The following is a 144,179-nucleotide window of genomic DNA, read 5'->3' on the forward strand; positions in this document are numbered from 1 at the left end:
CATGCAAAACGCGACTTGATTGGGAACAGCTTGCACATCCCCATCCTGACAGCATGCAAATGTATTCTCTGGGTCATAATGATACTTTCCTTAATGAAATTAATTGCAATCAGAGGCTGCTTTCTCCCTGCACAAGGACGAAGGCAATTAAGGTCACCTATCAGAGCAACCTCGGTTAAGCAGCTTCCATGCAAATGAGATGCAAACCGAAAACTAGTTAATTTGGCCTCTTGACATTACCAACAGACTTTGGTGGGCAACTATATGCAAATGGTATGCAAATGAAAAGACCTGGGACCACTTCCGGAACCTACTGCACCGTCCTAACACAGTATCTGTGGTTCGCAGGTGGAGTAGCAATGAAGTTCAGGTGCTTCTGTCTGTGTTGGTGCAACTGGAGCGTAACACAGACAACAACTGGTCTGTCACTTCTTACTAGAAGGTGCTACCTTCAACAAATGTTGCATTAATTTCACATTAACACCCAAAGAAATGGACTGAGTTTGTCACTAATGGGTAGCAGTCATGTGCTGTTCCAACATTACAAACTGGCCTCCCACCAGGGCAGGGTTGCATATCTGCGGCAAGCCAATTTAAAGTGACGGTCACTGGCTGCCACTTATGTAGGGGGGCACACATTACCTCATCCTGACGGCTGGGGTCAGTGCATGAAAGAGACAAGCCAATGTGCCCAAATGTCAGGGGATCTACAAAAAAAAAAAAAAAGAAAAAAAAAAAGAAAGAAAAAAGTTACTTGCTTCTATTGAGTCTGTGTTAACGTAGTAGGGATGTTAGCATATAGGAATATGTAAATAATTGTTTTTAAATATCACCATTAGTTTGCTTATAATTCATTAAAATAGGAATCAATAATAATAATTAAAAAAATAATAATAATACTATGGACTCGATAAGTCAAGCCAGTAAGAGCTATCAGCAGTCATTCTTCAGAATCAGACATAGTATCAGAATCAGACACACTGTGCTAATAAAAGCATTCAGTACAAAATTATGATTCTATTTCAGGATATGTCACAGGAATAGTTCACCCCAAAATGAACATTTGCCCGTAACTTACTCCCCTCAGTCAATTCAAGATGTAAATGAGTTTGTTCCTCCATCAGAACAGATTTGGACAAGTTTAAGAATTAACATCACTTGCTCATCCTCTGCAGTGAATGGGTGCCGTCAGAATGAGAGTCCAAATGGCTGATTAAACATCTCAATACTCTACAAGTGATCCACATCACTCTAGTCCATCAGTTAACATCTTGTGAAGTGAAAAGCTGCGTGTTTGTAATTAACAAAGCCATCATAATGGTGTTTTAACTGTAAACGGTTGCTTTTGGACAAAATACTGGTCCATAATAAATGCGTCCAAACTCATCTGGGATGGAATGAGGGTGAATACATTTTCATTTTTTATTCATTGTTTATTTTACTTGCTATTTACATTTGTTTCTAATGTTCAGTTCACCCAAAAAAAGTAAATTATGTCATCAAGGAACAAGGAATATATTTAAAAAAAAAAAATATGTGTGTCCATACAATAAAAATCAGCGGGATGCAATGATGTTTAAACCCCAATGTTCTTCAAAATACCTTTAGAGTCTCACATAAGTAAATCATATAAGCCTCAAGCTATTTTTATTTATTTATTTATTTATTTATGTTGTTAATTATGCCTTTAAGGTTGCTATCCGGTTGTTAATGTGTCCTTCTTTAACTGTCTCTGGGTTTGTTTTGCCAAATGTATCATCCCACAGACAAAACTCTTTAGTCTGATTATTTAGAAACTGATATTACACACCCCTCCTCAAAAAGCCACATGATCTATCAATATACATTTTTTACTTTATATCTAATTTTTCCAATAATCTGTTACTTGGATGTACAGTATTGTTCAAAATAATAGCAGTACAATGTGACTAACCAGAATAATCAAGGTTTTTCGTATATTTTTTTATTGCTACGTGGCAAACAAGTTACCAGTAGGTTCAGTAGATTCTCAGAAAACAAATGAGACCCAGCATTCATGATATGCACGCTCTTAAGGCTGTGCAATTGGGCAATTAGTTGAATTAGTTGAAAGGGGTGTGTTCAAAAAAATAGCAGTGTGGCATTCAATCACTGAGGTCATCAATTTTGTGAAGAAACAGGTGTGAATCAGGTGGCCCCTATTTAAGGATGAAGCCAACACTTGTTGAACATGCATTTGAAAGCTGAGGAAAATGGGTCGTTCAAGACATTGTTCAGAAGAACAGCGTACTTTGATTAAAAAGTTGATTAGAGAGGGGAAAACCTATAAAGAGGTGCAAAAAATGATAGGCTGTTCAGCTAAAATGATCTCCAATGCCTTAAAATGGAGAGCAAAACCAGAGAGACGTGGAAGAAAACGGAAGACAACCATCAAAATGGATAGAAGAATAACCAGAATGGCAAAGGCTCAGCCAATGATCACCTCCAGGATGATCAAAGACAGTCTGGAGTTACCTGTAAGTACTGTGACAGTTAGAAGACGTCTGTGTGAAGCTAATCTATTTTCAAGAATCCCCCGCAAAGTCCCTCTGTTAAAAAAAAGGCATGTGCAGAAGAGGTTACAATTTGCCAAAGAACACATCAACTGGCCTAAAGAGAAATGGAGGAACATTTTGTGGACTGATGAGAGTAAAATTGTTCTTTTTGGGTCCAAGGGCCACAGGCAGTTTGTGAGACGACCCCCAAACTCTGAATTCAAGCCACAGTACACAGTGAAGACAGTGAAGCATGGAGGTGCAAGCATCATGATATGGGCATGTTTCTCCTACTATGGTGTTGGGCCTATTTATCGTATACCAGGGATCATGGATCAGTTTGCATATGTTAAAATACTTGAAGAGGTCATGTTGCCCTATGCTGAAGAGGACATGCCCTTGAAATGGTTGTTTCAACAAGACAATGACCCAAAACACACTAGTAAACGGGCAAAGTCTTGGTTCCAAACCAACAAAATTAATGTTATGGAGTGGCCAGCCCAATCTCCAGACCTTAATCCAATTGAGAACTTGTGGGGTGATATCAAAAATGCTGTTTCTGAAGCAAAACCAAGAAATGTGAATGAATTGTGGAATGTTGTTAAAGAATCATGGAGTGGAATAACAGCTGAGAGGTGCCACAAGTTGGTTGACTCCATGCCACACAGATGTCAAGCAGTTTTAAAAAACTGTGGTCATACAACTAAATATTAGTTTAGTGATTCACAGGATTGCTAAATCCCAGAAAAAAAAAATGTTTGTACAAAATAGTTTTGAGTTTGTTCAGTCAAAGGTAGACACTGCTATTTTTTTGAACACACCCCTTTCAACTAATTGCCCAATTGCACAGCCTTAAGAGCGTGCATATCATGAATGCTGGGTCTTGTTTGTTTTCTGACAATCTACTGAACCTACTGGTAACTTGTTTGCCACGTAGCAATAAAAAATATACTAAAAACCTTGATTATTCTGGTTAGTCACATTGTACTGCTATTATTTTGAACAATACTGTATGCCACACAGAAGAAAAGAAGAAAAAAAAAAAGATCACAAAAGGTCACCGTTGTCATTACATTGCAACTTAAAGTTACACAAATAAAATGTATGCAGCAAATACATGACGGTTAATCATGGTAGTGTAGTGTAGCATGAGTATGTATTATGATCTATCCTGTAGAGCTATCGAAAAAAGTGATATCTACTACACAAACAGTACTTTCACTCCTCATGAGAATTCCTTCTTTTATTCCCATCTGGAAACTAAACCGTCGGGATCAATCACACATTCTCCCTGACAACAGATAATTCAGTCTGATTAATTATCCATCACTGAACTGCCTGCATTGTGGATGTATGGTTCTTATATACATATCAAACACATACATAATTAAACAATTTTATGTTAGTTCAATAGGCAAACAGAGGCAATCTGGGGAAAGACACGTGTCCTGACATCCGTATCAATCAAATTCCTGTATGTCAACCAAACAGCCTTCTAAATCCCTTGTGAAAAGAAGTACGCTTAGTTCTATTGAATGTGCATTTGTAGTGTACTTAAGAGCTTAAACTGTACTTGCAGATAATATAATATTAATTAAAAGGCTAAGTGTGCTTTAAGTAAACACACTTTAATGATTATATTTCCTACGTATACATTTAAGAGTAATAATGTAATATAATATCAAATTAAATCATTGTTTTAATTAATAATGTTTTAAACAAGATCACTTATTTTAATGTGAAGTACTTGATTCGCATTTTACACTTTCATTATTTAAAATTTAGATATATTTTAAATGTACTAAAGTGGAACATTACAAATGCGTGATTACAAATATATTTAAAAACATGACACCAAGTTTTAATAGAAATTACGTTACATTTTAGTTTACCATAAATGCTTCATTCAGCAGACAACAGAAACAAGACAAAATATTTGCAAGACATTAAACATTTGTGAACTATATAAATGTATAAAATTGTGCTTACTTCCTACTTAAGTGGGTCCAAAAATTAAATAAATAGATTAAAAAAAACATATCCAGTTTTTTTTTTTTTTTTTTTGTATTTACAACATAAAGCCTATGCAAATAACTGCAGACAACTATTTCCTAAAAATGAAACAGAATCAAGACATGCCATTCATTTTAAATGACGCTAAACACACAGAATAATATTTTGTGTTGTCATTCAGTAAGTAGTCCAAAGAAGCAGCTGTCCAGCTACTAATGTAGTCCACAAATGAGGCATCTGGGTTTCAATCCCCAACATCTGTGAATGAAGCAAGAGAAAGACACATTTCCAGCTGGGTAACATTATAATTTTCCTAAGAGACACAGCCAAAAGTTAAAAAAGCATGCTATAAATTATAATTTCAATGAAATTTGCAAGTTCCTAACCCTAAGCATCAAAAAATAGCACAATACATCTATAGCAGTTAGTTTCACTAGCATCATGTCATAACAACCATCACTCAGCTAATTCTGAAAAAAACATGATTCTAATGTGATAAAAAATTATACTTTCAATCAAATGTGCAAACAAGAAGAGAGAATCAAAAAATAGCACAGTATATCAATAGTAGTTAGTTTCACTAGCATCCTGTCATTCAGTTGCCTTGGTATCCGTTACTACTCTTAGCACATACAGAGCCCATGACTGTTTTTCATGGCGTGTAAACATCTCCTCCTGAACTAAATCAATCTGGATTAGATCACCTATGGAGATGGATTTCAAATAGATGCATATGGTTGTTTTATGATGCTTTGCATCATTACATTATCCTTGTTTATAGTGTCCACAGACCTCTGACCACTGCTGCAAAAAAAGTGTGGTCAAAAAAAAAAAAAGATTCAGTCGAGCAGTCAGACTCACTACTGAAACTATGAAACAGAGAGCAGAGGGAATGAAGAGCAGCCTGCTTCTGATTGGCTACATAGGATGCGGCAAATGGCAGCGTAGCGTAGCCCTCATCCAATCAGTATCCATCAAAACACGCCGTGTGCTTTTATGAATGAGAAGCAGCGTATGCTGTGCATGTGCACACGTGTACGTTCCAGCTTTACTGTAGCACTTATACACGTTTAGAGGAACGAATGACATGCTCCTAAACATAAAACAATCGTTTGTGGCAGTTCATCCGGGTGTTGTGGCTGTATGAGCACTTGGGCTAAAATAAAGGGTGCTATGCAACTGTCTGGCTTGAAATGTCCCACCGGAGTCTGTGCGGACAACAGCAGCAGCTGAATGATGCATTAATCAAGGGCACACAAATATCAGTTTTCACATAACCAATGAGAACAGCTGCAGCCATTTGTTTTAACTGCTGGATGGATGCTATAATTTGAATAACTGATCAAATCTGTGACTTTCCATGAACTTAGTGTCTGGCAAGCAAAACTGGGGAATTAGGTTAAGTGTGTCTGGGCCCTCTTTGGTGTCTCAACAGTGCCCCCTACAGGCGGATGAGGGGGGGAGCCACTCAAAACAAATTACATCATAGATTGCCTGCCCCATTCACTGCTGCTTCTGGCAGACAAAGAGCAGACAGACTCAGAGCTGAAACACATTAGTGTAAACGTGGTAAGATAAGGGGCGTCTGTAGAAGAACGTGTCCGTCTGTTTGTTCTGATGATGCTGGCTGTGCTGATGACTATGGGACTCACAAAAATAATATGAAATTAAACATTTAGTCACCAGGGTTTAATGATGTGAAATGTCTTTAAAAGGGTTTTGAAATGATGATAAAGCATTTAATTTGGCGACAAAGCACTAGAGGAAGCCATGTAATATGCAAGCCAAAAATATGTATGTGCTCATTGGGTTGCGAAAGAATCAGTGAAAGATCTACATTAAATGGCACTGCATTGATTTTGAGTGGAACATTGTCAAGAATGTTTTTGAGAAACGTTCTTCTTTCAAATGAAGAACCTGCCATCTAACGGCAAGCGAGGGGAAGACAGGCATCACAGGATGCAACGCATTAATAATGCATCAGAAAATATATTTACTACTATTTAGTCATTTAGAATGTATTCACTACTAGTAAATATACTCCAATTAAAAAAAAAAAAAAAAAAAAAAAAAAAACTACTTATCAAACCGTAAAGAAAATTTAATAAAGAATCAGTTCATCCAACAGCTCATACAATATTTATTCTAATAGTTAATATTTTATTTGAACCAAAAATAATTTAGAAATTCCCCAGTGATTCTGCTTCCTCCTAATATAGGTCACTACTTTCCCTAATTTCTTGTTCATATCATAAAGTGGCACATTATACCCTTAATGGCAAAACTGATAAACATACATATATATATATATATATATATATATACAGTATTGTTCAAAATAATAGCAGTACAATATGACTAACCAGAATAATCAAGGTTTTTAGTATATTTTTTATTGCTACGTGGCAAACAAGTTACCAGTAGGTTCAGTAGATTGTCAGAAAACAAACAAGACCCAGCATTCATGATATGCACGCTCTTAAGGCTGTGCAATTGGGCAATTAGTTGAAAGGGGTGTGTTAAAAAAAATAGCAGTGTCTACCTTTGACTGAACAAACTCAAAACTATTTTGTACAAACATTTTTTTTTTTCTGGGATTTAGCAATCCTGTGAATCACTAAACTAATATTTAGTTGTATGACCACAGTTTTTTAAAACTGCTTGACATCTGTGTGGCATGGAGTCAACCAACTTGTGGCACCTCTCAGCTGTTATTCCACTCCATGATTCTTTAACAACATTCCACAATTCATTCACATTTCTTGGTTTTGCTTCAGAAACAGCATTTTTGATATCACCCCACAAGTTCTCAATTGGATTAAGGTCTGGAGATTGGGCTGGCCACTCCATAACATTAATTTTGTTGGTTTGGAACCAAGACTTTGCCCGTTTACTAGTGTGTTTTGGGTCATTGTCTTGTTGAAACAACCATTTCAAGGGCATGTCCTCTTCAGCATAGGGCAACATGACCTCTTCAAGTATTTTAACATATGCAAACTGATCCATGATCCCTGGTATGCGATAAATAGGCCCAACACAATAGTAGGAGAAACATGCCCATATCATGATGCTTGCACCTCCATGCTTCACTGTCTTCACTGTGTACTGTGGCTTGAATTCAGAGTTTGGGGGTCGTCTCACAAACTGCCTGTGGCCCTTGGACCCAAAAAGAACAATTTTACTCTCATCAGTCCACAAAATGTTCCTCCATTTCTCTTTAGGCCAGTTGATGTGTTCTTTGGCAAATTGTAACCTCTTCTGCACATGCCTTTTTTTTTAACAGAGGGACTTTGCGGGGGATTCTTGAAAATAGATTAGCTTCACACAGACGTCTTCTAACTGTCACAGTACTTACAGGTAACTCCAGACTGTCTTTGATCATCCTGGAGGTGATCATTGGCTGAGCCTTTGCCATTCTGGTTATTCTTCTATCCATTTTGATGGTTGTCTTCCGTTTTCTTCCACGTCTCTCTGGTTTTGCTCTCCATTTTAAGGCATTGGAGATCATTTTAGCTGAACAGCCTATCATTTTTTGCACCTCTTTATAGGTTTTCCCCTCTCTAATCAACTTTTTAATCAAAGTACGCTGTTCTTCTGAACAATGTCTTGAACGACCCATTTTCCTCAGCTTTCAAATGCATGTTCAACAAGTGTTGGCTTCATCCTTAAATAGGGGCCACCTGATTCACACCTGTTTCTTCACAAAATTGATGACCTCAGTGATTGAATGCCACACTGCTATTTTTTTGAACACACCCCTTTCAACTAATTCAACTAATTGCCCAATTGCACAGCCTTAAGAGCGTGCATATCTTGAATGCTGGGTCTCATTTGTTTTCGGAGAATCTACTGAACCTACTGGTAACTTGTTTGCCACGTAGCAATAAAAAAATATACGAAAAACCTTGATTATTCTGGTTAGTCACATTGTACTGCTATTATTTTGAACAATACTGTACATACATATATATATATATATATATATATATATATACATACATATATATATATATATATATATATATATATATATATATATATATATATATATATATATACATATACATACATATATATATATATATATATATATATATATATATATATATATATACACACACACACACACACACACACACACACAGTACAGACCAAAAGTTTGGACACACCTTCTCATTCAAAGAGTTTTCTTTATTTTCATGACTATGAAAATTGTCGAGTCACACTGAAGGCATCAAGGGTCTATTTGACCAAGAAGGAGAGTGATGGGGTGCTGCACCAGATGACCTGGCCTCCACAGTCACCGGACCTGAACCCAATCCAGATGGTTTAGGGGAGAGCTGGACCGCAGACAGAAGGCAAAAGGGCCAACAAGTGCTAAGCATCTCTCGGGGAACTCCTTCAAGACTGTTGGAAGACCATTTCAGGTGACTACCTCTTGAAGCTCATCAAGAGAATGCCAAGAGTGTGCAAAGCAGTAATCAAAGCAAAAGGTGGCTACTTTGAAGTAGTAGTGAACACCTTCAGTGTGAATATAATTTTCACAGTCATGAAAATAAAGAAAACTCTTTGAATGAGAAGGTGTGTCCAAACTTTTGGTCTGTACTGTGTGCGTGTATATATATATATATATATATATATAAAATGCATGTGTAATATCTATTATATATATATGCGGCATCATAGTTCCTTTTTTTTTATAATATTTTGTAAGACTGGGGATTTGAGAAGTTTCTCACAAGACACAAAAATGAGCATATATAACCATCTCCAAACTAACAAATTCTGAATGACCAACTCAAGACATGACCACAGCATTTACATAGAACTGGTTATATAAACAAATCATCGCTTAAGAGATATGATATTACAAACGAGATCAGCAGGGCAGAACATGCCGAAATTCATAACTTTATTAAAAACAATTGATGCACAGTTTACAATCCACATATAAAATGTCACATTTACACACAAATTGGCACACAAACCTGCCTCTTAATAGTTTAAAAAAAAAAAAGAAATTCCAAATCTACATGAGTAAATCAAACTGCACAGTAGAATAGAATACATACTGGTGATTAATCATAGCATTTATGCAAATTGGCTGCATACATGACCAACACCCTCATTCCAATGCAGAATCAAGAGAACTAGTGAGCATTACACTAATTCACAATTATGTACCATAATTTACTTTAACCACAGCAAAAACTGCAATAAGTTACTTCACATTTGAAGTATTAAACAACTGAACTTTCCTAAAAACAAAACAAAAAAAAAAAAAATACAAAAAAATAACTAATTTAACAGATCGGTAGTCTAATTTGCAGGAATAAGGATTGAAAAAGAATTAAACCGTGACCCGTTTATAAGCACGTAATGAGGCTTTTCCAGATGATGTTTGAGGGAAAAAAAGGCATAAGTTAATTTATTGGAATGGACATAGAAAAAAAGAGAAATAATGCTGGGGAATTAAAGCTACAAAAACGAAGCTACTGAAAAACCTACAATTCTCAGTGGGACACTCATTTTTTTATAATCGTGTGGCGATTTACGCCACAGATGTCCTTGATGGCTTCATAAGACTTCAGGCTTCAGTGCAATCCAGATACTGAAATACATTCAACATTGAGTGGGACTAGATTAGGGGCATATCCAAAGCACACTTTCCAATCTAAAATTGAAAAATTTAGCCAGACCTGTAGAACTGGAACAGGCAGAATCATTTCATTGTTGTTTACACAATGAATCGCACCCAAATGCATGAACATTTCTTTGCACCAAATCATTTGGTAACAAATGGGATGAACTATAATTCAGAAAAAAAAAAAAAAACATTTGATTTTACCCAGAGATCACCACACAAAGCACTCGCTCCTTGATCTGTGCCCTGAGATGATGAACACCGGCAAAAAAACTGACTAAATGAAGGAGCACCAAATGCACTTTGGATCATTCAATGAAGAAACAACTCGCTGATCTTCTTTGATACTTGGCTAGCCTCTGATGCTGAGATGTTGCTTTTTCCCCAAGAAAGCAAGCAAGAGATTCTCAAATGGACAGAAACGTCCAGATAGAGAGTAGAGAAATACTTCATATAAGAAACTGTGACATTTCAGCGTTATTTGTAGAGGTGCCGTCAGGAAAACCAATAGGACAAAGTTCACAGACAATCCACACCGCTCATGCAATTCACCACACTAAAAATAACTTTAAAAGGACATTTTAGGATACAGTAACCAATCTATACAGTATCAGACAACAGAAACCTTGGATCCCATAGCAGTAAGATCCATACGTAAACGGTCAACGTCAAATGCGACGAGGAAAATTCTAGAGTTCATGAAGTTCAGTCTGTAGTTCTTCCCCAGAGTTTTGCCCACCAATCTTGCCGATCCAGATTTCATTCAGGAACTAAGCAGCACAATCACCTAACTTGATCGCTCATATCCTGAGCAGGTCATCCAGTGCTAGCGTGTCCAGGTCACAGGAGTCAAACAGATCGCTTATGCCCTGCTCATCACTCAAACCCAGCATGTATTCATCGCTGAGAAGAGCAGGAGACAGCGGCACGAAGGGGATGGCCTCCTCCGGCTGCTGGAGAATGGAAGACAAGGAGGAACTGAGGGGTGACATGGGGGCACTTTCAGTCAGGGGCCCATAACCGTTAGAGCTGCCGTTCATCTTCACACCATCAGCCATTCCATCTGTAGCGGCTTCTGAAATTATAAAGAACAAGGAAAAAAAATAAAAAATACTTGAAGGATGAACTTAATTGGAAGAACCAAGGTAATGTTGCTGTTGAAGTCCTTGCCTTGGGAGACTTTGAGAAACGCAGGGTGATTTCCATTTACATCTAGGCCATTTTGCAGCAGGCTCCCGGAGTCACCACCGTCCGTACAGAGGAAAACATCAATGGGACCCTTGGAGCTACTCAGGTGGACCTGTAAACTCTGAATTGACATTAAAAAGGAGTTAAAGTATATAGAACAAATACAAATCACTTTCACTTACATGAGCTGCCTCTACTAGATCCAAAGTAACAAGTAGACCCCGGTTTACACCAAGCGTATTGAGAAGCATTTTTGTCAACCCAAGCACAAGTAAACAAAGTGAGACATTCCCATTTACAATCACTTTTGTAGAGTTGGGTACCGAAACCCGGTACCAATATGGCACCAGGTACCGGTATGCACCGAACAGAATCAGAACACAGATTTTGGTGCCTCATTTCGGTTCCTCTAAAATGCTTAAGCGATCGACTGAAAGATTTGTCCTGGTTCTCCGAAATGTACACAAGCAGGGGCGTTGCTAGGCTTTTTAGGCGGGGCTATACATTTACCTCCTTAAACCGTACACAAATTCGCGATCGCTTAAATTTCATATGAAAACGGCAGCAGAGCGGTCTCCTCAGTCTTTCAGCGCACTCTTCAATCCACAGACCGCGGCGGAGCAGCGCGAGCGGACTCAAACAGAAAAAGGTCTGCATATCGATAGATTGTTAGAATATCCGTATATGTGCAGTTCTTAGTCATAAATATGGTTTACAAAAGTCCCGAAGGAGCAATCGGTTTCTCATCTACTGTAAAGTCTGCTCCGTTCATCGCTCGTCACATCGCAGCTGTTTCCTCCAGCGACAATCTAGCCCTTAACACATATGAACATATACTTTAAACTTATTTAAATCTGCTTATTTTAATTATATGTACTTTATACATACACACCAAAGAATGGTGCTCTCATTATGTATATATTTTGCTGTAGTGTGTAGGTAGAAAATATCGGTTTACATTCCCAAACTTTCATTTTGCTATTGTCAAACTGCTAGATTATTAAAATGGCAAAATTAATGTTTGGAAGTGTAGACATATTCCCTACTGACATACTATAAAATATATAAATAACTGGCTTAAAACCCTTTTTGGGGGGGGTTTTAATACTAATGTGCCTAAGACTTTTGCACAGCACTGTACTTTCCAAACGACTTTATAAAGAATGGCCATACAGTCAATCACAGAACTGATTTAGAGACAGTGACAGACAACCCTCATTTTAAATAAATATCAGAGTGATTGACAGATGCAGTAGAAACATTATAATCAAACAATGACCCAGATCATGAAATACATTTATTAGCCTTATAGTAAGGGAAGCACAAATTAGGAAATGAGAGCATCCAAGGATCGTGTGAAATTATGGATTTTAGATATTTGTAATGTTCTTTAAATGTCCTGCATAGGGTTGAGGCTTTTTTTCTTCTTTTTTTCTTAAGTATCCGTTCCTGCACTGGTAGCGTTTTAAAAGTATCAAAATGGCACCGGTATAAAAAAAAAAAAAAAAAAAACACTATACCCAACCTACTCTTTTGGTCTCTTCTGTCCACTTGGACACTTCTGTTTTGATTTTTTTTTTTTTTTTTTTTGATGGGCAGGGTCATGCGCCTTTTACTTCCACTTTCAAATCAGTGGCAATTTCAACTGAAAGTGAAAAAATGCTTTTGATTTGGAGTTTTCTTGCTTTTCTCTGCTTACCTTAACTTTTAAACCACTTCAAAGTGTTGTGCGCATTTAACGCTCACTTTAAAATGCGTCAATTCAGTGTCAATTGAAACAAAAACAAAATACGTCAAACTCACTTACCCACACAGACACGTTTAGCTGTATAGACAAATTTTGTATCGTATAGATGTTTCGTCCACACGGATGCGTTGTTTTAGGAGAGTTAAACCAATATTTTTTTAACCGGGTCCCAGAGTGGATAAAATTTGAAAACTCATGCATTTTCATGTGGACGGTGAATCCGTATATTTTCTGAAACAATGTCATCAGCCCACGTCTCACCCCTAGTCAGACTCTGCTACATCACGTAACACAAACATGACCACTGAACGATTGTCTTATAAACTAGCATTAACAGATTAATAAGTGTATTGTTCCATGTCTGTTTGTATACTGCAGGCAAGATTAATGCGCATAGTCCAAGTCTTCACTGTTTTTAATTCATCTCTGTGGCAGAATAACAGTGCCACATACTGATCTGGCATATCCAGGCTATGTGGACGTAGCCTTAGCCATAAGACTTCGGGATAGGTGTCGTTAAGGTTTTAACAGTATTACTAGTCTTACCGATACTGCTTAACGGTCCAGTACTTTAACGGTATTCTTATCGGTACTTTGTTTTGTGTTACTTTGTGTTGTGTTTAGGCAGTCGAAAATTTTGCATTTCTCTGTCTGCACATAATGCACTTTGGAAATATGCTTTGTTTCCGCCCTTACATGCAAAAATTTGTTGCACTTATGACAACCAGCGTTGTCTGCATCAACTCTAGTGAATTATAACCAAACTTTGGAACGTTTTACTGTCTCCGCCATCATCACTCTTTGTATTAAGCAGGAGTTTTCGTACTGTAAGGGGCCGTTCACATATCAAGTCTAAAAACGCGTGGAAAATGTTAGTCACGCCGCTTTCTGATTTTTTTCCCCCAAAGCCTTCTGGAACTTACGCTCCTGAGGAGTCTGTTGTTGCTAAGCAACCATGACCTGCTCTCTCCATGAAGACGTGGAAATTTCAGCAATGGATAAATGGATTTGCAGCACTAAAAACTGCTTGCAGTAGCACTGGTACTAAATTAATTTAAAAATCCACATACAGCTTTTCCTTCATCTTGGCTGAGCTTTCAACATTCGCTTCCATTATGAGCGCGCATACCGCGCGCCTACATTTGAAATAAACTTGAGGGCGCATAATGTGAACAGCCCCTTATGCGTGTGTGCATGCCGTGCTCGTTATTTGTGTGTGTGTAGCCCCTTTCACACTGCACGTCGGACCCGCAATATTTCCGGAACATTGCCGGGTCGCCTTCTGTGTGAAAGCAACCATGTCCCGGGGCTGATTACCGAATTGAATCCGGGTCGGGGACCTTGTAACATTGCGGAGTTCGACCCGGGACGAGCGCTGTTTGAACAAAAGCCAGATCTAATTCCGTGTCGAAGAGATGAAGCGCGTTATCACGCGACTCTTTTACCGGCTGTTTTGAAGGACGATCAACGTTCGCGACTAAAACACATGTGCAAACTGTAATGAAGCAGAGATCAGTTAGTTCCTCACTTTCCGCGCTGATGCAGAGATCGTTTGCTTGCTTCAGTGAAAGTATAAAGTGCCTAGCGTTGTCGACTTGTAAATGACACGTCACGCGCTGAGGTCACGTGTCGTTACGGGATCTTCAAGGGTTGTGTGTGAAAGCACGCACACATACCGGGTCATCACTGGCAGTGTGAAAGTGCAAAATCTAGCGACCAGAGAACAATTGCAGGAACACTTTACCCCTGTATTTGCCAGAATGGCAGTGTGAAAGGGGCTTGTGCGTGTCTCTGACAGACCGCCCCCGCGGCGCGCACGAGAAATCTCGCAGATTTCACAGACAAACGTCTTAATATGATCGCAAATTAGAAATGTTTGGTAAGATAAAATGTGCACTATAACATTAAGCAAATCTTTTCACTATCGTCATGCTTTATTATTAAGCGGGAGTTTTCATACCATTTTATCTGTACGTGCGCCGTGGTCATTGTGGTGTGTGGGTGACTAACTGACAGCCTCCGCGGCGCGCATGAGAGATCTTGCAGACAACGTCTTAATATGATAGCACATAAATGTTTGGTGAGATAAAATGTGCACGATAACAGTAGTAAGCAAAAATACATAGTACATTTATTTTTTCCCCTCCAGTACCGAAAGCAGAACTGATACGGTCAGATCTTAATGATACTACATTCTTTCATAATTTAGCCCCGGGGGCATTTTAATACCGGGTTTTGGTACCCATCCCTAAGAGGACTGCACCATTAGGATAAAAATCATATTTGTCGATTATTCCCTTGAAATTGTAATTGCGATTATTATAATTATTACAATTAACATTGAATGATGTTTATACCATTGTTTGATGCAACTGCATGCTGTATTTTTATATGAAAAGCTGAAAACACTAAAAAAAAATTAGTGCTTTTCTATAGTATTAAAGGTGCAATGTGTAATATTTACAGTGATCTATTTACAGAAATGCAATATATTATACATAACTGTTTTCAGAGGAGGTCTTTTATACCCTTAACCCCTTTGCATTGCCCCATATTATTAAGGTTTCACTTTCACAGCATGGTAAACATCACTCGCTTACTTGATCTGGACAAACTGTGCATCAATTGAAAATTTAAAGACTCTAGCATCTTAAGCCCTATTCGGACAGGACTAGTTTTACAGGGGGTCGTTAGAGAAACCTGCGTTTCACAGACGTACTTGGTGATTTTAATCCCGTCCGAATCTGCCATGTCTGTGTTTTTCTCACACAACCTCTGTGATAATTCCAGAGCAAATTACCTACCGTTTTTCAGCTAACTCAGTGATCCTCTGAGAAAACTAATCCCATCCGAATGCGAATGTCTGTGATTGCCGGTGATATTTTATTTCACAACGCGTTTCCTTGTGTGTTTTGGCCAACGTGAATTACCGTAGATGCTCTTACAGCGCGCATGTTTGATATATTTGCTTAGCGGCAAATAAATAATAAAAAAAACAATACAAATAATAAAATCAAGAGCAAGTTCGCGTAAACTGTTAATACCGGCTATTGTAATATCAGCATCAGGTAAGATTACTCACGTTCATTTATGTACTCAGTTACATAATGTTTTAATTTAAAAAAAAAAAAAAAAAAAGGAAAACAAGTTAATCTAAAGGATTAACATGATTTTGTTATACTAGCCATTTAGTATTTATTGTGTAATAATACTAAGGCAATCATTCTGAATGAATGCAATGCACGCGTGATGTCTGTGACGCCCAGATGCACAAATCAGACCCTCCCACCTCTGTAATAAACACGGAGATGTTAGTCCCGTCCGAATTGGTACATGAAAATCACAGACGTCAGGTGGTAAGAATCGAAACTCAAACGTAGTTTAGAAAACTAGTCCCGTCCGAATAGTGCTTTAGAGTAATACATTACTAGAGATAGAGTAATAAATTTATCTTTATTCTGAAATTTGAATAAAAATATGAACAGCGATTATATTAAACAATGTTTCTGAACTCAGAAGATTAAATGTCAAAAGATAAATATAAATTTAAGCAAATGGCATTCAACAGAAGAAAAAAAAAAGCAAATAAAATTTAGCAGCAATATCTCAGATATTGTAACTTATTCTGTCAGTTGTGCAATCTTTTCTTTTAGAGGAGAAAACTCAGCCATTGAGCGTCATCTTTTTCTACCAGTCGTGGACCGGCGGCCACAGTATCACTTGTGCTTGCACATGCAGCCTAGTGATGCGCGGGTTGGGTTTTTTTTCCAACCCCCGGGTCCCGCTTTTATGAAATTATTTGGCCTGCCCCAGCCCACAAATAAAGTAAAATGTATTTACCCACCGTGATACGCAATTGCAGTGCATTGGAGGTAAAATGTGATACAAATACTGTTCAGGCTTCTTGCACAGAATGATCGTTTTGTGTCTTTATACAATGTATTGTCACGAGCCACAGGGTTTAACTTATTTTATTGTACGTTTTAGCCATGATTACCATTCACCTCCATTATAAGACTGACAGACAAACGGTTTAAAAAAATCTCAGTGTTCTACTGAAGAAACATACATCTTGGATGCCCTGGGGGTAAGCAGATAAAGAATTTAAATTTTGGGGTGAACTATCCCTTTAAACTCGAACGTATTTTAAGGATTCTGTGCCATGACCTTTAAATATTTTACATACTTTTGAGAATCCAGTGTTTAGTTTATCCTGATAAGCACCTGTCACAGTAGTAAACACGACAGCTTTCTTTTATGAGGGGTTTTGGTGGCACATCATCTTTGTTATCAGGCGGAACCTTAAAGAACGCGACACACGTCTCCCAGAAATCTTGCATAATTCAACGAATCTGATTACAATCCATGTGCCATATACATCAGACATTCAGCCAATGGTCTGAGAGCGTGATATCTGAGGCTGAGACTACTCCGAACACTACAATCATTTACTGACTTCATGAAGCCCCTCCTTCAGAAATACGCAATGGGCTCAAATTGGTTCGCTGGTCCAGTGTGTTGTGATTTACACCCATGACCTATGGTTTCATTGTAAACAATAACGTTGCCAATATTGCTCATCAATTTGAGCCCGACTGAGATGCAGAGAATATTAGTGAAGAGGATCATGCAGGACTTGTGCATCATGGCTATTAATGGTATGCTTTTTTGTTTGTTGTTGTTTCATACTTTTAGACATGCTTAAAGCTGTAATACAGCACGGCAATTGCTTGTTTGTCTATGTAAATCACTCATCGTACAGGTGCATCTTAAATTAGAATATCATGTCTTAACTTTTCGTAATAAGAAAAAAAATATACACACAAACTATACATAAACATACACTAGATTCATTCCACACAAACTGAAATATTTCAAGAGTTTTTGGTTTAATTCTGATGGTTACGATTTACGGCTTAGGAAAATTTTAAATTCAGTATCTCATTTGAGTATTCCATTTTGAGCTTGATTAGTTTGATTAATTTTGAGTATAAATACTGGGTTCCTCTTGGGCTATTATTATGAGGAAGATTAAGGACTTGACAGTTGTCCAGATCACCATAATCAACACCCTCTACAAGGAGGGTAAGCCACAGGAGATCATTGCTGAAAGGGCTGTCTGTTCACAGAGTGCTGTATCAAAACATTCATAGGAAGTTGACTGGAAGGAAAAAGTGTGGTAGGAAAAGGTGCACAAGCAACAGGGATGTGGACTTCACAAGGAGTGGACTGAAGCCGGAGTCAGCGCATTACTCCGATGTCTTCAGGAAAAGGGCTACACGTCACATTCCTAGAACAAAGCCACTCCTGAACCAGAAGAGACGTCAGAAGCATTTTACCTGGGGAAAGGAGAAAAAGAACTGGACTGTTGCTCTGTGGTCAACAGTCCTCTTTTCAGATGAAAAGTAATTTCAGCATTTCATTTGGAAATCAAGGTCTGGAGCAAGACTGGAGAGGCACAGAGTCCAGTGTGAAGTTTCTGAAGTCAGTGATGATTTGGAGTGTTGTGACGTCTGCTGGGGTTGCTCCATTGTGTTTTATCAAGTCCAAAGTCAATGCAGCCACCTACAAGGAGATTTTGGAGCACTTTATGCTTCCATCTGCTGACAGGCTTTATGGAGACGCTAATTTTCTTTTCCAGTAGGACTTTAGCACCTGCCCACAGATCAAAAACCACTTCCAAGTGGTTTGAGGACCATAATATTATTGTGCTTGATTGGCCAGCCAACTCACCTGACCTGAACCTCACAGTAAATCTATGGGGTATCGTGAAGAAGATTAGTAACATCTGACAAACAATACAGAGGAGACGAAGGCCGCCATCAAAGCAGCCTGGGCTTCAATAACGCCTCAGCAGTGCCACAGTCTGATCGCCTCTATGTCACACTGTATTGAAACAGTAATTAATGCAAAAGGAGCACCAATCAAGTATTGAGTGCATAATTAAACCACCTTTGGAGATATTGAACATTTCTGTTTTGTAAATCTTTTTAGATTGATCTTTAGGAAAATATAATTTCAGATACTGAATTTTGAATTTTCCTAAGCTTTAAGTCATAACCATCAGAATTAAAACAAAACTCTTGAAATATTTCAGTTTGTGTGCAATGAATCTAAAATAAAAGATAGTTTGCTTTTTTGAATTAAACTACAAAAAAAAAATTATACACTTTTTTTTTTGCAAGAACCGCTGCTTTAGAACATCGATTTTGAAACTTGTGAATCCATAGGAATTGTTAGAAGACAAAATCGCGAGTTCATATATAAATAGACACTTTGGTGAACCCCTAGTTTTAACAGCATGGAAACAACTCTTCCTCACATCTAAAGGCCTTGGCCTTGCCCTCTTTGTTGCATGATCCAGAGGAGTAACTTCTTGTAGTCCCTACGAGACGTTTTTGTAGGCATTAAACTGCAATGAATTTTAAAAGACGATATCTCTGTTTGCATTGAATGTTCAGCGTTGAAACTTTGCAGATATTGTTCATGCTCAAACACCAACATTACACACTAATGTAAAAAAAAGTGATAAAATCACAAATCAACCACCCCTTTAATATGCATAAACTAAAACTTAAAATTTGTTTACCTCCTTTGGGTCAGGCACTTCCAACTTTGTTTCTGATGGAGCCTTAACCGCTATGACGGTTTGGTCTCTTAGGCTCTTTATTCTTTGGATGTCCTGATAGGTCACATAGGCATATGTGAGAAAAGTTAAGGACAAAAGAGGGAATTACTTTCATTCCGTCCAGTGCTCTCGTTTCCTGATCTTCAGTGGCCATTACACACTTGAGAAAGTACAGCTGAGTGCTAATAAAGGATATTTCTGACTGTGTATCTCCTCAGTCATCTGCTGGACGTTACGCGTGCAGGTCTGAATCAGCTCATCCAGGCGTCTCTCCTCCTGAGTGAGCGCCAGCATTTCTCTGGCCAGGCTCTGACTCTGAACGGCTGGAGATGGAAACCCACCCTCTGACGGCAAACTGGAGCCCCTGCAAACAGCAAAGAGCTCAAATATAATAAACGTCCAAAATAATCAGCGCTGTTTAATGCAAACCACACTTTTAAGTAACTCACAGCCATTGTATGTTGTTCTTTGACTTCTTCTTGATGAGGCGCACCCCCTCCAGCACGTTGGTGATGTCATAAAGACGTCGCTTCTGGACGTTGAGCACAATGGCGGCTTTATTGAGATCCAGCACTCCATCGGAGGACTGCGCAAGCAGTTGACAGAACTTTTTAGTCAAGAATCCCAAGGATGTGTCGTATCGGGTCTTCTCCGGTGGGGTTTTGGGGGCTGAAATATAAGAGGTCATTTAATCATTTATAACTCTGCAGCAGAATGAAGGAGGGTTGGTTTGTGATGTAATTACATGGTATAACTTAATATTAGGTGGCTCTACATGCTTATCACATGAGCAAAACCATGGATCACAGAATGAGCTTTATACCTTTGGGGACCTTCAGTTTAAGAGCTCCTTTGCGACTCCGAAGGGTTTTAGCTGGCTCGCTGTATTGGTGGTCTGTGATGTCTAACTCAAGTCTCCTTTTAGCCTGTTTCAAGAAAATAAAATATGAAAGGTGATCCAATCTTGTAGGGTTACTAGATTACATCTGCAGTATAATAACTATACAACTGAAATGCACAGAAAAGCAAAAAATCCCATTTTATGCAATATTTAACTAGTCAATGTCCTCATTTTAAGAACAGAATGCGTGCATTATTCATAGAAATGTCTATGAGTGGATTGAGCCCAACACTTATGTTATTTGGAAAAGTTGGCAAAATTATTGGGTAATAAGTCACAAAATCTGCCATTATATTGTCTGTGGCCAATACAAAATTTATCAAGAGGGTCTAAACTGTTAAGGGCCTAAAAGTGCATTTTTGTTTTTGCAAACCATTCAGGAATCATCTCACAAAAAGCAGCAGATATTAGTTTTTCCTAATAATACAACACTTAAGTCAACAGACTTGGGAGTAAGCGGAAGCAAAATGGCTGTCCTCCATTACCAAAGCCTTAAACTCAGTGACCACTGAGAAACTTAAAAGTACCACTGACCCAGAGATAATTATAGATGCAGTCCTGATCTATTTTTTGCATTTTGCATGTTGCAAAAACACTGCTGTCATCATAATATGCTACATAGGAAACACAGTTTGATGTCATAGGAAGTGCCCTTTTAAAGCGTTACAAAAATGCATACATGCATTGCAACTAGAGTAAATGTAAAGAAAAAAAATCCATATTTTCGTATCAGGGGTAAAAAAAATAATAATAATAAAAAAAAACCTTTTCATAAAATCTGATTTGCTGAATTTAATGTCTAGTTTGTCAAGTTATAATTTACTACATCTCTATACAAATGAGATAATAGATTTTTGCAAACCTTAATTTTGCAGAAAAGAAAAAAAACAACAACTTCATTGCATATTTTTTAAACGTCTCAAAAAGGAGACCGTTTTTTTCACATCAACATTATATTGACATTAAAATGTTCCTAGTCGTATATTTAGCCTCATTGTTTTATGATATTCACAATATAATCTGACAATCTTGTATGACTTTTTTTTTTATCTTTACTGCTGTTCCTTCATCCCCATCTGCTTTTCTAACCCATGTTTTTTTTTCCCCCACTTGCAATTCACTTGAGTTTTACATCTGTCGTTTTTAAATTGAAACCATCTAAATTAGTCAAGTCTGAAGTGTTTATAATTTCTACATTGTTTCGTGCCATGGACCCTGTAGAACAAAAAAGTTTGATCTCTTGATAAGTCGTTTAAGTTTGGGCAATATGACAACCATCGACCTCACGTATGCCAAATTACTTCCTCAAGAGATGCCACTCGGGAGTTTAAGCGCTAAATAACGATAAAAACAACAGTTAGCAAAACATTTGGCTTAGCACAGAGTCCGCGAGCTCAGAAATGACTCCATCCCCCATCCTAAAGACAACAAACCAGGGCCTAGACTCCACTAATTCAAGCTTATGCGAGTTAAGCAGACTCGCAGACTTATATTAGACCATAACTTAACGATATTACACTTAATATTTTCGATATCAGACCTATATAAAGCGCTTTAAAGCAGCAACCCTCGAGCTTTCGAAGAAAACTTTAAAAGGCGTGCAACTGGACAACCAGCCGAGTTACAAATAATACACCACTGATATTTTTAGTTTAAAAATCAACAATGCATAAAAGCATATCGTATCATACAGTACAGTCGTATTGTCTAATACAATTCAAGTTAAATCGTAAAAACAGCAGGGACTACATTGCGGAAATATGCATGTCTGTTTGTGGTAAACAGTCGTCATGAGTCATTACGCATTTTTGGGGGACATTGGATAAAGGTCTTAATAAATATATAAAACTTGCTGATTAGTTTTGCACGATCAACCTGCCTAAGTTACTCCAGAAACTGAAGGCACAAAGCAGCTCCAGCAGTAGCCATGATGACAGCAGAAGTAGGCTAAGTGGACTTAGCCTAACGACTTAATATTTACTAATGATTCGAATGTGCAACACTTCACTTTAAACACAGAGTTACAGCAGACACTTACCGGTGGTCGTCCTAGTGTGGGTCGCAGTCCTGTCCCAGGTGTCGCTCCTTGTAGAGGAGTGGTGTATAAACTGTCAGCAGAAGCCTCGGACACACAGACATTATTAGTGGACGGCGGTGTGGTTATTTGTATTCGGGCTGCACTGGAATAAGCTGCACACCGTCGATCGGAAACCGCACTAAAAACACCGTGTTGTTCACCTCTAACAACCCCTGTTAACATGACTTGTCCTGGGACCGAGGAACCCCCCTTTCTCATGATCCTCAGAGGCGCAGGGTCCCTTTGTCCCACTTGTGCTTTGAGGCTCGTTTTCTCTCTAATCCGAGCGAGTGGATATAAAATAATCATAAATGATGAAAGCACACAGTGTTAGGAACGCATCGCTGTAATATGAGTGAACTCACTAAAGGCTAAGACACCCGATGTAAGAGATTAAAATGCGATGCGAACTCCCTCTCGCTAGAGCGAAAAATGGCTCCAGGAAGCGGACAATGAAGTAGGGGATGAGGTTTACGCGCGAAAGGTCCTCCCGCGAAACTCAGATTTCCCGGGAAATATTTGAAAATGATTTGCATACGCGATATCATTCGCCAGCACCGTTCTGTTTTCCGCCCTCAAGTGCTGACGTGTGGGTGTAGTGGAGCCAATGAAAACGCACGATGGAGGAATTGTTTTTAAATACACCGGTTTGACCTTTAGAGGGCGTTAGATATTATAGACACGTAAACGTAAACATGGAAAACATACAAAAATCCAAAGAAGCTCATAAAGATTTGTTAAAAAAGCATTTGAGAGTTGTTGTTACCCACAACCAAAATAAGCAACAAAATTAAAAACTGCTTGTTAATTTAAATAAAATAAACATTAAATAAAGTAAAATGAATAAAACGTCAATTTATTTTAATTCAGTTCTTGGCAAGTCAACATTTGTTCTAATAAAATTACTAAAACTAAAAGTGAGATAAGAATAAAAAACACACACACCAAAATGACTATGTGGGTCAATATCACCGGGTGCTTTTTGGCGTCCTGTCCATAACACATTTGCCATTATTACTTAACATAAAAATTACTACTACTAAAATTATACTATACGTTTTTATATTCATCACAAAATCATTACTTGGCTCATTAGATACAACTTGTTATTCCAAGGATGTGTTATTTTGCTATGTCACATGCACTGCTCATTACATTTAAATGATTGTAGCTCTTGGAATATTGTCAATTCATAAAACAAGTTATTATTTAATATTTAAGTAAAAGGTATTACTCAATTTTAGTGTATTGATCGTTTGGTAATAAAAACGATATTTTTGTCCCTTGAATGGCTGTCCACCCTGTCGTTTAGGGGAATCCGCTACTTTAAGAAAACCCCATCCCCTTTAGTGACGTCAGGACAATTAATTTATTTCATTTTTATTATATATATATATATATATATATATATATATATATATATATATATATATATATATATATATATATATATATATATATATATATATTGTCTCTTCAATGGCGGGAATTTCAAGGATTCAACGGCTGAGGTGAGTGTCTTTTCAATTGACAAATTTTCCTCGTCTGAGTTTGCTTACTTGCTTTGCTAAAGCTTAAGATGTAAATCCTGTGGACATCAAATATGACAGAAGTGATTAGAATAGCCTACAGTATTTTACAGTACAGTATTTGTACGTTTAAATATACCAAATTATATTCAACAACAAAGCTAAACATTTAGAAAGTCAGTTTGTTGTAAGCTAATATGCTAATTGAAGATCAAAAATTGTCCAAAATGGACACAGCATTAATTTGTAGTTAATACTGCTAAAAGCTAAAATGAACACAAACCATTGGGATTGAGGATGTACTTTTATTATTAATATATATATATATATATATATATATATATATATATATATATATATATATATATATATATATATATATATATATATATATATATTAGGGGTGTAACGGTTCACAAAATTCACGGTTCGGTTCGATACGATACACTGATGTCACGGTTCGGTTCGGTTCGGTTCGATACGTTTTAGATACAGCAAAATGTAAAAACATCTCAACTTTTCAGAATGCCGCAAGCGCACCGCGGGTCATGTGACAAGAACTAACCAATCAGCTTCATCCTTTCCCGTAACAACGTTGAGAGCTCAGCCAAGATGAAGGATCAGCTGATCATAGTTGTATATGGATTGCAATTTTGAAATAAATTTAGTAGCAGAGCTACTGCAAGCGATTTTTAGAGCTGCAAATCCATTTATCCTTCGCTGAAATTTCCGCGTCTCATGGAGAGCACGTCATTGTTGCTTAGCAAAGACAGACGCCTCATGAGCGCTTCTGCCCGAGCGCTTTGGAAAGGAGGAGAAAGACGTGCTTAGCGTTTTCCATGCGTTTTTAGGCACGATATGTGAACGGCCCCTAAGGCGCTCGCTCACTCAGCACGCGCTGAAGGCTCGTTGCAAAATGTCGAATGCCTTTAACAGACCAGAAATATAAGATCCTAAAATAACCAACAGGTCTGGTGTTTGGGTTGGATTCCCTGTAAGCTATAGTGTCTAAATGCTGCAGGGATAGTTTGCTGCGTGCATGTTTCTCCTTTTTTTCGTCTTTTCCCAGATAGTACTGACGCATATATCCCAGATATTCCCGCTATTTTTTTTTATTCCCGCTGGTGTACCCTGTCATGTTGCAGATGCGACATACCGTTGTTTTTTTATCCACCACTCTCTTGCCATCACCATTATAGCTTAAGGGGAATCCAAAGTGCACCCAAACACCAGACCTGTTGGTTATTGGAGGATCTTCTCATTTCTAGTCTGTTAAACGCATTGGCTATTTTGCAACGAGCCTTCAGCGCGTACTGAGTGAGCGAGCGCCTGCTGAGTAGCCTAACATAAACATATAAGATGGTGTTTTTTTCTTCTTCGGGAGTGTCAGGGGCGTTGCCTGTTACGTTGTTTGGGTTATTGGGCTACCTTGTTGAACGCATATCATTATATTTCTCTCTCTCTCTTTTTTTTTTTTCCAAATATAATTAATTACTCCAACGAACCGTTCGGTATACATAATGCGTACCGCGTTGGTGTGGCGACAATAACACGCAAACAAAAAACTGCATCAAAATATCAGTTTTCTCCAAAGAAGAAAAAAATACATAAGTGCGAATTGCATGAGTTTCTTTAAAAACACATGGTTTACATAATACTTTAAATGTATTTAAAAAAATAAAGAAATAACCCTGTTTAAGAGACATCATACCTTTCAGGAAATATAATTTGCATCTTTATTTTACAATGAAAATGTATTTAACAGTAATAAATGTCAATTTCAGGGAAACTAAACTAATTTAAAATATTAAATATTGTAGAAACTATAGTAAAATAACACTAAGAGGGACACCCTTCAGGTTTATACTATGGGCAGAGAATCTTAAACCTTAAAACTAGCATACAGGAAAAAAAGTATTGCAACGTTTAAAATCTAATCAAATTAGCCATATCATAAGGTTAATATCAACAATGCATATGATAACTTGGAAGTCTTTAATTGTGCAACTGAAAAACTGGAACTTTGCGGGTAAAAAAAAAAAAAAAAACACCTTTACACAGTTGTATCTATTAGATATGGATTACACATAATGGGAAATTGACTTTGCACATTGACTTTGAACAGGAAACAAAGAACAACGGTTTTACATCTGTGTTTTAATACAAATTCACAGTAAATAGTTTAACAGGAAGCATTTTTAAGTTTTAAAATATAAATGCATCAAATGAATTTGAGCAGCCTTTTCTTAATCTTCATCGTCATCAAATCTGATCTTTTTCCCTTGGAAGACTGTGATTTGTGCCTGCTGTTCCTTTCTCTTCCTGCTAGCCTCCCAGGAGGGATGAAGGGACTGCTGGGGTGGGCCTGACATCCTACCAGGGGGAACTCTAGGATTCCGCTTCTGCTCAAACTGTGGCCTTCCCCTCCCTGCCCCTGAAGGTCCTGCTTGACTTTGTTCAGCAGCTTTAAAAGTCTCTCTGTTGGGATTGAATGGACCCGTCCTCCTGACAGCACCACGGTCTTGGCCTTTATATTGAGATGCTTTCATCCTAAACTCTGGACCTTTCCTCTGGTTCTGGAATCGAGGAGGTCTTGGACCATCACTGCGAGAGCCAAACTTTGCTTTCTGAGAGGACACGTTAGATTTGGACAACGCTGAGCAAAACACAGACTGTAATTTGCCAAGGTTCGTCTCATGCAGTTTGCCGGTGGCCTCCTTGTCAGTTTTTTGAAGCTCACTCTTATTCTCCTCGACTTTACTTTGGTTACTTTTCCGTTTCTTGAATTTGCTAACTTTGCCCAGAAAGAAGTCATCATCATCACTCTCTTCAGACTGAGACGACTGCTTATGGAAACGCTCCTCTGTGCTGTCATCAAAATATTCCTTCTCTTCCTCCTCATCTGATAAATCACTCTCTTCATCGACTTTGTCTGCCTCAGTCCTCTTGGTCTCAGGTAGGTCTTTTTTCTCTTGTGGCTTTAAGGTGGGCTTCATTTCTTTGCTTGCTTTACCAATGTTCTTCTTACTTACAGATGAAGACTTTTCAGGAGAACTTTTGACATTTAGAGCCGTGGCCTCTGCTTTCTGTGATTTGACTTCAACCCTTTTCGATTTTTCTGTTGTGGTAATCTTGGAAGGTGGCACCTCTATGAGATCAGAATCTGTACTTTCTGTTGGCTCTGCAACACTAGACGTATGGATCTCAGTGGTAGGACTATTCAGTTTTTCCTCTACCACATCACCAATCTCTTTACTGTGACCACTCTTTTGGTCATCCTCAGGTTCCTCGTCATCCTCGGGTTCCTCGTCATCCTCGGGTTCCTCGTCACCCTCAGGTTCCTCGTCACCCTCAGGTTCCTCGTCATCCTCAGGTTTCTCTTCCGATTCCTCATCTTCCTCAGGTTCCTCCTCTGGTCCCTCATCTTCATTCTTGGACTGCACCATATCCAGTTTGTCAGTCTTCTTCTTCTCAGCTTCAGCAGCCTTAGCTCTTTCTTCTTTGATGGCTTCTTTGACCTTCTCGAGCTTGTTGATGAAGCGGGAATGTGTGGCGATGTGTGCTATGGCTCTGTCCACAGGGCTTGCCTGAGGGTCCTGGAAAACCTTCTCAAGGTCAACATTCTCCTGAAGTGCAGTCATGGTCACCTGATCCAGTTTAAGGCTCCTTAAAGCCTTGATTTCTTTCATGATTTCTGCTGCTTTTTCTTGGCTTTCCTTCACCTCAGATTCCTGACCCTTCTTCTTTTTCTTCAGAGAAGCCACTTGCTCTGCCATTTTACTGATGATCAGCACCCTCGTTCTCTTCACTTCCTTCCTCATCCTGATCACCTCCTCTGGGATGGCCACTGCTTCAGATGATTCCTGTAAGGGGTAGTAAAGAGTATTTCAGTGTAATACTGTTTACAGAAAGAGTGAATAAAAGCAATAGTTTCAATGAAATAATTCTTCTATAAAGGAACATTCTTATATAATATACTCATCTTTATTCCAAACCTGTATTCTGTTGTTTTCCAGCTAAACACAGTTAATTTCTTAAGTATGTACCTCAGTTTTAGGGTCACAGATCTGTTTTATTTCAGTAGAGCAGAGAGCTCTACAGTCCAGCAATTATTATTATTATTATTTTTTGTAATCAACAGCAGCTGCAACATTTTTATTGTAAAGGCTCTCATTTACACTGTGCCCTAACCCACAAATGAAAATTCTATCATTAATTACTTGCCCTCATGTCATTCCAAACCTGTAATACCTTTGTTTACCTTCGAAAGACAAATTACGATATTCTTTTATAAAATCTGAGAGCTTTCTGACCCTGCATAGACTATAATGTATCTGATATGTGCCCAGGCCCAGAAATATAGTAAAGACATTGTTAACAGGGTTCCTACAGGTTTCTTCAAGTTAAATTCAAGTCTTTTTAAGACCTTTTTAAGTCCATTTATATAAAAAAATAATACCTATTTCACGTCCCTACCAGCAAAGAAAAACAAAATCCTTGAACTTGTTTTAATTTATTTTTCAAATGTGGAATGGGTAAAAGATAAGCCAAGCAGGTGTGAAAAATAAAAACATTTCAGTAGGCCACAAGACAATTTGCCAAACAATGTTAAGTTATTTTTTAATATTAGCTAGCTACTTATTCCATGCTGGGAATATAGGGAACTGAGAGACCCCTGGACAATAAACATCGAAAATTAGAACTGAACAATACATTAAATTAAGAGAAACAGTCAACTCCTTAGCTCTTCACTCTTCACAGCAATCTCTTTATCAAGGACAGCCAGTTCCATCAACTTCTCCTTTATCGTGACCGTAAGTAAACATTTTAGCGATGTCGGAGTCAGGGAACATGCATTTGAAAAGCTCTGAGATACCCTCATTTCCATTGTAGGACTGATGTTTAGCGATTGTGTTAAGAGTCCACAACACCTTGGCTTTCATTGTTGGAGTGGACCCAAAAGCTGTGTGCAGATCCACTCTAGTTGTGGTCATAGCTGAAGGGTCTGCAGCGCTAGCAGCAAGCTGGCTATAAGGGGCCGTTCACAACTTCACATATCGCGTCTTTTGCTCGCTCAAGTTCGTTATTTCCAATCTAGGCACGCAGTATGCACGTTCATAATGGAAGCGATGCGGTCACGGCGCCCACGCACCGCATCGAGTTAAAAAATCGCAACTTTTCAGAGAGCCGCAAGCGCACCACAGGTCAAGTGACAAGAACTAACTATCAGCTTCATCCTTTCTCGTAACAACGTTGAAAGCTCAGCCAAGATGAAGGAACAGCTGATCATAGCTGTATATGGATTGCCATTTTGAAATAAATTTAGTAGCAGAGCTATTTTTAGTGCTGCAAATCCATTTATCCTTTGCTGAAATTTCTGCGTCTTCATGGAGAGCGCGCGTCATTGTTGCCTCAGGTGCACTTCTGCCCGAGCCATTTGGAAAGAAGGAGAAAGCGGTGCGCCTAGCGTTTTCCACGTGTTTTTAGGCGCGACATGTGAACGGCCCCTAACATTAAATCCTGCTGCCGCTTCAGGCACATTAGCAGCTAGCTGGCACTTGTTGGTTGAAACCATACAGTACATGGTTGAAACACGTAGGCGATAGAATTTGTTTTTATGGATTGAGAGCATTCATGTGCTTGGATGACTTGGCATGAGACTCTAATGCCTTCATTCCCCTTTGTACCTAGCTGAATCCTTTTTGTGCATATGGTGCAAAAAGCCTCAAAAACGTTGCTGTCCACAGGTTTTAACCAATGATGAAAATAGTTTTTATCCAGCCACGCTTCATTAAATGTACATTTCCCCATAACCTCAGAATTAAATTGGTAACGTTAGCTAGCTAACATAAAAACAAACGTTAAAAATATAACGGCGTCAGTCCTTTCCTGTGGAATGCTGAGATTTTCTTTGATTTTTCGCGCTTCTCTTTTGCTTGTTGCTCGAGGTCTGTGTTGTGTGTTTTGTTGCAGTCTATGGTTGTGGTGCTGTAGCACGTGATCTTCATTTACTCAAGGCATCACATGTTCGCAGTATTTTGTACTTTGACCCGGTGTTCTGTCGATTTGTCCTACGCTGTCAGATTTTCCTACCTCCAACTAAAACAGTGGGTAGTACAATTCCACAACGAAAAACGCTACTGTAAAGTTATGGTTTATTAACGTCTACACCTACCACAACCCTAATCATACCCTTACAGTACTGCAAATACAGTAATTATGTGTTATATTCGCAGTTGTAGCTAGAAGGGATACAGCTACAGGAAACCAACAATAAATATTATTTTCTACCAATTAGTTTGCGTTTTTATTAAACTCTACCCCAAACCTAAACCTACCCTTACAGTAATGCAGATACATTAAATATCGTTGTTTAGCATGAGACAAAGGACGCGATATTGATGTGCGCGTGCGCAGTAAACCCGGGTAGGAAAATCTGACAGGGTAGGATAAAATGTCAGGACACCTGGGCTGCGTTGCGTTCTCAATTACTGGTTCCGCCACTCTTTATTTATACTACGTCATTTAATCAAAATAATCGTGGTTGACAAATGAAACTTTGGAGGAAAATTACAATACATAGAAGTTACATACAGCACAATTTTTAAGACCCAGACATCAAAATTCAAGACTTTTTAAAGTCTTTTTAAGGTATTATTTCCAAATTAATAAATTCAATGCTTTTAAGACCCTGCGGCAACCCTGTGTTAAAATAGTCCATGTGACAGTGCTTCAAACTTAATTTGATGAAGCTATGAGAATACTTTTTGTGTGCAAATAAACCAAAAATAATGACTTTGTTTAACAATTCTTTTCCTACGCATCACCATCCGTCACCATCACAATATAGAGTATGCATTCATTGTGGTTCTCTCAGAATTGCTGTTACTTATTTTATAATTACGATTACAATATAATTACACTGTAAACCCTAATAAGTTCACAGAACTCAAAAAAATATTTTGTAACAGATTACACAAAAAAACATTAAAGTGATGTTTTTAAATGTTTTAAGTTTACATAAAATTAAAATTTAAATTTCCAGTTGCCTTAAATTATCTCAGTTATCTTATAAATATTGATATTTCACTCAAAATTGTCTCTATTTTTCAACTCATAATGTGGGAAATACACGCAAATGTAGTCTTTTGTTGTCCATCCTCAACCTAACCACAGGCTCTACTCTTCACCACAACGGTAACACTACAAAACCAACATAAGAGAAACCTTTATCAATTCTAACATAACACAACATTTAAGTACTAACTTATGTCCCTCTATGTTAATCTTGTGTAAAAACACACAAAATAACACTTAATTTCTACATTTATTTTTCTTGTTTTGTGATGCAAAGCATCATGGGAACAAGAAAACGCAATCATTTTAAGTTCACCTTACTACAACAAAGTTTTGATGTCCAATGAACTTTCATTATTATTTGAGTGCAATTGACTAATTTCATTTGATTAATTTCACTGTTTGGTTTTACAGTGTCCGGTTGAACCACTATTTTAATGATATCCTTACTATGCTTCTGGGCCTGGGAAGATTTCAGATACATTACTGTTTATGGAGGGTCAGAAAGCTCTAAGATCTCATGAAAAATATCTAAATTTGTGTTCAGAAGATGCACAAAGGTCTTGTGGGTTTGGAATGACATGAAGTTGAATAATTAATGACAGAATTTTCATTTTTTGATTAACTAACGCCACTAAATCCAGTGTTGTCTTCGAATGAGAACGACCATATACTCTACCATTCAGTTCTTCCCTTTGTTCACAAAGGCTGCATTTACTTGACGAAGAACATTAAAAAAGAAAAATAGTAATACAGTTAATCTTTTCATTTAAGGCCAGTTCTCTGTAGTTTCAACCCAATTCAAAAACAAAAGCTAAATGATGATGTCTGTACAATCTATGTTTGTATTGAATGTAGGCTACTTACTGTGCAGTTACTGCTGTTAACTTCAGATGCGTACGGTTATTGTTTTCAATAGCCAAAAGCCAGTTTGGCCTATTAAATACCAAATAAACATCTTGTTTATGCACACTTTCCTTTCATGTTTGTTGCTTAAAAAAAAAAAAAAAAACGTAAATCAGTATCGGCCAGTTTGCTTGTAAAAAATCGGTATCGGCCATGAAAAATCGTGATCGGTGCATCCCTAAAAAAAGTGAATATGGACAGTCATTTTTATATGTGTGTATATATATGTGTGTGTGTGTGTGTGTGTGTGTGTATATATATGTAAAAGTTTTAATCTTGTTTTCAACATCGAATCCCAGGATTCAAATATACTGTTTTTTTGTTGTTGTTTTTGGTGCATACAAGCAAAAACTGATTTTCAGGTTTAAAATTTTCTGGTTATTTTTTGACTTTGGCCTAATTTTGTTGTGGGAATGTGGATATGGAAATTGGCCATGGCAACTCTGGCAAAATTAATTAGATAATGTTACTCATCTATCAACAGTGTTGCCAGATTATAGTAACATTGTTAGCATGCTTTTGGCCAATGACGTTTGACCCTGAGATACACATCTAACCTGACACAACGTGTAATACTTGATTTGAAAGCATGCAGAGGGAAATATTTTCTGTGAGGATTGACTATCAGCCTCTTCTCTACACAAATCTTATGACTTCAAGAGATGAGAAAAGATTATCTTAATATTCTTCAGAAGTTATTATTTTGCGTTCCACTGAAAAAATAACAACATATGGGTTTGGAACAACATGAGGCTTTTTAATTTTAGGTGAAACATTAATTTAACATTATTTTATTAGCATTGTTTAATTGTATATTTAGATACAGTGGGTTTTATTTGGGAAGTACTAGGCAATAACAGATTTGACTGTGCGATGTCTGAACTGATTGCACTGTATTTTATGCAACCCAAAATTATTGCACTGTATTTTATGTAAAATTATTTTCTATTTTTAACGGTCTTTAAATAATTTTAAGTCAATTTTTTAATCATTTTCAAAGTTTTTAAATTACTTGTTTTATTTTTATGATTTTTTTTTTTTCATGATTACTTTACTTTCTTTTATGTAAAGCACATTGAATTACCACTGTGAACGAAATGTGCTATATAAATGAACTTGCCTTGCTTAATTTCACTGGCTCTCAAACATAACTAAAATATTTCACAAACACTGCTTCAAATTCACTTACCTCAACTGTTAGTGATTCTTCATTCTGGCACTGATTGATCGGTTCATTTATTGTCTCTAGACTCATCTTCTGGCTCTCCTGTGTGGAACCATCAATCTCCTCTTGCCTGTCTTCATCTGTTTTTATATCACCCTCATCCTCTTTTAGTTTCTTATCATCATCTTCATTGCTTGACTTCTCTGAACCCAGATCATCATCATCATCATCATCGCTGTCAGCTTGTGACTGATCTAGCGACGTGGCATTTTTTTCATAGTTTTTTCCTTGTTTTCCTGCATTTATTCTCTCCTCTTTGAAGGCTTTGATGGCTGCTTTTATGCTCTGGATTTTCTGGCTGAACTGTGGGTGTGTTGCGATGCGGGCGATGGCTCGTTCGGATAGGCTAGCCTCTTTATTCCGGCACACTTTCTCAAAGCTGATGTCCTTCTGAAGGGCAGACTTGGTGACGCTGTCCGGCGTGATAGTCTTCAGTTCATGGATCTCCTCCCGAAGTCTGGCCGCTCGTCTGCGGAACTTCTCCAAGTCTGCCTCACTTCCTTTCTTCTTCTCCAGGACTGAGATCTGACGGATGAGTTTCCGGATGAGGAGCACCTTCACCCTTTTAACCTCCACCCTCATTTTGACCACCTCATTGCTGAGGATCAGTACTGCAGGCATCTTTATCTACTTTCTGAAAACTTTGAAATGAGAAAAGCAACAAGTAGTGTAAGCACACTGGTTAAGGATGATTTTGTTTCTATTGATTTCTTTTATGTTTTAACATCATCTTCATTAAGCCATGCTTCTTAACATTTTTAATTTTATCACTGGGCTGTTACTTGCTTAGAAACACAATGAATTTGTAACAGCAATACTACCACTTTGGTGAATAAAATAAAATAAGCTGGAGAGAAAGCATTCATTTCTTTTAAAATAAATAAATCTTACCGACAACTAGTTTTCTGGACTAAACTGTTAACTACAAAAAATAATAATAATAATAGTAAAAAAAAAAAATACATGTTATTATTAAGTGTTATTTCTTTCTTTTTATTTAAAGTCAAGTCTTGTTTTCGATATCAAATCACAGGTTTTTATAAATAATTGCTTTTTATTATAGTTTATTAAAATTATTTTTTTGTAAAAATCTGTTTTCAGTTGTATAAATTTATTTTTCTCCTAACTTTTGGCCACATTTGTTGTGAGACTGGACAGGGAAATATATTTCCATCTTATAGTATATTTATAGATATTTTATACATACAGTCTGAGCAAACTGTGACAGTAAGAAACTTAATAAATATTGGATAAATACGCACTGCACAGTGGTCATAGATATTGCATCATAATTGCAGTGATCTTTGTGTACATCATCTTAAACATATTGATCAAAACTTTAATAATTTAATAATTTTAAACACTTAATGTACATTTAAAGATAGTCATAAAAATAATGGTTAACAAGTATTTACATAAATGCTAAATAATCACAAATTATTAAACATCACAACAGTGCGAGTAAAAAGTTTGTGTACGTAATGTTTTACTCAAACTAGGTATTGTGTGCAACATTATGCAACGCAAATATAATAATGATGACATGAGATCTGTGAAATCAACACTACTAATCTGTGAATGACTGACACAATAACACAAGCAAACATTGGCAATAAACATAGATATAACCTCCCCACAACTTATACTTCCAAAAATCTCACTTAAATAAGAATTAATTTTCGCGACATGTCTCACAAGTTTTTGTTTCTTCTCATCCAGCTCGAGCATGGCTGAAGACATGTGTCGAAGTGGTCCGAAGTGTTCTATTTAAAAACACCACGTCTACACAATATGCCACCAGTTTCACTTCAGTATTATTATACAAACCATCAAATCCACAAGTTATGTCCATGTTAACACTTACCTTCACAAAATAAACCTTTAAATCAGACAGAAGAGTTGTCTGCTCAGGACGCCGCCATCTTGCCTTGGGAACGTGGCGCGGAGCGTACGGCGTCGTCACGTCACGAGGCGTCCAGAATAAAAATGGGAGGGCCTCACGCAGACTGTTTTTATTTATTTCTTTGTGTCTAGTGGAAAGAAAACACTTGACAGTCCCGCATTCGCGTAGCGATGCTCATCTATATTAGGACGGTCACGTAGTTTCCCCTCGAGTGTTCAAAGTGACGGGAATCTAAAGGGTGGAGGATGAAGAGGCGCAATGCGGACTGCAGCAAACTCCGTCGCCCGTTGAAACGGAACCGAATCACCGAGGGTATTCACAGCAGGTACGGACGGAGAACCTCCTGGGCACCGACCGCACCGTAATGGCGTCTCTGAACGGAGCTCGGCTGTTTATGAGCTGTCACAGTCAGATACAGATGACCGTTCACTGTAATCATTCACTCCAGACTGAGTGTGTGGCATCATATACGTGGATGTGGCTTATGTGTATCATCCATAGGCTTCAGTAGTGCAGAATATAAAATAATAAGCATTACTCATAGTACTGGCCATGGCATGAATGTTATTCTGCAGTTGTCTTTTATAGCCATCATCACAAAATCCAGCTTGTGCAAATGTGTTTTGGTGCTTAGCTTGGTCATTGGCTGCTAACCAAGCTACAATAAAAAAAACAATTTTACCAATTGGTAGCTGAATTGTTGCTGGTCCACCAAGAAAATAACTCCAGAGCTGCAGTTGGATCTTCCAGTAGGGCATTAAGATGTCTTATGTTGTTGTCACTTGATAGAAACGCTTCTGCCACATGTGTTGGGTTATTGTCATGAAGGTAATCCTATGCAAACTGGTTGATTTAAGACTGCTCTTGTTCTAGAAATGTTTAGATTAAACCCTGTGCAACTTAATTCTTCTAGCTGTGGTTAATTCCACATGACCCTGTGTTGACTGAGACCCATCTGAAAAAATGAGTGCATCTATACACTACCAAGATCTGCTTTGCCAAGACTTTATTGGTGGAGTATATTTGAATAGTTTTTATATATGTGACCCTCGATCATTTTGACCCATGCAATGTGTTGTTGGCTACGGCTACAAATATACCTGTGCTACTTATGACTGCTTTTGTGCTCCAGGGTCACATACTGTATGAGGTTCCCACAGTTAAAAATGTCAGGGGAAAAAAAGCCTGTAAAAAAAGTCATGATAATGCCTATAGCAATTTAAAGAATACAAATTTCTATGGTTATGGATGTTCACAGAAGCAGACTACTTTATAAGATGACTTTTGCACATAAATCTTTGGAACATAATGAAAATTAAATAATTTATAATAAAAATCTATATTTTTTTATAATTCATATGATATATTAATGGAAATCCTCCCTAGAAAGTATTCTAAAAGCATGCAAGCGATGCATGCACTATGGACTGCTGGAACAATAATAAAAATTCATTTATACTAGATTTCTAAAAAATAATTATTTTTATGATTCTTCTGATTTCTTTTGATCTGGCAGTACCTTCCTGTACCTGAAGTTCCTGGTCGTTTGGGCGCTGGTTCTGCTGGCTGATTTTGTGCTGGACTTCAGGTTCGAGTACCTGTGGCCTTTCTGGCTGTTCATCAGGAGCGTTTATGATTCCTTTAGATATCAGGGACTGGTGAGTATTTGGCCTTTCACTGATGTGTGATTGAGGAGTTATTGGCTCACTCTCTGCTTGATTCTTTATCATTCAGCTTATGAACGTCTCTGAGTGATGTGTTCCACTCAGGCTAAATCGATCATCCCTACACTTCTCATCTGATTCCACAGGCGTTCTCTGTGTTCTTTGTGTGTGTCGCATTCACATCAGACATCATCTGCCTCCTGTTCATCCCCAAGCAATGGCTGTTCTTCGCCGCCAGCACGTATGTCTGGGTGCAGTACGTGTGGCATACAGGTAGGTCAACCTTCTGACTTTTCACAAGTATCATTTTAGCAGTAAGGCTGGTTACACACTATAGAGTTGACTGAATTTTAGAGAACACCTAGGAGAGATGATTCTGTGTAAGTAATGCAAAGTAATCATGTAACCGGAAGTTGTATAATCTGCCTTAGGCTTCCATTGACCAATGAAAACTTCATACTCGTGCTTTCAGAAACCCAATTGACTGTTTTCTGGTTTGATTTCAGACTGCCCCAGTTTATTCTACATGTCTGTCCATGAAATGCTCTGGCAGAAGTTGTGCTAGTGTGTAAGCACCTAAAGCCTTTGTCGCTGATTATTCAGTGGCATAATTCAGGAACATGCTGCTAAATATTACGCAATGGTTTGCTTTTATAGCAGTTACTAGAGAGGGTGATTTTGAAAGGGCTTTTAGCATTTAGATCTGTCTGGATATTCCTTTATCTTGAATGTTTGATGAGTGGGATTTTTTTTAAGCACTCATTGATGACTGACATCATTGTTAATGTATTCAAAAGTGTTTTTTTTTTTTTTTTTTTTGTGAAAATTCTCAACTTGTTCAAACACCGTAAGATAGGGATCTTATAAAATAATATTACAATTTAAAGTAATTTTTCTATCTGATTATACACTTAAAATGTAGTTTATTCATGTGATATCAAAGCTGAATTTTTAGCAATGTTCATTGTCACTTGACCCATCAGAAATCATTCTAATATGCAGATTTGCTGCTCAAGAAACATTTCTGATTATTATCAATGTTGAAAACCGTTCTTATTCAACAATTCTTTGAATAGAAAATGGTATTTGAAGTAGAAATCTTTACATTATAAATGTAACACTTTTGATCAATTCAGTGCATACTTGTAGAATATACTGTATATGCTTCCATGTAGAGATTGACCCTGCTCTTATATTTGAACTCTGAGTGAACAGCAGAGATTTTTGATGGATTTTTAAGTGCTGCTGTCATTATATGCCCTTCTCTTGTGTCGATTCAGTGATACCTCAGGATAGAGGATGAAAAGAATTGCTGACACTGAGTGATTGTTCCTTGAAAACCGCTTCAATATTCCTTGAGCTGTGACTGTGATTGCTTCTGCTGACACACAACTCACAGCGTGTCTCAACAAGAGAGTTTTTCCAGCAAACTAGGGTTTTGTTTGCAGCCTAAAGCTTGTTTTCTGAAACCTGTGTGACGTTATTTGTATGCCTTTTATGCAACCTCTTGTATGTCTAGGTCACTATTGGGCTAGAAGTCATTATAGTTTGAAGAATTATACATTCCTAGATATACCATAAGGATATCCTAACTGTTACAGGAGGCTAGAGAGTTGTTGATCATTATGCATAGTTTTCCCTCTCTCTTGTTCTGTTTTCAGAGCGAGGTGTGTGTCTGCCGACTGTCTCTCTCTGGATTCTCTTCGTCTACATCGAAGCAGCCATCCGATTCAAGGATTTGAAACATTTTCACGTAGACCTCTGCCGTCCATTCGCAGCTCACTGGTAAGCTTCGCTTGCATTTTACTCGGCCCCATTTCATTGCAAAACTTGTATGATCCACTTTCTGTTATGCAACAAAAGAGGATACATTCTGAATTATCTTAATGCTACTCATTTCCAAACAATAATAAAATAAAACTTCTTCACTCACAATGCATCCCTTTTGATTTCTATGTAAAAAAAACAAGGTTTTGTAATTTTGGGGCGAATTACCTCTTCAAGCGCAAAGTCACACCACCTTATTCTCTGACAGTTTTTGATTATTCAACAAAGCTGATGTAACTGTACTACTTATATCGCAGCTTTGTATTTGTAAACACACCGGTGGCGTCTCCATAGCAGCGCATTGGAGGGTTGCCATCATCTGAAGGTGTCTGATGTTGACTCATTGCTAGTTGTACCAATCATGTTTTGTGTGTTTTCTGTAACATGCTGTTCTGTTCTTTCATTGCAGCATTGGCTATCCCGTGGTGACGCTGGGCTTCGGATTCAAGAGTTATGTGAGCTATAAGATGCGTCTTCGCAAACAAAAGGAGGTGCAGAAGGAAAATGAGTTCTACATGCAGCTCCTACAGCAGGCCCTGCCTCCAGAACAACAGATGCTTCAGAGACAGGAGCGAGAGACCGTGGAGGGTAAGATCACCACTTGACCAGTTTCAATATGACCACGCCGTCTGCATTTGTTGAAAGGGGAAGCCGTGCAAAACAAAGACGAAACAATTTCCATCATTTTCCATTCAAAACAAATTCATTTTGACATGAAATGCATTTAACTAATGAAAAGTGACCGTTATGGCATTTATAATGTTAAATAATAATTATAAAAAATATAAATGCTGTTCTTGTTAAGGGGTTGTAGCGGTGGCGGGCCTCCAGTTAGACCTAACTAGGTTTTTTTCTTTTTTTTTTCCCCAGTTAGTTAAAATTAAATATTTTTTCGGGCGCCAGACAAGACCAAAATTTGTCAAGTCAATCTATACTATTTTCGTTTTTTGGTTCCCAGATAACTCAAGATAGAGCCCAACTAAAACCCACCAGATACACAATGTACCAGCCACACAAAAACACATACTTTTAAATAACACTCACAACCAGATTCAGTTTTTTCTCAGGTCAAAAGATGTTATTCAAAAATAAAAAAAACACAAACAAAATTACAATGTTTCACTTCCCTTCATTTTGACACTTTTTGTTTAGAAGGAAAATAACGAAAAAAGGAAAAAGTACAATAAAGGAAAATAAGGAAATAACAGTCCTTAAATTCTTAAACCAAACAAAAAAACAAAGAAAAGACAAAAAAAAAAGTCGTAGTCCAAGTTTACACAAAACCCATATTAATCCCGTTGATTGAGCGGGTGTGTGTGTGTGTGTGTGTGTGTGTGTGTGTGAGCGTGCGCGTAAAATCAGCGGCACGAATCAGTCTGCGTTAGGGGCGTCCAGCCAGCTGCTGCATAAACAATGTTATGGGGAAACAAAAGTTAGGACGTTTGAATGTCCGATGTGACTTTACGTAAGGTGCTAAAATCTTAAAGTACCTGCAGCAAGTGAACTGGGTTCATCTGTCGCGCCGATATGCAGATAGGTTGCGACCGGCCGTCATGCGAAACCAATCTTCTTCGGATCGCACCCGGTCTATGCTCACCCACAAATCCCGCACAATAAGCTGCAGCAGCCGCAGTCATGGAGCCGTCAGGTAACACTCAGATTTTCTTTTTTTGTTTTTTCACACACCCCCTGCTTCCGTTTTGTCCTCCTTATATATCCATTTTCCATACCTCCTCCTAATTAAGGGTAGGGTAAAAGACCTGGCACGGACATTTTCCATATTGCCACAGGGTCATGAGCTGCCTTTGTGTTTTATTTTGTCCTGTTCTCTGAGGTCCACTTATAATGTTATCAAGATGTGTACATCACAAACATCATAATTTAGAAGTAATAGGCTATTTTCTGTCCTGCTTTGACCGCCCTCATCAGAAAACATATTTTGAATAGGCGTGGCGGATTGTAGACTCTGCTACGATTGGCTAATCGTTGTGTGTGTTTGACAGTGCACATTCCTCATAGATGGACTCTGCTGTGAATTTCTTATATATATTGTTAAGGTCAAAAATGCATAAATAACTCAATACATATCAAGGGATTTGTGAGAAGAGACCAAGCAATAGCCATTACTGTCAGATCCAATATAGTCGGCATATCATTCATGAAAATTCTGCTTTGTTTCAGTTGTAGTCATACCAGTCAAACAGCATTGCCATGTGACCTTAAGATCTCTTTTATTCATTTGGCAGCCACCTCAAAAGGCATGTCTGAAGCAGACTCGGTCCTAGTGGCTCAGAACGGCTCTGCTATTTCCAAGAAGCTGCCCATCTCTCTGCCTGAACTAGAGTACAAGGAGAAGGGCAAAGACGGGGGGAAGGACAAAAAACAGCATCAGCAGCACAGCATAGGAATAAACAACAACATCCTACAGACTGTGGATGCTAAACTACAGGATATTGAGTATATGGAGAACCACCTAAACACTAAGAGACTCAACAACGAGCTCCGTGGCAGTGCCGAGAACCTGTTCCTGAAAGAGGAGGGGGGCGGCGGAGGAGGAAGCTCTGCCACCTCCAAACATTACAAAATGTCCTCCCCCCACAGCCACAACTCCACCAATGGCAGCGTACCATCCTCCTCATCCAGTAGGAGTGAAAAGAAGCAGAAGTGTGCAGGGAAGAACCTTGCACCTCACAGAGATCTGATGGAGAACTGTATACCTAACAACCAGCTCAGTAAACCAGAAGCATTAGTGCGGTAAGAGTCCTACTGTGCTCTGATTCAGCCACTGGAGTGCATCCGTCCTGTTCATTCTCTTTTTCTCTGTCTGGCAGGCTTGAGCAGGACATAAAGAAGCTGAAGGCTGACCTGCAGGCGAGCAGACAGGTGGAGCAAGACCTGCGCAGTCAGATCAGCTCTCTGAGCAGCGCTGAGAGGAGCATGCGCTCGGAGCTCGGTCAGCTCCGCCAGGAGAACGAGTTACTGCAGAACAAGTGAGAGTTCAGCTGCTTAAAACCCATCCCAGATGATTCCCGGTATATGCCAAAAGATATTGTACATGGGACTCTGACAGATTTATTGGGGACCACTTGACAGGTGGTGTTTTTCATTGAGGGAGAATACTAGTGTCAGTTATTTGAATATGTAAGACTGAAAGTTCATCATTGACATGATAAATGATTGTGATTGGCCAGTCTTAATCAGTGCTGAGAAAGCTACTGGTATACAGGTAGGGACAATAATTAACACCTACATAAAGGCCATTAAACTAAAAATACACTATAAAAAATAAAATGGTTATTTAGACTATTGTTGTTATTATTAAAGGGTTAGTTCAGCCAAATATGAAAATTATGTCATAACTCACCCTCATGTTGTTCCAAACCTGTAAGACTTCGGTTCATCTTGGAACACAGTTTAAGATATTTTAGATTTAGTCCGAGAGCTCTCAGTCCCTCCATTGAAGCTGTGTGTACGGTATACTGTCCATGTCCAGAAAGGTAAGAAAAACATCATCAAAGTAGTCCATGTGACATCAGAGGGTCAGTTAGAATTTTTTGAAGCATCAAAAATACATTTTGGTCCAAAAATAACAAAAATCAAGACTTTATTCAGCGTTGTCTTCTCTTCCGGGTCTGTTGTGACTGTTGACGTATGACGTTGCTGGTGTGTTATCTTTGTTATTAAGTGCACCAGAAAACACTTCAGCGGCGGCGTGAACGTGCTCACCCATAAACACAATCAAGCCTAGAGAGAAAAAAAACGTAAACCACCCCTTTAGCTAATTTTAGTAATTTAATAAAAAAATAAATATCAATGTAATTTCAGCAGTTTGTTACAGATGTTTTTTTGCTTGTATATGTGTGTCAACATCGGTGTTGGCCATCATCAAAAAAATCTATAGCACTGATAAATTACAAAAGCATGTGTTAAAAAATTACTAAAAGTTTGATTTAAAAATAAAAACAAATACAATTAAACTAAAAACTGAAAATACAGAAAAAAAGTCATTCATAATATTAATAAATACTGTAACAGCATATAAATAATATTAAAATGACACCAATTTAGACCTATATAACTGACCAGTTAGATATTTGTTTGTTTGTTTGTTTGTTTGTTTTTGTTTGTTTTTAACCAGTAAATCCCATTAGTAAAAATTTGTGATAATGTTTTATTTGTATATCACCTTTCATACGTTAAAATCGCAAATTGAAATGAAAAAGCTCAAACACTAAAAGCATACTTTTAAAAAATAATCTTTTTCCAAGGCCCCCAGTTTAATGCTCATCACTACAATGAGTACACTTCTAGGTCTCTATATTCCTGTGGTAACACCTGCTTTTGTATCATCAGATGCTCTCTTCCTGCAGTTGTTTATGTCAGTGTTGATTAAGTGTGTCTCTGTATTAGGCTTCATAATGCTGTGCAGGCCAAGCAGAAGGACAAGCAAACGATTGTGCAACTGGAGAAGCGACTTAAGGCAGAACAGGAAGCACGAGCCGCGGTGGAAAAGCAGCTTGCAGAAGAGAAGAAAAGAAAGAAGATGGAAGAGGCCACAGCCGCACGTGCTGTCGCTCTGGCAGCTGCCTCCAGGTGAGAATTCACTCCAAACTATTGCTTCAGCCCTGTATGATATGTTGCTGTGTCTCGGTTTTGTTATGTCTCTGTGCTGGTGGACTTGACTCTCGCCTCCCTTCACAGAGGAGAGTGCACGGATTCACTGAGGAGTCGCATACGTGAGCTGGAGTCGGAGTGCAAGAAGGTCACACTTGACATGAAGCTGAAGGAGGAACAAATCCGAGAGCTCGAGCTCAAAGCACAAGTAAGCCAGAACCCCTGCTGACATGCCGCTTTAATATGAGCAAAAGCAGGGTTTAGAATAAAGCATTCGGGGAGGAATGACCTTTGAGAGGCATATTGCGGTTCAGTCAGTGAGTGATTTGTAGGAGAAAGACATTTGAAAACATTTAAAATCAACATGAAATCAGAATTTACTTCACTGCACATTAATTTTAATTTTAATTAAAAATAAACTTCCATCACTGGACCAATTTTCTTTTTCAGCTAATGTTGTCTAGGCCATAAAGGCTTCTGGTTAATCTTAACTCTATAACAAATAACTATTTAACTGATTTAGTGATGCAAAAATATTATGAAAAACACTAAGATCATAAACGAATTGGATTTGTTTCATATGAGTTTGAAGCTTATATGGATATATTTATTTACACTTAACAGGCCCATTTACTGTAATCATTACAATATACCGGACATTGATTATGGAACACCATATGGTTAAATTGTTTTTAAATAAAATGCATATATATCATAACTGTACCCATAGTAAATTCAAAGCCAAAAAACATAAATATTCACATGATTATCATAATTATATCTAACTAAATTAGGTCACAGTAAAATAATTCTATAATACATCTTTATCAATATAATTTAACAAATATAGATAAAAAAAAAGAGGATTAATCCACATTTACAAAAAAACTATTGAGAATTAATTTGTGAAAATATACCACCTTTGAATTGGTCAGTTTTTTATTTTGTTTTTTTTATTATTATGAGTCAAAAGAACTCTCTAAAAGTCAACAAGCTTGTATCGTAATATTGTGAAATATTATTACATTTAAAAAATAGTGTTAATAGATTTTAACATGCATTTTATTTCTGTGAAGACTGGAGGAATGATGCTGAAAATTCAGCTGCACATCAGTGTCACATGATCCTTCAGAAATCTTTTCTGATTAGCTACTCCGGAAACTATTCTTATTATAATGCTGAAAACCATGATAAATTTTTCAGGATTTCGTGATAAATAAAAGTAGAAAAGAACAGCATTGTTTTAAATAGAAATCTTTTGTAACATTAGAAATGCCTGTAGAGTGCTTATAAGCATTTAAAATGCATCCATTCTATATAAATTGGCTAAAGTAAAATAAATAAAATTTTCAGACCCCAAAATTAGTATAGGAGTGCATAACAGTAGTATATATTTCATGAAATAATTATTTCCTGAAGTACTCTGAGAGAGATATATGTGTGTGTGTGTGTGTGTGTGTGTTTGTGTGCGTTATATGTATGTTTTATTAATTTAAAAACAGTTTAATATGCACACATGAAACACCTTTTTTGTGTTATATTTGGCCTGATTCCTGGGTCAAAGTGTTTATTCACTTCATGATTGGCTGTAGATTCTCATTCAAGTCTTCAAGCAGCCTCGTAGCGTTCAGAAGGATCAAATCTCATCTAAAGACTCATTTAGCCCTTTTTTTATTCTTCTCAAAATATTCTGTTTACACAGAAAAGTCTACCAAATTGTGGATATAAAATATGTTGAATGATCTTCATATAGACCAAAACATCCCTTCGGATATTTAACTCTTCGTTTCTTTATGTGCAGGAATTGCGCAAATATAAGGAGAACGAAAAGGACACCGAGGTTCTGATGTCAGCGCTGTCGGCCATGCAGGACAAGACCCAGCACCTAGAGAACAGTCTGAGTGCAGAGACCAGGATCAAACTGGATCTCTTTTCAGCGCTCGGAGACGCCAAGAGACAGCTAGAGATCGCTCAAGGTCTGCCCCCTTCCTGTCTTAATGTGTTTCTCAGGCTTGTCTGCTTCTGCTCACTAACCTATTCTCTCTTTCCGGCACACAGGTCAGATTTTGCAGAAGGAGCAGGAGATAAAAGAGTTGAAGCAGAAAATCGCAGAGGTCTTGGCGGTCATGCCCAGCATCACCTACTCGGCAGAGACCAACAGCATGACCCCTGTGACCCCACATTACTCCTCCAAGTTCATGGACACCAGTCCTTCCAGCTTGGACCCCAATGCCTCCGTCTACCAGCCGCTCAAGAAGTGAATGTCCAATCACATCGTCCAATTTGCTCTTAGATTAGTCTAAGAAGTTCAGTATGCAAACTAATGGGATGGACTAGTATTTGTGTATGGTTTACCCCTCCTCTGTTAGTAAGGCTCTTCTTCGTTGTTGATAAAATAAGTGGAGAAAAAATAGAAAAAGGGATGTCACATTGACCAGAACTGCCCTCCTTGTTTACGGTTATTTTTACACCTCAAATCTTTTCTTGGTAATGGCACTTCAGCCTGTCGTGGTTCTTTTGTCGTCCTCCATCTGTTTTGTGAGGTCTTTATGAAGATCTTTCATGATTTTATTAGCACCGCCTCATCTTTGTGTTAAATCTGAACCGTTTTATGTGCCAGTGACTTCTTTTACTTCCCTGGTATAAACGTACCATCTTTAGGTTTATTGAATGTAAAAAGAAAAGGGAAAAGGTATTGAAATGAGACGGAAGTATTTGTGATGGAAAAACTATGTATTTGTTGCGATGGAGTGATTTAAGAATGCTTTTCAGTTCAAGTATGACCACAGTATTGTGCATCCTTTTTTTTTTTTTTTTTTTTTTTTTTTTTTTTTGAGGGAGGTAAAAAGCATTTCATTGCAGATGTTGGATCTGAGTTGGAAATATTTTAGGTGTCAGTTCCTCCTGTTGCTGTTTCCTAAAAGGTCGAAGACACGGAAAAAAAAAAACCTAGGTATTTAGGGACTGATCTTCAAATTGTATTTGCTGACAAAAATGCTGCATAAATATTCGGAATGTTGTCGTATTTTGCGGTTAATGCAAGTCCTTTTTGTTACCGGACAAAATTGAAATAGATTTTAGTTGAAGCCAGTTGAAAAGCTGAAAATATGATGTCTTGTTTGCCAGTTATGTTACACAGTGCCTTGAAATATGTTGTTTTATATAATACAAGCCGTATTCACCCACCCCTAGAATCCATCTGATTGGTCAGCACCCAACATGACCTGTTTTTTGGGGGGTTGTTGTTTTTTCAGCATGGCATTTAAAATCATCAGCCCTCTTGTTGCTAAGTGTTTTGTCAGCAGCAAGCCCACTTTCATCCACTAGTTATCAATGTTCTACTGTTTCTGTCATGTCTCTAATTTACATTAACATGCTCACTGCATTTTATAATACTTCCTGAATGGTTTGATTTTGGTAAAATGTGCCAACTTTTCCTCCCTTATTCCATTTAAGGATGATGCAAACCATGCTTTATTTCATAGAGATATTATTCAGTGACTGGAACAACACCTTCGAATCAATCCATTAATGCCCCATGACTGAGTTCTCCTCCACATTTCTTCTTCAGTGGTTTAAGGTTTTTGTCATGATGGTTTAGTCCTTGTTTTTACAACAAGGCTTTCTTTGTTGAGTTGTCTACCTTGGGAAAGTATTACTGTGGATTGCATATGGTGTTTTTATGGTAAACTTTGTGGAGAGTAAAGAACATGCCTTTTGTTTCTCATTGTTTGATTGATTTATTCTAAAAGAACATAACTAAATATTGAGGCTGTGTGTGTGTGTGTGTGTGTGTGTGTGTGTGTGTGTGTGTGTGTGTGTGTATACGGGGTGTAAAGTACATCACTACTTTACTTGTTAGGGAAATTTGCACTTCATTCAATTGCCATCGGAATGTGATACTTCATTTTACAATTGGAGAAAATAATATAACATGTAATTTTTAAAAAGTATACAACAAATATTTCATTACTTGCAATAGAATAATTATATTTTTTGTTGTTTAAACTTTTTCATTTTTGTTTAGTTAAGGTTGAAGGACTAAAATGACTAAAACTAAAATGCTATAGTAAACTACATACAGTCCAATACAACAAAATTACTAAAATTAACTTATAAAAAGCAGAAAGTATTAAAATAAAGTTAAATTAGCAATACTATTACACTGATCTGCCTTAGGAAACATTATAATTATCCATACATTAATTATTAAATAAATACTGAAATGCTAAAAAGTGCATGACATTTAAAAATCATATTTCACTTGATTTGATTTTATGATTTCATAAAAACAGGCCTTAGTTTCAATAGAGGGCTATTTTTCATGGCCACATGAGGGCGACAGAGATGAGATCCGTAGATTCCTCTCTATGCTCTCACTGTCTTCGTGTCTTTCTATTCTGGGAATCACGGACTGAATTCTAAAGTAGGGTTACGAATGTTGACTGGGCAGGCATTCACAGCGCTCATACAAGGTTCCTTATTAATAATAAATAAATAAATAAAAACGATTGACTGTTGTTTGATATTCGCGCGCAACCATTTCAAAAAGGACACGTCTGACGAAGGGATTGTTTAACGCCGTTGCCATGGAAACAGAATCTTTGCGCGCGTAACTCGAGCGTCATTTTGATTGACGGATGAAACACCGCCCCGGAGACGCGGAGGCTCAAGTCTTCCCACAGATGTCGGGATTGTCGGCGTCACGGCAAAAACAAAGTTGAGAGTGAGAAGACGTAGTTCATGGCCAACAGCAGCATCTGAAGACGCTTCTCCGTTCATAAACATCGCCATGGATGTGCTCAAATCTGCCAGAAGGGCTTTTATTCGCAGTCCCAGCCTGACCAAACAATCCAGGAGCTCAGGCAAACACCAAAGTGAGTAACGTTAACGTTATTCGTGTCAACAGAGAGACTTTCGTCTCAAAGTGCGTGCTGTCGATCCATACGCATCTGGACCTGTTTGTCAGAAGTGCTAACTATGTTTGGTAACTTAATACACTGTTTTCCTTATAGTTAGGAAGGTATGTTAACGTTAGTTAGTTTGTGTTAAAAATGTTTGTGTTTTTATGTTTTTAAATGGCTCTTGATTACAACTTAGAAATATTCTCTGAGAAGTTGTTTAATGAAAGGCATAGATGAGTATTTAAGTCATATATGTGTTTGAGATTCACAATCTTCATACCAAACTACATGTTTTAGGGTTCATTGGTTGATGTCTGGGTCTCAAAACCTGTTGAGCTCCCTATCTAGACCGCAGTAATGACCAAAAACGCTGTCTATGTTATGAGAAATTGCTGGAGCATGTCACCAACACTAGCATGCTTTTCATTAGCCCTCAAAAACCCAGAATTTTTATTTTTAAATCACTTTTGCTTTAAGTGCAAATTTCTGGAGGGAAAAAAGTAGCAAAATATTTCCAGGGTTGCACAGTTTCACCACTGTAATCATTCACTATGCAAGTACATACTGTCTAGGTCCAGGAGGCTGGAATGTGGATATGTTCATCTCTGAGATGCTCTCTGGCACTCTGTGAAGATCCTGAGATATTTCTACACTTCACTGACCTCCTGTTAAATATTCTGGAAAAGCACACGCAGAGGCCCACAGTGCAGTGGCTTTGACCTTTATAAATCTTCCAGAGAGATATCTCTGAAGCCTCCTCTAACTCTCTTAAAAGTTTTAGGAGGCTGCATCCAAAACATTTAGGAATATTTATATGTATAGTGTGACTTGAAAGAATAAAATAAAATGTTTCTCAGCAAGGCCTGCTATTGCTTTTAAAATGTAACGTTGTCTCAAATTTACACTACTTTAAAAAATAAAATAAAAAATGCACAAAAAAAAATTGTGAAATAAACATGATGCAAAGCCAGCAGTGCGATTTTTGTCGGCATCTGAAATCTGTTTCCTTCTCTTTGGCATCGATCCTGGACTAGTTTACAAGGAGACATTTGTTTGCTGGCAGTTTCCAAGCCATTCTAAGGCACATTTGTTTCGACAAAGACTTCTTCAAAGTTGTAATGTACAAGCTCAGAACAGAGCTTTGAAAGCAGGTGAAGTGGGCTGGCTTGGTCTTAACAAGGTCAACCTTTATTTATTCATATTTTTCCTTCAGTGCGATCAGAAAGTTTGCTGTGCATTTTCATTTCCCCTTTAATTCTGCCTTGACTTCACAAAAGCGGCTCTGTTTGTTGGCTGAGAGCTGCTTATCTACATGACCTGGAATGCAAGAAGTCTGCAAGTACATGGTTATGATTGTGTTCGGTCATAATTCAGTCACAGTGAAGGCTAAGGCTTTGCCAAAATGGTAAAAGTTTCCAACATCATCTAGCTACCAGTGTTTATAGGTTGTTTTCTCAACGGATGAGTGATGAAGAATAAGACACATTTGTGTGTTTAACATTCTTTTGTTGTTGATCTACTGACCTACTTTTAGCTGCAGGATAAACTTAAGCTAATTTCACCACTACTTGTGGAATCCAGAATTTTTATTTTTTTTATTTAACTGGGTTGGAGTTCATTTTGCCAGCTAGATTGTGTATGATTCCTCTTTAAACCAGTGGTTTTAAACTTGTGGGTCATGAGTCACGAAACAAAACAAATCAGTGGCAGTTTTGTTCTGATAGGGTCATGGTTGAGCAATGAAAAAACAGAGTGTCAATGCTAAATAGAAGGACCAATTTAGTTTAAACCGCATGTACCATTTTTTTTTTTTAGTATTATCTTTCATGTGTATATATATAATACCCCCCCCCCCCATGTCGGATGCACAACTATGATTTGATGGATTTTTTTAAAAGTATCAATATTTGTATAAAAAATTGTAAAAGCAACATGAATAGGCCTATTATTCAGATGGGTGGTTCAATAATAATTCACCTTGTTATAGTTCTTCTTGTATGTCGTAAAAAAATTAAAATAAAAAAAAAATTAAAAAATCAGTTTAATGACTCTACAATGCCATGTGGTGTAACCATAATATAAGTAACAATAAAAAAAAATTCTTACATGTGAGTGTACACATCATCATTATTTTATTACAAACCCGATTCCCAAAAAGTTGGGACACTGTACAAATTCTGAGTAAAAAAGGAATGGAATAATTTACATATCTCCATAAACTTATATTTTATTCACAATAGAATATAGATAACATATCAAATGTTGAAAGTGAGACATTTTGAAATATCATGGCAAATATTGGCTCATTTTGGATTTCATGAGAGCTACACATTCCATAAAAGTTGGGAAAGGTAACAATAAGAGGCCGGAAAAGTTAAATGTACATATAAGGAAAAGCTTATTAGGTCAATTGGCAACATGATTGGGTATAAAAAGAGCCTCTCAGAGTGGCAGTGTCTTTCAGAAGTCAAGATGGGCAGAGGATCACCAATTACCCTAATGCTGCGGCGAAAAATAGTGGAGGAATATCAGAAAGGAGTTTCTCAGAGAAAAATTGCAAAGAGTTTGAAGTTATTATCATCTACAGTGGATAATGTCATCCAAACATTCAGAGAATCTGGAACAATCTCTTTGCGTAAGGGTCAAGGCCGGAAAACCATACTGGATGCCCATGATCTTCGGGACCTTAGACGGCACTGCATCACATACAGGAATGCTACTGTAATGGATATCACAACAATGGACTGTGGCAAAGTGGAAAACTTTTCTGCGGTCAGATGAATCAAAATTTTAAGTTCTTTTTGGAAAACTGGGACGCCATGTCAGATGAATCAAAATTTTAAAGGGGGGGTGAAATGCTATTTCATGCATACTGAGTTTTTTATACTGTTAAAGAGTTGGATTCCCATGCTAAACATGGACAAAGTTTCAAAAATTAAGTTGTACGTTTGAAGGAGTATTTTTGTTCCAAAAATACTCCTTCCAGTTTGTCACAAGTTTCGGAAAGTTTTTTTTCGAGTATGGCTCTGTGTGACGTTAGATGGAGCGGAATTTCCTTATATGGGTCCTAAGGGCACTTCTGCCGGAAGAGCACGCGCTCCAGTATAGCAGAGCACTGAGAGCACAACAGACATTCACTGATCAGAGCGAGAGCGTCGCGAAATGTCACAAAAGAAGTGTGTTTTTGGTTGCCAGGGCAAGACAACCCTGCACAGATTACTAAAAAAAAACAAAAACATTAAGGGACCAGTGGACGGAGTTTATTTTTAAAGAGTATCGACGGATTTGTGCAAGTGTTTTTGTTTGTTCCCTGCATTTCGAAGCTGCTTGTTTTACAAACAAGGCCCAGTTTGACGACGGATTTGCGTATCGTTTTTTTCTTAAGGATGATGCAATCCCAACGAAAAAGGGTCACGATCGTGTGTTGGAACCGCAGGCGGTGAGTAAAACTGCTTAAAATATCTCTGCCTCCTTGTTAGTGCGTCCGCCTCCCATGCCGGAGACCCGGGTTCGAGCCCCGCTCGGAGCGAGTCGTTGCTGCTGCTGCTCTCGTTCAGTTTCAGCCTCGGGATCTGATTCTGGATCATAAATAAGCGCTGAATCTGACTGTTAGCCATGGTTTGTTTTGGATGATGTTTTTTTTTTTCCTCACGGTAATGTCACAACTTCCAACCGCTCTCAACGCAAAAGCCTACTCGCGCTCGTGATTTTTTAGCTTCGCCCACATGTCACGCCTCCAGTGGCTTGTGTTTTTCTGAAAAAAATTGGCACAAACTATTTTTCTCTTATAAATATAATAAAACTAAAGATTTTTTGGAGATATGAAGGATGCAGTACTACTCTATAGGTACTCAAGATTAACAGGATATTGATTGAAAATGAGCATTTCACCCCCCCCCCCCCCCCTTTAAATTATTTTTGGAAAACTGGGACGCCATGTCATCCTGACTAAAGAGGACAAGGACAACCCAAGTTGTTATCAGCGCTCAGTTCAGAAACCTGTATCTCTGAAGGTATGGGGTTGCATAAGTGCGTTTGGCATGGGCAGCTTACACATCTGGAAAGGCACCATCAATGCTGAAAGGTATATTCAAGTTCTTGAACAACATATGCTCCCATTCAGACGTCGCCTCTTTTAGGGAAGGCCTTGCATTTTAGTTGGGTGTCCTTTTGCCTGAATTACTGCAGCAATGCGGCGTGGCATGGTTGCCCAGGTTGCTCTGATAGTTGCCTTCAGCTCATCTGCATCGTTGGGTCTGGCATTTCGCATCTTCCTCTTCACAATACCCCACAGATTAAGGTCAGGCGAGTTTGCTGGCCAATTAAGAACAGGGATACCATGTTCCTTAAACCAGGTACTGGTACCTTTGGCACTGTGTGCAGGTGCCAATTCCTGTTGGAAAATGAAATCTGCATCTCCATAAAGTTATGGTCAGCAGCAGGAAGCATGAAGTGCTCTAAAACTTCCTGGTATACGGCTGCATTGACCTTGGACCTCAGAAAACACAGTGGACCAACACCAGCAGATAACTTTTATTTTACATTAATAAAAAAAAAAAGAGAGAAGTTGACGTCTGAAGAAAAACAAACAGACATTTCATAACCTCATAACATTCATAATCTGATAATTACACTGATACATGACAGTCTCACGCATGCACACAGAAGGTTTTCCGTCAGCGTGACGCACGATTATACTTCACTTATAACCACTTACTATAGTGGTAGCTATTATAGGCCTCTAAATCAATGTATTAATCATAGCCTACTTGACCAACTAATAATTAAAAAATAGTGATGATGCAGCGCTGAGCATTTCTGTATCTGCACCTGTTGCTGCGGGCCACGCAGCAAAAAAGAGAGCGCTGGCCAAGTTTGAGGAAGACTGGGAAAACATTGTATGTAGAGCAGGACGAGGATGACGACGAAGTACAGCAATACATGCGCCCCAATCACAACATGGAAGGTGATGGACGAGATGTGCTGCTCTGGTGGAAACAGCATGAGACCCTGCTACCGCAACTGCTCTGTTTAGTGTCCCCGCCAGCAGCAGCAGCAGCAGCGAACGTGTCTTCAGTGCAGCGGGAAGAGTGATAGAAGAGAGGAGGACTGGACTAAGACCTTCCACTGTGGATGCTTTTCTTTTTTCCGCGATGCTTTGTAAGAGACTGTTCTAACTTTTCATTTGATTGGACTTTATTTTTGTTTAACTGTTGGAAAGAAATGGAAAAAAAATGGCCATGTTCTGTGGTGCATTTTTGAGGTAAGATTACCTGCAAGTTCGTTTGTAATTTAATTTACATTGTTTAGATTGTAGGCTATTGCTCATTGCTTCTTTTGCGAGCGCTGTTGCGAGCAGCCTGAGCCTGCCTCAGTTTTTAAAAAAACTGTTGTTTTACTCACTGTGGTTTAATAAATAAACATTTATTAAACTAACTGTCTGTGTTATATGCTTGAAGTGTTTTATATATATATATGGATTTTATTGTAGCCAAGTATTAGCGTTGATTTGAGAGGCTAAATTGATCAAACATGTTTTACTCGCTATCTGCTCGGCTACTTAATTGTCATCAAAAAAAAAAAAAAAATGCTCCAAACATTTGTCTAAATTAACTTAATAAAGAAATAAAAAGAAACATAACTAACAAAACTGACCTATTTTAATGGCTGCAAATAGGGCAGGCTGCTGCTGTGTGGCTGCCGCTGTGTAATGGACAGAGAAAAAAAAAAAAAAAATGGGCTCATGTTGGACTCGAGCTGATGGTTCTTATGATCTGTCAGACACGGGTTGGGCTAGGGCCTGATCGTCTCGGGCCAGGGCCAGGCTTGGGCCTAGATTTGATCAGGCTCTGTGTAATGAATGAATATAATATACAAATTTCACTTTTTGAATGGAATTGGTGAAATCAACTTTTTGATGATATTCTAATTATATGACTAGCACCTGTATATATGGTTACACCACATAACTTTGATTTGGTTATATATTTTTGATTTGGTTAATAATATTTTTACAATATTTACTTTACTGATAAAAATGTGAATTGCATCTTAATGTATTTTTAATTCATGTAAATAAATAAAAAAGTTATTGACCCAGTTCTAAATGCAGATATTCAAAAATGAACGCAGGTGACTACATTGTTCACAGATAGCAAAAGGAATAGACTTATCCGCTTTTAAACAGGAGGTTTGATAAAGATTCACCTTGTCATAGTTCATAATTACTTTTGGAAGTATTTCATTTTGCTATCTCCTATGATCACTTCTCATCAGAGTGATCAGAAATGTCCTTCTTGCTGCTCCAAAGTCATGTGCCTGAACAGAGAATGTGCATAGCTTGCAGCAAACATGGCTGAGTTGTAATGAAGAGAGAGTTTTTATGGTGTTTTATAGTGGTGAGATTTATCGCCCGTGCCTCTGGGTCGTTGGTGTGTCGGTGCCCTGCAAATACTAAAGAGTACAGCAGTCAGATGCAGAGTGCCAAGGAGACGTCCAGCTGTTGAGCCTTTTCCAGGCAGTCCATTTGATAAAAGCATTCGATATTCACCTCACATGTTTCATGAGGAGTTGTGTGGAAGTAGAAACATGAGTTAAGATTTGTTAGAAAGACCTGGATTTATTTATTTATTTTTTTTAATGAGGATTTGTTCCCAAAGAAATTAGGCTATGTTTAGTAGTTGTTTGTAATTCTCACACAAAAATATATCATATGAAGGTCCTTATTAACTTGTCACAATCGCTTGCATCATCTACTTTTATCGGAATGACTTCCTGTTTCTGAGAGTGCTGATTATTTTTCCATTTTAAAAAATAAACAATATGATTGTTCTATCTCACTCTATCTTGCCAAGACTGAAATAACTCCCAACCTTACCATGACCTCAGAAAAGAGGAAAAAAAAATTGCACCGTAATCATATCTGGCCCAACAGCCAGCTGAGTTTCTGATTTTGGAGCTTGAAGGCAGGAGGTGGTTTGGGTCACTCCACCCTTGGATGGTTCTTCAGGGACATGGTTTAGACCAAGTAGTGCACCCCCCCCCCCCCTCTGTGATTAAGGGCCCTTGGGTGTGTCACTAATCAGTATGTCACTACCAGGGCAGTATTATTACACCCTTTTCCATCTCTGCATGTCTGTGAATTACCCTGGTTTTATGCTGGGGTTGTAGACCATCATCAATCATTTCAGCATGATATACTATTTAAGGAGCTGTGGGAGAAGTAATGATACACACCCTGCAGCTTCCTAAAGTGATTTAAGGACACAATAATTCACTCATCAGTTTCTTTGTAATGATTTGAACATCTTTGGTATGACTGGTTCTGTTTGTGAATTTTGCTCTTGTTGTGACACGTTACTGTCGGCTGTTCACAAAAATCAACAATGTCTTTCTGAGACAATGATTCAAAGTTTCCTGTGATTATGTAAGTTTCATTGAACAAGTGGTACAGTAGCTTTAATGGTTGAGCATTTGAGAGGATTCTGGGATTCTAGCAGATCAGTAGCTTGTTCGTACTAAAGTAAATGAGATGCAGGAATAGTGCAGTTTACATCATACTGCTCCATGAGAACTTATAACACTACTGAATGGCAAGAACATCACAAAGAAGCTTTTTCTTTTTTTTTTTTTTTTCTTTTTTTTTTTTTTTACTTTATAATATAACATTTAGGTAGAATATATACTTTAATGGCATATCTGGGTCATTATCTTTAATTAGGATCATATAGAAAAATTAACACACTAAGGATGTACTTTGAAAAACAAACCATTGAGATCATACATAAAAAATTGAACGTGAGGGTGTATGTTCACCAGTTTTAACACATCTGACTAAACGGAAAAAAATGTCTTGTCTGTTTGGGATTGGTTCCTTTGTGTTGTAATTCCCAGAATTGATCAGTGGGGATTTTCTGAATTTAAATGTTATAGCTCCACTGCAGAAAGAAGTCAGGTGAATGCCGGAGCCACAGATAGTGTTACTAGAGCCAAACATGTGAGCCTCAACAGAAATAACGGGAGAATATATTTGTGTGCATTTTAGTTAATGGATGGAAGAAACTGATTAATGTGTTGCAATCCTATTGGGAAATTATGCAGATTGTGAAGGCAGGAGTGTTGGAGGTTTTCTAATCTTTTAAGCAAAAACATTGCTTGAAGACGTCTCATTAAAAAGGCTGCTCCAGACCTTTGACTGTCTTTTTGTTTTCAGTCAGCCCTGGAAATAAGGATGTTCAGAGGCATCCAAAATGTTTTAGGCCTTGAATATCTTTAGATATTTAGAGTGTTTAGAGCAAAGGTTGTTTTTTTTCTTTCAATATTTCACAACTGTTTGTGACCTCTAGAGTCTTTGTTGTGCATTTTGAAGCTGTTTTGTCAGTGCTGACTTGGTTTAACCCACATGTGTGGATGTTTTTGTAGCTGTTTAGTGTTTCCTCATAACCTCTTCACTCTGTTCATCTTTTCTCCCCTTGCTCCAGAGCTCCCTGAGAACTGGACTGACACGAGAGAGACTCTTCTGGAGGGAATGACCTTTAACCTTCGGCATCTGGGCATGACTCTTGTGGACCAACCCAAAGGCGAGGAGCTCTCAGCCGCTGCTGTCAAGAGGATTGTTGCCACTGTGAGTTCCGTCATTTGACACATAGCTCAGATTAGGGCTGGACGATAAAACGATAACAGTAATTATTAACACAAACACTAAATGCACTAAACACAAATAAATTTTTAATGTATTTAGACTATATATATATATATATATATATATATATATATATATATATATATATATATATATATATATATATATATATAATATATTTATTTATATTTTGCATGATATTGAGGTGATATGTGTGGTTTGAAGTGTGGTTATCATGATCTATATGTATGCTACTATAGAAGACCAATGGTCAATGGTTAATAAAACTCAAACAGAATAATGAAATTTCACCATATAAAAAAAGATGTTCCTGTTTGTTGTTATCATAAATGTACACAAACCTGTTTCATGATTTGAAGTGATGTTACTCATAAGAACATCCAGAAATGTTCAGGTATATATTTAAAACGGGAAAAGTGTGAAGAATTGAAATATGTGAAGTGTTTGTCATAGGGGTGTGCATTGGCACTGCCCTCACGATTCGATTCGATTACGATTTACCAGGTAACGATTCGATTCAATTAGATTCTACGATGCATTGGGATGCATCAAAATTCTACTGCACACAAGGCAAATTTTTCATCAATCATGAGGCAATACAAGCAGATATTAAACAACAGATTTTATTGGCTGCTATGTGTCTCCTGTATCTTTGACATAAAAGTTTTTAAATTAAATGTAATTAAATTTAATGTAATTAAATCAAATTAAATTGTACAGGGTATTGGATATGGCATTTTCATACCTGAAAATGAAAACAGTCAAAATCCCCTTTTTTTTTTTTTTTTTACACACAGTAAAATAGCAGCTCTAAGACAGAGCACTTCCTGAAGTCCTGTGCAAATATTAAAATAATAAGTAACACTATTTTAACAACAACCACCTAGGAATAAAAATATTCAGTGCAACAACACACAGTAACCACTTATTACTGTGAAACTTTTTTCCAAGTAGTTAAGTAAAGTGCAAACTATTCTCAACAAAACAACAGCTTGGCAGCTTGGCATCCTACCATCACATCAGCTGCATACATTGGTAGCTTATACCGGGGCTCAATTGTTTTAAGCATGTGGCGAAACCCCACATTTTCTACCACAGAATAGGGTCGTAGATCCTTCGCTATAAAACATGCCACCGATCGTGTGATCCTCTTTGCTCTCTCGGAGTTGTGTGGCAATGTTGACACTAGCGACTCGTCAATTCTTGGCTGGGATGTGTCGACTTTTTGTGTTGTTGTTGAAGCTAACTCAGGATACCAACGATGGTTCTTGAAGTTAGTTGTATTGCCAGCGTGCTTAATTTTAGTGTGGCAGATTTTACACACCGCGTAAAGGCGCGGTCACACTAGACTTTAAACATGCGAAATTATTTCAGACGCCGCTGCGAATATGGGCGGGAGCAAGATAAAACGGTCTCTCCTCAATTATCACAACATGGATTAATATGTGCTTGTACTGTGTCTTTTGCGACGGCGTCGAAAACGTCTTATTATATTGTACTCTCTGCGATAAAAAAAATTTATAAAACGTCCTCATTCAAATGTATCTGTTCCGATTGACACTACAAACCATGCAGATTCTTTTTTTATTTTTTATAATCTTTTAAATATGTATTTATATAAAATAGGACGGTGCGCTACAGCTAAAGTTATATAGCGCTTCCTTCATTTTTGAATCTCTGTACAGAGAGGTCACGCAGTGACGTATCGATCTTCTACTGGTCCCACATCTTCACGTGATGCGAATTCAAAGGTCAGAGTTCACCAAACTTGAACTTTGGAATGCAGCGAAATGCAAAATTTTTCACATAAGCTTGCGTTTCCGGTCTGACGCATTCGCATGCGTATGAATGGAAGTCAATGGTGAGAAAAGTGCAGTGTGACCACCCCATAAGACTTGTCTAGTTTCCCATTCACTTCATAAAATCCGAAATGTGCCCAGATGTCCGCTTTCCAAGCTTTGGGCGTGTTTTTAATAATCCGTCTATCACGGTCATCTCCCTCCGCCTCAGCCATCTTGCTTGTTGTTGTTGTTGTTGTTAATGTTATTCTCCCGGAACCGGAAGTATTTAAACTTCACAACTTTATTGTCCGCCAGAAAATAAACAGTGACATAATAGATTATGGCACTTTTCCGCATCGATGCTGAATCGTTCATGCCCCGCATCACAATGCATTGCCGAATCGATTATTGTTGACACCCCTAGTTTGTCATGTTCTGACCATAAAGAGCAGTTTAAACCACAATTAACGGTCTGGTTTCTACAACTTCAATAATCAAAAATCAGCATTTAGTATTGAAAGAAATTTGAAACTTGAAATTTAGTTTATTGTGATGATTAGCCTTACCGACTGATATAAAAATGTTTAACATTATAATTTTTTGGCCGTATTGCTCATCCATACCTCGGATATGAAGAATATACAAAGATTATATCAGTGAGACCCCTAAAACCACCCTAGCAATCACAGAGCAACACAATAAATCACACAGAACACCTCAGAAAACACATAACCAATGTTTCCTCTAATTTCTTTCTTGCCGAGCAAAACATTTCATTATTTGGTGTTTTTTAAATGATGCGCATTTTAGTTTTACCTGGGAAAACACCTTTTACAGTGCTGTACTACCAAGAAATTATTTTAAAATACTTTGTGATTATAAATGATATTAATATAAAAATGTAACTCTTCTGTATGTCTACTATAGGGATGTTAGATAACTGTTATATATAATTATAGTTTGCATACCACTACACCTGTGAGTGACTAAAAGTCATCTGCTGCTTCCACCCCCTAATCAAGCCTTCTTTAAAACATAACGTTTTATTTCACACGTCATTTTGTTTGCATTGGCTGTTGTGTTGAACTATTTTGTCTGCAGCCATTAAAGTCTTCGATTTCTACAAACTCATTTGCGCACATCATCTCTTTCTTTGAAACCTGTAAACTGCATTCACCAGTTCTAACTCTATAGCGACACCAACTCTATAGTGGTTTGCCCGAGAATTGCAATTCAGGTTTACTAGAATTCAAATTAATGGCCTTCCTAACACATTTTTGCGTGTGCGCTGCATATTATTTCTTCTGCATGGTTGCGGCGGAAGAAGTGTGAGGCTGCACGCGTGCGCAGCTTAGAGGAAACATTGTCCATAACCCTTAAAGTAATCCCACAGAACTTCCTAGAATCAAGAACCAAGTTCTGCATGGACAAGCAACCTTATTAAAATCTTTTGTTCTTGTTCATTGTTTTGTTCATTTGTTAGGCCAAAGCCAGTGGGAAGAAATTTCCTAAGGTGGCTCTGAAAGTGTCTCCTCAGGGAATCGTCCTGTGTGACAGTGTGTCCAACCAGCTGATTGAGAACATTTCCATATTCAGGTGAACTCCACACACTTCTGGCATGACTTCTCTCACATTCAACTGCCTGTTAAACATTTTCTCGCTATGAAAGTAATGGTCTCTGACACTTCCTCTTCTGAGAAGTGAGCCCGTCTGACCTACAGTGGAGACGATTTATCCTTCCATCCAGTGTTTTACCACACACACACACACACACACACACACACACCTGAGTTTCTCAATAGGGGACATGGGAAATACAGCATGCTGCAGGAGACCAGCAGTAGTTCCCATAAATCTCATCTTCACAGTTGGATGTGCTTCAGCTGAGCCTACTATGCACACACATACGCTCGCTTCCTATATTTGATTAAAGAAAAACAGCAGTCGTCAGTTCTTCAGTGTGTAACAGCAATACATAAAACAGTCCTTGCAGCTCCAGCACAGTCAGCTGTGTCTGCTCCATATCCAAATCTCTGCAAAACATCAATTTTATTTACTCAAAACTGACTGCAAGTCCTTAACTCTGGTGTGTTTTGTGACCCTTTCCCCCAGGATATCATACTGCACCGCTGACAAGATGCATGACAAAGTGTTTGCTTTCATCGCCCAGAACCAGCAGAATGAGACGCTGGAGTGCCACGCATTCCTCTGTGCCAAGCGGAAAGTGGTGAGTGTTTGATGCTTTCCTTATGAAAGCTGTGAATCTTCAGTCACCATAAAGACTTCTGACTGGAACAAAAGCAGTCAAACAAAGCATGAAGAAGGAGGACAGTTTTTTTTCCAGAATAGCTGACTAGCTCACATTGTGTCTGTTGAAGGACAGGCTGTTCTTCAAAGCATTCACTTCACTATCCAAAAACATGCCTGTTTATGGCTAGATGCTCTGAGGGTTAGATACAAAAGCTTTCCTAGTGAGCCGCATAAGTGCACTACTGAAACAAAGGCTGATCAGGAAGCTGGGTGAAATCAGAGATGCATTTGTTTTGTCCAAGTGTAAGACATCGCTGGTCAATCTTCAGAGAACGTACTTCCAGAATGCACTGTGCCAAGTTTGGTGAAACAAGTCTGCGACTGTAAACCATTCGAGAAAATTGATTATAAATCCGCTTTGTTCAATACTAAAAAAGTTTTGGTACAAACGCAGGTCAATGTAATTATTGGCTGTTTATAAATGTTATAGTTTACCAAGTATGCTGAGTATTTTTGCGTTTTGAAATACTGTGTCGCTATCTTAGCAACATGCTAATGTAAAACAGTTGTGAGGATAGTTGCTTTTGTGGTTATTTCAGATGTGATTTTGTTGATGTAAGGCAGCTTATTTTCACAACTAAAGCTTTGTTTTATGTAGGGATGTAACGATTAATTTGAAAAACATTTCAAATATGTGACTATTCAAATCGGTTGAGATGTAAAACAAATCGTGATCTAATTGGAGTAGGAGTTTATATGAATGTATCTTTGAGGGGAACTTTATCTTAGTTATCTAGTAAGTTTTACATGGTATTTTCTTTTCATCTTGCCTCTGAACAAAGCATATTAAAGTAGTGTTCATAAGCTGCTTTGTTTAGAGCGGTCCAGGAAACACTGAATCATTTGTGTTCATAAGCACCACCTGCTGTCAGAGAGTGAATTTGCTCATCTGCTGTTTCCTTCAGATATGTTTTATGCTAGCGGCAATCTCCCGCACTCTCTCTCTTGAAGCCAGTAAGGAAGTGACTAAAACTGTAATTCATAACTGACTCCCCATGTTATAATGCCCAACTTCACAGCAGAAAAAAATAAAATAAATCTACAGCCTGGTGCAAAAAAAGATTTTGGTCTATATAGCTAATTTTGCCCTTCATGACAACTGTGAGGGGGGTGAATTCTTTTTATAACTCATACGTTTAAATTATATTAAGCTTTAAAGTACTGCCTAATTAAAGGCGTGGCCACTTGAGTGACAGGTGGGTTGCCGCTGCTAACACTGTCGTCGACCTAGATGGGTGTGGCTTCAGCAACCAACTCCCGTCTCTTTGCCCATTTTCGATTGTCTGGGAGAGTCGCGCAATGATGCGCTGCCAAGATGGCCCACTCTGCAAACTTTTCAAACTTTTTTTTTTTTTGCTTCAAAAACGCTTTTCAGCAGTCTACGGGTGACGTCAAAGACACTACGTCCATGTTTTGATACAGTCTGTGGTTTCATGCGATTAAATTCTGTGGTTGCCTCATTGTAAAAGGGAAATGCACAGACAAAGCCTTAGTTTGTTCATATTAAGATGTTTCTTTTGTGTAACTTGTTTGTTACTTGGGGTTTGTTTTAATATTTCAATTGTGTTTTATTTCAATTTCACAAAGAAACGTGCAGCAATAACCTAATAAAACGACACCTTTTCATTTACTGTATAATGCCTTCAATCTCATTTTGTTGAATTTTTTTTGAGAATCGAATCGTGAAATCAAAATGGAGCCTCGAATCTTGAGTTGAATGAATAATAGTTACATCCCTAGTAATGTTTTGATAATATAATATAATTAATTACATTATATAAAAATATTATACTTAATATTTTCAGTATATTTTATAATGCATTTAAAGAGTTGATTCACCCAAAAATCTAAATTATGTCATTAATGACTCACCCTCATGTCGTTCCAAACCCGCAAGACCTCCTTTCATCTTCAAAACACAGTTTACAAACCGGACATCACTAAACTGCAGTGTTTTGAAATCTCACAACAGACACTGAAGAGAAGACAATGCTGAATAAAGTCGTAGTTTTTGCTATTTTTGACCAGAATGTATTTTCGATGCTTCAAAAAATTCTAGCTGACCCTCTGATGTCACATGGACTACTTTGATGATGTTTTTCTTACCTTTCTGGACATGGACCGTACACACAGCTTCAATGTAGGGACTGAGAGCTCTCTGACTAAATCTAAAATATCTTAAACTGTGTCCTGAAGATGAACGGAGGTCTTATGGGTTTGGAACAACATGAGGGTGAGTTATTAATGACATAATTTTTGTTTTTGGGTGAACTAACCCTTTAATATAAAATACTACCTTTTTTTTTTTATTTACTCACTTGGCTCCAGTAGTTACAATGTGTTTTATGCTCAATATGTTTCAGAACAGAGCTTTGTTTTAAAAGTAAAAATACTACATTTCATGTTTTTTTTTTTCTCCTGTTCTTTCATATTCTCTCTTATCAACGATTTATTTAATTCTATCTGTCTGTCTCTCTAATAGTTACCATAAAGAGGTGTTTTATGTCTATATATTATATAGAAAGATGCAGATCTAGTTATTTTATTATAGCTTTGTGTTAAATTCAGACTAATACTTTGCCTTTCGGTTTGATTTGTCTAGGCATGTTATTTGGTCTAAAGTTTGCAAACCACTGATGATTGCTGTTGAAATCACTTAAAAATGTGTATGTATGTGTGCGTGTATATATAGATGTGTGTGTGTGTGTGTGTGTGTGTGTGTGTGTGTGTGTGTGTGTGTATATGTATGTATGTATGTATGTATATATGTATGTATGTGCATGTTGTTCTTGTGTATGTATAATGCACAGATACTCTCTTCCTTCCTGTCTTTATGACTCGCTCTCGTCTTGTTGTGTTCTCTCAGGCTCAAGCGGTCACACTCACGGTGGCTCAAGCCTTCAGAGTGGCCTTCGAGTTCTGGGAGGTTGCCAAAGAAGGTACAGTGTCATATCTCTCCACAGAACAATGTGGAGGTTGTATATAACTAAGGATCATACGCCACAAGTAGAAAATTTGTCACCTTTTTGTGAAGATGCTCTCCTGATGCGGACTTTGAGGGCATTGAGGCTGTCGTGATTGATTATGGCAGTCGTGCCATGTTATAGAAATGATTTAGTAAACAGAGATTTAGATTTAGTAATCTGAAGCCAGTTAATGCATCACAAAGATATTTATTGTATATCTTCAACTGTGAAACTTATGTTAAATTAATTAAATGCACACAGACTGAATCGGTTTTAGTCTTTGGTTCTTTTAATTGTGATGATTTTGGCTCACATTTAACAAAAACCCACCAATTCGCGATCTCAACAAATTTGAATACTTCATAAGACCACTTAAAAAACTAGTGAATTGTTGGTTTTCTGCAAAGTATGTTAATTTACTGTACATGTGCTCAATACTTGGGGCTCCTTTAGCTTTAATTTCTGCCTCAATTCAGCGTGGCATGGAGGTGATCAGTTTGTGGCACTGCTGAGGTGGTCTGGAAGCCCAGGTTTCTTTGACAGTGGCCTTCAGCTCATCTGCATTTTTGGTCTCTTGTTTCTCATCTTCCTCTTGACAATAGCCCATCAATTCTCTCTGGAGTTACACACATTTTACAATTCGTGTTGACTTACTGAAATAAACTAAATTTATTGAGATGCACCTGTATATTTCTGTTTTATTTTATGGTAAAGCATCAATTTAAATCATGGGTTGCTCTAATTTCAGAGAGAGAGAACAGTGTGAAATGGGATTCAGCTGGAGAGACATCCAACAGTTCACAGTCAGAGAGATCGGTCAGCCTGAACAGCCTTAAAGTAGGAGGTACAAACTAAAACTCACTGTGCCTTCTGTTCTGTATGTGTGTGTGTGTGATATCCCTTCAGCACTTTGATACTAAAGGGCTATGTGTCTATTCTAGCAGTAGCTACAGAGAACTTGTTGGACATTGATGATTACTCATCTGCTGTGGAAAATGTTGACAATCCTAGTGAACCCAACAACAACTGCACCACCCTATGGGTAAGACGAGGCCTGCTGGCCATTAACTATGCTCGTATTGTTACAGTTCGATTACCATTTTGTTCCTCATTTCAGGAGATGGATGATGGTCTGGAAGAGGCTTTTTCAAGGTATGAGGCACCCAAAGCTGTTCTTATCTTCTCTCACGAGCTTCTGTCTCATCTAAATCTCCTTTCTATCTCTCTTCAATGAGGGGCAGGAAGGGCAAATCCTTGATAAGTGAGCTGCATGTAACAAAAAAAAAAAATCTCCCGCACATCAAGACGATCTCAAACTACAATCTTTCTGTGTTTGTTCTCAAAGATTGTTGGAAGAGTTTGAAATATATATTTTAGTTTGCTCCACATACTATTTGGCCTTTGATTAATCATCCGGAGCAATTGAGCAAAGGCACTTTTCCCATACCGAAGTCTCATGAGACAGATTTTCTGATTGTATTTGTTTATTTTCCACCGTATCAAGCTAGAGCTTTACATAACAGTACTTTGGCAGGGTATAATTCACCCTGCGAATGTAGAGTTGGCCTTCAAGGATTTATTTTTAATGGCATAAAGATGAAAAACCTGACCTGAATATTTGTGCTTTGAGTACAAATGTTTTCAATTTTATTTGATTAAATCCACCAAACAAGCTGAACATGGAATGCTTGGAAATGTTTCCTCAACAAGCTTCTTATTTATTTTAATTTATTTTTTCCTGTCAACTGCTGTTCTTGTCTGCTTTTTGTGAGACTTAAAATGAGCAATGAATATTTGATACTGTAAATAAGAAAAGAAAATAATGTCAATAATAATAATTATTATTATTTTTATTCTTATTATTAATAAAAAAATTAAAAACTGCGCAAATGAATAAAAAAAAAATATATATAATAAAAAAAAAAAAATATATATATATATATATTTTATATATATATATTTTATATATATATATATATATATATATATATATATATATATATATATATAAAATATTATACATTATATTATTATTAGTTTTTAACTGGGCAAAATACATCTAAACTTTTTATTTACTGGATGCAGTTTGTTACTTATTTAGTAATTTCTTACTTAATATAAGTCCTGCATTAGAGGAGCCATGTGTTGACTGAAGGATATTTATCAGATTAATTGAAGATGGGAGCTACCTTATTGAGCAGCAACATCTTCATCTGGGCTGAAGCAGCTAATACCGCATTTAACCTTTCATGCCTACCGGAAGATAAATATCAAAAACTGGCTGTTTCATGCATTATCACTTGTTTTAAAATAGAACTGGTTCTTAAAGGGGTACGGAGAAGCATCCTGCGGCACTTGATTGTTGTGCTCTCTCTTTGTTTCTAGCTGCAGTTTGGATAGCTATGAGTACTCTCCAGGTAACAAGCACAGGTCCAGTCCTGTACCAATCCAACCTGAGCTTAACATCCACCCGCTCCATACCCAAATCTGTGTTCTGTTTATATACCGTCTGTCAGTCTGTAACATCATCCCCCTCCCCTGTTGATCCCTGCCAACTTTCACTCATCAACCCAACCAAATTAGCATCCTGGGCTGGTACTGACCCAACACATAGACCTGATTGTGTATTTGATGGCAGGGTTCTGCAGTGATCCATATTTAAATTCAGTGGGGTTTGTTTACAATATCCCATCATTCTCAGTGTAGCCAGTTTGTATGTTATTTGTTTTCATCCTGTTTTTGTATCCCTGAACATAACGCTTAGTTAAGTGTAATATGATTGCATTGATGTACTGCATGCCTTCTAACCCTACAAATAAAACCACGCTAGTTGTTAGCATAGTTGATAACATAGCTACCACCCAAATGTGTCCTTTCAAGGAATAGTTCACCCAAAAAAAAATAAAAAATTGTTGAAAATGTACTCACTCTCAGATCATCCAAGATGTAGATTAGTTTTTTTCATCAAAACAGATCTGGAGAAATTTAGCATTAAATTACTTCTCATTGGATTCTCTGCAGTGAATGGGTGCCATCAGAATCAGAAAGAGTCCAAACAGCTAAATAATAATCCACACAACTCTAACGACTTGTGAAGTGAACAGCTGTGTGTTTGATGTAAATCCATCAAGATGTTTGTATCTTTAAGCAAGTTCTCTATTCATAGTCTTGTTCTGTCCATAATTGAAAAAATATACATACAATAATTGATGGACTGGAGTGGTGTGGATTACTTGTGAATTATTGTGATGTTTTTAATTAGCTGTTTGGACTCTCATTCTGACGGCACCCATTCACTGTAGAGGATCCATTGGTGAGCAAGTGATGTAATGCTAGATTTCAAATCTGTTCTGATGAAGAAACAACCTCGTCTTACATTTTCTGGAAATGTACATTTTGGGGGTGAAATATAACTTCAATGAAACCTTTTGACTCATATGGGCAATTCCAGCAATCAGACCTGTGCATCTGCATCACTGAAGAGTTTCAGCTTTTTCAGTTCTTCTGTCTCTTTCCCCATAGACTCGCTGAGTCTCGTACTAACCCCCAGGTCCTGGACATTGGGGTGACGCCTCAGGACTGGAACTCTGAGACCGACTGGGACAAGACCAATGGAAATGCATCAAAGGCCGATGAGCTCTTCGGTCTCTGAGCACAGATAGGTTTGTGGGAGGAAGTAGATCCGGGAACTTCATGCAGGAGTTTTCTGCCAGTCGAGAGAGCGGCACACTGGTCCTTCTTGTCCCAATCATCTGGTCCATCACACCAAAGCAATAGCAGATGAGTCTATTTTTGCAACAAAAAAAAAATAAAAAACCTATACTATACCTGAGTTTACATGCTTTATTTTTATCAATGAAATGGTATACAGAAAAATGTATGTAGATACCAGAATCAGTATTGTTTCATGTACGTCTATCATATGAAATGTAACATTGTGTATATTCAGGTGCACTGTAGAGTTGCTCTAAGATCTAACCCTGTAGTTTGCTGCTTTGAGATTAATTTATCACCACAAGGCTCTTCATTAACGATAACATGGAAATCAGTATTAAATTGACAGTACAGCTTATCTTTAATTTCTAATGAGGCTTGTGAATAATATTTTGATATTTACATGTTATTTTATTTAATCCATACTTTGATTGTTACAACACCCAAAGGGGCCATTTAATATTTCTCTAAAAAAATCTAATAAAAGTGTTAATATTATCTAACAATAAATACCATTAATATTTGTGTGTGTCTCATTTGTATTTCATTATACAGTATTCCATGATCTTATAATTATTCCTTGATATTTCATTATCTGTTATTATTTATTTTAATGATACTGTATTCATCTGTCTTTGAACTATGTAAACTATGTAGGGCTGCTGGGATTCTGGTGAATATATCTCTGGCAGATATTATTACATTACATTATTTAGGTTTAATAATGTTTTAAAAAAAATATTAATGCATATTTGTCCTTCTCTAAATTAATTTCTCACATTACTAGTGCTACACTATCCATTTAATTAAATAAAAAAGCTGTAAAAGAAAATGTTATATTAAATGTTAAATATTTTTTTATAGAAATGTTAAATGTCAATGTTACATTCAAAATGTAAAAATAACGTGTATATAGCTATATTCTTCATCCTGTAACAGGACAAATTGTTTTGATTATTATTTTTTTTTGTCACCAGGAGAGGGTAGCATTGCCTTTTAAATTTCTCTGGCTCTTCATCTCCATTTTAGTTTGTGTGAAACACTGTTTGTGTGCATGAGGTGGATTTCATTCACTTTTTCTATATTCATCCCAGATAAAACAAAATGCTCTTGACACATGTAGGGCAGCTGCAGCAGAGCCTATTTGTAATATCACAGGAGAGTTATTGTGGCGGTGGATGGTGATATATTGCCAAGAGGACCCATACTTTGCTTGAAAATATCAGACCTGTAAATCAAATCCCAAGCAGGTCTTAATAAGAGCTCAATGGATGTCAGTGCAGATTCTTTATAATGGTGTTTTCCTGTAACCCAAAGACAGCTTTCCTTAAAGGGATAGTTCACCCAAAAATTAAAATTGTGTTAGGAATTATTACCCTTCATGTTGTTCCAAACCTGTAAGACCTTCATTCATCTTCAGAATACAAATGAAGATATTTTTGATGAAATGTCAGCTATTTCTGACCCTGCATAGAAAGCAATGTAACTGACACATTCAAGGCCCAAAAAGCTAGTAAGGACATCATTAAAATGTCCATGCGACATCAGTGGTTCGACCGTAATGTCATGAAGCTATCAGAATACTTTATGCATGCAAAGAAAACAATTTATTGTCTTCCGTGTCAGTCTTCAGCACATATTCATGGACTCTTTTTTTTTATGATATCCTTACTATGCTTCTGGGTCTTGAACTTGTCAGTTGTGTTGCGGTGTATACAGGGTCAGAAAGCTCTTGGATTTCATTAATAGTATCTTAATTTGTTTTCTGAAGATGAAGGAAGGTCTTCTGGTTTTGATACAACATCAAGGTGAATAATTCATAACAGAGTTGACATTTTTGGGTGCACTATCCCTTTAAATACATATGATTTTGTTTGTCAAGATGGACTAACTTCACCTTGCTATAAAAATGGACAAGTTTATAGAAAGGAACCCAAGTGGTTGACTTGGATGTAGTTGTGTGTGTACATGTGTGGAGTCAGGTGTGCGTGTGGGTTGAAGTGTGTGACGCAAAGTGCTCGAGAGAATCCTTGACGCACCAATACACGCGCACACACTCGAACAAAAATGTGTCTAAAAACATGTGGGAGGCTCAGAGCTTCAGAAATTTTCTCCCATCACGCAGTCCATATCCTCACGCCTGAGGACTTTCCCTCAAACTTCATTGGCATTCGTTCCATAACGTACCCCTCCAAATTGTGTAAAAGGTTCGAGTCCTATTTCCTTTTCTGTCTCTCGTCTATATATAGGTGAATTGTTGGTGAAATGCCATCGATTTTGCCAAGGTCTCTAGTTCAGAACGGATGAAGCTGATGCTTTACAGCCAGTAAAAATAGATTAAACCTAAAGGGCAGAAAGTCTGGAGCACACAGGCTTCTGTATTCACAGCGCTCTCTGTGATTGGCTGATGGGATTTTGCTTACACTTTAAACACACCAAGGTTGAACAAGATGGATGGATTTGATCACAGAGAGTCGGTTGAGAATCTGCGGCCCATTACTTTTTACTTCATTTTTTACCTTAGAAGCCATCTCCTATAACTCACTGTTCAGCTGAGGAGTAATTTTGATATTACAGCCATCCTTTGTGTGTGTTTGACCCAGATGAATAGCTCCAATCTGAAAAGTTCCAGCTGAAGGTCTTTAATTTAATTTTAATATTTAATATTTATTTTTTTTTATTTTTTTTTTACTGAAGAAACTGTTTGGAGGAAGTCTGTAATTAAACCATCATGATTTGATGAGACATGCAGTGTTTTTTTTTTTTTTGGTATTTTTTCCACAAAAACAAAATGCACAATGTGGTTTCAAAAAGCATTTGGATGCTTAACGTATGCTTAACAAACCGAGTGGCATACACTCTTCACACTCTTCATACACTCACTAAAAATTTCCCCAGTTGCTTAAAAGTAGTTATGAAAATGATAGAAAGTGATTTTGTGTCATCTATGCAGAGATACCCATACATTATAGTAATTACAGTCCATTTATCTGGAAGAGTATGTTCATTCGTCTGTTTCTGATGTGTTGGTCGGTCTGGTTTGAGACCAGCTAACTGAACATGTGCTTGCTGTCACTGGTCTTGTATCTATTTTTTCTTTGTTAAATGTAAGCATTTGGTTTTCTGAGTATCCAAGGGATGTTTGCAAATTCTGCCGATTTGGCAATTAGACTGTTCTTTAGCTGATTAACACTGATTTGGTTTTGCTAAAATAAAAATAAATAAAACCGTTTTAATGTTTTTGGAAGCATGCAAGAATGTGCTACTCAAATCAATAATACTTTGCATCATATGGCAGAGCAAATCGTGTTTATACATTACATTTACGGATGTTAGCTGAATAATTAATTTGCAGCTTGTTGCAAATGTTCTCTTTGTAAAGAAATAGACAGATTTGATAGATTTTTGTCTCAAAGGATTATAATATATATTTTTTATTTATATTTTTAAAAAATATATTTTTAACAAATTTTAAAGAACTTTAAATGTTACTATCTATCTATCTATCTATCTATCTATCTATATATATATATATATATATATATATATATATATATATATATATATATATATTTTTTTTTTACATAACAAATTATGCAAAAATCTGTATTTATAGTTACAAGTCTGAATATAAGAAGTGCATCTGAATATATGCTTCTAAGTCTGAATATAAAGAAGTAAAATTTAATATATAGTTATAAATCTGAATATATAAATGCAAATCTGAATATATAGAAGCAACGAATGATTGGAGGTAAATTTGAAAATACAACTAAAAAAATAAGTATTTTTAATACATGAATGCAAATTGTGATTTTATATTTCTTGTAATTAAATAATAGTAAATCACAATATATGTTTATAAATCATAAGTATATAAATGCATGTATGATTATGTATATATATATATATATATATATATATATAGAGAGAGAGAGAGAGAGAGAGAGAGAGAGAGACTTATAATTATTTATTTCCGAATTATAACTATATTCAGATTCACTTCTATATATTCAGACGTATAAATTATATATTCAGATTCACTTCTCTATATTCACAATTTACATATATTTATTTAAATTTATATTAATATATTCACAATGTATATATTCAGACTTACAACTATATATTCAGATTTAAATTTATGTACTTAGAATTATAACTATATATTCAGATTTACTTTATATATTCAGACATAACAATATTTCAGAATGTACATTTATATATTCAGATTTTTATACAATTATTTCCTGTTTGGCACCTCATAGTGTATATATGGGGCAGGGGTGGGGGGGCGGGGGGGTGTTAGGAAAATTAAGGAACAATTATATATATATATATATATATATATATATATATATATATATATATATATATATATATATATATATATATATATATATATATATATATATATATATACAGGAAACCTAACTAATTAAAAATATAAATATTTAAAGCAAATATAAATATACCTGTTTCAAGAAAATATAAAAATGCTTTGCTAAAAACCCTTTAAATTCAATTTGACATTTTTTAAGGAAAAATGTTAAAATATATACCTGTTACCTATGTGAGTAATAATAAAATTTATCAAATCCTCTCTTTGTAGTCAACAAGTAACCACCTTTTAAATAAACATATGTCCAATAATACATTCTAAAGCAAAGGGAGGTCATACAGTAGTTTCTACAAAATATACAGTAATGGGCTTCCAGAGGAAAAAAAGAATCAGACACTATCTTGAAAATACATGATCTTTTATTTTTTGTGGTTGTACATAATTAGACATTTATCTATGTTATGCCCATATAAATTGTATTATTCTGTGTAGAATAGCAGAAACATGCTAGCCCTCATGAAGCATTGTTCAAGAACAACAGTTAACAGACTCAATGGATTACATAAAACATTCCTTCTGTTTTGAAATCCATGCGTTATAGTAAATATGTGGAACGAATGTCATGTCATCGTCACGTTAGTTATGCACCGCTCTGACTCCAAGTTCATCTCATTCGTTTGGGTTCTTTAAGGCATGATCTCTCTGCTTTGCCTTCAGTAGACATTCAGGATGCTTTACTGGAAATGCTAAGTTGCCACGACACAGAACTATGTACAAGAAATACACTCTTTATGTAGCATAATCTTAACCTGACACCTTATTTTAAGTTATGGTGTGTAACTGTATGCTGTGGACTGAGTGAAAGGATGATTTCACACAGACTGTCATTACACATGTCCATACACAGGCCAAAGCATCGATTCACAGAAGCTTAACATAAGCATACACATACTCTATCACTGCACTCAAGGCTGTCTGTTCCTCATCATGACAGGCTGATAGAAATAGTAACATGGGGCCTATTTTTGGTTCTGATTTTAAACAGGGACTGAACTTTTTATGATGGACTATTTATTCTCAGTCTTCAAAGATGCTTGTGATTCTTCAAATATAACTTTGAAATTGTTCACCCAAAAGATTAAAAGTATGGCTTTTGTTTTTATGCAAAACACAAAAGATATGTTTGAACAGTTTTTTTTTTCCAATCAGGGAAATAATTGTTTCTTATCATCATTGAAAACAGTTGTGCTGCGTAATATTTTTGTGAAAACCTTTTTTTTTTTTTTTTAACGGAAGTTCTAAGCGGCCATGCATTATAATTTTTTTTCCTTTTTGTTTTCTCGTTATAACGACTTAATTTTCTCGTTATCTCGACATAACGAAAGTCGTTTTCTCGTAATAACGACTTATTTTTCTCGTTATCTCAACATAACGAAGTTCGTTTTCGTGTTATGACGACTTATTTTTCTCTTTATCTCGACATAACGAAAGTTTGTTTTCTCGTTATAACGACATGGCAGTTTTACTGTTGCTATAGTAACGAACTCAACTTTGACAGGCATCTGATGGACAACCATGCAGGCGCTCTTACTGTAGCCTATATTTCAGCAAATTTAGCTTCGCCTAGGTAATAAGGTCTACAATACTGTATATAAATAAAGGCTGATCAATCACTGTTGATTTTTCCAGAGACAGTACAACAAACGTTTTGTTTTTGTAATTAACATGTTTAAATGGCAACACCGCAAAATTAGAGCTGCTTGGATTAAACTCACTTTTCATTTTCCCTTTATTTGAAATAAAATTATATATAATTTGTCCTACTGTAGATAAACAGAATACAGTGATGTCAACCTTGGTTTTGATAAGCAGTATATATATATGTATATAATGTATTTATTTATTTATTTTTCTTTTGTCTTATGCAGAAAAAGGAAGCCATTGGAGTTTGGATCTTTGGGGAAACTATGACAAAAGTTTCATTTTTGGGGGGTGAACCAGTACCTTTAAGACATTTCATATTTCTACAACTTTTGCTCCCACTATTTTCAGAGTTTGCAAATCTAATTTAAAAAAAAAAAATATATATATATACATACACTTGCTTTATATCTGTCAGCTAGTAAATCCTGACAGTTATGGTGATAATTTGAAACTCTCTACTCTACAATGAGACAAACCTATTAAGGTCATTAAAGCATCGTGACCATGTGGTTGTTAAAAACATTTGATTCTTAAAGGGATAGTTCACCCAAAAATGAAAATTATGTTGTTGTTATTTACTCTCTCATGCCGTTTTAACCGTATACGTATGACTTTCTCATGTAGAACACAGATGGAGACATTTAGCAGAATGTCCAAGCTGCTGATTCCCATACAGTCTTTGGTCCCCATCCACTTGAAATGGAAACATCAGCTTGGACATTCTGCTAAATTTCTTCTTCATATTGAACAAATATGGGTCAGATGGGTTTAGAACGACATGAGGGTGAGTAAATGGCATCATCTAAGCTATCCCTTTTAAGCTTCTCAAACTAGTTGAGCTATCTGTGTCCATGTGTTTGTGTGTTAGTCTACGTCATGAGACGAGCACCAGAAGCCCGTCCAGCTTTCCTAACTGATGACACAAGCACGAGAGCACAAAATGTGATTCCATTTCCTAAATCTTTCCAACTGTGAAAGCTCTCTCGAGTGTCACTAACAGGAGAATTATTCTCTTCAGTAAGTAGCAAATGAGCTGCCTCTCTTAAATCCAGACGTTTGCGCTCGTTCTTTGGAGATTTCTCTTTGAAAGGACTTTGGAAGTAAAGAATGGGATAAGCTTTGGATTGCAGGAGGGGAACACATTGCTCATTCTGAAATCATTTCAATCCTGATCGCATGACACTCTATTAGTGTTGACTGCTGGGTTTCATATGCAGGGGAACAATGTAAGCTGATTTTTGTGATTATGGCTGTATTTGGAATAGCATAATACTATATTAATATTCAGTTTGCATGGGTGCATCTAATTGAAAATGTCCAGGTCATAATTCAACTGAAAAAGAACATAAAAGATATGAAATAAGACACTATTTTTTGCATAATGAAAAGACTATTTTAGGACCATTGATATATTTTTCATGACATTTAAGACCCCCACCCCCCCCCCTCTCAAAATTCTGATTCTAAATGCATCCTGATGTATTGATAACTTCCTTTTTTTTTTTTTTTTTTTTTTTTTTTTTTATCATGCACACTATCATTCAAAAGTCTGGGGCAAAATGTTTTTGATAAGGGTCTTTTGTATTTACCAAGGCTGCATTTATTTGATTATAAATACAGTAAAAACTGTACAAAATTTATTATAACATATATTCAAATGCAATTTATTCCTGTGTCAGATGGCAAAAAACTCCATTCTTCAGTATCACATAATCCTTGTGAAATCATTCTAAAATGCTGATTTGCTGCTCAAGAAACATTTATTATTATTATCAATGTTGTGCTGCTTAATATTTTTGTGCAAGTCATTTTTTTTATGATTCTCTGATGAGTAGAAAGTAAAAAAAAACAGCATTTATTTGAAATAAAAATATTTTGCAACATTCCTTTTGATCAGTTTAATGCATGCTTGCTGAATATAAGAATTAATAACAAATAAAAAAAACGACCCCAAACTGTTGAGTGGTATTATGTTAATCTTGTAAGCATTTTAAAATTATTTATTTATTTATACATATATTTCATTTCTTTCTTTAGAGATTGGGTTAAAATATGACCCAGACATGAATAGGTTTTATTAGATTTGCCAAAATCTGTAGTATGTCATTTAGCAAACTCATCTTCCACTCCCAGTGTGATGACTTAACCAGCTGTGATTTTTACCATCTCATTCTTCATTATTTGAAACAGACATTTTTCCATAAATTGGAAAGCAAGCAGTAGGCAGCACACAGTATTCCACTCCGAACAAAGCCCATATCTGTTCGTTATGCCACTTGTGTCACATGAAATGATTAATAATCTGAATGAAAGTGCTGCAGGTTAATACAGGACCCAAAACCTTTCTGCGTCTCTGAAGAGAAAGCACGTGGCCGGTCCTCTCTGGTTTAAGCCAGTCCTCACACCCAGCCTTCTGTTCTTCTGCGTAAGCTGCTCAGACTGAATATTGATATGAGCCATTTTTCACTCCGCAGTCTGCCTGAGCTCTCTTCCCCATGGCCAAGGTTAATTAGCAGTCATTAAAAAGAAATATACGCTTTCCTCCTCTGGCAGGAATGAAAAACGAAGGTGCGAAAGACTCGTCGATGGCAGCCGAGTGAGAGGACAGCACGTTAGCCTGTCGCCATGGTGATAGAGACGGCGGGGTAATGGTCACCAATGCTGAGATCTTTAATTGTTCTTGGATTCCTTCAGGTACCTTTTTTAAACATGCTTGATTAATGGTGCAATCCATCCCCACAATGAGGACTTTTGAATATGAATGGCCACCCAACTTGTATATAGAAGTATTTACTTTTACACTCTTCTATGCATTTGAAAAATGAGACTGCTCTATTTCAATTCCACGACTCATTGTGTACATTAGTTTGGAGATTAATGGGAGGTTTTGTTCTTCAGATCGGACACTAACAGTCTAACATGCGTCCTTGGGAAATGCACACAGTGTATAACCTTATTAAAGTAAAACTGCTGCAATGTGGAACTGAACTCAGATCATGTGGCGTCCCGAATGCCCATTGGCTGAGGGAATCGATGTTTTCTAGACCTCTGACCTGCATACTCACAATTCTTCACTCCTGTCAGGACTTTAGCTGATAAGGACACTCCGGTCAGACGGTACACTACGGTCAAGACTATTTTGTTGTCAAACTGCTGGCCTGTTGTATATTTTGCTTGAATTGTCAAAAAGAACACTTCTTATAAGTTATATTTCTTAATGAGAGGGAATTTAAAGCTGACATGAAATGTGCTCACAACCCTTTATATAAGGAATAATTGACTCCGGGCCGTTGAATTATTAGAAAAATAATGCACAGCCCGGAGTCAATTATTCCGCTTATACTATGGTTACCACACCTCAAGACATCGATCAGACGATATATTTAAAGGGATTGGTCCGGTTTTTGTACTTAAATCGCTTCCATATCCCATCCAATGCCTCTTTTGCTACTTCCAAAATATAACTTTAAAGATGGTGATGGAGGCATGAGCTGTTGATAACATTCTAATGCAGTTATTAAAGAAATTATTAGAAAGAGAGTGAGAGGAAACACATACAGAGAGAGAGAGAGAGAGAGCTTGTGTGAATTAGGCTTCCTCTGTGCATCTCTAAACAGCGCTGTTATTACCTCGCTAGTGAGAAATTTCATGTGATGTATTCTTTAAGTTGCTACACTGTATGGCTAACTGATAAAATCGTCAGGGCAGTGCTGACAACACCTTTTTGTGCAAACTGCATGACCGTTATTACAGTTAACTTTGCAAAGTGATACAGAACTGTAATGCGTTCAAGAGAGCTGCCTGGAACTACGTTCACCGTGCTTTTCCCTGAAAATTATCGCACACCTCAGAACGTTCGTCAGCCAATCAGATTCAAACATTCAAAGGCCCCGTATATAATTTTAACTATAAAATGACTGGAAATTATAAAAACAACATCACAGAATGTTACCAATGGAGTAATGATTTTGAAGAACAAATCTTAGAAAAAATCTAATTCAGTAATGATCCGTTGAATGAAATCAAGTAAACTGAAGTGCTTTGCACTTCTGAAAATAATGGTACTTAAAAAGTTCTTCAGAGCGATGCCATAGAAGACCCAATCAGTCAATAGGGACTTCACACTGCAGGAACCTTTTCATAGTACTAAACTAATTGTTGACTCACTTTTGGGCGTTTTCGCACCGCTGGAACTGGGTGTGATTTTAGTATCAGACTGTCTTTTTCAAGAACCAAATTAGCTCCTAGTCCTGAGCAGGGTCTAACCAGCACAACTGGTACTAACTGTGATGTAAATAGACACTGATTGGCCAAACGTGTTCGAAAACGCCCTCACCCGCCATGATTTAAAGCACAGCGTTACATACTGTAAACACTGTCAACTTATTTTGCAAGTATGATGGACAGCGATAAATGTACGGACGCTGAAGTGCAGGCAATTGTAGCAAATGTAGCACTGCCTGTTGTTGTTGGAGATTATTAATCCTCCTTTCCATTCTTTCAATCTCTTTACGTATACGTCGACATTCCATGTCCATTATTGTGAAACCTGCGAGACGAATCAAAAACACAGCTCCGATCACAGCATCCTCCATCCTCCTGCTGTTAACGTTGTTCTTTTTTGTTAACGTTGTTGAACGTCACGCACAAATGACATCACCGTCGACCGACCTAGTACACACAGTCGGTGCAAATGCAACCCTTTAAATGGTACTGGGAAATAGTTTGCGCAAAATCTTACTTTAGTACTGTACATTTAGTTCTGGAACTAAAGCAGTGTGAAAGGCCCTAATGGTTCTTTAAAGAACCATCTCTTTCTTATCTTTTTATAATGATGAACCTTCGTTAATCACAAAAAACTTTGTGAAACAGAAAGGCTATTCAGATGTTTAGACAAAAACATTTAGACAAAAAGGTTTTCTATGGCATCATGAAGCACCTTTATTTTTAAAGGTCCTATGACATGAAAAATTCACTTTCTGAGGTTTTTTAAGATTAATATGAGTTCCCCTAGCCTGTATATGGTCCCCAAGTTTCTAGAAATTTGAATCGGTGTAAATCGAGATTTTTCTATCTTTCTCTGCCTTTGAGAAAATGGAAGCTCAAATGGGCTGATCTTGAATTTCCTCGGTGTGACGTTGCAACGAGAATTGTTACTTCCCCTTTCTCTGCTTTGCCCGCCCAAATATTTACATATAATTCAGCACAGGCGTCACAAACAGACTTTTATGATATGGATTCGACAGCACCGGCACAAACAGTGAGTAACAGTGTTCATTAATGCCTGATCTGTGAACATTGATTTCTGATGTGTAGCTAATCATTCAAGTTCACACAGACTTTCTTTCTAAATCGTTTAATACTGTTTATGCATCAGTGAATCAAGCCAGTGACTAAACAATCAACTTTGCGTTGTTTCTCTTAGTAGCATGAAACAAATCTGTTATTTAAATTGTGATTTAACTACAGAGAGCGATCAAAGAATGCTCACTTTTTTTCCGGAGCTGTTACACATCACGAGTATATCTGCACACTTGCCCAAACTGCCGTTACAATGAATGATGCTGTTATGCTGCACAACGGAGCTCTTAGCGAGAGAGAGAGTTGCTCTGGTCTGTGTTCATGTATTTTGGAGGAGGTGTGACTTTGGAAAGTGAATTGCAGGGAGAGTGGGATCTTATGCTTTCAAAGCTAGCTTGCTATTGCTAGCCTCTCTGAAATCTCCTAGCCTACTTTTAAAAATATTGAACCAGTAAGAAAAAATATCAAGAATTACTAAGAAGCTTTTTTTTTTCTCTCTGGAAGAAAAATCAGAAGAATCACTCCCAGTAAGTCTTTGAAGGTGTAGTGTGAAAGTAAATAGGGTCTGCTTTGATTTCATGTCGACTTTAAGACTGAATTGTTTAAAGGGAAAGAAATCTAAAATAAAAGCCTGTAGAAGAAAGGCACCCAACTCTATATCATAGTGGCACATAAAAGCGGTAAATAGCCACAGTTGTGAACAATTTGCTAATCATAAATGTAATATGAGGACCAAATTAACCATCACTGTACAGTAGTGTGTTCATTAGAGACACTAAGCTGTTGATTTACTTGAGACACACAAGCGGTTAAATACGTCTTCTATTATAATATGGAGCTCTTTATCGTCAGTGGCTGTTGTGCAGTTCGCTGTAATTGGGTCGCAGGTTGGTGAATGCGACGTGGCCGATGGTCTATCATTTTTCCTATGGATGATTTCCTTAATGCCCTGAGTGCGAGAGTGCTGAGAAGAAAGATCCCACCGCACCAATTAAACCACATCAAATTAGCTAGACTGTCCATGACTGGCTGCTGGAGGGAGGATAATGGAGTAAAGAAATCGAGGTGAAAAAGAAGGAACCGAATTCACAAGATAGCGACGAGTATGGAGAGATAGTGAAGTATCATAATGTCATCCCTGTCAGAGACCTGATCCTGGTTCAGAGCTGATAATGACGATGAGCTCAGAAAAAAACGCTCTTGCTTCTTTTTCACAACCCACCTTCCTGGTTAATTTGGGGTTTATGCAGGGTGGCAGGTTTCTCCTTATCTCTGTGAGTCTACACAGGAGCCGAAGACAGTCCTGGTGGCGCTGCTTCTCTGGTTTTCCAGCTCACAACAACTGTGTTTGAGTCCTTCAGCTGAGGCAGCTGTGGATCGAAACTCAAAAACTGGCTTCAAACTGCTCAAGCTTCCAGTTCTGGAACCATCTTGTCCATTTCGTCCTCAAGTTTGTGTCAGTGTGCCAAACAGACAAGCACCAAAGAGTTCATGTTGGTCAATGGGAATACGAAAAGGTCGTTTGATTGAGGATGAGAGGTGGGCTTCACAACTTTGTGATTTGATGGCTTACTTGTTTTGTCTCAGAGCACTTTGGGGAAGACAAAACAAAATGAGAGTTAGACTACATGTCCTCAAGGAGATATAACTATTGCTTGCAAGGCAGTAAAAGAACAGTGTTCAAATTTTAGGTGAGCTTAGGACACTAAATGTGCATCTTATTGTCAGCCGGCTGCACACAGGAATCAAGGCGCACTATATTCCAAGACCAAGTGAACTGCCTAGGCAGCGATTTACAGCATCATGGAGCTGCCATTGACACAAAGCCTATTCTAAAAGGTAGGTGAGATAATTATATTAGAATCGCATGAATTCGTTGTGGATAAGAATGCATTGCGATGAGCAGTCCAATGAATCCAAAATGGAGGACAAAGTGAGAGAAATGTAATTGTAAACCTACTTCTAATTCATTTAACACTTAAAGCATAGTTAAAAATTGTTTAAAATGATAATTTTTTTTTACTATTTAATCAATCCTTTTTGTGATGTTCATTTATGCTTACTAGAGTATTATACCATTATGCGAGAAAGACAAACCCATCTAAATACCCAATTTATTTTTCAAACATGAATCCAAAAATTATAAAATATAGAATTACAAAATATGACAATTTATAATATAATATAATAAAATAAATGAATTATATTAAATTTATACATAAACTACCAGTAAAAAATTTGGGGTCAGTAGTTTAATTTAACTTTTTTTTTTTTCTTATGCTCACCAAGACCGCATTTATTGGATCAAGAACTTAAAAACGATTAACAGTAAATACAATAATATTCTGAAATATAACAATTTATAATATATTTTAATATATAATGTAATTTATTCCTGTGATGCAAAGCTGAATTGTATTACTTTATTTTATTACTCAAGTATTCAGTTTCACATTATCCTTCAGAAACCAGTTTAATATGCTGATTTACTGCTCAAGAATTTCTTATTATTATGTTGAAAACAGTTGTGCTGCTTCATATTTTGGGGAAATCGTGATACAATTTTTTTCAGGATTATTTGATAAATAGAACGTTTCCAAACAAACGACAATCAGTTTTTAACATTTTGAATGTCTACTGTCAAGTTTGATTAGTCTAATGCAACTCTAATGCACCCCAAATTTTTTAATTGTACTGTATATGAATACACACACACACACACACACATAATTAAATTCAAAAAGTACTGTATAAAGTTTTAAACAACAAAACTAAACAAAGTGAGACATGAGTGCACATTAGATAAATAGAGTCTGGATGGTCCAGGCTTTCACAAGTTAAATACTTTGGTTAAAGAGTTTAGAACTAAAATGAGGAACATCAATACCTTTGGTCTGTAACTATAACATCCTATCAATGGTGAGTAAAATGTTTTGTATTAGAAAAGCAAACAATAAAACATTTCTTAAAAACTCCCAAGCTACAAAAGATCAAACTTAATGTGATATTTTTGTATTTTCAGTTCTGTCTAGCAAGCACACAAACAAGTGAACATACCTGTCCTGAGGCTAAAGCCTATTATTGCCGACAGGGGAAGGCGTAATTAGACCTTGCTGCGCAGTAGTCCCCCCGTAGGGTGCTCTGGGGTACTGCACTCTGACGAGTTCTTGGCTTTGTCCTTGTTATTGTTGGGCTCGTTGTCTTTGATGATGTCATACTGGCGGCAGAACAGAGCTATCACACCTGTGCACAAACAGGCATGAGGAAGTCAGAGAGAGCGCAACAATTCAGATAGTAAAAGACAGAATGGCAGAGTGGTAGTGATGGATGGGACATTGTCGAAAAAAGGAAGAAAACAATTTATTGATGGATTGCACCATGATTCTGTTCCAAATAATAGCATACCAATTAAAGCCAGACTAGAACAGGATGATGAGCTGCGCTGCGGCCCTGAGTTTATATTGTGCTAGTAGTATCCCATTTTATTATTTTTTCTTTAGACTTCTCAAAGACTGGATGTGGATTATAAAAAGATAAGGAAGGCCTATTACCCCATTATAACATTAGAAACTCACTCGTCTTTTCTCTGCTTTACAAGAAAGGAAGGGTTTATGGCCACAGACTTCAGATCTTGAAAACGAAATTGAAAACGAAATAAGTAAAACTTAATGAAATTTTTTATCAAATCCCTGTGTACCATCATTTGCATTTGTACATACAAAGAGTTAGAAAAATCATAACACTTACAGAATGTGAATGAATGAAATTAGATTTGATATGTATTTTTCACTCAGAAATTGCTAGTAAATTTCACAGACACTACAACCATTAAAAAGAAATTGCTTGTAACACAATCAATTAAATGTGAAATTTTGAAATATGAGGCAAGCAAGGGAGTTCCCTTTTAGTCGATCTTTCTCGATGTCATGTCAGTAATGACTGACTTTGGGATCTTGCTTAGAGAGACTAATCCACTTCTAGTGTAAACTAAATGAGTCAGTGCGCATTGGAATGTGATGATTGCATTCAGCTGCCGCTGATCGCAGGGCGAGTATAACTAGGCAGCAGGTGCAACGCATACTCAGCTTTTTGCTTCAGAGCAGAGTGATCACATAATTTTGCTCCTGACTATTCTACTGAAAGAAGAAGACTCAATGAGTTCAGCGCACTCTTTGGAACTTATGGTGTTGGCTGTATGGTGCTTCAGCTGTGGTGATTTCCTGTGTTGAGTAGGTTGGACACATCAAGCTGCACTACCCCTGGTTTGTGTTGCAGGCGGCCATCTCCCCTGTGCACTTCAGCACACTAAAAGAGCTTTTTCACTAAAAGAGCATTCACGGTGAGTCTTTTTAAAGATGTTACATCTGGCAAACTTGACGTTAACGTCTTTGTAACAGCTTCTGACTTACAGGCTACGGTGTGCGTGGTCATGAACCAGAAGTTCTGAAAGAGCTCTAAACCACAACAGACTTCGCATTCCGAACAACGAAGGTCACTGCGATATCTCAGAGTCGGGCAATGTCCACACCTCCACCCATCTGCCAGACACTGTGCTCCAGTCTGCTTGTCACCGAAGGCAGCCCCCTGCATCCATCCCCACTCTGGTGCAACATCTGTAGCAGCCTTGAGCAAGCGGTGCTGTGGAGCTGGGTATAGGCAGGTCACGCCGCCATGGGACGGACGACCCAGAGAGAGGGGGAACTGCTCTTCGGGGGATGGTTGAATGCACCTTTCTCTCCCCTGGAGGAGGTCCGGCAGGAGAATCTTGTTGCCAGAAATCTCGACAAAAGAGCAGTTTTCCCCATTCTCTGGGTCCTAAGAGGGCATGGGGAGTCATGGACGGACCAACACCGGACTACACTCATCTTCCTCTCTCACCAGCAGGCAGCAGCAGGCTGTTTAAGAGCGTCATCAAAGGCCCTACTCACGCACCGTAGAACCAGCTAAGTGTTGCACTGTACACTCAGACCCCTCTTTGGTACAGGGCTTATGCGGTGGTGGTTTCCTGTATCGAGTGGGTTGCACAACTACCCTGTGCACTTCAGAACACTAAAAGAGCTTTTTCCCTAATATAGCATACACCAGTCAGTTTTTTTTTTTTTTTTAAAGATGTTGCATTATGTCTTTGTAAAGACTATGTTGCGTCTTGCTACAGACAACATCTCACCTGTGAATATCTGGATGCGGCCATTACTTGGCAGTGGGTGATGGTCACAATTTCTGTCTCACGTGTCTGGGCATTAAGCACGCTATGGTGGCATTCATGGATAAGCATGTTTTCATTGAAGGAAGATGACCATCTTGAAGTTGTGGGCCAAGCGCCATTACCCAAAAGGGTAGCGCCTCTGCCTTGTTGCCTCAGGCAGGGCTACTTCAGGCAGTAGTATGGGCAGTCTGAGGGTAACAGTGATGGCAAACCCTCCAGAAAAATCATCATTCCTCTAGCACTCCGCAATCAGTTGACTTGCCAAAGGAACATGCTAGGCTCTCAACAAAGAGCATACCAGGAGTATCCTTTGGCGCTCTTCCCGACAATCAGAGCCCACATACCGACTACAGCAAGGACTGGATCCCATATGTGTAAAGTCCACGGTATAGCCTCAGAACCCCATCTTTCCCTGGCAGACTTCTGCCATTTCCAAGTGGATTATAATCACCTCTAGTCTTCCATGTGCACTTAAATGGTTGTTCATATATGTAAGTGCTTCTGAAACCTCCTTCTGGAAGAATGGGGCTTCCGCAACATTCCTTTTCCAAGTGGAACGGGTACGTTTTCCCAGTGTTATCCAATCTCCACTCTCAGTGAGTAGTACTATACAAACAGTGATTGGTCTTCTTGTTGCGAGCCATGGCTTACGCCAAAAGGGGGTGCAGGAGGCTTGCACAAGGCACTGAAAGTGCCAGGACTTTGGCACTTTTTTAGGGAACCCAAAGTCGGTCATTACATCTCGGTTACGTATGTAACCCTCATTCTCTGAAGGAGGGAACAGAGATGCTGTACCACCACTGAGCGGCCAGGTCACTGGCTCAGCTCCTCAGCAAAAACCATGAGTATGTGTTACACATGCTGCTTAGTTATACTCACGCTGCGATCAATAGCAACTGGATGCAATCACCGCATGCCAATGTGGCTTGTTTAGTTTCCACTCAAAGTGGACTGGTCTCTCAAGCGAGATGCTAAAGTTGGTCATTACCGATGTGGCTTCTCCATTCCCTACTTCTGGGAATGAGGGCTACATACATAACCCAGATGTTTCTTCTCAAAATACTGGATGTGAAAAAAAATAATACAAAGCCAGTAATACAAAATATATCATTAAAAAGTGTATAAATTTTTTTCCCCTTTAGGAACTCGAGCTCCATCGTAAAAAACACAATGGGAATGCCTTCAGCGTGACCACACTCTGAATCACATGTGTAATCAGTCCAATCAAAGGGCAAGACTTCACAGACGGGTGACGCAATGACCAGGAAGCTATAAAAGCACCTGCAGTGAAACCGGCATCAGCTTTCTGTCATTCAGCAAGCGATCTGTTTTGTGTCAGTCATTCTTTTCTTTTCATTCTGTGAGTCTTATTTGATGTTGTTTGTCTGAAAACAAAAAGAAAAAATAAATATCATGTCTAAGGCTGCAGAGAAAACCAAACATAAGGTCGAAAGCGGATAGCGTTTTCAGGCTGTGTGTTTATGAGGAGGTTGATGTGGAGGGTGTTGATGAGGTCCAGTATGAGGAGTTGTTGGTTGTGGTTACTCGTGCCGTGGCTAAGTTAAATATCGATTGGCCTGCCGAGAAACAAGCTGAACCACAGAAAAGCAACCGTGATGAACACGTTCTGCAGAGTAAGCCTGCCGTTCTTCCCCGATTTCCACACCACAAGATTGTGGGCCAGGCTGTTTTCGTCACATTTGTTTATCCCCGCATCCTCTCACTTTGCAAATGTGGTGGGGGTTAGTGATCACGGCTTTTAAGGCGATGCCCCAGGTGGGACAGATGCTTGCGAGCTATCTGTCCCCTGGTGCGGCATCATCCTTAAAGGCTCCAGCATGACCCTCCAAGATATTATGTACGACATCTAGGTTGGTGAGCAAGGGGTAATTACTGTATAACTGCTTTTAAAAGCTATACTTTTTTTTGTGATTTAGAAATGATGTATTCTACAGCATTGATTGTGACCTTCATATTTTTTTTTTCCATGTGACACACATCTGTTGATCAATTTGTGAAAATTTGAAAAGTTTAATCTACGTGACTTTGAAATGTGGAAATACATCTGTGTGAATGTAACCAAATCTTCAACAGTAAGACAATTCTCGCAAACACACTGCTCACGTTCTTACCTGCCCACATGACGAGAACCACCACGATGATAATGAGCTCTCCAGCTCTGAGCTGGGCAGCCTGGCCAACCTCCTCCATGGTCACTTCATCTGTGAATTCAAACAGTCACAGTTCATTTGCATGTTTTCAAAGCCAAAAACATGCACATCACTGCAGTTATCAAAGCTCAGGATTTGTGGCAACATGCAAGCCCCTGAAGAATTATTCAGAGAATTATTTAATCTAATTAATTCTTTAATTAGCCTCAAGAGGATATAAAGCCTAAAGCAAACATTCTTCTCTGGCTCAGATATGACCAAACCTTCATAATTTTTATCAAACTGTCTGCTTCCAGCCAAACCAAAGTGGAAGCTCATCAGAAACCATGTTAGAGGATCACTTCAGGGTTGAGCTCTCCTCTTGCTGGGATTAGACCTCAGGGGTGACTTGTCTGGAGATAGAAAGAGTCTAATAATTAAGGCCTTGTTAGTTAAAAGAAACTACGCAGCACTCTGGTCTATGTTCACTGATTAACCGCAGAGGGAAAAGTGCAGTTCTTCAGCGTCCTGCTTATCTGAAGGAGCAGAAACGCACAATTTCCAAACGACTGGGAGAAGTTACGCTCATCTGTTTGTGCGCCTCTTCCTTCTCTGAAGAAAATGTTGATACCCTTCAGGTGAATCTGAAATGTTATTGGATGTCTCAGGCATTTGAGAGCAGGGGAAAAGTTGGGGCATTTTTCAGCTCACCATCGACATCAATACATGTCATGAGTCCAGTAAGAAAAACAACATGAAGCCACCATGAAGCGATGGAGAGGGGGGGCCCCGCGGAGAGAAAGATTAACTGTCTGTGTTTATTAGCCGCTCTGGTATTTAGTGAAGTGTGATGGTGCTCACTTGATTAATTAGAGGGTATGGTGAGTAACTAATGCCTGATGACTATACTGTTTTTTGTAAACGCTTCTACTATCTGACACACATGTCAGTTAAGTGTTAGCTATTCGTAAACCACTCTTTGCTGCGCTCAAGCTAATTTCTATCCCGATCCATCACAAATGCCTTAAGTGCAGAGTTAACAGAGTTTAGATAGATCCTGAAAAAGAGAACTTTAGACCTTAATGAAGAGTGTGCTTTAATTACAAAGTCTTGGTAAATCTACAGGTCAGTTTGTTATTTGGTTGAGTTGTTGTGTTTATATACAGTTTGTTTTAAAACTTGTAAAAATGCTTCTATTACAATTGAAGTAATACACATTGTATTGTAACAATTTGAATCTTTTTTGTTTTTTTTATTAATTTCAAATACAAGAACTTCTGACTATATATATATATATATATATATATATATATATATATATATATATATATATATATATATATATATATATATATATATATATATATATATATATATATGTATATACACCCTTTCATTTGTTTGTTTGTTTATTAATTAACTAATTTTTACTTTTCTTTATTAAAAATGATACAAAATCCTAAAATGTGGTTTAGGGTTTTGATTAGATTTGGATTTTTTCTTCTTTTTTTTTTTGTTTTTGGCACCAGTCTGTATTATAGTATAATGTTTAACACTATTTTAATAGAGAGCGAGAGAGTGACACAAACCTATGAAATGTTTTTTAATAGTTTAATCAATAGGGTTATTTTTCAATAAAAATATTTAAATCAATATATATAACATTCAGTAGCAAATACTAAATGTTGTTATACACTGCCATTCAAAAGTTTAGGTTAGCATGATTTTTATTTTATTTTTTAAAGATATCCATACTTTTATTCACTGAGGATGCATTACATTTATCAAGATCAAGTGGCAGTAAACACATTTATGTCACAATATATTTCAAATTAAATGCAGTTCTTTTGAACTATTTATCCTGAAAACATGTATATGTATTATATATATATGTAATTAAATGTAATTTAATGATAGCAAATGAGATGTGCACTAAATGTATTACTTATTTTTTTACTTATTACAGATGTTTTGTAAGTAAAAGTCCCTGAAACTAAATCATGGTTCACCATTCTTCAAAAGCATAGATGTTAGGGTTGAAGAGACATTTCACCAATGTCTGAGGTTACACCTCAGTGAAAACTCCCGTGTGGATCCTGCCCGACCAAATGTCATCAGGACGGTCCAGTGCCAAAGACTGACACTCACCCACAAAATGGCAAGTGTTTCTGGAACATAAACCTCCCCAGTAGATGTTTGTCCAAGTAAGTAGGTCATGGATTATACAACAGAAAAATTGACTGTATTGTGCACTGCTCTAGATAAGACAAGCTCCTAGTAACAAAAAAAATGAATGGGAAAACGCACAAAACTGAACACTTTATGCCCTGAATTATGACACAACACCATTTTTAGAGCAGTTGTATAACCACCTCCCCGCTGTGCGTTTTTTTCCTTCTTCGGAAGTGATTTGACTGTTAGTCATCTTTCAAATTAATCTTTTTTTTTTTTTACTGTACAAATCTTGCACCATGGATGCATTTTATCAGCATTGTATCTCTGTCTATGATAAGCCCCAGAATCTGAATCTCTGATTTATCCTAAAAATCTACATTTTGTCATAAAATCTCACTTCAAAGAAGAATCTGTTCATGAGTCAGACATTGCAACATTTGACACAGACCAACAGCCAAAGTCAAATATTTCAGTCAATAATGCAGTACATTTTATTTCAGTAAGTGCTTGTAATCCTTATTCCAGCATTTCTCATGTTATTGCCCCTAGCGTGAATGTTTTTATTTTTTTTTTCTATTTGTAATTCGCTTTGATAAAAGCATCTGCTACATGAGTAGTGCTAAATGTAAGCTTCAATCGGTTTGAGCTATCATATGACTTCAGAAGACAGGTGAACAAGGCATATATATACTTAATAACAATGTTTTAGAGCTTTTTGCTTTTTTGCAGATTGACAGCCCCGGTTCTCATTCACAGTCATTATATCATGGGCCATTACCATATCAATCCCGACCGTGATCGTCAAGTGCAACGTGTGTCGTGCAACACACATACAAGGTCTAAACATGCGACAAACTGATAATCAGTAGGCTACAGAATATCCAAAAGAGAACTGTTTTGATCAACTCAAAAGTTAGAAGTTAAGTGCACTGAAATACCATTTTAATTACTAGTAAAAGTAATACCTTTACAAGAAGCCTATTGCCTGTTTCATGAAATATTGATTTAGTTTATTTTTAGATTTCATAAGACTTGGAGGTAAGACCCAGCCCTCTCATATACTGTATAAACAGAAACCAATTTTCCATTATAGTCTATGGTAGTCATTGTCAAATCAACACAATTACTTGGAAATATGTGAAACTTGAGCAATCTTTAATGTGATTAAGGAGCATACTATGAAAAACCATACTACCACAGAAGAACTACATAGCGTTAAAAACCTTGACAAAGACGAAAACTAAGGACATTTACTCTATAATTTATTTATTTTATTTTTTTGGGTTAGTTTTGCCAAACACACATTACAGTTTTAGTTAGTTAGCGTTTTTTTTTTTTGGAATATCTGCCTCGTTTTTATTTTTATTTCAGTTAGCGACAATGTTTTTTCTGACCTAGTTTTAGTTTTATCGTTCGTTTTCGTTAACGATTATAATCTTGGACCCCCCCAAAACAGATATTTTAGTACCCCCCAGTACCCCCTGTAATTCGAACTATGAGGTTTGGACTGACACAACAATGAGTGAATGATGAGTGAATTTAAATTAAAATTAAATTCATGCATTTAGCAGACGCTTTTATCCAAAGAAACTTACATTGCATTCAGGCTAACAGTTTTCTCCTAACATGCATTCCCTGGGATTTGAACCCCAACCTTGCACCGTTTCCATTTCCAAAGTGGTACTCTGAAGTACTTCAAATGGTACTGTAGTTGTTTGTGAGTGCTGGCATACCTGGGCTCTTGGAGGCCAGTTTCTCTGACTCTTTGGGTGTCCGGAACAGAACAGGTTCACTCAGGGGGCTGGTGCCACTCATGCTAATGGACTGCACATGGACAATGTACTCTGTGTCTTCCTCCAAGTCCCATAATGCACATGAACGAGTGGTGGTGTTCACTTCCTGGATGAATCGCAGCATACGAACGTCCTTTTTCTATGGACATCAAAATGAATAAAAATTTGAGATTGAGACTGCTAATAATCTAAGCAGAAATGTGGTTGATGCCACAAAATGAAATCAAAATCCATCCTATTAAATGTATTAATAAACATCCCTGGTCTAATTCTAAACGATTCATCAATGCATGTTTTAAAATTGTGATAATCAATATGTAATATGCAACAACTTTACAGGTTGGTTGATTTCACCCTTCTTGTTCTTCTTATTTTTCTCTCCGTTTCCAAATGCAATGATCATTTTTTTAAATCAATTTCTTTATTTATTTATAGTTTTTTTTTTTTTTTTTTTAAGATAAATATGGTAATAAAAGCTCTTTAACAAATACATTTGAAAGTTCTAATCTGTAATATTTAATTTAATATTTAATTTGGACTATACTGCAAATTAGCTACCGGAAAGTTTTTTTTTTTTCTTCAATTCTCTCAATTTAATGAAAATCCAACATAACAACCTCATAAATATTTTTATATTGTTTCTCTTTCATTTTTCCCTCTACTCTGTTGGTAAATGTTTGTGCATGCATCAAAAAATTTTAGAAAGGAGAAATAGTCCATCTCCAATGTAATTTGATAATACTGTTATAATAGCTGGGTTATAATAGCTACAACTAAAACCATAAATATTTCATAAAACAAAAACAAAAACCTACATAAAATAAACAATAACTGAAATAAGCAACATTTCCCAGTTTCATTTAGTTTAACCTGATGTACTAAAATATTTAAAACTAAAACTGAAATAAAAATAATAAAACTACAAAAAACCTAACACACAACATCAATAGTGTTAATAAAGTAATAGTACAAGATCCACCCATCTTACACGTTTCACTCAAATGCATCTTCTAAAAAAAAGTAAAATAAGTTTCACATGCTATTTAACGTTGACTGTAATATTGTCTTTGTCAGATAAGATTTACAGTATGCAATATTGGCCCAATTCATCCTTAGTGAATTCCCACCATACTTGTGATAAGTGGTTGTGATAAGAAATTCATGAGGAGATAAACAGTGAGCACACACACACACACACATATTCATGCACACTGCAGAAACTCTGTCTCGCTCAGTTTGGTGACAAGCTGTAATGGCTTTATACTCCAGCAGATGGTCACTGCACTCCTTGTTATGGAGGTCTACATAGTGACTGCTTTCCTCAAATCTGCTTACACACACGCACACACACACACACACAGGCTAATGCATGCATGCATAAAACATTTACAAAAAGCTCAAGGCCACCTAAAATATCAACAGCATGTGCCCTCGAAGAGAAAGCAGCCCAGTCGACATCGACACATAATCAACATGCTTACACAAGCATTTCTCCATGATACTGCCTCATTAAACTTGAGTTATGAGGTGATTTTGCCATGTTTTGCACATGTAAGGACTCGAAATTGACCATAAACTGGTTCAATACCTGCTGGGTGATGGCGAACCCAATGACTGGGTCTCCCTCCAGAATGTCCCATGTCACTATCGCAGAGTTCCCCTCCAGTGCTTTGATGGTCACATTGAGCGGAGCAGATAAACTGTCTAAGGATGACAAAAATAAAATACATAAAAGGGATAAAAGGTGCTGATGTGACATACTGCATGACCTCTTGTGCTTACAGTCCCAAATTCATTATAATAAAAATAAAAACCATTAACCAGCTGAAAATGTGCTTGACTGTTCATTGCATGCACTCTTTACATAGGAACTTCAAAGGTCATGTTTGCTTATTTTTAATAATGAAACTTAAAATACTGTATATATATATATATATATATATATATATATATATATATGTTTGATTGTTGCAAAGATTATCATTCTTCTATTTTAACTCTTCCCTTCTTTTTATGGTAACAATAATACCACTTCATTTTCCACTGCTGATGCAGCATATAAAAGCACTCATATTTTACCTATTACTCTTAGCTTTACTGCAGAATGGACCAGTTACAGTCATCTGTGTCATTTATTTAACCATTCAACAAAATAAACAGAATAACAGTGAGTAAAATCCCTGTTCAGTTGATAAACAGTATGTTTAAAATATAAAAAGTTAATTTGATACCCTCCACCTCCCCCAGCACCACCTATCTAGATATTTATGCAGCAACAGCAGCATTTATTAAATGCTCACTGAAGCAAGTCTTTTGGCAGTATCAAGTCCAAACTTTATCTGCTGCAGCAGTGTGCATAGTAATTATTGTCGGCCAAGAACCAATACATAAACAATGCCATATCCGTCACATTCTAAAACTGATCTGAAAGTTGTCCTGATTAAAACAGAAACGTTTTACTTCATGCTGGAACACAATAGCTCTCCAAACACAAGCTAACTGCCTATATAAAGTAAAACAAATCATATAGTTATGCGGAATGTACACATATACTGAACTGAAATTGCAGTTCTCATTTGATATTATCTTTATAACTTATTTTAAGTTCATATGTTGCTGGGGTGTTTCTACTGTATATGGTCACGTGAATTCATAAAACCCAGAACACCCATGCACAACTACATAGCCATTACTTTCTTATGAAGATATTCTAATGCATGTGTTCAATTGTGAATTATGATGATAGTACAAAATTATTTTCACTCTAAATGGTTCATTCTGTCCTTCATTCTGTGTAGCTCTTTTCTAATACCGAAATGAACAGTGTGGTTTGGCTGATGGAAGTGCCCTGATGCTTAGCTCTATGTTTGCTCTAGATCAATATTTCCACTGCTCTTTACTTTTATTTACTGTGTGGGAGCTCTTAGATTGTTATCTGAACCAGCCTCTTTGTCTTTGATGGTCATTAAACAAAGAAAATGGCCTGGCACGGCCTAGAGTACACAGAGCCAGCCACCGTTTGGCACATTGGGCTTTTTTTTTTTTTTCATGAATTAAATGGAAATGGTTTTCAGGAAAGACATCAGAAGTTGTGTGTCATCACTTGTCAGAATGATAATATGTCGCTACATAAATCGGTGCGTGAAGATCTAATCATCAGTAATGTTTGTTGACTACAGAGTGAAATGGATGTCTGCTTAACGTCATCCATCACAATGTAACAAATTCACACTCTGCAAATGGGAAATAATGCATTTAAAGGGGATGACAGACAGAGAAAGCCAGTCATCCCTGAGGACACAATATGTCTCCCACTGGGCAGGATGTGTTTGGAACAGTCATACATTACACTTTAAACAGGGGAGTAATGTAACATGCATTTAGAAACATGCCTCAGTAGTTTATTGATGCCTATGAGGAGAGCACTGGCATCCCACAATTCATGGTTCTTGAAATCTTGCTGTGCCCCAAAATGTAAATTCTTTCATCATTTACTCACCCTCATAATGTTTTGAACCTCTTGCACTACTTCCCATAGAACACAAAAAGAAAAAGAAAGTGTACTTTTTCATACAATACAAATACATATATTTTTTTTAATTTCATGGCCTGTGTGTTAAATTCACTAAAACTATTACAAATGTTTTTGTTGATTTAAATAAACTGAAATAAAATGTAAATATCTGATGAAAAACGTAAACATTTAAAATTCTGTATTGGTAACTAAATGAGCAAAGTTTAATAAAAAAAAATTAAAAACCTAAAACTGAAACTAAAACTGAAAAAAAAAAAAAAAAAAAAAATATATATATATATATATATATATATATATATATATATATATATATATATATATATATATATATATAAATACTGAAAAACTGAATGACAAATGCACATAAAAATTACTAAAATGTAAAAAAATTATATATATAAAAATAAAAGATTGTTCATAATTGTAATCAGTAATATTATAATATAAAAGAAATTTACATCATATAAAATGACCGATTACAACACGGCAATGGATATGATGAAGTGAAAATGAGATTTGAGATCTATGGTGGAAAATACAATTTCCAGAGATTAACTTAAAGGGGGGGTGAAATGCTATTTCATGAATACTGAGTTTTTTTACACTGTTAAAGAGTTGGATTCCCATGTTTAACATGGACAAAGTTTCAAAAATTAAGTTGTACGTTTGAAGGAGTATTTCTGTTCCAAAAATACTCCTTCCGGTTTGTCACAAGTTTCGGAAAGTTTTTTTTTTGAGTATGGCTCTGTGTGACGTTAGATGGAGCGGAATTTCCTTATATGGGTCCTGAGGGCACTTCTGCCGGAAGAGCGCGCGCTCCCGTATAGCAGAGCAATGAGAGAGCACAGGCATTCACTGATCAGAGCGAGAGCGTCGCGAAAAGTCACAAAAGAAGTGTGTTTTTGGTTGCCAGGGCAAGACAACCCTCCACAGATTACAAAAAAGAGAAACAGCATTAAGGGACCAGTGGATGGAGTTTATTTTTACAGAGCATCAACGGAGTTGTGCAAGTGTTTGTGTTTGTTCCCTGCATTTCGAAGATGCTTGTTTTACAAACAAGGTCCAGTTTGACGCCGGATTTGCACATCATTTATTTCTTAAGGATAATGCAGTCCCAACGAAAAAGGGTCACGATCGTGTGTTGGAAGTGCAGGCGGTGAGTAAAACTGCTTCAAATATCTCTGTGTTATTAACTTGGCTATCGGCGCGTAAGCACATCAAGTAAACAACATGCGATGTTGTCATCAAACTGCACTTTCCACATGTACAGCTTAAAAAAAAAAAAAAAAAAAAGAGGACAAAGTGGAACTTAGTCATTTTCCAAAACCGCTAAGCAAATATATACAGTTTCAATACATACCACATAGAGACGTTGTTGCTGATGCTGCTCTTGTTAAATTTCAGCCTCTGGATCTGATTCTGGATCATAAATATACACTGAATCTGACTGTTAGCCATGGTTTGTTTTGGATGATGTTTTTTTCCTCACGGTAATGTCACAGCTTCCAAACGCTCTCAACACAAAAGCCTACTGGCGCTCGTGATTCTTTAGCTCCGCCCACACGTCACGTCTCCAGCCGGTCGTGTTTTTCTGGGAAAAATCAGTACAGACTATCTTTCTCTTATGAATATAATAAAACTTAAGACTTTTTGGAGTTATGAAGGATGCAGTACTACTCTAAAGGTACTCAAGATTAACAGGATATTGAGTGAAAACGAGCATTTCACCCCCCCCCCCCCCCCCCCCTTTAAATTTTGGTCTCTTGCTCACATTCAACTTTTTTAACATATGACTTCAGAAGACTCTTATTATACTCCATTAGTCGTATTTTTACCTGTATGTATTATAGTCTTATGTTCAGCTTTTGGTTAATAAATGCTTTCATTTTATGGAAAAGAGCAGCATGGACATTCTGCTAAACTACTTCTTTAGGTTTGCATGGAAGAAAATCAGGAGGATTTGGGACAACATCAGGATAAGATTTTCGATGTTTTGGCTAAGCAAATCCTTTAAATAAGAAATAATTATTTTGAAAGTTTAAATCCACTATAATCAAGCCATTTGTACACGTTTCACCTTTAATGGTTGGATGTGTTTTATAATTTTCCTTTCATTTGGATATTTTGCAAAAATCTTCAACACCAGGGCTTCACCTAATTCTCACTGGCGAAGCCTTTCAACTTAAATTACCCTCTTAAAAACGAATAAGGTCAAGCTGCCTCAAACACATTTGTTACCACCCCTGAAGAGTTGAGGTTTCAGACATGATGTTAACACATAGAGTACATTAATGTAACCTCAGGAACCTCAGGCTGACGACGTTCATTCAGTCTTTCTGGATCCCATCGGTTGGTAATGGCTTCTCTCATGATGCTCATGTTCTATAGGTCTTTGGCTTGCAGCCAGACAGCAAACCTAAAGTGCATTAGCCTGTCTGCGGAGACAAACGTGATTTGAATGTATGGACTCAATCTCACAATGAGCACTGCTTAAAAATACCGTCCCTTGGAAAAATTCATGCCATTCATTTTTCAAACTGTCAAACTAAACCCACAATCACATTTGCGAGTCGCCCTTGTAGGAAGCGTGAGCGTTCTGGTTCCTATGTGTCTGAGCGGTGTGCAGTCAGGTGGGCAGCGGTGGTCCAGTGATACTCAGCTGTGATTTAGGGAGCCCTGGCTATGAGGTGAAACTCCTGGCTTGGCTTGAGTGCATCCACGGTGCCTGGACATAGCAGCCATCGTAAATATGTAGCTTAGTGCTGCCGTCCCACAGGAGACCTTGGAGGGATATTTATTGGTGTCAATTTTGGTCAGGTAAAGAGTAACCTGTAACTCATTTGATGGAGAGACGTTGTGCTATTTTGTTTCAGAGTAAATGTAATATTTCTTTGAGTAGAGAAATATTTGTTGTGTTTGAGGCTGTCAGGTGCTGCAGCTTTTCAAAATCAGATCACAAGTATTATGGTGCATTGTACAGAAAATTGTACATGACTGATTTTATAATTTTGCATTGCTCCTGTGATGAGTGTTCAAGTCTTCAATGTATCTTTAAGAAGACTTTCTGAAAATAATAAAAAAAGAGGCAAATTATATAACATTTCCCATCATTCGAGGTGAAATATGCAACTTCTCCTAAAATGTATTCTTATTAGAAATGTTGAAAATGGTTGTGCTTCTTAAAATCTTTAAAATCATTTGGAAAAACAATGTAAAACTCTTCACTGTTACTTTTAATTTAATGAATTTGTGCTGAACAGATTTTTTTTTTTTTTTTTCAGATATTAATTCCAAACAAACAAATATTTACACACACAAAAAAAAACAACATGGGAACAACATTTCCAAAAGTGAGGTATATCTGACAAAAGCTTAATCTGGGGAAATTTTAATCGGAAAATCTTTAATTGGAGAATCAATAAAAATCAATTTTCTTTTCTTTTTTTTAAGTTTATCTTTAGAGTTACAGAGTTCGTCTGCTGTGTTATAATTAGCTTTATATAAAAACATGAAAATTCTATATGTCCTCATTAAGTGAAGGAAATGTTGGTTTCAGTGGGGACCAAATGGATGGTAAAAACTAGTTATTTAATTTGTAGAGACCAGCCAATAAGCCTATTAAACACTAAATATATTGTTAATAGAAGCAGAAAAAACACAGAAAGGTTTCTATGAGAGTTAGGGGACAGAAAATATCATTAGTTCAGCATAAAAGTAATAGAAGTCAAAGAAGATCCTCACTGTGACAGGAAAAAAAGTGAAAAAGTGAGGAAAACTAGCAGCTTAGAACCAATGTTTCATTATTTCCTTGACCTGCGGGATTATTTCTCAAAGTAATTTAGCAAAGCTCCCTTATGGGGAGGAAAAACTGAGCCTCTGATTAACAATTCAGTGATGTCAGAGATGACAGGATGCCGTTCCGGCTGAAGTCTGTAAGCGCTTTCACAGCTCAAGCTGACCTCTAGACTGAGAATATTACACCCTTGAGATTCAAATCCCAGTCTTTGATCCAGAGATCTGTGGCCTGCTTCAACTCTGAGGAAGTGATGCAAACCGCTTCCCTCCAGCATCTAATAGCATCTTAGCGTGGAGTCGGTGCCCTACCTGACCGCCTCTTATTTTCAGATGCTTGTGATAATATTTCATGTGGGAGTAATATCAGCCAATGAGTATCCACCATCATAACGTTTGTGTTTTAATTACAGCTTTTAAAGTCAATTCTAAAAACAAAATTACAGACGAAAAATGTACACATTTAATCAAACCCTAATAATTCATGCAATTTGCACATGGAAGATTATATAAATGTGTGTGTGTGTTACATACATATGTTTAGAATAAATGTTTAATGTTTTTGAAAGAAGTCTGTTATGGTCACCAAAATGTATTTATTTATATACAATAATATTGAAAAATAATAATAGTACATGTTTAGAATTGTGATGCTTTAATATGTAATTTATTCCTGTGATGCAAAGCTGAATTTTCTGCATCATTACTCCAGTCTTCAGTGTCACATGATCATTCTAATATGCTGCTGATTTGCTATTCTTTTGTAATTTCATATTAGAAATCATTCTAATATGCTGGTATGCTGCTCAAGAAACATTTCTTAGAAAAAGAGCATTTCTTTTTACTATTTCATACATTGATAATAATATTAATAACTGGACACCAGTCAGCTTACGGTATCATTGAAACTGATTTACTTCACCTGAAAGCTGAATAAATAAGCTTTCTATTGATGTATGGTTTACTAGGATCAGACAATATCAGACAAAGACTGATGACTGAAATCAGGGTCACATATATTAAAATGATTTCTGAAGGTTCATGTGACCCTGAAGGCTAGAGTAATCATGCAGAAAATTCAGTTTTACCATCACAGGAATAAATTACTTTTTTAAACACATTAATATGTAAAACAGATATTCAGATTATCACAATCTTACTGTTTTTACTGTATCTTTGATGAAAGGAATGCAGCCTTGAAGACATTAAGATCAATATATATTGGCCTTTTATCTCTTTTGTTAGTTTTATTATTATTATTATTATAATATTCATTCAGCAAATATAGCAGAGAGTAAAACTGTAAAATGCATTAACCACTGCACCACAGTTCCAAATATCTGAGCAATACAGTCTTCATGTGCCTCACCAAACTACATTTATACACATATGACAAACAATATATCGATGTGTCATTTTTTTTGTCTGTTGCCAGTCTCAATTAGGGGGCTTTTATCAGTTTTATATTTTGTGCAATTAGCATTTTACTGACTGACCTGACATCCCTAATGTGTCGAAACACAACATCAGTCTGATAAACTGATATATTTGCTGTAATATGCAATGCACAGGAGCGACTGGCCCCACTAAACAACATCAGACTCATAAAATATTCACAGTGTCCTCCCGAAGCTTTGATGAGATGCCTGACACTGTCAGATGAAACAAACATGTGAGAGCGAGGAGCGGGGAACTCTGAGTTGCACATTGCTGGGACACCTCTGCCTTTCATCGCAGGCGTCATAACAAAACCCATGCACCAGGCCTGTAATAAGACCAAACCCTCTGAAGTTGATCATTTATTCTCTGACATGTTTGTTTCAGCTGCTTCCTCTGTTGCTTCTGTGTTTGAAACGGTGGTCGTTTCATAATGATGGGGAAATGTCACTTGCTCTCTTCATTAATATTCCTCCGTCCTGCATTACTGCCAGAGCCTCAGTATAAAGATGTATAGATATAGGCTTTGTTGCCTCTCTAGACCACATAAAAGAGAAAAGCAGAGTGAAAATGGTGCGTTGTGCTTTGTTTGTGTGTATTGTCTATTATAGTTAATCTGTACATAATGTTACACATTATCAGCCACTACACCGTAATCACATAGTGCACGCTGCACTCTTATTTCTACAAACAGAGGAGTATGTTTCCACATCCCACATTTACGTCTTGACAGGTATATGGCACGGCCATATCATTTCACAGCCACTTTTATGATACGCTTGTATTTCTACACTATTATAGCCAAACAGGTGCCACTGAAGTGAAATAATAGACTGTTTTAGCAGACTGTCCTCCTTTACCAAACAACTGTTACAGAATGAAATTGCAGATGACTTCCTTTAGAAAGCTGTACATTTAAGTCTCTTGATGGCAGCGGTTTATTATGTGATTAATGTCATTTTCTGTAACGTTAAAAATCTGATTTTGTCTTGTCAATCATAAGGGGGCGGGGGAAAGCATTTGCTGAAACTCGCTCAGTGTATAAATGTCTATTTTTTATTTTTTTTTTTTAAATAAAGTTATATACAGAACGCAAGCAGTATAACAACATTCAGTGCTCTCATCCATTATATCATCAACAAATCTGTCTACAATGTACAGTAATCACAGTAATAATGGGGCATGTTTGGTGTTACAGAAGGTAAAAGGGTAACCTAAAATCATAATATTTCAATTAAATGGTTGTATTCTAGACAAAATTTCAATCTAAATACATTTATAGCAAAGCTACTTTATATATGTTAAATCATGTAGAAATAGTTCTTAAAGTAAAAATTGCAGGTTACCATTTCAAGCCGCATGACATTAGCAAATTCAACTTCATTTGAAATTACTGTGGATATATTTCACTTTTTTCTAAATCACTACATGATGCAATCATTAGCATGCCACTACAAACTATAGAAATATAGCACACATGTGAACAGTTGAAAACTTGCCCATTAGGACCAATTATTGTTATGAATATTTACAATTACATAAGCCACTGCATTCATGCACACTAATATGCTTTGTAATGGTTTGTAATTTGCTTTAGTGTTAAAATTGGCACTGGTTTTAATAATAATAAAAAAAAATAAAAAAAAAATGAATATGCATAATTGTGATAGTCATTATTCTAGATAGTCAAGATAACAGAAAAGGCTGAACAATCAAAATAAATAAATAAATAAAAAGATATTGCCAACAATCTGATATTGTTAAATGCTTCTTTGAAACAAGCTAATATTTTTAGGTTTGCAAACGAATAAAAATAATAAAATGCCATTATTCTCGGGCTATATCAGGCCAGAGAAAAAGCATAGCCTAGTAACATTGATATTAAATTATATATTACTTTGAAATGTTCAATGATTGGAGAAATACAAACGGAAATACGATTGAGGGGAACGGATTTGTGACGTTGACAATTAAAGTAATCATTATTCTGCTGTAGTTATTTAGCTGTTCAAGTTATCAGATCGTTTTCCATTTAACAAATTAATTCAGTATAGCCTACTATAAATGTGTCTGCGTCCAGACACGTGCCATTAAATGTGATCTATTGTGCATTTAAACTGTCACCTCTGTCTGGCGACCAGGTTTCTGCTGTCTATGTGAACACAATCAATTAGGATCACATGAATTGTTCACAGCATTTACATGCAGTCTGAATGAACAGTGGAAACCCACGAGCCTCTTGTGCTTCCCAATGGAGGGCTGAACAGGTAGTAGCGCATCATTTATTCATCTCATACCCGCAACCTGTCTGTTCTCTGGCAATGTGAAATATATCAGAGTCCATCGCACTATGCATATTGTTTGTAGTTAAAAGATAATACCGTAGCAATTATGTTCATGCATGCAACAATAGTTTGATAAGGGTTTATGTCATTTATGTTTCTGTACCGTGCGCAAAAAGCCCATAAATAACCTTATATAGCCTACAAACAGCATTCCTTACACAATTAGAAGCCTACAATCACGCAAACTTACCGGCATTAACCGAGGACACGGAGATATAAGCCAAAAACAACAATAACAGCGCAGCGCACGAGCCTTTAATTCCCCACATCCTTCAAGGAATTCTTTACATTCTGTTCGGAAGACGTTGAATCCCATTTACTCACAAGATTTTTAAACGTATAAGTCGGCGTCTATGTGTTTAACATTCACGACTGGTTGCGGTCTTTATTCCTGCATCAGTCCAGAACAGCACTGGATCTAAAAAACTCTGTACTTGCCGCAGAAAGTCGAGATGAGAGGTCGGCGTGAAACCATTGGACGGCATTTGTAACTACTACCATTTGGACATAATGAATACTTCCTCCAGGGGGCGCTCGGTGGCTCACAAAGCCGAGTCCTCTATTGAAACGCGTTACAATTTATATTGGGTTTCAAGAGCTTTTTTAAGCCAAAAAGCATAATCTATTAAATTTATTATTAGAACTGTTCGTTTCTGGTGTATAAACGATAAGTCAGTTACAGCAACCGCTGTATAAAGGCTAAATAAAAGACTATGTTCCGTCATCAAAAACGGCTGCGATTAGTCTGCCCTGACAGCGTTGAGAAAAGTAACATGCACCACGTGACAACATTGTCCACGTTCCAGCAGTGGTCTGGACGATTAATTCACACCCGAATAAAGACACTGAGATTCTTCATAATAGAAAAAGAACTGGGAATTGAAGAATAAAAGAAGAGTAGGCCTACTTAGACCATTAGTGGGTCTAAATAATAACTCTCAAAGTGAGGCTTGACCCCAAAAAACAAAGGTTGAGTAAGGCTTACATAAAGGCCTCCTAAACACTTTTGATACAACAGCCTTATTTAAATAACATTTCACAAAAAGAAGAGTGTTAGGACCATTGACTGATAAAACACTAATTTTGTAATATTTCCTATAGATTTCTGTTTAAGAAGTATTTAAGATTGATCATCTGTGCTACACAGGGGGAAAAAAGGTAACCAAACCATAAATGCTGACATTGAATTTAACGAAATACACCCAGCAGTCATGGGACATCAATACAATGATGTTGTATATCTGACAGAAGTTGCATTTTGGTTGAGAATGAAAATAGAGTTGACAACACTTTTTTGACTCCAACTTGAGATTGACTTGACGTCGGATTTTGGTTACACTCTAAAAACAACAAATATCAACGTCAGCTGACGTTGGTATTGGACATCAAATTAACATTGACATTAGATGTTGAATTGACATCACGTGAATTTTGGTCACGTGACGTGTGAACCGAAATGTAAACCAAATATCAACATCTGCATGATGTTGTGTGCCTGCTGTGCGCACATTTAAAAAAACAGTACTACCTTTTATAGCTTAAATCAGCAAAAATAGATAAACACTTTTTACATTGTGTGCTGCTAAATCATAATCTGGGTTACGATAAGACAAACCTTAGCCGATTTGCAAGATTTTCCATATAAGTTTAAACCCCCTCAGCTATAAGTTGCATACTGACTGTAGACAAAGAGACAATGTCTGGGTTGTTAAGCTCCACCTATTTTAGGACTCCCTTTGTCATGGTAATTGCCATTCTACCTGTGTATTACATTTGGTGTAGCCACTACCCGGGACATCACAATGAGCTCTGCATGACAGCCTCAGCTTTAGCACGCATCGACGGCTTTCAGTGTACAACATGTGGTACACAAATACAAAGCAGCTCAAAATGTGATGACTAAAGCTAAACAGACAGGTTCAGTGACTGTTGCTCCATAGTCATCCGCTGCAGCCCATTCAGTCTCAAATGAAATTCAGAGTGAAGTGCAGGCAGTGTCTTCATCGCTCCCTCTCGCCTGTTCCTGCCAGAATCCTTACTGAGGGAAACCACTCTTCCTAAATTTGTGGGGGTCTTTCCAGCTCTCTCCTTTCACTCTCGTGCCAAGTGCTGAGAAAATACCCTCTGCATACCGAAAGGAATTGCCTCAGGATGACACCACTTTAAATTTACACAATGCACTTTCCATTCACACCGTCTGACACATTTTCATTATTCTAATGCACCTACAGTTGGCTTAATGTTGTCAGAATGCCAAGTACAAATATTGAAATACAACATAAGACATGCTGACATTTACAGTTGCAATGCAGATTTTATCAAGTGTGACACTGGGCCTATTAAATGTAGTCACTTCTTGACTTTCATATACTGATGTAGGTCTATTTGGGGTGAGAAAAATTACATTTGTGGCCTAAACTACCAATTTCATTTTCACAAGTCACATCTTACTGTATATGCATCCCAAACCACCTTCGAATCGGTCTCAAGTGCATCTTGAAGGGTATTTAATCTTGTGCTGTGTCTGAATATGGCTACTCCATACCATATGGTAGGGGAAAATGTGAAAAGAGCTTTTTCACAGTATTCAAAAAACAGGTGAAAAGTGCCCATGTGACCTATTACTTCTGGCGAAATTCTGAAGTGCGCATTCAATGGATACTTAAATATCGCATCAAAGTCCATAATGTATTTTTATTTAATGTTAAAACATCACAGATTCACAGAAGTATGAAATAAATGACAGGTTTAACACTTGCATTTTTCAAGATAACATGGCTGATTTTGGGAATGGATTGAACAAAACCTCTTAAACTAGCCACTCCTAAAAAGGCACACCACAGGGACCTGATGTAAGACCACTGAGAAGTTCCCTTTTTTTGATTGGTTAATGGAGAATACCTTGTGTTCTTCCATTGGTTAATGGCCTTTTGAAGTCGGTTTTATGGTTGTAAAGTATGTTTCAGTCCTACCAGACAGTATTCAATTACAGGTGCAGCTTTGATCTTTTCATGAATGGATAGCAATACATTCAGTAAACAAGCATGAAATACTCATGTTGATTTTGCTACCTAAAACTAAATCTATTCAACATTCACTTAAAAAATAATTGTAATTAAATAATAAAGTAATCAGTTATTGAAATAAAGCTAGAAATAAAATATAAACTACAACTCTCAACTCTCTTATCCTTTTTGACCATCTTCAGGTCTAAATGAACTGATGAGTTGAATCAAGGGTATAAGATAAGGGAGACAGTACTGGGCTGCTCCAGGACAGTTTGGAAAACCATTTCAGAGACATTTTTAAATGTAACTCATATATAACATATTACATGCATGGACAGTTTTAACAATCTGATCTTAATTACAGCATGAGATGTTAAGAGAGCAGGACATTTAGAGACAGCATGCTCCCACATCTTTCTGTTATTTCTGCTCTTGAGACTGGTAACTCGGGTACAATATGTGGGACATTCTTCCATCTTTTTGGCAGATGCTGAGCTGTTTCTTTTTTCAATGTATACAGAATGCAGATCTGATGTTTATAGCATTATCCTTTGTCTTTCTCCCTTTAACTGTTTGAATATGTTTATGTGCTTGTGTTTGCATGCATGAATTAACGCCTATGTAGGCAGAATTTTAATAGGAATGGGATTATGATCTAATGAGATTGTGGATGCTTTTTACAAAAACTCATATTTACTTATGGATAGCGTTTATCACGTATCGCTTTACTGTGCGAGCCAAATCAGGTTTTATTATTCAGACCCCACTAGTGGTTTAGAATACTGTGGACCACAGTGAAATTCAATATAGTTTTAAATGTAAATTTATTTTTTTACTTTAGTGTTTCTTCTGCCTACGGCTGCTGTCTGATGATTATTGAGTACAAGATCAAGAGGGAAATAGCTCTTAAATGAGAACAAAGATCAATACATAATTAGCATTTTGATCAAACAGTTGTTAAAATCTCTTTTTACAATGTTTTACTAAAAATGAATAAATTAGAAAAAAACCGATAACACTTGAGGGAAGGTGCAAGACTTGCTGAGTTGTCTGTAAGAGAATCACGCTTTTTAGTAATAGAGTGTTGCCTCAGGCTAGAGGTTCTTGTCACAGGAAACCCTCAGTAAGAAGGGCTGTCCACAGGAGATGTTGGCTGTTTTCAGCACTGTCTCATCATCATACAGAGAATGTATGCTGAAAGTAGCCTTCGAGGGAGTTGAAGTGAGACTGCCACATTTATGTAACAGCCATATGGCTGCTGTTACACTAGAATGCTCAGTCGGATACTCTTTTCCTCTTTCTTAAAGAGATAGTTCGCCTAAAATTAAATTATGTTATTATATTCACCCGAGTGGTGTTTTCAAGTTGTTGTTTTTTCATTTGTGAAATACAAAAGCAGAATTATGCTGCTTGTTCTTTGCCATGGAATTCAAAAGCATCATTCATGAGAACTACGCTTTTGAATTTCAACAAAGACACAAAAGCACAAATAAAATGTGATCAAAATTATCCATATAACTTGTGAGCTACTGGATATTTCAAGACTTCTGAAGTCGCACAATAGTTTTGCATGAGGAATAGAAAATTTAAACCAGTTTTAAGAACCAGATCAACTGATAAAAGACATTTGATTTAATAAAAAACGACATTACTGTTTCTCTTTTGAACTCTCATGAATGAGCCAAAGAGAATTAGATCAGGTGTCTAGGTTTTGAGTGAGTAATGACTAATGACCACTTCAGAACTAGAAAAATACAGTGTCCATTGATGTTTAAGATGAAGTAATAAATTACTAACTGGAAATAAATTAAAACTAAAACTGAAAAAAAAAAAACTTAGTGTATATAATATATATATATAAATATAACAACAAAAGCTCATTTAAAATATTAATAAAAACTGTGATAGCATAATAATAAACACTGGTTCCCATTCAATGTATGCTCTCACAAACAAAGGTACAACCTTCAGCCTAACCTGATTTTACCAAGTGAGACATGTTCCTGGGACAACATCGTTGTTGACCCTGGAACAACATTGTGATTAACCAATCAGATTTGAAGAACCAGTTTATAGATTTTGTGAAGTTTATGCTTAAAATCAGTGTTTGGTGCTTGTACATCAGTGTCATTCATCTATCATTTCCTCTGATTTTAGGGATTACTCATGGTTAAGGTTAGGTTTAGGTGTAGGGATATGGTTAAGAATATATTTTTGGAGTAAAATGTTGTTCCAGGGTCAACAAAATATGTTGACCTAGGAACACATCGGACTTGGCAAAATCAGGACGTGCCAACCTTCAACACTTAGGTAATATTTAGGTGTAAATAAGGAACAAAGATATACCGTTTAGCTTCTGTACCTTAGGGTTTGTACTTTTTTTGTCTGCGAGTGTAATTGCATTAAAAAAGAGCATCCTGCACATTCTTCAAAATTAGTTCTTTTGTCATATGCCATTACCAAATGATGTCAGAATTCTTTTTTTTTTTTTTTTTTTTTTTTGCTGAACTAAATATGTAATCTCTGAATTCCAGTTCCATCCTCTCCCAGGTTCTCATCCTGTATTCAGCTCTGAATGTAGGTCTTCATACCATTCCCGTCCTATGTTTTTTTGCAGATAGAAAGAGAAATGAGGGCAGAGTGGTTCTGCACACAGTATAGTTCAGGGCAGCAGATGTACTGTAGAGAGTCTATAAACTGGCGTGAAGGTGAATCTGTGTCTCGCGTTACTTGGGCTGATCCTAAAGGGATAACCCCAACTTGTGTTCCTCTGAGCGTGAGGCCATTGTCTATACTTCCTGATCCATCTCACCCTCTCCCAGTAAAGCAGTCATTACTGCAGGGCTGAGGCTTATGGAGATAGTATTGCCACAGTACGTGAGCATTTATGTTTTATGTATTTAAGCATGCATGACTGTAGTTTCACAGTCTGGTCATAATCTATGCACATTTACAGCATATAATACAAAATGAGCATTGGCTGGTCACTTTACATGTCAGTGGGTGGTTTTTGGACAGAACAAGCTGCAATGAGTACAAGGCCTTTCGAAAGTCTGGCTCTGAGTGTGTTGGTGTGTTTCAGTTTATTGTTTTTACTCCTACAATAAAACTAATCTAGGTGACTACAACTAAAAGTGAGCTTTTGTTTTTTTAGCATCTGGACTCCTAGACCTCACACACTGGTCTCATTTGGAGAACAAATCACTGAACAGGTTTACAAGATGTCATTTGCTTTGTTGCAGACGGTCTTGCTGACTCACCGATGGGCCGCAGTGGTTCTGTTGACGGGATGAGAATCTCTGAGCGTGAGCAATGATTGATAGGCGGGGGTGGTGCTTTTCTCTGCATGCAAATGAACAATTTTCTCCTCCATTTTTTTCTCTGGCCCCATATATCTTTCTTTTGTTCCTTCTGGAGGTGCTTCAGATGATTCATGCACTTTAGGGAAACTCACACGTTTTAGAGGATTTAATTGACTGCTCCAAAGAGCATCATAAATATTGAATGGTGGTCTGGTGGTCGCTATATTTCCTAATTAAGCTCCATGTCAGAAAGTTCATAGTCATCCGCAGACCAAATTTCAGTTATTGCGACATAATTTCAATGGAACGGATCATGGGATTCTACTTTCTTGGAATGTTTTTCCCTTTCCACTTTAAATAATGTATTGATGAATGTTGCTAATTATATCAGTTGTGTTAATTCTATTGATTGTGCACCTGTATTGTATTTCAAATATCGAAAGTATATATTTAATGTAAATGTGCTTGCAGATAATATGAAATTAATGAAATAAGTTCTTATGAGAGAGCATGACTATGTTTCTTAAGTTACTTTTAAAAAGTGCCAAATGACGTTTTAAAGTACTTTTTAATCATGTTTTTAATAATCTGTTAAAAGGTACACTTATTCTAAAAGCACATGTAAAGCCCTTGTAGTGTGCTATTTGATATTACATTACTAAATACATTTTAATCATAATAATTTAATCAAATGTTCATTCGCAGTTAAGCATATTATATTAACGTATACATTAATTCTGAAATAAGAACTGTTTAAAAAATATGTATATGTTAAAATTTGCTTTTTTCCCACAAGTAGTAGCCAAGTAATATTGTACTAGTTAAACACAGTAATGATGGATTATGTTTCTAGATATCTGATAAATGTAACATACTGAAATACTAAAAGAGACTAGGAATATTCTGGAAAAAGAAAAGGGAAAAAAGTAGAAGAGTGAGAGAAATATGTGCCGTGAGCAAGAAGACAGAAGAATGAATGGATAGATTTTCATCAGACATGAGAGACCTGACATTAAGAAATAGACACTCCCTACGGTCCAGTTGAAGTTCAACTCTTCTGCAAAGTCCCCGACAGCATCTAAGGCCCTGTTTGCTTCTGCTGTTAACATCTGCATCAGTTGATAAGTGGTCAGCGAGTGCACGATGCTGGCACCAGCTGATAATGTGTCTCTCCTCTTGTGAATACTGTATGTGTGACTGGATTTGAAGAAGAAAGGCTCAGAATAATCTACGTAACTTACAATGTTATTGTTTATACATGTTAATAAAACACGAACGTCCAAATAAATAACATTCTTATTTATTTTCTTATAATAGCAATATTTTAGTGCAGTGGTTGATTGACAGGCGAGTAGGCAGTCCTAAAGTGCTTGCAATGCAATGGATAAGCATTATACTACAAATGCATTGTGTTCAGCTACCTCCGAAATCTGATTTTAGTGATCAGATCACAGGACATTTTAGATTCCGACATATATTTTGTGCTGTCCATTGCCGGATCACCTCAAACAGATGGAATATAAAGTGGAGGGTCATTTACAAACTTCTTCCAGCCATTTGCTTCAGTCTCCTTATCAGGAGGACAGCTTTTCATTCTGCTTCATGCTAACTCTGCATTCCAACATCACTAAAGTAAATTCACGATGCCAGAAATGCCTAGAAAAAGACAGGCAAGGAGGATGCTGAGAGAAAAAAGAGGGTCAGAGAGAGTAAAAACAGATAAAACAAATAAGAATATAGCTGCAAGCAGCGATGGCGGGCTCAAGCCGTCAGTGCAACACCACCCCGGTGGCATCGGGAAAACTGTGCCCAGCAGGCATAAGCATTTACAGTAACCCTCTGGCAATCCTCTGGGAGTTGGTGCCCTACGAAGACTGCGTATTCTGCATATAGGGAGCGGCGGTACTATCTGGAAGATATATTCCTCAAACCGTCGTACAAGAGGAGGTGATGCTAGTACTTCAAGAATCTCTCAAAACCTATCTGTTCATAAAGCCTATATATAAAGTCTTAATATAGTATTCCACAATATGTTGTGCTATTCTAATATTATTGTGTTTTTTTATTGACATTGTTATTTGCTGTTATTTTTTGTTTTAATATTGTTACTGTTGTTACTTGTTGTACGGTGACCTTGAGTGGTTTGAAAGGCGCCTTAAATAAAATGCATTATTATTATTATTATTATTATTAGCTGTACACTTGATAAAAAAAAAATATATAAACTTATGCAATTATATATATATATATATATATATATATATATATATATATATATAGTGTACAGTTTTCTTTTATTGCATCTTGAAATAAATGTTTCTGAGCTCTGTGTTTGTTTATTTTGTTTATTTTTATTTTTATTTTTATTTTTAGGAAGATTACAGCCTTTAATCTCCTCAAAATAAATGTGCATATAAACCATGAACAATTTAATTATAGCTGTATTTATAAAATGCTTACTAATGACTATTAATTTTGGGAGTAGGCTAGCAACAGTTGATGTTGAGGCCTAAGATATTTCTTAAGCTGTAATGATGAAAAAACAACAACAACACCAAATTGCTTTTTTTTCTGCTGGTGATTAAAGAGATGATTAAGTCTCCCTCCCTCTCTCTCTCTATCTCTCTCTCTCTCTCTGACACCAAGCCCATCCCCTCTCCCACACATTCACACAAACTCAGCACACACACTTAACACACAAACACACACACACACACACACACACACACACAAACACACACACACACACATTACCCAGAGGGACAGAGTGACATCAGATGTATGGTAGTTTTTTAATTTTCTATCATCCATATAGTGTTGTATAGTTATGGAACTATGCATATTTCCTCAGCATGACTTGTCTTCTATGTGTACATTTTGTTGAAGTGTTTAGAAGCTGCACTTAAAAAAATAAAAGACATTTACTGGTTCCTTTTTTACTGTTATTTCAAAAAATCACCATGACAAAACCATTCAAGCTATCCAAAATTAATTCGCACCTGTTCTGTAAGATACATTCTTTAAACGGTGGTAAAAGAGGATGTGGTGCTGATCCTTCAAGAGTCACTCCAAACTTATCTGTCCATAAAGCCTATAAAGAATTATTCTTAATACACAGTATTTCACAATACTTCAGCATATTATTCTAATTAAGTGAGGGTCATTTTATCAGTAAAATACATATTATTTTTCTTTGAAAGATTTCTATAAATGATTTAAATCATACTTGTTTCTACAATAATTATTTAAAAGTAATCATCTGGTGGCCATTATTGGTACTAAGAATTGCAAGCTTGATTTATATGTTATGATAGTTTTAATTTTAAGCTGGCTCTTGAAAATGATAAAGCTATGAAACTTACTGTGCTTCTTTCAAATGATTACTTCTACGTATATAAAAAATTATGAAGAGTTGGAATGAAGAATGTTAAAGATATAGTAAAATAACTATTGTATTTTTTTTATGTTACTTTAATAAATCGGTATGGCCACACCATTTAAGGTATCCTAAACCCATTCGCAATTTAACATCTTCAGTATATTGGCATCATGTTGAAAAAGTTTGGTGTGAACTACTTGTGTCTTCTTGGAGGAGTATGATTCATTTACAGGCTGATTTGATCATAAATCCACAATAAAATTTCTGAGTTCTGTATCAATCTGTGTTGTTGTTTGTTTATTTTCATTTTTTTATTTTTCATAGGAAGATAACTGACCCTTTACTCTCCTTTTTAATAAATGTGCTTATAAACCAAGATCAAGCTATTTATAGCTGTATTTATAAGCTGCTTATTAATGACTATTTAAGTTGGGACAAGACTTAATAAAGCATGAACTGACTATTTACTAATGAGTGCAGTTATTATAAAGTGTTACCAATGCATTTACTAATGTTAACAAATTAGACATTATTTTACAGTGTTATAAAATCCTTTAATGACTTATAAGCATTTGTGAAAGTTCTGCTTACATTACAGCTTAGTCTTCATCTGTGAGCTGAACAGTTTTACTGTTACATCCATGAGATTATGTAAATTAAGATAAATGTCATGTCACAGGATGGAATAGGTCAGTATCAAATGAGATTGAAATTATTATTTGCAGCACAAATAAGTATTTTTAGAATTTTGTTTTTAATTCCTGAAACTGTCAGAAAAGGATAAGGCCTAAGAGATTTCTTAAGCTGTAATGAAAACAGCAATGTTAGCAAAAGCAACAAAAAATAACAATTTAAAATAAAAAAATGTTCTGGTGATTAAAGAGATGATTAAGTCTCTCTCTCTCTCTCTCTCTCTCTCTCTTTCTCTCTCTCATTGTGTCTGCCACTCAGCTCATGCCCATCCCCCACTCACAGACACACACACACACACACACACTCAGTCAGCACACATACATTCCTCAAACAGAGGGACAGAGTGAGTTGAGATGTCTGACAGTTTTTTAATTTTCTTTTAATCATACAGTGTTGTAAAGTCATGAAACTATGCATATGTCCTCAGAATGATTTGATCTCTGTATGATTTTTTTTTTAAGTGTTTGGAAGCTGCAATTTAAAAATACAAGACAATTAATGATTCCCTTTTTACTGTCATTTCAAAAAATCACCACGACAAAACCATTCAAGCTAACCAAAATCCGTTCGCAATTTAAGTTCCTCAATGTTTTTTCAACATGTAGACAAAGTTTGGTGAGTATAGTGAACATTTCCTGTTAGGAGTATGCATTAAATCAGAGCTCAATTTAAATATTCAAATCAAAATAGCCGACTTCCTGTTGGTCGTAGCTGATGACTGTGAATTAGAAAGTTGTCCGTCTTGAAAAGAACAATTTATGTACCAAGTTTGGTGTCTGTAGCTAAAACTAACCCCCCCACTTTTGACAAAAGGTGGCGCTATAGAGTGCCTCCTTCACGCCCTTTTAAAAGCTTTTGCCATTGTCTAGCTATCACTAATACTGATATGTGTTTTGAGTTTCATGTAAATCTGAGCTTGCTGTCTGCCTCAAACTCACCATAACAGAACATTCAAGTTTGACACGTTGCCATGGCAACACTATATCAGATATCAATGTCCCCACAACAGATTTACATCGGCTGTGTTTTGTCATTATTCTGATGAAGTTTTAAGTAAATAGAGTAAAAATAAGATGCTGAATTCAAAGCATTTGGAAAATGACACACTTCCTGCTGCCAGTTGGTGGCGCTATAATGTTGACTCTTAATAGTCACATATATACGATCGGTATCATACAACGAACAAACCAATGAAGTTTGATCAAATTCAGGAAAGGTATGTGGATGTTATTAGACATTTCCTGTTTCTTATTTCTAGCCATAATTTCCACGCCTCGCCACGGGCAAACCGTTCGAGATATCAAAAATCCCCTCGCAATTTTTCATCCCCAATGTCTTGAGATCATGTTCACAGAGTTTCATAGCGAACGGGTTGAAAACCTCAGAGGAGTATTTCAAATTCCAGAGCATGCTTTTTTTAAACAGCCCTGAATAGCTGACTTCCTGTTGGGCGGAGCCTATGACATAAAGTGTGAAAGTTGTTCGGCTCAATGAGATCTATAAGTGTACTGAGTTTCATATAAATACATGAAAGTGTGTGTGAGCTATGGTTCAAGATTTCTGACTGTGTTCCAGGGGGCGCTGTAGAGCCCCTGTGCCACGCCCGGGTCCCAGCCTCTGCAGCGTCCTGATGGCCGCAGATTCCAATGTGTGTGCCAATTTTCAAGAGTTTTTGAGCATGTTAAGGCCCCCAAAAACCCCCGGAAGGTTTAATAAAAAATAAAAAAAAATATAGCTGCAAGCAGCGATGGCGGGCTCAAGCCACCAGTGCCATCGCCACCCCGGTGGCATCAGGTAAACTGTGCTCAGCGGGCACATGCATTCACAATATCCCTCTGGCAGTGAGGTTTTAAAGGATATGGCAGTTAAAGGGTTAATCCGAATCATCTAGACTTTAAAATCACATTCACAGAACAATATATATATATATAACTTTAGTAACACTTTACAATAAGATTCCATTCATAAACATTATGTTAACATGAACAATGTTTATATAGCATTCATTCACGTCAGTTAATATTCCAAACTTAAACATTAAAACATTGTTTTATTGTGATTTTTTTCCAAGCATTTTTTACCAATTCCAAACCATATCAATCTTAATAACTACCATTATTTTTTATTTAATCATTTATGAGTGCTATACAATAGTCCAGGAAAGCTGGAAGAGAAAAACAGGTCAAGAAGAACTGACAAAAAGAATTGCAAAATAATTAGGAAATAATGTGAAGATTAATTTTTAGTCAATTCTGCAAGACAGACTTTCAGGAAAGGAGGTGGAATAAAAATGAGCTCTTAAATCTTAATCCTGGATTCTGGAAGATATACTCCTCAAACCATCGAACAAGAGGAGGTGGTGCTGGTCCTTCACGAGTCACTCTAATCTGTTCATAAAGCCTATATATAAAGCCTTAATATATGGTATTTCACAATACTTCATGGTATTCTAATTAAATCATTTTTTGGGATCTTAAGTCTCTCAGAGCCGGACACCGAGTAATTCTGGAGACTCCAGGAAAGTGGCAGTTCTGTAAAATGTTGGCGCTGGAGACTAAATGCTCCCTGATAGTTTCACACCTAATTCACTTAACACACACACAAACACACACACACACACACACACTACCCACAGTGACAGTGGGACTGAGTGACATTAGATGTATGATAGTTTTTTTATTTTCTATCATCCATATAGTGTTGTATAGTCATGAAACTATTGTCATGAGACCAGTCATTCTGAGGAAATATGCCTCAGAATGACTTGTCTTTTATGTGTACATTTTTTTTAAGTGTTTAGAAGCTGCACTTTAAAAAAAATAAAAAGACATTTACTGGTTCCTTTTTTACTATTATTTCAAAAAATCACCACGACAAAACCATTCAAGCTATCCAAAATTCATTCACACCTGTTCTGTAAGATTAGTTCTTTAAACAGTGGTAAAAGAGGATGTGGTGCTGATCCTTCAAGAGTCACTCAAAACGTATCTGTCCATAAAGCCTATAAAGAATTATTCTTAATATACAGTTCACAATACTTCAGCTTGTTATTCTAATTAAGTGAGGGTCATTTTTATCAGTAAAATTCCTAAAATACATATTATTTTATTTGAAAGATTTCTATAAATTATTTAAATCATACTCGTTTCTACAATAATTATTTAAAAGTAATCCTATAGCTCCCTCTGGTGACCATTATTGGTACTAAGAATTGCAAGCTTGATTTATAAGTTATGATAGTTTTAATTTTAGGCTGGCTCTTGAAAATGAAAAAGCTATGAAACTTACTGTGCTTCCTTCAAATGAGGACTTCTACTTATATAAAAAATTATGAAGAGTTAGAATGAAAAATTTTAAAGATATAGTAAAATAACTATTGTATTTTTTTATGTTACATTAATAAATCTCTATGGCAACACCATTTAAGCTATCCTAAACCCATTCACAATTTAACATCTCAGTATATTGGCATCATGTTGAAAAAGGAGTATGGAGTAGTATGAGGAGGAGTATGAATTCATTTATAGGCTGATTTTATCATAAATCCACAATAAAATTTATTTTTCTGTTCTGTATCAATCTGTGTTGTTGTTTGTTTATTTTTATCTTTTATTTTTCATAGGAAGATAACTGACCCTTTACTCTCCTTTTTAATAAATGTGCTTATAAACCAAAAACAAGCTATTTATAGCTGTATTTATAAACTGCTTACTACTGACTATTAATATTGGGACAAGGCTTTATAAAGCATGAACTGACTATTTACTTTTGAGTTTGAAATTATTATTTGCAGCACAAATTAGGGTTTTTTAGGATTTTTAAAAATCCCTAAAACTGTCAGAAAAGGATAAGGCCTAAGATTTCTATGTGAGTGGCTACATTTATTTGTTTTATAACTATAATGCATAAACTATGAAATTATACAAAATGTATAAAAAAGTACAACAGTCATTGTTTTCCAATGTTTTTTTTTTTTTTTTTTTTTTACATTTAAAAAAAAAATATCCTATGGCAATCATTCTAAACAGCTTGAATAAAACCTGTTAATATTTATTATAGACCACTGTAACTGTGTATAATCTCACAAACAAGTTTATTATGAAAATAAAAGTGTGTACACCAGATAAATTGGAAGATAAAGAAATTGCTAACAATAGTATAATAGAGCATGTTTTAGGTTTTTAGGTGTTTAGATGCAGAAATGGACAAATCAAATGTAAAATAAAATGTAATTGATTTAATTAAATATAGATTAAGTCTTGTTAGAGCAAAATAATAAATAAATAAATAAATACGTACACACATTAAAAAAGCAGCCAAGATGAATGAGTTTAATTTTTATATAGATTAAAATTGAAGACAGAAGCAGCTGGCATATGCGGTCACTTAACATTAAAATCCAGTAGATCCACTTCAGATTTATTTCTCAACAGTTTATGTTCACGTGGCTGTTTTCGTTTATATTAGCCAAGCTATTATATATTTTGAAATAATCTTGTCCGTGATGTGTTCGTTCTTACGACGAAAGGCAGAATCCTGCATCTCGAGAGATATATGTTATTCTGCCAGTCGCGCTTTCAAACAGTCTTGCGCACATAAACGGGTCACAAACACCTGTATTTAGCTCTTGTTGTGTATAATGGGTGTATTGTGTGCATTTATGGCAACAATTTATTTTAAAAAGCTCTTAAACAAGAATAAATTCGTTTGTTTTGAACTTGTGACACTCTGCGCGCTGATCGGAGGCAGTGATTTCAGATAGGCAATCGCAAATATTTCATTTTCACACAAACAGTTCAAAAATTTCTTAATTTAGCTCTTGGTGTGTTCTGATTGGTGAATTGTGTGATATCGCTGCAATACTTTATTTTTAATAGCTATAAAACAAGAATAAACTCGTTTTTTCTGAGCTCATCATTCCACACGCTCATGCTCAGAGCGGTGATTCATCTCTCGTGTTTCTCACGTATCACTGACCACACATCGATTATTAATGAGCCCTGACCTGATAATAATCATATATGTTGGTTTAGCTTGTCAGTGTGAATTAAATCCAAGTATTTATTTGTATTTTAACCGATTTAAAAGTGAAACCAAAAGAGAGTCTCCTCCCTTTTTTAGTCCGGTAACTGCACCTGTAGGGGCGCATTTTCTCTCAGACAATGGAAGTCTAAGCAAACTCACTCAAACAGATGGACAGAGTGATATGAGATGTCTGACAGTTTTTTAATTTTCTGTTATCCATACAGTGTTGTAAAGTCATGAAACTATGCATATTTACTCAGAATAACTTTTTTTTCTGTATTAAAAAAGGTTTTGAAATGTTTGGAATTTAAAAATGCAGGGAAATTAATAATTCCATCTTTACTGTCATTTAAAAAAATCACCACGACAAAACCATCCAAGCTATCCAAAACCTATTCACAATTTAAGTTCCTCAATGTTTTTTCAACATGTAGACAAAGTTTGGTGTGTATAGTGTTACTCTCCTCTGAGCAGTATGCATTAATTCACAGCTAAATGTAAAAAACAATCCACATTCAAATCAAAATAGCCGACTTCCTGTTGGTCGTAGCTGATGACTGTGAATTAGAAAGTTGTCCGTCTTGATAAGAACAATTTTTGTACTGAGTTTGGTGTCTGTAGCCAAAACTAACCCCCCCACTTTTGACAAAAGGTGGCGCTATAGAGTGCCTCTTCCACGCCCTCTTATGAACTTTTGCCAGTGTCTAGCTGTCACTAATACTGATATGTGTTCTGAGTTTGATGAAATTCTAAGCATGTTATATGCCTCAAAATCACCTGAGAAGTATTCCAGTTTGACAGGTTGCCACGGCAACAATATTTTTAGATATCAATATCCCCCCAGCAGATTTATACCGACTGTGTTTTAACATTATTCTGATGAAGTTTGAAGCAAATAGAGTAAAAATAAGATGCTGAATTCAAAGCATTTTGAAAATGACACACTTCCTGCTGCCAGTTGGTGGCGCTATAACTTTGACTCCTAATAGTCACATATATGCGATCGACATCATACAATGAATAATCTGATGAAGTTTGATTACAATTAGGAAATGTATGTGGATGGTATTAGACACTTCCTGTTTCTCAATTCTCGCCATAAATTCAACGCCTCACTACGAGCAAACCATTTGAGATATCAAAAATCCACTGGCAATTTTTCATCCCCAATGTCTTGAGATCATGTTGACTGAGTTTGGTGTCAATCAGCAAAAAACCCTATGACAAGTATTTCAAATTCCAGAGCATGCGCTTTTTACATAACTCTAAATAGCTGACTTCCTGTTGGGCGGAGCCTATGACATGCAATACGAAAGTTGTTCAGCACGATGAGATCTATATGTGTACTGAGTTTGATATTAATATGTGCAAGTATGTGTGAGCTATGCATCAACATTTCTGACTGTGATCCAGGGGGCGCCGTAGAGCCCCTGTGCCAGGCCCGGGTCCCAACCTCTGCAGGCTCCTAAAGGCCACAGATTCCAAAGTGTGCGCAAATTTTCAAGAGTTTTTGAGTATGTTAAGGACCCCAAAAGCCCCCACAACTTTGACGAAAAATATGAATACTAAACCCTAAATATCCAACTTCCTGTTGGGCGGAGCCTATGACATGCAGTACGAAAGTTGTTTGGTTTGATGAGATCTACATGTGTACCGAGTTTCATGCGTCTACGTGCAAGTATGTATGATATATGGCCCTCAGTATTCCAGGGGGCGCTGTAGAGCCCCTGTGCCACGCCCGTGTATCAGTCTCTACCCGGCCCTAATGGCCGCAGGTTCCAATGTGTGTGCCAATTTTCAAGACTTTTTAAGCATGTTAAGGGCCCCAAAAGCCCCCGAAACCTTGAAGAAAAATAATAATAATAATAACAAATAATCCTAAGGAAAACAATAGGGCTCTCGCCCTCCAGGCTTGAGCCCTAAATAGCCAACTTCCTGTTGGGCGGTGCCTATGATATGCAATATGAAAGTTGTTTGTATTGATGAGTTCTATATGTGTACCGAATTTCGTACATCTACGTGCAAGTATGTATGATATATGGCCCTCCATTTTCCAGGGGGCGCTGTAGAGCCCCTGTGCCACGCCCGTGTATCAGTATCTGCCCGGCCCTAATGGCCGCAGTTTCCAATGTGTGTGCCAATTTTCAAGACTTTTTAAGCATGTTAAGGGCCCCAAAAGCCCCCGAAACCTTGAAGAAAAATAATAATAATAAATAATAATAATAAATATAGCTGCAAGCAGCGATGGCGGGCTCAAGCCACCAATGCCATCGCCACCCCGGTGGCATCAGGTAAACTGTGCCCAGCGGGCACATGCATTCACAATATCCCTCTGGCAGTGAGGTTTTAAAGGATATGGCAGTTAAAGGGTTAATCCGAATCATCTAGACTTTAAAATCACATTCACAGAACAATATATATATATATATATATATATATATATATATATATAAATAACTTTAGTAACACTTTACAATAAGATTCCATTTATAAACATTATGTTAACATGAACAATATTTATATAGCATTCATTCATGTCAGTTAATATTCCAAACTTAAACATTAAAACATTGTTTTATTGTGATTTTTTTCCAAGCACATTTTACCAATTCCAAACCATATCAATCTTAATAACTACCATTATTTTTTATTTAACCATTTATGAGTGCTATACAATAGTCCAGGAAAGCTGGAAGAGAAAAACAGGTCAAGAAGAACTGACAAAAAGAATTGCAAAATAATTAGGAATTAATGTGAAGATTAATTTTTAGTCAATTCTGCAAGACAGACTTTCAGGAAAGGAGGTGGAATAAAAATGAGCTCCTAAATCTTAATCCTGGATTCTGGAAGATATATTCCTCAAACTATCGGACAAGAGGAGGTGGTGCTGGTCCTTCACGAGTCACTCTAATCTGTTCATAAAGCCTATATATAAAGCCTTAATATATAGTATTTCACAATACTTCATGGTATTCGAATTAAATCATTTTTTGGAATCTTAAGTCTCTGAGAGCCTGACACCGAGTAATTCTGGAGACTCCAGGAAAGTGGCAGTTCTGTAAAATGTTGGCGCTGGAGACTAAATGCTCCCTGATAGTTTCACACCTAATTCACTTAACACACACACATACACACACACATTACCCACAGTGACAGTGGGACTGAGTGACATCAGATGTATGATAGTTTTTTAATTTTCTATCATCCATATAGTCATGAAACTATTGTCATGAGACCTGTCATTCTGAGGAAATATGCCTCAGAATGACTGGTCTTCTATGTGTACATTTTTTTTTTTTGAAGTGTTTAGAAGCTGCACTTTAAAAAAATAAAAAGACATTTACTGGTTCCTTTTTTACTATTTACTTTTTTACTATTTACTAAGCCTATAAAGAATTATTCTTAATATACAGTTCACAATACTTCAGCTTGTTATTCTAATTAAGTGAGGGTCATTTTATCTGTAAAATACATAAAATTCATATTATTTATCTTTGAAAGATTTCTATAAATGATTTAAATCATACTTGTTTCTACAATAATTATTTAAAAGTAATCCTATATCTCCATCTGGTGGCCATTATTGGTACTAAGAATTGAAAGCTTGATTTATATGTTATGATAGTTTTAATTTTATGCTGGCTCTTGAAAATGATAAAGCTATGAAACTTACTGTGCTTCCTTCAAATGATGACTTCTACGTATATAAAAAATTATGAAGAGTTGGAATTAAAAATTTTAAAGATATAGTAAAATAACTATTGTATTTTTTATGTTACTTTAATAAATCTCTATGGCCACACCATTAAGATATCCTAAACCCATTCGAAATTTAACATCTTCAGTATATGGCTTCATGTTAAAACAGTTTGGTGTGAACTACTTGTGTCTTCTTGGAGGAGAATGAATTCATTTACAGGCTGATTTTATCATAAATCCACAATAACATTTCTGAGTTCTGTATCAATCTGTGTTGTTGTTTGTTTATTTTTATATTTTTCATAGGAAGATAACTGACCCTTTACTCTCCTTTTTAATAAATGTGCTTATAAACCAAGATCAAGCTATTTATAGCTGTATTTATAAGCTGCTTATTAATGACTATTTAAGTTGGGACAAGACTTTATAAAGCATGAACTGACTATTTACTAATGAGTGCAGTTATTATAAAGTGTTACCAATGCATTTACTAATGTTAACAAATTAGACATTATTTTACAGTGTTATAAAATCCTTTAATGACTTATAAGCATTTGTGAAAGTTCTGCTTGCATTACAGCTTAGTCTTCATCTGTGAGCTGAACAGTTTTACTGTTACATCCATGAGATTATGTAAATTAAGATAAATGTCATGTCACAGGATGGAATAGGTCAGTATCAAATGAGATTTAAATTATTATTTGCAGCACAAATAAGTATTTTTAGAATTTTGTTTTTAATTCCTGAAACTGTCAGAAAAGGATAAGGCCTAAGAGATTTCTTAAGCTGTAATGAAAACAGCAATGTTAGCAAAAGCAACAAAAAATAACAATTTTAAATACATTTTTTTTCTGGTGATTAAAGAGATGATTAAGTCTCTCTCTCTCTCTCTCTCTCTTTCTCTCTCTCATTGTGTCTGCCACTCAGCTCATGCCCATCCCCCACTCACAGACACACACACACACACACACTCAGTCAGCACACATACATTCCTCAAACAGAGGGACAGAGTGAGTTGAGATGTCTGACAGTTTTTTAATTTTCTTTTAATCATACAGTGTTGTAAAGTCATGAAACTATGCATATGTCCTCAGAATGATTTGATCTCTGTATGATTTTTTTTAAGTGTTTGGAAGCTGCAATTTAAAAATACAAGACAATTAACTGATTCCCTTTTTACTGTCATTTCAAAAAATCACCACGACAAAACCGTTCAAGCTAACCAAAATCCGTTCGCAATTTAAGTTCCTCAATGTTTTTTCAACATGTAGACAAAGTTTGGTGAGTATAGTGAACATTTCCTGTGAGGAGTATGCATTAAATCAGAGCTCAATTTAAATATTCAAATCAAAATAGCCGACTTCCTGTTGGTCGTAGCTGATGACTGTGAATTAGAAAGTTGTCCGTCTTGAAAAGAACAATTTATGTACCAAGTTTGGTGTCTGTAGCTAAAACTAACCCCCCCCCCACTTTTGACAAAAGGTGGCGCTATAGAGTGCCTCCTTCACGCCCTTTTAAAAGCTTTTGCCATTGTCTAGCTATCACTAATACTGATATGTGTTTTGTGTTTCATGTAAATCTGAGCTTGTTGTCTGCCTCAAACTCACCATAACAGAACATTCAAGTTTGACACGTTGCCATGGCAACACTATATCAGATATCAATATCCCCACAACAGATTTACATCGGCCGTGTTTTGTCATTATTCTGATGAAGTTTGAAGCAAATTGAGTAATAATAAGATGCTGAATTCAAAGCATTTTGAAAATGACACACTTCCTGCTGCCAGTTGGTGGCGCTATAACTTTGACTCCTAATAGTCACATATATGCGATCGACATCATACAAAGAATAATCTGATGAAGTTTGATTAAAATCAGGAAATGTATGTGGATGGTATTAGACACTTCCTGTTTCTCATTTCTCGCCATAATTTCAACACCTCGCCACGAGCAAACCGTTCGAAATATCAAAAATCCCCTGGCAATTTTTCATCCCCAATGTCTTGAGATCATGTTGACCGAATTTGGTGGCATTCGGCAAAAAAACCTATGACAAGTATTTCAAATTCCAGAGCATGCGCTTTTTACATAACTCTAAATAGCTGACTTCCTGTTGGGCGGAGCCTATGACATGCAATACGAAAGTTGTTCGGCACGATGAGATCTGTATGTGTACTGAGTTTCATATGCATATGTGTGAGTATGTGTGAGCTATACATCAACATTTCTGACTGTGATCCAGGTGGCGCCGTAGAGCCCCTGTGCCACGCCCGGGTCCCAGCCTCTGCAGGCTCCTAAAGGCCACAGATTCCAAACTGTGCGCAAATTTTCAAGAGTTTTTGAGTATGTTAAGGACCCCAAAAGCCCCCACAACTTTGACGAAAAATATGAATACTAAACCCTAAATAACCAACTTCCTGTTGGGCGGAGCCTATGACATGCAGTACGAAAGTTGTTTGGTTTGATGAGATCTACATGTGTACCGAGTTTCGTGTGTCTACGTGCAAGTATGTATGATATATGGCCCTCAGTATTCCAGGGGGCGCTGTAGAGCCCCTGTGCCACGCCCATGTATCGGTCTCTGCCCAGCCCTAATGGCCGCAGGTTCCAAGGTGTGTGCCAATTTTCAAGAGTTTTCGAGCATGTTAAGGACCCCAAAAGCCCCCGTAACGTTGGAAAAAAATAATAATAATAATAAAAAATAATCCTAAGGAAAACAATAGGGCTCTCGCCCTCCAGGCTTGAGCCCTAATAATAATAAGAAGAATAATCCTTAGAAGAACAATAGGGCTCTTCGCCCCTTCGGGCTTGAGCCCTAATAAAACAAATAAAACAAAACAAATAAAACAAAACAAATAAAACGTAGATAAAACAATTAAAAAGGACGAGCACACATTTTGCATCACGTTCAACCCCTCTTTAAAGTGGGTTGTAGTCTGTTTTTACTTTCTCTGACCCTCTTTTTTCTCTCAGCATCCTCCTTGCCTGTCTGTTTCTAGGCATTTCTGGCATCGTGAATTTACTTTAGTGATGTTGGAATGCAGAGTTAGCATGAAGCAGAATGAAAAGCTGTCCTCCTGATAAGGAGACTCAAGCAAATGGCTGGAAGAAGTTTGTAAATGACCCTCCACTTTACATCAGCGCTTTCCTCCAGCCCACAGAAAGGGCTTGCATAAGAAAACAGTGTCATGGGGGGATCTATTCGGCATGATTAGATGTCAGTGAGAGCAGCCCTGGCCCTGCTCCATCATCACTGCATCTTAACCACACAAGATCTTCTAATTAACCTCCCTGATTTTAATCTCAAATATGCACAGACACACATACACAGTTCACGGTGAAGGACAACACTCATCAATAAGCCTTCATGATAACACATGCACAATCCAACACACACAACAGTGGGATATTCTTTTTAAAGGATCATTTACATACACTTGCTGAGTTAAATTACAGTAATTTAATGAAAATGTTAACGGTTACAAAAGGGTTACATGTGAACATTTTCACACACACACACACACACACACACACACACACACACACACACACACACACACACACACTTATTTGATAACTCTTTTAGTTCCTATTTATTTTTATGTATTTTTTAATTAAGAATAGCTGTTTTTTTTTTCACAAAGCATTGTTACATTAGATGCCAATGTTTCCTATATAGCTATGTCAAGATTTGATTCCAAAAAGATAATAATAGATATTAAACTATATCTTGTTATGATTTAAACCTGTATTTAACCTCAGAATGATCTCAAAGCAAGTCTGATTTTATGGTGGCGGTGCTTTAAAATGACATTTTTATAATCTTAATTCAAGTGATGAAGGATCTTGAAAGTCTGACAGTAATCAGTGTTGAGAACTACTGTACGGTTAACGCTGCCTGGTTTAAACGTTTGAAAATGACCAACAGTTAAAAACATAATCAAAAAGTAATCAAATGTAATCAGTTACATTGCTTTAATTAAGTTATCAAAATAGTTTTTAAAATAATAAAATAATAATTTAAAATAGGTTAACTTTTTTCCTTTTGTAAATTATGTAATTACGTAAATGCTGAAAAAATATACAATTATTTTTGGAAAGTTTAATGTTAAAATCAAAAAACATTTATATTTTGTACAATATTGTATTTATTGCAAAATACTGAGAGCTAGATTATTTTTGTATCATTGATATACTTATTAGTTATCGTTTTGTTAATATTTTGAATTACATTTTAAGGGCCCTATTTTAACGATCTGAAACGCAAGTGTGAAAGCGCGAAGCGCAAGTAACTTTGTGGGCGGGTCTCGGCGCTGTTGCTATTTTCCCGGCGGGATAAATGGCTCTTGCGCCCGGCGCAAATCTAAAATGGGTTGGTCTGAAGTAGCTTCATTATTCATAGGTGTGGTTTGGGCGTAACGTGAAATAAACCAATCAGAGCGTCATCCAACATTCCCTTTAAAAGCAGGTGCGCAAGTTCCATTATGGATTGCTATTATTATGGCGTATTTACCAGGCGCACGCCAGGAGCGGTTCACAGCCCAGGAGACTGATGTTCTTGTAAGAGCAGTGAAAGACAGAGAAGTTGTGTTGTATGGGGATGGGAGAATAATTAGCCTGAATAATTTGTGAGCTAGTTTTATGCCTATTTTTTTTTTCACATCTTCGTGTCACACCACAATGATTTCCGTCATCTCATGTGTTAATATTTTTTTAGTGTAACAATTTATGATTTGCAAAAATAACTGTTGCATCTGTGTAGATTACATGAGCAAAGTGTATGCGCGTTGTGCACGCTATACATTATGGCCAAGCATGCGCCCTTAAAATAGCAGAATGAACAACGCGCAACGCGCCACTGACTTTAGACTAGGGGCCCTATCTTGCACCCAGCGCAATTGACTTTGTACACCGACGCATGTATCATTCCTATTTTGCACCCGTGCAAAGCGCGCTTTTCTCTCCACAGAAGCACGTCGCTAAACTAGTGAATGAACTTGCGCTCCCTGGGCGGTTCAGCGCAAAACAGGAGGCGTGTTCCGGCGCAAACGATCCCTGGTGCTATTTTGCTGTTCCATTACACAATTGCGCCACTGACCAGAAAAAACCTAGTCTAAAGTCAGTGGCGCGTTGCGCGTTGTTCATTCTGCTATTTTAAGGGCGCATGCTTGGCCATAATGTATAGCGTGCACAACGCGCATACACTTTGCTCATGTAATCTACACAGATGCAACAGTTATTTTTGCAAATCATAAATTGTTACACTAAAAAAATATTAACACATGAGATGACGGAAATCATTGTGGTGTGACACGAAGATGTGAAAAAAAAAATAGGCATAAAACTAGCTCACAAATTATTCAGGCTAATTATTCTCCCATCCCCATACAACACAACTTCTCTGTCTTTCACTGCTCTTACAAGAACATCAGTCTCCTGGGCTGTGAACCGCTCCTGGCGTGCGCCTGGTAAATACGCCATAATAATAGCAATCCATAATGGAACTTGCGCACCTGCTTTTAAAGGGAATGTTGGATGACGCTCTGATTGGTTTATTTCACGTTACGCCCAAACCACACCTATGAATAATGAAGCTACTTCAGACCAACCCATTTTAGATTTGCGCCGGGCGCAAGAGCCATTTATCCCGCCGGGAAAATAGCAACAGCGCCGAGACCCGCCCACAAAGTTACTTGCGCTTCGCGCTTTCACACTTGCGTTTCAGATCGTTAAAATAGGGCCCTAGGTTTTTTCTGGTCAGTGGCGCAATTGTGTAATGGAACAGCAAAATAGCACCAGGGATCGTTTGCGCCGGAACACGCCTCCTGTTTTGCGCTGAACCGCCCAGGGAGCGCAAGTTCATTCACTAGTTTAGCGACGTGCTTCTGTGGAGAGAAAAGCGCGCTTTGCACGGGTGCAAAATAGGAATGATACATGCGTCGGTGTACAAAGTCAATTGCGCTGGGTGCAAGATAGGGCCCTAATACTACTATTCTATTAAATTTATTTTGAATGACATATTATTTTATATTCTCTGTTTTCATTTTCATTTTAGTTAAAGTTTTAGTATTTTTTATTTTTATTTGTATTTATTTTTTTTTATTTTAAAATAGTTATATATACAGGACTGTGAAAAAGTCTTAGGTCACTAGTATTTTCACCCACAAAAAATGGTTTTAAATCAGTTATATCTATCTTTTGCTGTGTGTCAGTAGCAAATATCAGTTTACATTTCCAAACATTATTTTTGTCATTAAATGTAATAATCCAGATTTTTGTTTGTGGAACGAGTCTGACAGCATTATAGTTATCATTCACTTTATTTTAATGACTTGGATTTCAGACATAACAATATAGGTCCTTTACAATAACATTTATAAAACTGATTATCAAAAAAGATTTTCAAAAAATATGCTGACATTAAAAGAAGATGCAAGCAATCTATAGCCTACCGGTGCTACATTTATGTCCATCGTGTTACTCCACGGTATTGCGATCTCGTCGTTAGGCCATTATCGCTACCCTGAGTCTTTAACGGTTACTGACAGTGTGAAAAATGGCATCAGTGTAGTGAACCTGTTATGAACAAAACATTTGATATATGGAAAGGACTTTAGGAGTCTCTGTTTACACCATGAAACCAAAAAACAGCAAACCTGTAAGAACTCAATGAACTAGAACTTGAAATACAGGATGCGGTGTTATATTATAGCAAGATATTAACAAAAATTAGCAGATAGAAGCGTATCTTGATTTGCAGATTATGGTTGACCCTGTACAGTTTTTAAACTTTTTGCATTTTGCAAGCAAGTAAACTAGTAATAATAATAAAAAAAAAAAACCTGTATTTGTTTTTTTTTTCATGTGATGTTTCTTTTATCTGTCTACCGAATTATAACCACAAATAGTTCATATTTTCCACAGTTAGTTAAAGCCAATAAGTATAGCCTCCTTTTGTTCAAATTTATTCGGTAAAGTTGAAATACTTATCTTTATTGGTTTAAATCAGCCTAACCAACTACCAATTACCAGAAATATTATTTTGAGCTCTTCATTTTAACCCTGTCATATATCATTGTTCATAAGTAAATCACATACCAATTTAAGAAATAATTCACATAGGGAATGTTTACTCTTACTCAATTTGAATCATCCAAAATGCATCTGATACAATAAGATTATACAGCGAATACAGTTGATGATGGTGTATCTTAGTTGCACCCTGCTCACATTTCTCTAAAAGCCTTGATAACACTGAAGGGCTCCACGTTATAAAATATGGCAGTTTCAGAGGACAGACTAAAGTTAGTTTACAAATATTAACATATTAAGAAAGGGAGAGTAGTTCATGACCTCCCATGACGTGTTGTTTTATTTATAAATAGTTCAGACAGGAACCACTTTGGCAAGTTTACTTGAGTTTATTGAACACAATTTATCTTTGGCGGTATGGTTCCTTATGGGGGTTCTTACTCCCAGAATAATTGACATACGAGAGCTTTAACATTAACCCCCCGGAACCATGAATTTAGAAATACATAACAATTAGTCTTTAAAACAGTGATAATCATATGGATGTGGCAGAGGGACGTCTATCCTGTAGCCTGTTTATGAAGATGGGGTACTCGCAGTGGTGAGGTCCATACCAGCTATGATTTTTGGAAGCCTTAGTGATCTGAAACAAACAAGACGACAGCCAGAAGGTGCACAGTAATGTGCTCATGCTTATAATGGGGAGGGAGGGTTGCGAGCCGTTGAGCATACTTACCAAGCCGTAGTGCCATGTATATATATGTCCCATGTCTAATAGGAGAGAGGTGGTGATTGGAGCGATTTGACAGCTGACCGCATCAGCTGTTCACAGCCTTGCCTCCGTGGCCTGACTGAACTAACGCTGCGCTCGATATGTGTGCATAACGACACTAGTGGTCGACCGAACTTGGGAAACGGGGTGGCCAATATACTATAATTATATTTATAATTAATAATTACGAAATTATTTGAATATGGAGTTTAAAAATAAGTATAAAATAGACATACAGTGAACGATGACACAGAACAAGAGGGAGAACGTGAGCACATCTGCTGCCGTTTTCAGCACCATCAAAATAAAAGTCCTGCCTCAAACACATCGGCCAAACAGAAAAACTTATAGTCCAGTGCCGATATTTGAAAAATGGCACTAAACGACACGTTTAGCTTCATTCCTCATATTGTACATAAATGCACGTCATATATATACATACCGAGAGCTTAATCTGTGTTTGCCCAGCAAAGCTGGCAGGATAGTTGAAAAAGGCGGGCAGACAGGGCTTCTGCACAGATGGAGCCAGATCTGCGTTTGATCGGTAAATATTTACCCAGCCTGTGAGTGGGTGCTACAGCATGCAGAGGACCGTCGCTCACTGGACAGTGTGTGCTGAGCTCTGCCACCTGGGTGCATGTGTGTGTATGTCTGCATGTGCTTGTGTACACAGCCCAGCATCCCTGCGGAGAGATTTAGAGAATTGCATTGTAAATGTGATTTTCCCCTAGACTCATATGAACACACACACACACACACACACACACACACACACACACACACACACACACACACACACACACACACACACACTCTGACCTTTATATATGAACAGATTAAATATTGTACAGATTAAATATTGTACCTGCCAATCAGGGGCAGCAGCTCAATATATCAAAGCATGGAGGCATAGACAAGAGGTTCAATTGTTGTTCAAACCAAACACCAGAAGATGGAAGAAATGTGACTTTGACTGTTGAACGATTGTTGCTGCTAGATGGCAGTTCGAGAACCTCAACAACTGCTGATCTCCTGGGAGGAACAACGGTCCCCAGAGTTTATAAAGTGTGATGCAAAAAATCAAGAACAAAAGTCTGTTTCATACTACACAAACGCAAGCATGTGTGATGCTCGCTGTTTTCAGTGTCTGTTGTCTCACTCTATGAGGATATGAAATTTATCTCCAGAGCTGCTCTGAGAGTCACTTCACACGATTTCTTCTGACAAAACTAACATTATTATATATACACACAGAAGCTCAAAATAGAAACTCTTCAAAACGGCCTGTTTAACTTGAATTTATCACAAATATATCACAGTAGAATGAACTTCTCAAAGTAATAATAATAATAAAAACTTTTTTTAAAGGGATAATCACAATATTTGTTTGCCATATTTTAACATTTTATAGTAAACCTATGCTGTACAGCACTTTGTTTGTTAGAAATTAACTTAATGGTTACATTTTAATCTGATTACATTTTAAAGGATTATGTTTGTTTTCATAATGTTATAATGTTGTTTGTCTTCATTTAATTACCACCATTTTTTTTAAAATAAATTTATATTAAGTCATAAAACCAGGAAAATTAAAACAGAAAACATAGAATTTCAGAAAAAATAAAACATTTCATATGGCCATTTTATAAAATACTAAGCATTTAAAGTTGTATAAGTTCAGTTGATTAGACAAGCTTTTAGATAATTACATTTAAATTAAACATTAAAATGGTATCCAGAATTTTTTAAATGGGAAACACTGAATTTGAGAACAATAAAAAAAAAAATTGACAAAAACATATTTTATGTAATATGATCACATTTAATTTCATTTAATTTTTTGTAACTTTGAATAAAATGTTATACTGTAAAAGTTAACAATTAAAATACTGTGCAGGTTTTTTTTTAGGTATGCAATTTCCTTAACATAATGAATGATTGGACACAGCCTCAAATTAATTCTCCAAAGTAGTATTAGATACAGTGTAGATCTAGTGTGTGTTAAGAGCAATGAGCTTTGGCATTTTTCCGACTTGGGACAGTCTTGTGCACTCACTTCCTGTCGCATACACACACCAGTGGCCAAGACCACAATGGTGGGTATTTGGACAGGCACAGTATTTTCTTGGCAATATGAATAGATCCTAATTTCAGCCTTAAAGGCTCACTGACCAATCTCATATTAGGAACTGTTGGCATCTAGGATTTAAAATAAATAGATCAATAAATAATAATAATAATAATAATAATAATAATAATAAAGTAACTAATTAATTCATAAAAATAGATAAATAAACATGAGTTAATTTTAGTTCAGTCAAATGGTCTAGGGCTGGCAGGTTGGTATGACCCCATTATTTTTTGCAGTATTGTAATGATAGATAATACGAGTGCAGTACCAGTTTTTTTTGGAGGCTCTTAAAAAAGGCTTAAAGAGGCATATTTTTCCCTCTGTTGCATTTGGCATTACTAATGAAATATTTGGGATTGCGCATGCTGTGTGTTTATGTGTTACTATGAGTTGGTGTCTTTTTTTGCAGCTCCAGAGCAATTATTCACATGGCTTTTATAGCTCAGAGTATAAATAGAAATGAGAATTTATGCCTTAAACTGTTGCCGTCTTTAAGTTGCAATAGGAGAATGTCTGCGCTCAGACTCTAATAGGCTTTTTCACAGTACACAGCCTCAACTCTGAACCTCATTTTGGTGCCCTGTATTGCATGTCTGGCTGTGTTGGTATTAAAGAAGATATATGAAAGTCCCATTCCAGCAGCATGAAGAAGAGCTGGTTGCTTCGCTGGATGTGGATGGGGTTTAATTAGCTTGTAGGCCCTGAGGATGCAGTGAAGACTTCCTGGGATTAGTAAATTGCATTCCTTCGCTGCCAGCATATTCCCATGTCGTGTCTCATTTGTATTCATGGGTATTTGGGAGGGGAAAAAATCATACTCCCTAGCATGCATTTGTCTTTGTGTGTTGTGAGGGGAGTTAAACTTATTGTTGAAGGTGCTAGATTGTTATGATAGTGGTTGGATTGGCTTAATTATGCCCTGAGAGTTTTCTTCTGTTGAGCTTGTTAATAACTTGTATTGTGTGGACACACACTTAGAGTGATTCATATGTTACTGTTTACTGAAAAGTCAGTAGGTTTGCTTTCGTGTCCAAAGTAAGAAAATATGCTGACTTCTGTAGCAGGACATGTGAAAAGAGTACATATAAACATGGAATTATGATTAGAAAATGTTTTAAAAAGCATAGTAAATTTAGTTTATTTTTTTTATTATTATTAATTTAAGCAATAGTCTAACACTATATGTATGCAGTGAATGACCCAGAGAAGAAGAAATTGTTGAAAAAGTCACAACAAGTATTCTCGTAGCTTTATAACATTATGACTGAACTACTGATGTTACATCAACTATTTTATCGATGTCCTTACTATCTTTCTGGGCAATAAAATTTTATTTATTTAAAATTACTTTCTATGCAGGGTCAGAAAGCTCTCTGATATTATAAAAATATTTTAATTTGTGTTACGAAGATGAACAAAGAACTTACAGGTTTGGAACAACATGACGGTTATTAATGAGTAATTAATGACAGCATTTTCCTTTTTTGGGTGAACTAACCTTTTAATTAGTGCTGTCAAATGATTAATCACAATTAATCTAATCTAAAATAGACATTTTTGTGTACGTAATATATGTGTGTGTACTTTGTATATTTATTATGTATATGCATAAATACATAGTACACACACATATATTATGTACACAAAAACTTTTATTTTGGAAGCGATTAATCACGACTAATCGTTGCCCAGCACTACTTTTAATGTAAGCTGAATGTACGGCATTCGTTGTGTTGTCATTGTCATTGTCATTTGACCTACCTGCATTTCATAGCGAATTACAATTTTTTTTTCCTGTGCCCTAATGGGATAGTTAATTGTCCATACTTCAGAATCTCAGTGGAAGTGGTAGGTCATCCAGGTTCTTTGTGCCTAGGAAACTGGACACACTACTCTTTTCAAATATTGTTTTCCACCAACTACATAGCAGAGAAGTATGCAGCCAGTCACTTTTGTTCTGTTCTTGAGTGAATCAGTGTCCAGTTGAATGAATGATTCTTGTCTCACTCATAAAGACAGTCACTTGTTTTGTCCCTGAATGAATGCATGTGTTGGATGCAATCGGTTAAACAGATGATTCATGAATCACTCCTAAACATAAGGTGTATACCAAATTGTGTACTTGTGCACTATTCTATGATGCTTTGTAGTATAAATAGTGTGAGTAGTGTGTTCACACTGAAAATTCTAAAAAAAGTGCACTTTAAATACCCAGATGATGTACTTAACCGAAAAAAGAAATGTGGAATGTTGGACACTTCATGCACTCAACCGTCGCAGCTTTAATTACATTGTGAAGGGGGAGGGTTATCAGACTCCAATTATTAATGACATAACTTATATATTTCATACACTACATGGTTGAGTACATTAGTACATTAGTGTCTAAGTGCATAGTGTATAGTGCATAATTTAGGACGCTGTATAGTTCCTTTTTTGATTCATAACTCATATAGTCACTTGTTTTGTGCTCGAATGAATCAGAGTCTTTGAATGAATCATTGAGTAATTGATTCATGACACATATAAATACAGTCGCTTGTTTTGTTCTTAAATGAATCTGTGTCTGTGAATGAATCTTTGAGCAAATGATTCATGACTCACTCATAAATACAGTCACTTATTTTGTGCTTGAATGAATCCGAGTATTTTAATGAATCATTGAGTAAATTATTCATGACACATATAAATACAGTCGCTTGTTTTGTGCTTGAATGAATCCAAAGATTTTAATGAATAATTGAGTAAATTTTTCATGACACATATAAATACAGTCGCTTGTTTTGTTCTTGAATCTGTGTCTGTGAATGAATCTTTTTAGCAAATGATTCATGACTCACTCATAAATACAGTCACTTGTTTTGTTCTTAAATGAATCCGAGTCTTTGGCCGAATCTGTGTATTTACATTTGAGTCACTGAAACATTTCGAAAATTAATGATGTAACTTACGGAGTAACTTCTGAAAAACTTCTAAGGGGCAAAATAAACCCAGTAAATTTGGTAAATTTTACTAAGGACTGGAGAGATAAGATAAGACAAACTCATTACTGGTGAAACCCTCTGACATAAAAAGTACAAGTACATTAAACATTTGAAACCCTCTGACTTAAATAGTGAGTGCTTTTTTGTATAAATTGAGAAATAAATCAGAATTGTTCTGAAACTGGTACATCGAAGTGTTGCTGTTTTCAGTTTCCGTGTGCAGTCTGGGCTTCAGCTTCATCAGACTCATTATGAAGTTAATGGCACTCTTACACCACATTAAGTCCTGCTATGCACTCCTGCCCACACCAGTCCACACTTGCAGCGGTTTAATAACCTGTACCACACAGCATCACTCATTCTCCATTACACACACACTACACAAACATTTAAATTTGCCTCCTGAGGGGAATGAGAGCGTTTGCACTCTCGGAGGAGAGAGTCAGGGTGAATGCTTGTCGATGCAGGACCTTGTTGAGAACAGAAGCGTTGATGTGTGCAGGCTCTGATGCATATTTATAAATGTCATGGTGTGGCCCATGAGCCGGTCTTTATGAATGTGTGAATGAGATCTCCGTAGACACCAGCCTTTTACCCACAGTTCCCTCTCATTCTAATGCACATTATAAAACAACCTATTGTTGTTCCTCCTGGAACATTTCTTTCTTTTATTTTGTTTATTTACTTATGTTTTTCCATCCAGTTGTACAAATCATTTTGTTTATGTAAACCTGACATTTCTCAGTTAACAGGTTAGAAAATTAATATTTAATTATCTTTTTGAACTTCATGATGTTGGCTAAGAATTAATTATAAATCAAATTCTAGCTGGATAATATTCATCAAACTCCTTCCATTTGAGTAAATGCAGTGGATTTTCATATGCTATTTTTTTTTTTTTTTGATTGGTGCATAAAGTTTTGTTCAGTTGTACATTGATAAACAACACGATTATAAGTTACATTTTAAATGTTTGTGCTTATTTCAGGATACAACAAACAGTTTAAGATTCAATAATGTCTTCTTATACACCGAAAAAAGTAAAAAAAGTTAAATACTTAAGTTTTTCTATTTCAGAATTTCACATTTCATTAAATTAATTAACTTGCCATTTCTTTTTAACTGTTGTTAAATATACAAATTTTTTTTGAAGTGTAGTAGCAGCAATACGAGCAAGTAAAAACTGTCTGTGCACCTTTTTTTTTCATGTACATAAAAAAATTTCAGTTTTGAAATTGCTACCATTATTCTCAACCTGGCGTGGCTGAGAACCTTTTATTTCCTTCTAACAGTATTTGAACACATCTGACCTGTAAAGCTTCCCTGGATGATTTCTGCTTGCTTTATTGCATTACATCTACAGTATTTAATCTATGTGCAGTGTATTTTGAACTCTCCTAACACCTGTGTAATCTCTAGGGATTACACTCCTGTAGGTTCAGATTATTTGAGAGCTTTTCTACTGTTGGTTTAATATAGATTCAGCAAGTTGCAACAAAAGGGGAGAGAAATGGAGGCAGCGAAGGGGTTTGATGAATAACTGCGGTACTGCTACTGACAGCAGACATCAGAGCTTTGTTTGCACTACTATTGATGTGTGTTTCTGTTTGTGTGTGTGTGTGTGTGTGTGTGTGTGTGTGTGCATCAATCTGGCTGCTTCTAATACTGAGACGAAAAGCTGTAGTCACTGTTATCATTCAATGGCCTGCACTTGAGTATGTTTATTAGGGCTCCCAATCGATTACAAATTAATTCCAATTATAATTGAATTAATGACATGAAATGGCCATTAATTAATCAAATGAATCACAGCTGCAACTAAGAGAAAGCCAACAAATAAAGATAAAGACATTACATTATTGTGACGGCTATAGCATTAATTAGATTTACAAAAAAAGTAGATATGAAAAAAAAAAAACTTGTTTCCGTTGTATTTATGGCTAATGAGAGTGTTGTTCAATCCCAGTTGTTTAACACGATTCATTAATTTATGCGAATTTAATACATTTAATTAGTTTTTGTGAATTTTTTGTGGAGCCATCTTATTTCAAAGGATTGCATAATGTTAAGAAGACTATAGTTTACGATATTAAAATGAATCCTGTTTCTGTAATCTTTTAACTATTGCTTATGTAATATTTATTTTGTTTGCCATGAGCTTTCTCATGCTGTGACTAAAAAAATATTACCATAAAATACTCTAAAACACAACATAAAAAGATTTGAGCAGTGTTATGACAAAAGAGTTATGTCAGTGATATCAAACTTACATAAACACTTACATTTACATATCAGCTGCATGTTTCATTATGCCGTATGTTTCAGCATCTATCCAGTGTACAGAAGTAAACATTTTGGTCTGTTCCATTCCTACTTGTCAGGACTAATTTGATGTTAATTTATAGAGAATGTAAGTGTAATCATATTGATTAACTAGCTTGAATTGCTTCGATGGCAGAAAATGTCTTGTTTTCAATATTTGTAAGTCAGCAACTGAGTGGACATTCTACTGCTACACAATCTAGCCAAACACACTCTTTTTTTTATATTGCTTTGCATCTGTCAGTCGGCCAAAATTCATTCAGAGAAGTGTTTAGTTTGCAAAACGTTGGTGTGATTATTTATTGACATTTTCCTCTCAGTTTCCAGAGCTCATTTCACTGCTCAGATCAACAGCCACCTGCATCTGATCAGTCCATGTCCTCAGTCAACCACACGCTCTTTGCATCTCACTATACAGATTACATACAGGCAGATAAAAAGAAAGAAGGTTTTGTTTTTTTTGTGGTCTGCAGGGCTCATGTCTTCCTGTCCTCTACAGCAGTTTACCAGCAGCAGATCCACAAGCTATAATTGTTTAACAGCCATCGCAGGCCCGCACGTCCCCATTTCTCCTTAATGTTCACCGAATCATTCTGGCCCTGCGTGGACTCAGGGGAAGGTGGATCAGAGAAAGCCTCTTTCTCTTTGTCTCCTCGCTGGGTGCTCTGTAGCCACCCTGTCCTCATTAAAAGAAATGGGGGCACGTTTGCTATCTCGGCTCGATGAAGGAGCAGACCTCTTCTCCTGCGGTTTCTATTCACTATTGTGAGCAAACGGTTTCATTCTCCCTTTATCACCATGCTCTGTCTCTCCATCACCAAAAATCTCTTTCCTCCTTCAGCCCACTAGGGGTGTCACGATATACCAGTATTGGCGATAACCGTGATATTCAGAATTCAAAGTAGCTTCGCGACTATCTTCAACTAGAAAGAGATGCCGATCTCGCTTGTGTTTTACTCGACAGGTTAGTTGTTTTGATTTGTATATTTACAGAAAATGTATGCTATTATAACGATGAACAAGATTAGTATTATGGGGAATACACGCCAAACGCGGGGCATCATGTCTCTAGACCCACGCGAGGAGGCGTCTGATCAATAGTCTGATCGTGTCTTTGCATTGACTTTGTATGTAATCTACTCACGCAAATTGATGAACTCGCATTAAATCCATGATTTATCTTTCCATCTGATTGATGGCTGTCAGCGGTTGAGTAGAAGACAACAAATCTCATCATTCCACTCTCTTTCTTAGCGTCATCAAACCACGCGATTGTTATTGTTTTGATAGTGTGCCCTCTCGTGGCAGGTCCTACAACCTGTACCTTTAATGCCTTATCTGCAGCTGTTGTAGACACACATTGATACTGAATTAGAAGCACGTTAACTGCATGAATTAATTGCCGCAAGTATAGGTTAAAGAGATTAAAATTCGTGAATGCAGGTTAACAGGTTAAAGTATCAGTTTTGTTGTAAATATTTATTCATCATACTGTTGAACTTGACAATATTTTCTCTTTTGTTATTTCATAGGGAGCTAGACAATAAAAGCCAGTCTCAGGTCAGCTGTGAACTGATGAAGAAGTTAGGGCTGTGCAAAAAATTGAATGCGATTTTCATGCGCATCTCATCAGTAACTACAACTAACACAAAATCGATTTCAAAATCGACAAATAATCGCGATTAAAAATTTTCTTTTGTGTAGATTTGTCAGTGAATTACGGCTCTCTGTAGTAAATGCCAACCAGTGTTGCCAAGTCTGTGGTTGTTTTTCATGTCCACGGGTCAAAGCGACAATACCAACCAATAACGTGATATTTAGCCTCTAAAATGTGACTTTTACCAAGGCAACCATGCCAAAAAAACTTATATTTTAACCCCGGAGAGCAATTTTTATTGGGGAACCTCCTGGAAACGCGATTGGGCTAGTTTTGGACTAGATTTGAGAAGCAACTGGGCAGGATTTGTTGTGAAAACCTGGCAATCCTGATCTGAACGCACATGCTTGAGATATACTTCTGCACAGCCCTAGGAGAAGTAGTGAAAATACATGTGCCTTGTATCAGTATCCTTCTGTTTATTGGGTAAAAAAAAGAAAAACTAAATAAACAGTGTACAAATTTATTTGGCTGATTCTCCAAGGTTTCTACAGATATCATGAATTATTTTGGCCACAATAACCCTGATGTGAAAAATCTAATATCGTCACAGCCATACAGCCCACACAAATTTTGTATTTAGGTGTGACATATTGTATGAGGTGAAGGAGATTATTGCATTTAATAATGAAATTTCTTTAGTAAATGGAAAGACTATCATTACATACAATGTATGGTAATGCTTTATAATAAACATCACTTTATGTAATGTATGACTATTTATTCATAATTAATTAGTGAAAACATTCATCAATATATATTCAAATAATTCAAGGAATAGTTCATCTGATAATGAAAATTAGTTTGTAATGTTGCTGTTTCAGCAATGAAGTTACGACGCTGAAAGTTCAATGCAAACGGAGATATCGTCTTTTAAAATGATGGCAGCTTAATGCCTACAAAAGTTGCTCGAAGGGACTACAATGAGTTACTTCCCAGGTTTGTAACCCAGATAAACCCCTCCACTGGGAACATGCAACAAAGGGGCCGAGGCTATTTTGTGCTGCTTTAGAGAAGAGAAAGAGTTGTTGCCATGCTGTTAAAACTAGGGGTGCACAAAAAAATCGATTCATATATGAACCATGATTCTGTCTTCCAACGATTCTAATTGATTCACAAGTTTCAAAATCAATGTTCTTAAAGGTGCCATCTGCAATGTTTGGCAAAAAAAATCAAGTCATACTCCACATTCCATACCAGATGGGGGCAGTATGCATCAATAAAGTGAATTGGTCTACTCTAGAGTAACAAACGAGAAATGGCATAGTCTCTATGCTCCGCCCCTACCTTCACAACAGCACTACAGCTATAGCCCAAGCCTAGAAGGACGTTTTGCCTCCAGAGGAACGTTGGGTGATGTCAAGTGATTTTGAAACATGACATCTTCAAGCTACTCCCCTTCAACTTTACCAGTCAATATGTTCCTATTCGTTTTGTTCATATTACATTTTGAGGTGTATATACACATTATTTGAATTAAATTAATTTGACAGACAGCATTCTGTCAACATCATTGGTCAACATCAGACAGCTGATCAAAGCTAGCGCCAACCAACGTAACCAGAGCTGCCAACTCTCAAGCATTCACCGTGAGACACACGCAATTGACTCTTTTCACACGCTTTCACAAAGAGCAAAAAGGACATGGAGACCAACAGACTAGACAGAGCAGGTTACTTATGAAATAAAACAATGGGTAAGTTATAGCTAGCTAATTATCAAACGCAGCTACGGTTAGCCATCGCTAACCTTAGCACGTTTATCGAACAGCCTTCGATACATTTCTATGTTATAACTTCCCGAAAACAAACTTCTAGCGAAATACTAACAGCATCTTATTTACCAATCCAAAAGAAATGTTGCAAGTTCGGAGTCGAACCTCATTTCTTCAGGTCCATCAGTTGTCTCCAGCGATTAAAAGCAGTGCCGATGTTTACTCTGGTTCGGCTCTTTTCTTATCGGATTTGATTTGTGATTCCGAGCGCGGTTGTTTCCCTGTAGCAGGTGGTGGTCTTTTGCCAAGGGCTTGAGCCATCCTTTCTCTCTCTTCCCTGAACTGAAATGAAGTACTGGGCTGTACTTTCCACATGATTGACATCAAGTTCAGGTACGCCCACAAACCGTGCGAGTTATTCGTGTATTGCAGGTTGGCTGGTGGTTATGTTGCCCGCATACCGCCTCCCATGGCCGAAACTGGTATTACGACACCTGTCGGGCAGGGGCTAGTAATGCTAATGCTAATTAAGGTTGATATCTCTGCAGCACTATAACTTGACATTTTTTTAATGACATCATCGCCCTTATTTTTGTGTAGGTCAGGTTATGGATATTTTTACCTACATTTTTGCATATGGCACCTTTAAACAGCAGTTCTTAATACTGTTCCTCTCAGTTCTGCACACACTTTGCATCTCTCTCTTTCTCTCATTCAGATCATCAGCTCACCAGCTCAGCTCCAAAAATGAACTGTTCCAGTTATACACGTTATGCGTATAGACAGACAGATATATTTCACATAATTAACTGTCAGTTAATTATGTCAGTTATTAACTGCCTTTACATTTATTATGAAAGGTGAAGATCGCGATTACGGAAAGGGGCGTTACATTTCTGACAAATGCTTGCTGCGTTCAGCCAATCACAATGCACTGGGTCAGTTGGCCAATCCGAGCAGACTGCGCTTGTTGGAAGGAGGGACTTTGTAGAAAACGACGCGTTTGAGAGAGGCGGGTCATAGAGGACCTACAATAATGTACAGAAACTTGAGAATCCACCTGACTTTAATACATGTAAACAGATGACAAATCTGCAGCATGCACTTATAATGAACAAATTTATTTTGAATTGTTGTGGATGCTAATATATTTATTGTTATACTTATCTTTATAGTTATCGTTATTTGTGTGATGAGGGTTTACTGATAAAAAAGTTTTTTGGGGGAGCATTTTGCAGTGGCTTCTTTCGCAGCACATTCAAGCAGAATTTAGTCTGAACTATTAATTACGTACTAAGAAGAATTATTCTTATATTTGTATTTTCTGCAGTGTTTCTAGGTTCTTGTAAAGCTCGAAGGAGAGTTCACCTTTATGGCCTTTTGAACATGTCTACAAATGCTCATTTGAGCACCTATTCTTAGCATTTCCACACATTCTCCCAGGGGCACAGAAACCTCTTACAGCAGTGTACGTTTGCTTCCTAAAGCTCAGCCAACTCATCTCGCTTATTCAGGGCAGTAAGTTATAAACGCTCCTGCAGTGAGAGACTGATGACGTTGTTTGCCAGTGACCTTGCAGCACCACAACTAACTGATGTGAGCAATGCATAAATACTCCTGCTTGAGTTCAGCCATTACTGATATTATAGCGGTTTTCTCATTCACACATTTGCTCCATATGCAGTGACCTGACACATTGCAGGGGGAAGATAACTGTACAAGTTCAATCAACCTGACAGAATTTGTTTATTTGTTTACTTTGATTTCTGAAGAATCATGTGACACAGAAGATGGATGATGCTAGAAAAATCAGCTTTGCATCACAGAAATAATTTACAATTTAAAATATATTAAACTAGAAAGTAGTTGAATTTTTATAACTGTTTTAGTATATTTTTGATCAAATAAACACAGCCTTGGTGAACATAAGAGACTTAATTTAAAAAACATTAGACATATTTGCAAATCACAGATTTTTGAACAGTGGTGTATATTAAAACAAACTGAAGTTAATACGTGCAATTTGTCTTAATAAAATGTTGTGTCTAATTACTGGTGTCTTAATTTGGATTCTAGATTAGTGAGGTTTGTTTTTAGGGGATTGTACAAAATGAATGTCTTGGGCAATTTTATATTCTTCCTCTCTTTTAAGTTCTTGACAAAGGCAGCATGCATTTTGACAGATAGTGCAACAAAATGAAGAGCGATAAGGTGTGTAATTGATGTTTTATGTAATTTTATCATTCTTCTGCTGCCACAAAATAAATAAATAAATAAATAAATAAATAAAAATGATGGAACATGTAGTTTTGTTGCCTCGTAATCATTTTTTGACAGGCTATTTTTCATCAACAGTTCAAACTAAATTGTACATTCAGCATTCGTAATTTATAACCAATTTATCACCATGATCCTTTAATAAATGCAGGCCTCAACAAATTGATTAAACTGTTCTTTTCCCCCCTTAGTTTCTGGTGTCATTCACAACCTTTCAGCTCATATATGATCATTCTGATATGAATTGTGGATATTTGGTTGTCAGAAGGGTCTTGTCAGCTTATACTGTTGTTCGAACATCAGTAGTTTTATGCACAGCAACTTCAAATAGCTTGTTTGCTTATGTGTCCCTGTAAATTGTGTCCCACTTAAATTTACTGTAAAAAAAAAAAAAAAAAAAAAAAAAAAAAAAAAAAAATCCTGGCAGATTTGGTTGCCGGGAATTCTTTGTAAAACACAATGACATTGTTTGGTTTGTTATGAGATGGCACACTGGTGCTTGCATATTTTATAGTCGCATATTTAATTATATGATATGATAACAATATGCTTGAAACAAAGCCCACATGACACTAAAATATTACAATAAACATTCACTAAATAACTCAAAAGAATACAAATTTTAATGAAAAAAAAGACAACTGTTTCATGCAGGGATTTTTGTTTTATTGTTCGTTAAATTTTAGTTTTTACTTGAAACATACATTTTACAGTATTCTACAGTAAAATGACATACCATTTATAGTTTTACAAATCTTTTTCGACACTGCTGTTATTTAACGGGTTGTAGAGGATCTATACTAGACACTAGCAGTGGACGGATTTCCTACCTAGTAATTTAGTTTGAGAAGATGCCAGCATGAGCTTCAGAAATCTATGGAAGTTTTGGTATGATGGAAGCTGTTCTGAACTGTGTGATAAGAAATGAGTTGTTCTGAGGGAAATAGATTCTGTTTAAGGGTAATGAGGCTGGCTGGAATCAATGCTCCCTCATGAAGGCGAATATACTGAGAACCGGTGCTCTCCAAAATCTTTCAGCCTCAATCATTACCCACCTCCACCCTCCTCATCCATACTGTCCTGAGCTGAACCTGTTTCTGGACGACCCCCTCCCCTGCCAAAGACCCCTGTAGGAGAGAGCTGACTTTCAGTGAGTCATGCTCTCAGTTCTTCCTCTGACATTCATGGGGATTTTAATGGCTCAATAAAACAGAATGCTTCGATTAACATAAGGAAGTTTTGTTGGCTTGGGGCCACTTTCAAAGTCACCTTGATTTCGACAGTGCCGAGCATATTTCACCCCACAGATGGGCGTATAGGTCATGTATGAACTACATTTCCCAGAGTGCATCGTGTGTTTGTGGAAACAGTGGGACAGATGTGTGGTGGTCAGCATGCTTCATTAGGTGCCCAGCGTGGTTTGAACTTGGTTTGAGATGTCTAATTAGAACAGGTGTCTCATTCAGGTCCTTTCCTCTGGTGTGTCATTACCTGCTGCTTTCAGTCAAGAACAAGTTTTGCCTGAAGGTGATTTTGGGGAGATTGTGATAATTTACTTTGCTTCATGTCATCCTCAGAGAGTATTTATCATCATGAATAATTTGCACGGGCCTTCTGTAGGTACTTGATTTGTAAGTGAGCATGTGGCATGAGGGCTGGTTTTTAATGATCTAGTGTTGTTGTGCAGTCCAGATTGCAGACTTCTAATGATGACTGTCCAGCATGAACTGTCTCTACTCCATCTGTCGTATTATCCCAGTTCTTAGCACTTTGACTTACTCTGTCATTTTTAACCTGCAAATGCATAGCAAACTTTACCCACCATAAATGGATAGTTCAGCCAAAAAAAAAAAAAAAAAAAAAAAAAAAACTTTACTCACCCTCATGTAAATCAAAATCTGTATGAGTTTTGTTCTTTTATGGAACACAAGATATTTTGAAGAATGTTGGCAACTAAAAATGTTTGTTTCCCATTGACTTCCATTATATGAACATAAAATACTATGGAACTCATTAGAAATTGAAATGGTTCGGTTCTTCATGATATATTCTTCTCCACAGAATAAAGTAATTCAAACAGGTTTGGAATGACATAAGGGTGAGTGAATGTTCAGAAAATTAAAGACACATATTAGGTGACATGTATTTATTGTTATTATTAATAAACTATTAATACAGTAATACAAATTTAAGCACAAATGCAAAAGAGCAAGTAGCTATTTTTGTTGTTGGGTGATGTTTTCATCTAGTAGAAGTGGTCCATGAGCAATTACCGTCCTGCCCTTGAGCATGGCACATGTCCTGGGGTTGCTCCGGGGGGGGGCTGTCACTATAATAACTCACTTTAATATCACCTACTGTAAGTCACTTTGGTTAAAACTGCTGCTATTGACTTATTAAATACAAATATGAACATCAGTGCTATGGTCAGCATTACTGAAGTTTAATTAAATACATTAAATTAAGAAAACTAAATAACTAATTAATAAAAACTGCAAAAATAAATAAATAAAATAATTATATTATAAAGCAATAACATTTCTTTTTACAGGAATAAGTAAACGTATCTACTAATGTTTATTTATTTATTTATTTTTAATTACTTCAAT

General features: G+C 36.7%; 5 protein-coding genes across 7 annotated transcripts; 2 read left to right on the plus strand and 3 right to left on the minus strand.

The window, feature by feature from the left end:
* Positions 1-9,405: 9,405 nt before the first annotated feature.
* Positions 9,406-23,319, minus strand: LOC127979480 (transcription factor E2F3-like). Its single transcript, XM_052584980.1, has 7 exons — positions 22,673-23,319; positions 20,557-20,659; positions 20,183-20,402; positions 19,926-20,097; positions 19,695-19,805; positions 11,341-11,479; positions 9,406-11,245 (listed from the first exon to the last, which is right to left on the minus strand). The coding sequence occupies exons 1-7, from the start codon at positions 23,018-23,020 to the stop codon at positions 10,971-10,973; spliced, it is 1,368 nt and encodes a 455-aa protein (XP_052440940.1). The 5' UTR covers positions 23,021-23,319; the 3' UTR covers positions 9,406-10,970.
* Positions 23,320-26,377: 3,058 nt separating this feature from the next.
* On the minus strand, positions 26,378-35,460 carry LOC127979478 (serum response factor-binding protein 1-like). The gene is made up of 3 exons (XM_052584977.1): positions 35,313-35,460; positions 33,413-34,089; positions 26,378-28,103 (listed from the first exon to the last, which is right to left on the minus strand). Exons 2-3 carry the CDS (start codon positions 34,067-34,069, stop codon positions 26,487-26,489), a joined length of 2,274 nt encoding a protein of 757 aa, XP_052440937.1. The 5' UTR covers positions 34,070-34,089; positions 35,313-35,460; the 3' UTR covers positions 26,378-26,486.
* Positions 35,461-35,527: 67 nt separating this feature from the next.
* Positions 35,528-47,178, plus strand: LOC127979479 (macoilin-1). Its single transcript, XM_052584979.1, has 11 exons — positions 35,528-35,676; positions 36,868-37,009; positions 37,162-37,288; positions 38,677-38,800; positions 39,252-39,430; positions 41,089-41,596; positions 41,674-41,832; positions 43,253-43,435; positions 43,544-43,664; positions 45,258-45,432; positions 45,515-47,178. The coding sequence occupies exons 1-11, from the start codon at positions 35,597-35,599 to the stop codon at positions 45,715-45,717; spliced, it is 2,001 nt and encodes a 666-aa protein (XP_052440939.1). The 5' UTR covers positions 35,528-35,596; the 3' UTR covers positions 45,718-47,178.
* Positions 47,179-48,078: 900 nt separating this feature from the next.
* LOC127979481 (low density lipoprotein receptor adapter protein 1-B) lies at positions 48,079-67,906 on the plus strand. Of its 3 annotated transcripts, XM_052584983.1 has the most exons (10): positions 48,079-48,333; positions 56,841-56,983; positions 60,287-60,399; positions 60,916-61,030; positions 63,980-64,052; positions 64,828-64,923; positions 65,021-65,121; positions 65,197-65,231; positions 66,465-66,496; positions 67,602-67,906. In XM_052584983.1, the coding sequence occupies exons 1-10, from the start codon at positions 48,249-48,251 to the stop codon at positions 67,646-67,648; spliced, it is 840 nt and encodes a 279-aa protein (XP_052440943.1). In that variant the 5' UTR covers positions 48,079-48,248; the 3' UTR covers positions 67,649-67,906. The 3 variants fall into 3 exon arrangements, with proteins under 3 accessions (XP_052440943.1, XP_052440941.1, XP_052440942.1); XM_052584981.1 differs by lacking the exon at positions 66,465-66,496 and having other exon boundaries at positions 48,086-48,333; XM_052584982.1 differs by lacking the exon at positions 66,465-66,496 and having other exon boundaries at positions 48,086-48,333; positions 65,024-65,121.
* Positions 67,907-72,536: 4,630 nt separating this feature from the next.
* LOC127979483 (fibronectin type III domain-containing protein 5) lies at positions 72,537-102,017 on the minus strand. Its single transcript, XM_052584985.1, has 6 exons — positions 101,764-102,017; positions 92,053-92,168; positions 90,405-90,603; positions 86,479-86,568; positions 82,198-82,383; positions 72,537-80,731 (listed from the first exon to the last, which is right to left on the minus strand). The coding sequence occupies exons 1-5, from the start codon at positions 101,840-101,842 to the stop codon at positions 82,244-82,246; spliced, it is 624 nt and encodes a 207-aa protein (XP_052440945.1). The 5' UTR covers positions 101,843-102,017; the 3' UTR covers positions 72,537-80,731; positions 82,198-82,243.
* Positions 102,018-144,179: the final 42,162 nt, after the last annotated feature.

Source organism: Carassius gibelio, chromosome B19 (genome assembly GCF_023724105.1).
Source record: "Carassius gibelio isolate Cgi1373 ecotype wild population from Czech Republic chromosome B19, carGib1.2-hapl.c, whole genome shotgun sequence".
Classification (NCBI taxonomy): Eukaryota; Metazoa; Chordata; class Actinopteri; order Cypriniformes; family Cyprinidae; genus Carassius; species Carassius gibelio.

Coding starts and splice junctions, on each gene's coding strand:
- LOC127979480 (XM_052584980.1), bottom strand. CDS start 23,020: ATGATTATTTTATATCCACTCGCTCGGATTAGAGAGAAAACGAGCCTC. Junction 20,660..22,672: donor CCACACTAGGACGACCACCG/GTAAGTGTCTGC, acceptor TTCTTGAAACAG/GCTAAAAGGAGACTTGAGTT. Junction 11,480..19,694: donor AAGTGCCTGACCCAAAGGAG/GTAAACAAATTT, acceptor ATGTCAATTCAG/AGTTTACAGGTCCACCTGAG.
- LOC127979478 (XM_052584977.1), bottom strand. CDS start 34,069: ATGCCTGCAGTACTGATCCTCAGCAATGAGGTGGTCAAAATGAGGGTG. Junction 28,104..33,412: donor AAGAATCACTAACAGTTGAG/GTAAGTGAATTT, acceptor TACCCCTTACAG/GAATCATCTGAAGCAGTGGC.
- LOC127979479 (XM_052584979.1), top strand. CDS start 35,597: ATGAAGAGGCGCAATGCGGACTGCAGCAAACTCCGTCGCCCGTTGAAA. Junction 41,597..41,673: donor AAACCAGAAGCATTAGTGCG/GTAAGAGTCCTA, acceptor TCTGTCTGGCAG/GCTTGAGCAGGACATAAAGA. Junction 43,436..43,543: donor GCTCTGGCAGCTGCCTCCAG/GTGAGAATTCAC, acceptor CTCCCTTCACAG/AGGAGAGTGCACGGATTCAC.
- LOC127979481 (XM_052584981.1), top strand. CDS start 48,249: ATGGATGTGCTCAAATCTGCCAGAAGGGCTTTTATTCGCAGTCCCAGC. Junction 48,334..56,840: donor GAGCTCAGGCAAACACCAAA/GTGAGTAACGTT, acceptor CCCTTGCTCCAG/AGCTCCCTGAGAACTGGACT. Junction 60,400..60,915: donor GAGAACATTTCCATATTCAG/GTGAACTCCACA, acceptor CCTTTCCCCCAG/GATATCATACTGCACCGCTG.
- LOC127979483 (XM_052584985.1), bottom strand. CDS start 101,842: ATGTGGGGAATTAAAGGCTCGTGCGCTGCGCTGTTATTGTTGTTTTTG. Junction 86,569..90,404: donor ACTGGCCTCCAAGAGCCCAG/GTATGCCAGCAC, acceptor TTGAATTCACAG/ATGAAGTGACCATGGAGGAG. Junction 82,384..86,478: donor GGTTCTCGTCATGTGGGCAG/GTAAGAACGTGA, acceptor GTTTGTGCACAG/GTGTGATAGCTCTGTTCTGC.